Genomic DNA, 144179 nt, shown 5'->3' on the forward strand with positions numbered 1-144179 from the left:
ACCAGCGGACTGATCCCTGCGTCCTCCGACATCACTCCCCTGCCTCATCCCAAGGTACCCACTTTATCAATGGGTGCTCGTGACTGCAGATGGGCTACGTCCTGGTCTCTAAATCTTCCATCAGAGAGGTCATGAGAAGTGTCATCTTTCACACAGTTCAATCTGTACAATGGATCAGATCACTGGTGGAACTGCACCATTAACCTTTAACTTTTCCAGGGACCAAAGTAGGGAGGGTGTGAATAGGACAGTAGACAGGGCTTGTGGGCTCAGCTCTGGTCCTGTTTCCACCAACTGACCCCCAAGTGCTGGCCCCTACACCCCCACCAGATCCCCTGCATGGAGGGGATCTAGGTAAGCAGGCTGACTCTGGGCCTCCACAACTACAACCAGCATTTATCCTCTATAGGCTCCACACATTTTGATTCACTGAATCCTCACAAGAACCCTAGGAAGTAAACGCTATTATCAATCCTTATTTTTACAGATGAAAAAAAAAGGTGGCAGAGAGTATAAATGAAACTTGCCCAAGGATCCCCAAGAGAAAAGTTGGCAGTGACAAAATTTGAACCCAGACAATCCGGTTCCTAATCCTAAACCCAAGCTGCTAAACACCGTGTTCTCTTGCCTCCCCATATGCTACCATCTGTCGATGACCTGGTCACTATTATTGCTGGCACTAGGACAGTGCTTTTGAAATTGCAGGCTGCCTGCCTTTAAGTTGGCCATGCAATCAATTTCGTGGTTAAGCCCAGTTTTTCAATTAAATAGAAGAAACTAAAAATTTTGAACATCAGTGCGTGTTATGTGTGGTGAGGGTGGTTTTTATTTCATGAAATTTGTTTGTTATAAACGCATCCTTTTCAGACATCAGTTCTCAAATACTTCAGCAAATGACAGGAACCCATTGCAAAGGCAACAAACACCACTGTTGATGGAAGACTAGAGCTTAGAGGAGATCTCTTTGCTTTGTTAGTTCTCATCTACCAAAGGTAACCAGAGGTGACCCACTAGCCTTGCTCTTGGACACCCTCCACAGCACACTGTTAAATGTTTCCAGAGCGCCAGGCACTGTTCGAAGCGCTTTGTTAACCTGCTCCTGGGAATTCCCTGGCAGTCCAGTGGTTAGGACTCCGTGCTTTCACTGTCGAGGGCCCAGGTTCAATCTCCGGTCAGGGAACTAAGATGCCACAAGCCGCACGGTGTGGCCAAAAATGACCCCCCAAAAACAAACCTGCTCAATCCTCACTGCATTCAAGTGGGTACGGTTATCCTTATTTTACAGATGAGGAAACAGGCACAGAGAGGTTAAGCCACTCAGTCAAAGTTACGTGGCCCGTCGGAGTTGGAGCCAGGGTTTGGACCTGCCATGCCGATTCCAGTCCTGAGAACGCCCTTTCTGGACCAGACGGCGCTGCAGCATCTCCCTGCAGAGCCTGTGGCCTGCCATGCCTATGTGGCCACCCCGTCAGCAGCCTGGAGGAATCTTGTCCTCAGGTAAGAAGACAAATCCCTGTAGGACTCCCATCCTCCACCCCGTAGTAAGCCAGGGCCCTAGGAGTACAGTCTCTGCCCTCCGCATGGAATGCTCCAGACCAGAACTCCCCCCTTTGTGCGTGCCTTCAAAGCACACCTCTCTCAAGATGGCTGCTGCGACCACCGCAGCTGAGGTGTCACAGCCATCACCCGCATCCAGGTAACCCTCCTGATCGCATCACTGGCTGCCATGAGATTATAAATATATTTCTGTGTGTCTGGACCGTCTCCCCACCAGACGGCAGGCATTATGTCTACGTGCTGCTGTGCCTCTAGCTCCTGGATGGGTGATGGCACATACGAAGAACCCCAGAAAAATCTGTTATTGACTGACCAAGAGTTTGGAGTAAAGAGGGTGAATAACCTCAAAAGCAAAACTTAACCCCCTTCAACCTGCTATCTGCTCCTGCAATGGTCAAACCACTCTAGTTCATCCATCATCAACTAGCATGGTGTAAGGAGTTTGGGGTCTTCAGCGACAAAAAAAAAGATGGGCTCTCACAGACGGGCAGAGAGAGAGTTTGTTCAAGACAGCAAATAAGTTCACAATGAGCTGGACTGGACTCCACAGCACACCTCGGGTCTGTGCATTCACTCTGCTTCTCTTGAAATCCGCAAGGACAGTGGGCACGTCCGAGGACCTTCAGGCACAGTGCACCCACCAGGACAAAGAGGTGCTTACAAAGCACCATCTCCAACTGGACTTGTGGGCTGGGTCCATGTCAGATTTTACAGACGGTAGGGAAGGAAGATGTGCGCTCTTATTCTCCAAAGGCTTCTGCATCGCGATGGAAACACCACACACAAACCTCCGAGTCCGAGGAGGGAGCAGCGTTCCACGCACTAGAGACGGCAGGACGAAGCGAAGGAGGTAGAAGCAAAAGCCCGTTGAGGTGTCCCGTCCTCAGCACTGTCCTGCCCCACAGAGCACCCAGAGGCTGGCCCCCACCACGCAGCCCCCGCTGGAGAGCGAGGGAGGGAAGAGCCACAGAGCCCCTGCCCACCGGGAAAGGGGAAAATTCACGTTAGTGAACATGACTGCCCTTTACAAATGCGGAGGATGCATTTCCTGGCAAAACAGGCCCGGCCCACGCGGGAGCTCTGTGCCAGGAAGTCAGAGCCGGCTTCTGGAGCCCCGGGCTGAGTGCACACGGAGGGCGCGTGTATAAGCAAGAAGGGTGTCTTTAAACTCCCATCCCCATGCAGATGCTCCTCACGCTCTGTATTACGTCCTCCTTCTGGGCAGGAGTTGGGTCAGCTCTGCGAGCACTTGTTGGTCCAATACACTAAAAGAGGTTTGTACTCTCAGCGAGAAGACCCGTGTGCTTGGTGAGACCCAGAAGGATACCACTGCCCGCCCCTCATCCTGACGACGGGTGACACTTGGAGAGAACAGCTTACAGAACACCCCCAATTACTTACCGCACATGTTCTTCCCTTAGAAAACACCCATCAGACAGAAGGAAATGGAGACACAGCAAATTCAGATTTTTTATTCTGGAAAGCACATATGCACATATTTCAAACACAGAAAATTAATCTGGGAGTGAATGCCGTAACAGATCAGCTACTGACCATCATGCAGCAAGGTAAGTGAAATGGATTCGCTGGCCCTCGAAACCCCACAGTGCCTGCAGGAGGGTTGAAAAACTAGGATGCTGAATCCCTACGTACTGCCAAAGAAAACGCAACCGAAGTGGCAGGTTCCTAATGACGAGAAAAACTTACAGATAGATAGAATCAAAACTGATTCAAGTCATACAGTGAAAGGACAAAAGGAAAAAGGAAAGAGATCAATATGATCTGAAACAACCATTTTAATAGTAAGTTGCTGACCTTTTATTGGACTCTGGTCCAAGATGCCTGAGGATGAGCCAGTGTTCCTGCACGAGGTCACCCCTGAATGGCAGACAGACCCTGTCTGTGACACTCTTCTCATCCTGAGGCCCCCCCAGCAGGAGACAGCAGAGGATGAGGCCTTGTCTGCTAGTGCCCAGGTGGTAACAGGTCCTCTGGGCTTGCTGAGGGTCAGTGGGCCCAGGCCCCATGGGCTCCCCTCCTCCCTTTGTACACCTGGCTGACGCTGGGTTTCCGGAAGATCTCTGAGAATCACCTGCGAGGGAGAATGCTGGATTTTAAAGTGAGTGACCCGACCTCATGACAAGTCATACCATCCAGGCATTTTTGGCACTTCCTTTCCTCATGCCTAACAGTGTCCCTGCTCCCCTGGCTACAGATGCCAGCCAGTCCCTGTGATTAAAACAAGGGCCATTAATGTTAGCAACAAGCTGGATTGAACAAACCAGTGAAAGTGACTTTTTTCACCTGTCTTCCTTTTATATTACTCTGCCAGTTCTAAATCTATTCCTGTAACTCTACTTCATGGGGATTTTATTAATTCAGTAGCAGCTTCCTCTAAAATCTGTTGGTCTTAGTGATACTGATGTTTCTAAAGGCCAAGCCAAATGGCTCTTTCTCAATCTTGTCTCAAAGTCTCTAAAGAGAAAACTAAATTAACCGGTTAGCCATGCATCATGTAAGCAACTCATATCATAAAAAAACTGGATAGACAAGTATGATTACTGCGCTTGAAACATACTAAAAGGAAAAAAAGGAATATTAACATATCAAGTTACTATGATGATTATTTTAATAACAACCTTAAGTAAAAGCCCACAAATGTTTTCCATTTAAGAATGCCTGGATATTAAAAGAAAAAAAAAAAGCCTGGGATAAAATGTTCTAGGCCAATATATTTCAGACTGCAGGGCTGGTTCTAATTTAGAACAGAATACAGACCTGGAGTTAAGAGAAAAAAGTGCTGACTGACAGTCACGCCCAAGGTTTTAACTGCCCTTCTGCTATAACATGGCTTGGGAGAACACAGAAATCATTAATGACTATGGGTTAAGGCAAAAAGCTATTAAGAAAAAGAAAAATGGTAAGAATGCAAGTAACAAGAAAGGGCTGGAAAAGATGCACAACTGTTTTAAAATGAAGATGGTTTGGAAGGAAAACAGGGATAAAGGAATTAGATCATCAAAATGTTATAGGAAAGAAAAATGCTTTTGGTTTTCCCGATAAATGGCAAATCAGAATTGCTTTCCTTCAAATTTCACAGGCATCGTTTACTTAATGTTACTGATCTACTACTAGTTGCCATTTCCTTCTGAGAATGTTAATTGCATAAAAATAAATGCAAAAAAAAAAACACCCAGGAAAGAAAACCCATCCCCTCTTCAAAGAAAACAAGAAACCCTGTCATAACTATTAGACCGACTCATCACCCTCTCCCTCCATACTGTCATCTGCATTCCAGAAGAGAACAGCTCGTTTTCACTCTAGAGCCGTGTGTACTTCATTTTTAAGCCCTTTAGAGTGAGGAAGCTGTTTTAACTTTTATAATGGAGGGAAGGGACAACAGAGAAGAAAAAGACAGTGGAACATTCTGTGCCAACTCAACTCAAACAAGACCGAATTCCTCGCTGTCCACGTGGAAAATGAAACTTAGATCTGTACCATGTAGGTGACTTTTAAATATTTAACTTTTTACTCAACATAAAAGCACAAATCTGTCTTAATTATAGTATTAAAATGTGACTATTTTTTCTTCAAAGGAAAAAAAAAACTTAGATAGGTATGTTTCCTTGCAAGCAAAATGGAGAAAAAGGTATTATTGTTGTTACTATAATTATTAAGCCACAGACACATAAAATCCACAAAATGGATTGGGGTGGCTTTGGAAATGCAGTATCATATCAAAGGTGCAGACTGTTTTGAACATTCTGTACAGATCGGGCTGAAACAAGAACCAAAGCAAACCTCAACCCCACCAGCAGTGAAGCGCCTCTGGGACCCTGGGAAAGACAGCATGGCCTGCTCTGACGGCGAGGTCACGAATCCTCTCCGGCGCTACTCAGGATCATCCCGCCAAGTCCGCAGGTGAGGCTGAAGGGTTCTGGCGGTGCCCAGTGCGAAGCACGTGCATCATTGGACCAATTTCTGAACAGATTTTTTATAAATATATACAAATCAGTTACAGGCACTTGAAATGTCTTTGGCTGGAATAACCCAACATTGCAAGATAATGTATTCACAGAGTGTCCAGGCCCAGGCTGGGTTCAGCAGGCAATGATTATGGTTCTCTCAGTCTCTCTCAGAAAACAGCAGCCGTGGGATTAGGCATCAGCCAAAGCCACCTAGAAGAGAGCAAGACGGCAGCCCAGTCACGCAGCAAAGCCTGGATAACTCGGCCCCACCAGCACTCTTACCAGGTTCTGGTCCTATCCCAAACCCAGGGAGCCACACCGCACACATCTATCAGTCAGGGGAACTATTATCAGTCAGGGGAACTATTAAACCCCTAAGAAGAGGGAATGAATAGAAATCTGAGCCTCCTGCAAGACGCAGCTGACCCTGCAGAGCCACTGTGCTGCGATACAGCGTTATGTGTCTGGAAACCCGGAAGAGCATTCTGGGAGGTGACTTCTCAAGCTCGCGGAATCGGAGGGGAGGCAGCCCTCAGGGTCAGCCGCTTGCCAGTGGGGATCTGAGAACACTTTTTTCCCAGCTGAGGCCTGGGTATATGGTTGAAGATGCAACACCATAATTGAGGCTGAGGGGAGATGACTGCTGATAAAAAGACAGGAAGTAATTTCGCTGGAGGAAAGGAATCACCCACAATAAATGGAGTAAGGACTAATTGGGACTTTCTGGTGCAATGCTGGGTCAGACCCCACCCACTGCTCACCTTCTCAGGACAAAATTCAGGATTGCTCTGACGCAGTTTGCTGGGTCTGCCTTTGATAACCGCATAGCAAAACATGGTTATTACCATCACGAAGAGGAAGTAACTGGTGTGCATGAGGTGCAAGTTTATTAATGAGCGGTCATCCTAAACAAAGAGAACAAACCAGAAACATGTGCACTGAGTTACTGAAGATTTTAATGCTGGGTTCCTGGAATCAGGGTGCACAACTTCCAGACTTGCCGCAACTATCAATTCACACGGGAATCGACAGCTAAACTATTAACGCTGGAGCTTGTTAAAGTGAAGACAGGGTGTTCCCGACACCACCCATACCTTCCCTTCCTAAGGGGGTCCTATGCCCGAATCCCCCCGCCCCTGACAAGGCCCCATAGTCTTTAACCCCTGCTCTTCTCTTTATGTCCTCTTGCTCTGACAGCCCTCAGGTTGCATGGCTGACAGCCCAAGCCTGTGTTCCTAACTCCTAACTCCTTCCTGGGCCTTTCCCCACTTGGACAAGCCCCTGGCTGGAAACGCTGAAGCCGGCCTTGACTCACTCGTCCTTGATGTCCCACAGGCAAGCAGCCACCGGGCTCGGCCAGTTGTTGAGATCCCAGCCAGGCCCCCACTCCTGTTCCTTCTCACAGCTCCAGGCCTCAGGCGCCATCCCATTTACACACATCAGTTGGGCAGACAAGTCTTCCTGACACACTGCTCTACAAATTCCCTAGAGCCCAAACTCAGGCAGTGATGGCCTCGTCCGAGGAGAAAGTCTAAGACACCTCAGCGAGGCACAAAGGGCCTTCTGGAGCCTGGCCCCTGCCCACCATACAGCCTGATCCCCATTGCTGCAGGCCCCTGGTATACCACTATCCACAACTTGATAAAAACGAGGCATAAGGAAAGAGAAGGATGGACCAGGCAAAAAGAAAAATCCACCTGGCATATACGGACAGAAGAAAAGAGGATTTACAAAAATTCAGTGCAGTCTGTTAAAGGTGGGCTCAAGTCAGAGCTGCAAACTAAACTAGCAAATCATCCACTAGTCCACAGTACAGTGCCTTCTGCCCATTTCCTCCTTGAAAAGTAAAATCCTACACAGGCATCAATATCTAGCCAGAGTCATCTCCTCCTATTGACTTCTGCCTTTCTGAATTCTGAACTATTTATTTCTCAGACTGACACTAACCCAATACGCTTCAGTGAGTGGCTGCGTGGATGAGTAAGACTGAACCAGCCTCTGCTGTAGCCCCAGGTTAGGCACACAGCAGTGCTCAATAAATAACTGCTGTTGAACAAAGCGGGAAACAGAACAGAAGCAATTTTCTTAACCCAATGGGCGGCATGTTCTTCCAAGTCTCCAGCACTCCACCTGGTCTCCCAACCCAGCTGGACAGCTAGAATGGCAGGGGCTAAGCTAACCCAAGGAGGTAAACAGGGCCTGCTCTAACAGTTCCTGGACACACACACACACACACACACAACTGTTCTCACTTACATCTGGAACAATAACTGTAAGCTTGGGATTTAAAGCATGATAGACTTTTCCAATGGCCCCCTTGTAACACCAGAAAGGATTGTAGTCTTGAGCATATTTTGTGTTGGCATCTCTGGCAGTTGTGAAGATCTTGTACCAGAGCGTGGCGTTGCTGTAGGTGTCAGGAGCACAGTGCGGCGGCTGTCTGCAGGAGAAGACGGGGCAAGACACATGCTCAGTGGCCTTGAGACATTCACTTGTGTCTCAGCCGCCAGCGCTGGCATAGCACCAAGAAGAGCCACACGTGCAGAATGAATAAGAAACATATTCTCTTGAGATAAATACCATTATATTTTTAGTTCAGTGATTTTTTTTTTTTTTTTGCGGTATGCGGGCCTCTCACTGTTGTGGCCTCTCCCGTTGTGAAGCACAGGCTCCGGACGCGCAGGCTCAGCGGCCATGGCTCACGGGCCCAGCCGCTCCGCGGCATGTGGGATCCTCCTGGACCGGGGCACGAACCTGTGTCCCCTGCATCAGCAGGTGGACTCTCAACCACTGTGCCACCAGGGAAGCCCAATTTCTTTAAAAAAATTAATAAACACGTAAAGAATAAGAAATAGGCATCCGGCACTTAGGAGTCCGGGTGTTAGACTTCAGAATTCAACCCATGTCCTCTCGGATATGATGTGGCCAGAGAAGGACTCGCTCCTTTTAAGCCCATTTTCTCAAATTATCTAAACTCTTAGTCACAACTGGAAGTCTTACATACAAAGTTCTCTATCAGATATTACAACCAACAGCAAATAATGCTTAACTTGTCCTACAAACCTCCAAATGTCTAAAACAGATAAATCCCAGGATTATTATTTTTAAAGGATTCACCCTAAGATTCTTTTAAATAGGCTACATCTTGTGTATTTCATGTAATTATAGATCATTATCTCCTTTCCAGAGAAAGGAGAGGCAAGAAAAGCCTTAAAGACAAAGCAGTTACACTGACAGCTGCTCAAAAACAATATGAAGCAGGGCTTCCCTGGTGGCGCAGTGGTTGAGAGTCCGCCTCCCGATGCAGGGGACACGGGTTCGTGCCCCTGTCCGGGAAGTTCGCACATGCCGCGGAGCGGCTAGGCCCGTGGGCCATGCCGCTGAGCCTGCGCGTCCGGAGCCTGTGCTCCGCAACGGGAAAGGCCACAACAGTGAGAGGCCCGCATACCGCAAAAAAAAAAAAAAAAAAAAAAAAAAAAAAAATATATATATATATATATATATATATATATGAAGCAAAAGTTTCAGAAACAGTAACTATATCACGGAAAATAATGTTCAATTTATACTATCAATTTAAAAAATAACTCTTCCTGGATAATGGAGACGAACAAAACCTTTATCTTTCAGGAGCCTTAAATGTCATTATGTTCACAGGATCAGCTCTTATTCATCTTTCCTGTGGCTTCTTCTACCAACAGGAAAGGCCACCTAAAACTTACACACAGCAACCAGATGGTTTCACAACCTTGTTGAAACACTAACCCTCTGATACTTCTATGCAGAAGTTTTACCTTTAGAAAACCAAAATTAAACTGAAACACTCTTATAGACAGGTCCCAGTAATGACAATTCTACAAAGTAACACGAGGCAAGCTGTCCTGAGAACTTGCTCAGGCATCCCAGTCACGTTTACAGTAAATGGAGCTTCTTATGGGGTCAGGAAAGTACTTACACAGTGACAGGGAACACGCCAGGGTGGGCTGTGAGGGTCATGCAGGCTGTGAACACCACCTGCTCACAGTGGCCATGAAGGGCACAGTCGTCTGAGCTCCAGGCTGTGGGCAGGGTAAAGGTAATGTTTATCTCCTCGTGGGCTTCTCTGCCTGGAAAGGGAAATTGGTTTTTTGGTAAGTAAAGCGAGAATTCATACATTTATTATTCTCTGGAATCTGAATGAATCCTGACATCAAGCCCACCCAGGAATCACCTATCAGCCCACTGAAGTGGGACCCCTGCTTTTGTGGGGTTTCAGGAATAACAGCAGTTCCGAGCCAGACTGAGGCCTGCTCACCTGGCAGAGCCACAAAATGGCAAACGGAGAGGGGTCACCTTCAGCCAAGGCCTGGAGTTGCCACGCAAGGGCCCAGGCCATGCCTCAGTGGGAAGGCTGGGGCTGGGTAAGTCATCACCATTGTTACAGCTTTCATACAGCACTCTTACCATTTTCAAACTGCTTTTATATGTACTACTTCACTTAAAATGTACCACTATCCTAAGAACATGACCAAAGAAGTGTTACTGTTCCCCTTTACAAACGAGTAGACTGAGGATCAGACGGCTGAACAGACTTAAGAAAGGTCATGAGACGGGTGAGTGATGAAGCGTAAATGAATAAGGTATTCGAACATCACAGCGGAAGAAAAAGGTCCACTTGCTACGTGGAAAACCCAGATGTCGCCCTTACCTCCTTACATGGGAACAGCTCTCACCTGGTACAGCCAACAGGAGGCTGGCAGGCACTCCCAAGTTCCTTCAAGGACTTTAAAAGGTTCTTGGTAACCAAACCAAAGATGATTCTTCCAAGGCCCAAGGCTCTGGCACAAAGCCTTTCCTGATTATTCCAGCTTCTACTACTTTCCAACCTTCTCCTGAATCACCTACAATCACCTGAATCACCTACAGTCTGTCATGGGTTTAGCACTAGTCCAAGGGCAGTGCTCAATGTTCCATAAGTGTTTATTTTTAATATTATTTAACAAGCATTTATATAGCATTTCCTTTGTGCCAGGAACTATTTTAAGTGCTTGATGAATATTAACTCACATTACACTTGTCTCTTCCATATCCCAAAATTCCAAAGGGAAGAGACCAGGCTTTTTCTAGTTCTTAGCCCAGTGCATTCACAAAATTTTAAGACTAGTAGCAATATCTGTAGTATGTACTGAAAACTCCAAAATGATGAGCCAGAATAAAAAATTGGTGTTTTTAACAGACTCACAGATATAGAGAGCAGACTTGTGGTTGCCAAGGGGTGGGCTGGTGGGGGAGGGATGGATTGGGAATTGGGATTAGCAGAGGCAAACTATTATATACAGGATGGATAAACAAGGTCCTGCACAGGGAACCATATTCAATATCCTGTAACAAACCATAACGGAAAAGAATATGAAGAATATATATAACTGAGTCACTGTGCTGTACAGAAATCAACAACATTGTAAATCAACTATACTTCAATAAAATTAAAGAAAAATAAAAACTCAAAAATTTTAAAATGTGTGTTTTTAAATATTAAGACCAGAAATAGGGCTTATAATTTTTTCCCAGTCTCCTACTCTAATGGGCTTTTATTGAGAGCCTACTGCATACCGAACACTTTAATAGGTGAAGATGTAGTAGAAATGGTCCCTTCTTGGCTTCGTTTAGTTCAAACTCAACAAAAGGGAAGACATATACAAAAAATAAAAAACAGTCTGATGAGTAAAACCGTACACTCTAATGCTCTGTGTTGTAACAGCTGTTACCTGAGAAAGCCTGGAGAGAAGTGGCTAACACTCACATACCTGAGAGTCCAATCTGATGCCCGAGAACGGTCGAGTACAGATGGGTGACGTTGCGAGAGTACCCGCCAAAGGGTTTGAGTGGGTCCAGGGTTAGTGTGATTGCAACTGAGATGTTCACTGGGCCTGAATCCTCCAGGGACTGTGGGGACTGGGTGGACATCCTGGCCTGGCCGCTGGTCACTGTGCTTTCCAGAGCTGTGGTGTCATTTGTGAGATGCTTTAGTGTTTCATTCTCTGATACGCACAAGTCCAAATCATTAAACCGCAGCAGAAAAGTATTCCAATCCTTCAGTAAAACGAGAGAGAGGAAAACAAGCCTGAGCCGACTGAAAGTGCTGCCAGTGCAATGACAGTCACAACCCCCGGTGTGGCATCACACAACAGGGGAACCATGCCTCAGAGTCAGTCCTTCAAAATACAACAACACAGCATTCAGCCTCTTGTGCTGGCGTAATAGTGTGGTTTTTCAACCACTCTCACATTCAAAATCTAAAATATAAACTCTTCATTGGCATGAGCTATTACACTGTGAGATTAAGCCAACTTACTCAGGAAAATATGTAAAGAAAAAAAGGGTATTAAACTTACAGGAAATGATCTAGCCTCAGAATCAAGCTTGAAAAGAAAGACTGAACAAAAGTAGTAAAATATTAAAAGTATTAATCCAAACTTATTTAGCAGTTACAATTAGTTATTTTTTAAAAATTAAGGCCACCTTAAAGTATTTTCTCATAAGGTCAATTTTCTACACCTTGCTTTCTGTCTTGGGAACGCGAAACTGCAGTAACTATCAACACTCGTGTGGTACCTTCCCCCCTCGTCATGGACTTTGGATGCCACTTTAGAACAGGAACAATTTCAAAAGGGAGGAGAAAAGATGTTTTCAGGCTTCTCTTAATATCTGTACTGATGGTTTAAATTATAAGCAGTTTTAAAACTGACACCAACAAAGTACCCACCAGGGTGTGTGTTTTTAGTTTTAGCAGACACCCAAAGATGAACTCAGGCTAAAATAGCAATAACAAATCAACTGAGGCTGTTACATACAACTTCTTTCTCCCAAGCAACATTATCTACAAAAAGGTGCCAAAGGTGAAGACAAACCAAGTTACAGTTTTTAAAAATAAATTTATTTCATTCATTTTATTTTTGGCCGCGTTGGGTCATCATTGCTGCATGCAGGCTTTCTCTAGTTGCGGCGAGCGGGGGCTACTCTTCGTTGAAGTGCGCAGGCTTCTCATTGTGGTGGCTTCTCTTGTTGCGGAGCATGGGTTCTAGGCATGTGGGCTTCACTAGTTGTGGCTCGTGGGCTCCAGAGTACAGGCTCAGTAGTTGTGGCGCATGGGCTTAGTTGCTCCACGGCATGTGGGATCTTCCCGGACCAGGGCTCAAACCCGTGTCCCCTGCATTGGCAGGCAGATTCATAACAAGTGCGCCACCAGGGAAGCCCCAAGTTACATTTTTTAAAAAAATTTGTTTTTATTTTTGGCTGCGTTGGGTCTTCGTTGCTGCACACAGGCTTTCTCTAGTTGCGGCGAGAGGGGGCTACTCTTTGTTGTGGTACGCGGGCTTCTCACTGTCGTGGCTTCTCTTGTTGCGGAGCACGGGCTCTAGGCATGCAGGCTTCAGTAGTTGTGGCACATGGGCTCAGTAGTTGTGGCTTGCAGGCTCTTGAGCACAGGCTCAGTAGTTGTGGCACATGCGCTTAGTTGCTCCACGGCATGTGGGATCTTCCCGGACCAGGGCTTGAACCCATGTCCCTTGCATTGGCAAGCAGATTCTTAACCACTGTGCCACCAGGGAAGCCCCAAGTTACATTTTGAATAATTCTAACATTGATTAAAAATGCCATTCGGAGTAATCCCTAACCAGTCAGGTCTACCTTTATAGCCTCAGTTTATCAGTATCTGGCATTTAGTAAGAAGGCAACCAGATATTTCAAATTACATTTTCCCTGACACCTACAAACTCAGCAGACCATTAAAGAACATTAGGGCTGAAAATGAACATCCTAGTCTCACCCCTTCCTATTCCAGACATGAGGAAACTGAGGCCCAGAGCAAATCAGGGACTCTCCAATGCCAGCTGAGTTGAAGGCAGACTTAGAATTGTTTCCTGATTCACAGCACCAAACTTTCCCCATACACCTAGGATCCTCATTTGAAAATAAAATCACTAAATTAATCATAATCAAAGTTCTGCAGCATCTTGCAGCTCTGCTTTCCTGCAGAGTTCGAGTCCATTTTGAACAGCTGGCCAAGGCCAATGTGAGGCCCTATTTTGATTAAGGGCTAATTATCCAGGCTACATCTTAACCATTGATCTTGGCTGCGTGTTCAACATGGACTTGAGCTTTGAGGGAGAGCAATGCCAGGATGCTGAAGAACTTTGGTTGCGACTAGAATGTTCATTTTCAGCCCTAATGTAGGTACAGCCTGTTTCGATAACCTTTAAAGATTCAGGCAGGGTCAGAAAAGGGGGAGAATGAAGCCAGCCAGCAGGTATCTTGGTAAGAAACTCTTTGGAAGGGTTTCACAGGAGAAATAGCTACAACTTGTTACTTTGTATTAGAGACAATGTGGGAAGGTGGTCCCTTCTTGCTAACATCACCTATGATCTAGAATGCCACAGAGCACAAGAGGAAGTATAATCCCCGTAACACTGAGCAAAACTCTCCTCTTCATCACAAGGCACACACGATGCAACAATAATGCAATCCCTATCCCCGCCCCCATGCCCACTCTCACCAACGAACACACCCAAGAAGAAAAAGTGTAAGAGAAGACACTCACAGAATCTAAGACGGGAACTAATTTGTCCTAAAAGACACTTATCCACCAGTAAATTCACCATATCATTGATTCAGCATAATTTCTAACACATAAAATAAATTTATTAATAGGTATATTGTTATTCACCTCTATTAAACAAGATTATCAACTGTATTGTTTTCTGATATGCAGAAACACTTCTTAAATTTATTTTATGATATTTTTGATTTTTGGCTGCATTGGGTCTTCGTTGCTGCATGCAGGCTTTCTCTAGTTGTGGTGAGCCGGGGCTACTCTTTGTTGTGGTGTGTGGACTTCTCACTGCGGTGGCTTCTCTTGTTGCGGAGCACAGGCTCTAAGCATGCGGGCTTCAGTAGTTGTGGCATGCAGGCTCCATAGTTGTGGCTCGTGAACTCTAGAGCACAGGCTCAGTAGTTGTGGCACACGGGCTTAGTTGCTCCGTGGCATGTGGGATCTTCCCAGACAAGGGCTCGAACCTGTGTCCCCTGCACTGGCAGGCAGAGTCTTAACCACTGTGCCACTAGGGAAGTCCCACACACATCTTTTAAAATCTGTATTATGACTGTTCAAAAATTATTATATGCCTAGACTAGCGATTAAAGAGCAACGCCCAAATAATTCACTTAAATTGACCAAAAAATAAAATCTAGAAGGCAAGTTTGTAGATTACTGAAGCTTTCCTTGATAAGAAAAAGGCAAATATGTTTGGAAATAAGATCCTGCTTTCTAATTTCTTTAGAATTTCTTCTTCTCCAATGAAAAAGCTATCAGTACAGCTGATAAAACTCCATGACAATATATGGCTTTAAAATAACAAATGTTGGCTTCCCTGGTGGCGCAGTGGTTGAGAGTCCGCCTCCTGATGCAGGGGACACGGGTTCGTGCCCCGGTCCGGAAGATCCCACATGCCGCGGAGCAGCTGGGCCCACGAGCCATGGCCACTGAGCCTGCGCGTCCAGAGCCTGTGCTCCGCAACGGGAGAGGCCACAACAGTGAGAGGCCCGCGTACCGCAAAAAAAAAAAAAAAATGTTTACAGTTTTTAAAAATTGTAGTTAGCTAATTTAATATGAATAGCAAAGAAGTTAGTTCTTGATCTTCTTGACACAAACATTTTACAAATATATTTTCCAAAATACATGTTTCATTGCTGAAACAGTCTAACTAAAGCTGGTAGCATTATTTAAATCAATAACTATCTGACGAGGTTATTTCCTAACAAAGTGAGTCACAGCAAGATGCAAGACCAAAAATCCTGAATAAATATTACTCTTTCTCACTGGGATAAAAGTCACAACCAAAGAAAGGTATATGGAGAGCCAAAAGGTGTTTTCCCACTCTATAAAGGTCCAGCCAGTCTGAGAGGAGAACTTAGAATTTACTATACCTCTGCCATTTCTGGTGACTTGATCTCCTTGATTTTGAAGAAATAGCCCAAGGTCAGGAAAGCTATTGCCATGGCGCTTACACTGATCATAAAGACCACCAAGGGGGGCCGGCTGCTGATGTACACCTTCAGGTTCTCCAGGGGGTTGATGTTGAACATTATTCTGATCAGCTCCACCTGAAAGGTATGAATCAGAAGATTCACCCACTGACTCGCCAAAAGAAAACCTATTGACTCTCACTTCTGTTTCTTTGACGGTTTGGGGGGATGAGGAGGTCACTCGTTATTGAACTTGAGAACTATCTGATCATAAATCCATTCAAAAGACTAGAAGGAAATAAAAGACCACTAAATGCTAACTGTCATTATTTCCAAGTGGTAGGATCTTGAAAGATAGGCATTCTTTCGGTTTGAATTTTCTAATTATTCTTTAATGAACATCTGCTACTTCCATATTACTTAAGAAAATGTTTAAGTCAGTAATACGACACAAATACATGCCAACATGTACAAAAATAAACTGAGGGTACTCTTATTTCCTATCACTGAAGAGCTGAATCCTATTCATTCAACATTCTGTCCTGTTCACCACCATACTCATGCCCATCCCAGCACCTGGCAGAGAGTAGGCACTCAACAAATACTGAATTTTATCACTCCCCTGCTTAAAGCCCTCCTAAGGCTTCCCACTGGACCTGGCATGAGATTCCTGTGAAGGCCCACAGGGTGTCATGATCCAGAAGCCCCGCCAACCTCTATGACTACCTCGCCACCAACATTCCCTCCTCATTCACCGGCCGCTGGCCACACTGGCCTTGGTATTTTTCAGGATCAGCTTGTCAATTTCTGCAAAGAAGCCAGCTGTGACTTTGACAGGGATTACACTGAATCCACAAATCAGTCTGGGGAGTACCACCACTTTAACAATATTATCTTCCAGTCCACGAACCTGGGATGCCTTTCCACTTATTTCCGTTCTCTTTCATTTATTTTAATATTTTGTATTTATCAAAGCATATGTGTGTACTTCTTTTGTTAAACTTATTCCTAAGTATTTTATTCTTGGAATTTTGAACATGTCCTATCTACAGGCTTTTTACCTCTGCCTGGAATGCTTTAGCCCCAAATTTCCACATGCTTGCTCTTCTTAGAATGCAGGTCTATGCTCAGTAGTCAGCTCCTCAGAGAGGCCTTCCCTGACCACCCACAGCCCCCGGCCTCCCAGGACCCTGCTTGGCTCCCTTCACACTGTCTAGTTACGTTTCTACTTGTTCATAGTCTATCACCCCTCATTTGTGAGCTCCAGGACAGCAGGCATTTTGCCAGTCTTGCTCACTGCCATGGCCCTGGCTCCTGGTCCCCAGAGCAGTAGCTGGCATGTAATGAGCTCTTACATACATGATCAGACTACAACACTAAAACTATTTTAAAAATCTGTGCCAGCTTTTAAATTTTAGAGAGAAAAAGATGCATCAACAGCCCCTAAGAACCAATAGCGACCGCGTGCAACAAGCCAGGCTGTGTACCTGTTTGTTTTCACAAGAGTCTTTGACTCAACATTCTGTTTCTGAGATTTATCTCTGTTGATTCAGTCTACTGGGTTTGCCTGCTGTACAGGATGCAAGTGTATCACAGTTGAGTTATCACAGGCATAGAAGCCCAGCTGGGTTCTTCCCACTGTTTCACTCACAAAGGGCACCAGAGCAGGCACAAGAGTGGTTCTAACACAACGAGGTCACCAGTAGGCCCGTCTGCAACCTGACTTTGTACTGTCAGACTCTCCGAGGAAGTCACACCAGTTCGCACTTCCCCCAGCAAGGAAAAGGCTCGCTCCATTTCCCAACATTCATGCCAACGCTTGATATTCTAAGGCAATCTTTTGGATCTGGACCAATGAGATCATGTGAAATTGTATCTCACCATTATTTTAAATTACAGCTCCCTGAAACAGAATATCCTTTTACTTCTTTATCGGCCATTTAGATTCTTCCTAGGTGAACTGCCTGAATCTTTGGCCATTTACCAGTAGGATGTTTGTCTATGTCTTCTTAATGTTTAAAATAATTTTTTGACATTTTAGACACTGAACCTTTTCCAATTTTTTTAAAATGACGTATATAACTACTCCAAGCTTTACAACAAAGGTGAATCATCACAACAAACCAGCTTTACAACATATGCTAAAGGAACTTCTCTAAGTGGGAAACACAAGAGAAGAAAAGGACCTACAAAAACAAACTCAAAACAATTAAGAAAATGGTAATAGGAACATACATATCAATAATAACCTTGAATGTAAATGGATTAAGTGCCCCAACCAAAAGACACAGATTGGCTGAATGGCTACAAAAATAAGACCCATATATATGCTGTCTACAAGACCTACTTCAGACCTAGGGACACATACAGACTGAAGGTGTGAAGGGATGGGAAAAGATATTCCATGCAAACGCACATCAAAAGAAAGCTGGAGTAGCAATACTCATATCTGATAAAATAGACTTTAAAATAAAGGCTGTTACAAGAGATAAGGAGGGACACTACATAATGATCAAAGGATCAATCCAAGGAGAAGATATAACAATTATAAATACATATGTACCCAACAGAGGAGCACCTCAATGCATAAGGCAAATGCTAACAACCAAGAAAGGAGAAATCGACAGTAACACAAAAATAGTGGGGGACTTTAACACCCCACTTACACCAATGGACAGATCATCCAAACAGAAAATAAATAAGGAAACACAAGCTTTAAATGACACGATAGACCAGATAGATTTAATTGATATTTATAGGACATTCCACCCAAAAGTGGCAGAATACACTTTCTTCTCAAGTGCACATGGAACATTCTCCAGGACAGATCACCTCTTGGGTCACAAATCAAGCCTCGGAAAATTTAAGAAAATTGAAATCGTATCAAGCATCTTTTCTGACCACAATGCTATGAGATTGGAAATCAATTACAGGAAAAAAAGTGCAAAAAAAACAAATAAATGGATACTAAACAGTGCGCTACTAAATAACCAAGAGATCACTGAAGAAATCAAAGAAGAAATAAAAAAATACATAGAAACAAATGACAATGAAAACACTACGACCCAAAACCTATGGGATACAGCAAAAGCAGTTCTAAGAGGGAAGCTTGTAGCAATTCAATCTCACCTCAAGAAACAAGAAAATTCTCAAATAAACAATATAACCCTACACTTAAAACAACTAGAGAAAGCAGAACAAAGAAAACCCAAAGTCAGTAGAAGGAAAGAAATCATAAAAATCAGAGCAGAAATAACTGAAATAGAAATGAAGAAAACAATAGCAAAGATCAATAAAACTAAAAGCTGGTTCTTTAAGATAAACAAAATTGATAAACCATTAGCCAGACTAAGAAAAAAAGGGAGACGATGCAAATCAATAAAATTACAAATGAAAAAGGAGGAATCACAACTGACACTGCAGAAATACAAAGGATTATAAGAGACTACTACAAACAACTGTGTCAATAAAATGGACAACCCCAAAAAAAATGGACAAATTCTTGGAAAGGTTCAATTTTCCAAGACTGAACCAGGAAGAATTAGAAACTATAAGCAGACCTATCACAAGTAATGAAACTGAAACAATAATTAAAAATCTTCCAACAAACAAAAAAGTCCAGGAAGAGATGGCTTCACAGGCGAATTCTATCAAACATTTAGAAAAGAGCTAACACCGATCCTTCTCAAGCTCTTCCAAAAAACTGCAGAGGGAGAAACACTCCCAAATTCATTCTACAAAGTCACCATCTCCCAGATACCAAAACCAGAAAAAGATATTACAAAAAAAGAAAATTATAGGGACTTCCCTGGTGGCGCAGTGGTTTAGAATCTGCCTGCCAATACAGGGGATACGGGTTCGAGCCCTGGTCTGGGAAGATCTCACATGCCGTGGAGCAACTAAGCCCGTGCACCACAACTACTGAGCCCCCGTGCTGCAACTACTGAAGCCTATGCTCCTAGAGCCTGTGCTCTGCAACAAGAGAAGCCACCACAATGAGAAGCCTGCGCACTGCAATGAGAGTAGCCCCCACTCGCCACAACTAGAGAAAGCCCATGTGCAGCAATGAAGACCCAATGAAGCCAAAAATAAATTAATTAAAAAAAGAAAATTATAGACCAGTATCACTGATGAACAAAGATGCAAAAATCCTGAACAAAATACTAGCAAACAGAATCCAATAACACATTAAAAGGATCATACACCATGATCAAGTGGGATTTATCCCAGGTATTCAAGGATTCTTCAATATACTCAAATCAATCAATGTGATACACCACATTAACAAATTAAGGAATAAAGAACCATATGATCATCTCAATAGATGCAGAAAAAACTTCTGACAAAATTGAACACCCATTTATTATAAAAACTCTCCAGAAAATTGGCATAGAGGGAACCTACCTCAACATAATAAAGGCCATATATGACAAACCCACAGAAAGCATCATACTCAATGAAAACTGAAAGCATTTCCACTAAGATCAGGAATAAGACAAGGATGTCCACTCTCGCCACTCTTATTCAACATAGTTTTGGAAGTCCTGGCCATGGCAATCAGAGAAGAAAAAGAAATAAGAGGAATCCAAATTGGAAAAGAAGAAGTAAAACTGTCACTGTTTGTGGATGACATGATACTATACATAGAAGATCCTAAAGATGTCACCAGAAAACTACTAGAACTAATCAATGAATTCGGTAAGGTTGCAGGATACAAAATTAATGCACAGAAATCTCTGGCATTCCTATACACCACCAACAAAAAATCAGAAAGAGAAATTAAGGAAACAATCCCATTTACCATTACAACAAAAACAATAAAATACCTAGGAATAAACCTGCCTAAGGAAGCAAAAGACTTTATTCAGAAAACTATAAACACTGATGAGAGAAATCAAAGACGACATAAACAGATGGAGAGATATACCATGTTCTTGGACTGGAAGAATCAATATTGTGAAAGTGACTATACTACCCAAAGCAATCTACAGATTCAAGGCAATCCCTATCAAACTACCAAGGGGGGCTTCCCTGGTGGCGCAGTGGTTGAGAGTCCGCCTGCCGATGCAGGGGACACAGGTTCGTGCCCCGATCTGGGAAGATCCCATGTGCCGCGGAGCAGCTGGGCCCGTGAGCCATGGCCGCTGAGCCTGCGTGTCTGGAGCCTGTGCTCTGCAACGGGAGAGGCCACAACAATGAGAGGCCCACGTACCACAAAAAACAAAAAAAAACAAAAAAAAAAACAAAAAAAAACACTACCAAGGGCATTCTTCACAGAATTAGAACAAAAAATTTTACAATTAGTATGGAAACACTAAAGAGCCCAAATAGCCAAAGCAATCTTGAGAAAGAAAAACGGAGTTGGAGGAATCAGCCTCCCCAACTTCAAACTATACCACAAACCTACAGTAATCAAGACAGTATGGTACTGGCACAAAAACAGAAATATAGATCAATGGTACAGGATAGAATGCCCAGAGATAAACCCACACACATACGGTCACCTAATTTATGACAAAGGAGGCAAGAACATACAATGGAGAAAAGACAGCCTCTTCAATAACTCTTACAGGAAAACATAGGAAAAACACTCTTTGACCTAAACCACAGCAAGATCTTTTCTGACCCACCTCCTAGAGTAACGGAAATAAAAACAAAAATAAACAAATGGGACTTAAAAGCTTTTGCACAGCAAAGGAAACCATAAACAAGACAAAATGACAACCCTCAGAATGGGATAAAATATTTGCAAATGAAACAACAAAGGATTAATCTCCAAAATATACAAACAGCTCATGGAGCTCAATATCAAAAAAACAAACAATCCAGTTAAAAAATGGGCGGAAGACCTTAATGTCTAAATTTCACCAAGGAAGACATACAGATAGCCAAGAGGCACATGAAAAGATACTCAACATCACTAATTATTAGAGAAATGCAAATCAAAACTACAATGAGGTATCACCTCACACCAGTCAGAATGGTTATTATCAAAAAATCTAGAAACAATAAATGCTGGAAAGGGTGTGGTGAAAAGGGAACCCTCTTGCACTGTTGGTGGGAATGTAAATTGATACAGCCACCATGGAGAACAGTATGGAGGTTCCTCAAAAAACTAAAAACAGAACTACCATATGACCCAGCAATCCCACTACTGGGCATATACCCTGAGAAAACCATAATTCAAAAAGAGTCATGTAGGGGGCTTCCCTGGTGGCGCAGTGGTTGAGAATCTGCCTGCTAATGCAGGGGGCACGGGCTCGAGCCCTGGTCTAGGAAGATCCCACATGCCGCAGAGCAACTAGGCTCATGAGCCACAACTACTGAGCCTGTGCGTCTGGAGCTTGTGCTCCGCAACAAGAGAGGCCGCGATAGTGAGAGGCCCGCACACCGCGATGAAGAGTGGCCCCCGCTTGCCACAACTAGAGAAAGCCCTCACACAGAAACGAAGACCCAACACAGCAAAAATAAATTAATTAATAAACTCCTACCCCCAACATCTTCTAAAAAAAAAAAAAAAAAAAAGAGTCATGTACCACAATGTTCCACTGCAGCACTATTTACAATAGCCAGGACGGGGAACCAACCTAAATGTCTATCAACAGATGAATGAATAAAGAAGATGTGGCACATATATACAATGGAATACTATTCAGCCATAAAGAGAAATGAGTTACTTGTAGTGAGGTGGATGGACCTGGAGTCTGTCATACAGAATGAAGTGAGTCAGAAAAACAAATACCATATGCTAACGCATATATATGGAATCTAAAAAAAAAAAAAGGCACTGATGAACCCAGTTGCAGGGCAGGAATAAAGACGCAGACTTAGAGAATGGACTTGAGGACATGGGGTGGGAGGGGGAAGCTGGGGTGAAGTGAGAGTAGCATCGACATATATACACTATCAAATGTAAAACAGTTAGCTAGTGGGAAGCAGCAGCATAGCACAGCGAGATCAGCTCGGTGCTTTGCGATGACCTAGAGGGGTGGGATAGGGAGGATGGGAGGGAGGCTCAAGAGGGAGGGGATATGGGGACGTGTGTATGCATATGGCTGATTCACCGTGGTGTACAACAGAAACTAACACAGTATTATGAAGCAATTATACTCCAATAAAGATTTAAAAAAAAACCCACTGTAGTATAGCAGAAACTAATGCAACATTGTAAATCAACTGTATTCTAATAAAAATTAAAAAAATAAAGTATTGCAAGCAATAACAGTGTTTCTTTCCAACACATTTCATTGTTTTTTCTTTTTCTTACTACTTTGACTAGAACCTTCAGTGAACTGATGACTAGAAGTGGCAACAATAGGAATCCTTGCCTCATTCCTGGCTTTAAAGCAAATGCTTCTAATGCTTCACTATTAAATATGGCATAGGTTAAAGGTTTCTGAAATTCCTCACCAGGTTAAAGTACCCTCTACTTCAAGTTTGCAAAGATAATTTCATTATAAATGTTACACTTTAATGAATGCTTTATCTGCAACCTCTGAACAATCAATTTTTCTCGTTTAATTTGTTAAAAGGAACTATGTTAATTCATTTTTTTCATGATGACTCACATTTGCATTCTTTGGATAAACTTAATCATGATCTTTTAAAACTACATTGCTGACTTATGTTTGCTAAATTTTATTCTGAATTTCCACACCTATTCACAAGTGAGATAAAAAAAATTATAAGCCATTATCATTCTCTCTTTGACTGTATATACTCCTTGACTAGTATGACTAAGTCATTCTAGTACCATAAGATTAACTGAATGTGTCCACTCATCTTTTTTCTAGAACAATGTGTGTAAGATATTTGCTTCTATTTCTGGGAAGCTTGATAGACCTTGACCAAAAAACCATCTGGACTCCAAGTTTTTCTCTAGTTTTGTATTTTGGTGGGCTGTCTTAACTATTTATTCATGTTTTAAAAGTAAGTCTATGTTTTCTATTTCTAGTAAGTCAATTTTGATAAGATGTATTATTCTAGGAAATTGCCCAATTTATATATTTTTTTAAGATTTCTGGCACAGTATTATCTTGTTATTTGTTCAATTTTTACTTGTAGTCATGTTCTTTTGATGTTTTTGTGTTTTCTCCTCTCTCCTTGTAATCAGTTTTACCAGAGCTGTATTGTATTTGTGTTTTCAAAAAGCTAGTATTTGGTTTTATAGAGTATATCCAGATAACTTCTTTTTTTTTCTTTTTCAGTAATTTCTACATTTAAAAAAATTATTTTTCTCCATCTGCCTTCTTTGGGTTAACTCAGTTTGGTTTTTCTAACCTCTTCAGTTGGAATCTTATCTCGGATTTTTTTATTCTTTTTTAATAGAAGCATTTCAAAATACAAACTTCCCTCAACATACTCCTTCTTTAGCTGCATTACTTTCCCTCACCATTAGTATCAATCTAATCCATCAGCAAATCTTGATTTTCTTTCCAAAATGCATCTCGCATCTACCCACTTTGCCCTATCTTCTTGTAAAGATGACAGAGACTGATCACTGTATCAGTCCTCTACATGTCTCTACAGCCCTATGACCTCTATATCCAAGTGCCCACTGAACATCCTTATATATTCTACAACATGTCCAAAACTGAACTAATCTGCATTCCTGCCTAATCTGACTTTTCCTCCTGTATTCCCCATCTCAATCTAGAACTTTGGAAAACATCCTAGACTACTTCTGCCCCATATCCAAGTAACTACTAAGTGCTAAAGATTCTATTTTTTTAAATAAATTTATTTATTTATATTTTTTATTTTTGTCTGCATTGGGTCTTCGTTGCTGTGCGTGGGCTTTCTCTAGTTGCAGCGAGCAGGGGCTACTCTTTGTTGTGGTGCGTGGGCTTCTCATTGCCGTGGCTTCTCTTGTTGTGGAGCACGGGATCTAGGTGCATGGACTTCAGTAGATGTGGCTCGCAGGCTCTACAGCACAGGCTAAGTAGTTGTGGCACACGGGTTTAGTTGCTCTATGGCATATGGGATCTTCCCAGACCAGGGCTCGAACCCGTGTCCCCTGCATTGGCAGGCGGATTCTTAGCCACTGCGCCACCAGGGTAGTCCAAGATTCTATTTCTTTAACATCGCTTACTTCTGACTCTTCCATTCCACACTCCTCTGCTACTCCCCTTAGTTCAGGCCCTCATCATCTTCTTGTGCAACTATCGCTAAGAGTCTCAACTGGATCTTCCTGCTATCAGTCAAATAATCCATCTTCACATGCTGTCAAGAGTGATTTTTCCAAATGCAAATCTAATCACGTTACTGCTTAACTAGCTCAGAGCTCCAAATGACCTAGGGATAAAGTCCAAGCTCCTTGCAATGGCAGTCCACCACAAACTAGGTCTTGTCTACTTCTCAATGGTTTGACTAACTGCTTGCAATTCCCAGAACATATTAGACAATATTACAGCTTCAGGCCTTTGAGTCCACTGGTCCTCCTGACCATCACGAACCACATCTTACTACTTCAACTCCCCTCTTTCAAGGCTCAGCTGAAGGGTTACCTACTCTATGAAACTTTTCCCTCCCCCACCAGCCCCTCAGGGAGAAGTGACCACTTTCACTTTTATGCCCCCACTATACTCCAAACATTTCTCACACAGAATGAAACACCTTACTGCAGCTGCCTGTGTATACATCTATCTTCCCAACCAAGCTGTAAGCCTCTCAAGGGCAGGTATATCTTATCGTCTCTATATTATCAATATCTAGACACAAAATAGGTGATTTAAAAATGCAAGTTCATTAAATGAATGAATCAATGAATCCAGACTTAAACTAAAAAATAATCTAGAAAGCAATTTCAGCAAGGATTGCAGGATACAAGGCTAATATACAAAAGCCAACTGCTTTCCTATATACTAGCAAGGAACAAGTTGAATTTGAAACTAAAAACACAATATCATTTATATTAGCACTTCCCCCATAAAATACTTAAGTATAAATCTAACAAATGTGTACAAGATCTATATGAGGAAAACTACAAAACTCTCATGAACAAAATCAAAGAACTAAATAAATGGAGAAATACTTCATGTTCATGGATACAACAACCCAACATGTCAAGATGTTAGTTCCTCCCAACTTGCCCTACAAGTTCAACACAATCCCAATCAAAATCCCAGCACGTTATTTTGTGGATATCAACAAACTTCTTCTTAAGTTTATACGGAGAGATAAAAGAACCAGAATAGTCAATACTGAAGGAGAAGAACGAAGTGGGAGGAATGACTGTATTTGACATCAAGACTTACTATAGAGCTACAATAATCAAGACAGTGTGGTTTTGACTGGCAAAAGAACAGACATATACATCAAAGAAACAGAATAGAGAGCCCAGAAATAGACCAACATAAATATAGTCAGGTGATCTTTGACAAAGAAGCAAAAGACAAGTCTTTCAACAAATGGTGCTGGAACAACTGGACATCCACATGCAAAAAAATAAATCTAGACACAGACCTTACACTCTCAACAAAAAAGAACTCAAAATGGATCACAGACCTGACTGTAAAATGCAAAACTATAAAACTCCTAGAAGGTAATATTGGAGAAAACCTTGAGTTCGGTGATGACTTTTTAGATGAGGTCACCAAAGGCACCATCCATGAAAGAAGGAAGTGGTAAGCTGGACTTCATTAAAATTAAGAATTTCTGCTCTACAAAAGACACAGTTAAGAGAATGAGAAAATAAGCACAGACTGGGAGCAAATATTTGCAAAAGACATCTGATAAAGGACTGTTCTCCAAAACATACAAAGAACTATTAAAACTCAACAATAAGAAAATAAATAACACATTTTAAAAATTAGCCAAAGAGCTTTAACAGACACTTAAACAAAGAAGATTTTCAGATGGCAAATAAGCATATGAAAAGATGCTCCCAAATCATATGTCATCAGGAAATGCAAATTAAAACAAGATACCATGACACACTTATTAGAAAGGCCAAAACCCAGCACACTGACAATACCAAACACTGGCAAGGATGTTGAGCAACAGGAACTCTCTATTCATTAAATAGGATTCAAATAACAAATGCTGGCAAGGATGGGAACTTCCCTGGTAGTCCAGTGGTTAAGAATCCGCCTTCCAATGTAGGGGATGCGGGTCTGATCCCTAGACGGGGAAGATCCCACATGTCGCGGGGCAACCAAGCCCGCGCGCTCTAGAGCCGGCACGCCACGACCAGAGAGCCTGCGTGCCACAACTACTGAGCTCACGCGCTCTGGAGCCTGTGTGCCACAACTAGAGAGAAGCCCATGCACCACAGCAAAGAGCCAACACGCCACAGTGAAAGATCCCACGTGCCACAACTAAGACCCGATGTAGCCAAATAAATAAATAAGAATAAAAAAAAATGCTGACAAGGATGTGGAAAAAACTGAACCCTAGTACACTGTTGGTGGGAATGTGTAAATTGGTGTAGTCACTATGGAAAACAGTATGGAAGTTCCTCAAAAAACAAAATAGAACTACCAATATGATCTAGCAATTCCACTTCTGGTATATATCTGAAGAAAATGAAAACAATAATTCAAAAAAATACATGCAACCCAATGTTCATATTAGCACTATTTACAATAGCCAGGACATGGAAGCAACATGTGTCCTAAATTTCTATCAACAGATGAACGAATAAAGAAGGTATTCCATATATACAATGGAATATTACTCAGCCATAAAAAAGGAATGAATCTTGCCACTTGCAACAACATGGATGGACCTGGAAGGTATTATGCTTAGTGAAATAGACAGAGAAAGACAAATACTGTATGTTATCACTTATATGTGGAACCTGAAAAATGAAGCAAACAAATATAACAAAACAGAAACAGACTCACAGATATAGTGAACAAACTAGTGGTTACCAGTGGGGAGAGGGAAGGGGGGGCGGGGCAAGATAGCAGTAGGGGGTTAAGAGGTACAAACCACTATGTATAAACAAGCTACAAAGATGTAACGTACAGCACAGGGGATACAGCCAATATTTCATAAGAACTTTAAATGGAGTATAATCTATAAAGTACTGAATCACTATGTTGTACACCTGAAACTAATATTGTATACCGACTATACTTCAATTAAAAAATAAAATAAAAAAGATTAATAGGCTTCAGAAACAAAAACATCAACAGTAAATTACAGTTCCATTTATTAAGAAAGACAACAAAATCTGAATCATATATAAAATAAATAGGAACTATTCACCAAATGGAACTACAATTATGAAACATTTAGAAAAGCAAAAAAATCTGAATTAAATTCCCTTCTAGATAAAACTAATGGTCGTTAAAACCATGTCACACTAGAATTTAAACATATATATACATATATATATCTCAACATAAATACCCACAAATTAGCAAGCAATGTCAACATAAGCCAATTTAATTAGAGAAAGTTCTAGAGGTGGCCAATTGTATTTACTCAAAAAGTAAAAGCATTTTTGTTTTTTTAGTAAAACTATTAAAAGTCCAAATATTTCATAAACTTAAAATTCCTTTCCACCATTTACAAGTGTTTTCAAAGATGAAATTAACAAGGGCTAAACAAATGTTATTTCCCCTGCAAAGAATTACAAGAAAATTTCTGTAATCTTCCCAACAGTGAATGTCACTTTTAATTAAAAAATAAGTCAAGCTCCATGGGGAGAAGAAAAGTGGATGGAGAGAAATCACACTATGCGACCTCCATCCCCTATATTCATTCATCCCAACTCCAATTGGAGACTTTCACCAGGATAAAGATAAGAAACGACCAGGGCTGTGAAGCTGCCTCTCTGGAAAGTCTAGGGATTTAAGGTACACAGAACACGGCCAAAAGCCAATTTCACACGTGTGTGAGAGCACACGACTGAAGTCCATCGACTCAGTACCTAGAGCTCCGAGACTAGTTCAATGACAACATTAAACATCAGGTTGCAATTCAAGTAAGCAAAAGGCAGTACTAAGATTATCCTAGAGTTAATTCAAGCAACCCACAAGTTAGGAGATCCTAAAAAGGGGAGGGGAGGCTATTACAAACTTTCTAGAGACCAACCTGGCCATACATACCAAGAGCACTAACACTTAGCGCACTCTTACTTCTGTGATTCTGCCTCTAAAAAGTTCACCTGAGAAGACACCCACTGCTGAAAACAAAGACTTAACTACTAAGATAGTTATCTCAGGAGTGTATAAAATAGTAAAAACTGGAAAACTAGATATCCAACAATAGTAGGGAAATGGTTCAAGTATAATATATCACCAGTAGGAAAACTATGTAGCTGTTAAAAAACACAGGACCTAAAATATACAAAATGAGGCTATTTCAGGTTTTTAATGTATGAGAGCTACACAAGCACTCGCATGGCAAAAAAATACATAACGTACCCTCAAATGTAAACAGGGATGGTTATCTCTAGCTGGTGAGATTACATATGTCTTTTCTTTTTTTAACGTTTCCATCATGAATATGTATTTCCTCTGCAGTAATTTCTAACAATAAAATTTATAAATAATCTCCCATTGATCCTGCTGGCCTTGTGGCCCAAATAAAACTTCATTAAATCTTAATTCCATTCATTTTCTTCATTAATAAAGACAATATACAGGGGAAAAAAAAAAAAGAGTGATTTCTTAAACCCACCTAGAAAAAAAACAAAACAAAACAGGACAGTCCTTTAATACGTCCTGGTGCTAAAGAAAGGCAAAGCTTAACTTGCAGTGATTTGTACTTGGATCTGTGAGAAACCAAAAATAAAATGAGAAAGAACACTGACTAGACTCCTCCAGATAACCCAGCGCTGCACGCTCCCTGGTCAGGAGGTGCACACAGCTTCTCCAGACAAGCGCAGGTGCCCCCATTAGGGCAGAGGTTGCGAGGGTGTGGGGGTAACCACGAGCCAAAAGGGTGCCCAGGACGGGGAGGGGTCCTGCAAGGCAGCGGAGAAGAGTTTCAAGAAGGAAGAGGTATCAGCCAAATATTGCTGGGAAGTGACCAAGTGTGAGGAGTACAAAGAAAGGGTCTCTAGGCCCCTCTGTGCTATAAAAAGTACTCAGGTGAACCTGTGCTTGCCTAATCACAGTTCTCCACCTGGCAAGATCACCGGTGGCCTCCGAAACCTCACTCTGGCAGGGGGCGGAAGTCAGACAGTAAGGAGATGATAACAGGGAAGGGGAAACAGAGGCAACAGCGGAACATCACTGGTTCAAATGGGAGGCAGGAGGGACAGTGGGGTCACGAGAAGTGAGGAAACAAACATATCTGTAAGCAGAAAAGAAGCCAGTAAAAGAGGAAGGCCTCCCAAGGGACCAGTGAAGGCAGAAATGTATAATTTTGCAACTTGATTATAATATTTTATTAGAAAGGAAGTAAATTAACATTCATTATGCCAGATACATGAGTCCTTCGTGTGTCTCTCTCCCTCTCTCCAGAGCCCACAAACTTTAAAGTGTACCACATGGTGACCTGTCTAAGTTTAAAACTAGAATCTCTGGACAGGATGGGGATTCCACATTCCCAGATGATATTTCCTAAATAGTTCCTAACTTATTTTAAGATACACTAAACCACTACTTGTGACCCAGATGAAAAAGTTCACTTCACATGAACAACAAAACCACCATTCATCTTATTAAACTGGATTTTCCACCTTAGGCTAAATGAGAAATTCCTTAAAGCTCTCCTATAAAGTCATGCCCTTTTCAAAGTTCTGAAGAGACTAGGAGTCAGAGAAGTGGTAGAAGAACACCACAGGGGGACCGAGAGGGGAGGATGAGAGAGGCAAGCTTGCTCTAATACCCACTGCAGGAAATACACTGTGGTCTTGTGCTAAGAGAGAATAGCAGGAACTCACCTTGATGTGGGAGAGGCCCATTTTGAATGTAAGAATTAAAGTAGCATTTCTCAAATGTCCAGTGATGTTTGAGATATTCAAAGGGCTTTAAGGCTGGGACTGTAAACTCTGAGCCTAATAAAGAACGTTAATGGATGCGATGCCGGATTATCCAAGACTCAGCAGAGATGAGGACACGGGCTGGTATCAGAGAGACCCTGGGCGATCTCAACACCCAACTATCCAGCACTGAGGAGAAACCACCCTCCCTCCCCCACCACACAGCGAATGTAGATGGAAAAGACCCTCAAAGAGGCAAACGCGGAGCAACAAAGTCGAAAGAGAACTTCAAGTCTGCACTAAGGTCTCAATGCTAAAGCCAAAGTATGGGTCACACCGAGGGCCACACCACCTTCTGGCTTCCGGGACCTCACTCTCCTGGCCACCCTCTCACTTGTCTGGCCACATTTCCTTCTCACTATTCTTCAAAAGTTGGGGCTCCCCGTGGGCTCCGGCTGGGCCTCTGCTCAAGGTGGACACACTCATTCTCAGCTTCCTGTCAATTTCACCTACCCCCTCACTCCAGATGGAAACATCTACCTACCCAACACTCCACGCAGATGACCCACAGGCTCCTGAACCATCAAGGCCAAAACTCATCCAATCTCCCCAAATCAGCTCCTCCTTATAAAGAAAAACAGAGCTTTCTACCCAGGGACCCCTGGCACCCATTCTGGACTCTCTCTCCTACAACTGAACAGTTACCCATCACCAGCCCTGTCACGCCCATCGCTGCAGTGTCTCTCAACAGCAGCTTTTGCTCCAGCCCACGGCCTCCTTCAGCCAAACTGAACCCCAAATGTGTCCTGCCCCCATGCCCTCTCATCTCCGTGACACCGTTTCTGCACCCTCCTACCTCGGGCAGGGCCTGGCACCGGGAAGGTGCGTACCAGTAATGTCTTACATTACCGCCCACTTTTGTGAACGAGGCACGCTGTTCTAAGAGTTCCGCACACGTTTCATATGGCCCTCACAACATCTGCATTTTAGAGATGAGCAAAGTCAGGCATAAGGAAGTTACCTAAGCTGCCCGAGGTCCTAAGCGAACCTGGATTCAAATGCAGCTGGCCTCCAGAGCCCGTGCATGAACCACTAAGTGCTCTACCGCCTCCCAGGAAACGTTATTAGTCTAAATAAAGAGTCGACCCCATCAAACGAGATAAACGCTGAAAAGCATCCCTACAATTTTGTAATTAAAATATCAATAGTGATGTAAGCAGAAACCTCTCTCATTAGGGGCTAAGAAAAGAGTATCATTTTTAATAGCCACCATTTAAAATGTGCTGTGGGCCAGGCCCCATGCCAAGTGCTTTACATACGTCATATGTTCTAATCCTCACAACACTAAGTAGATATTACTATCCTCATTTTACCGAAGAGGAAACTGAGTCAAAAGAGGTTAAGTAATTTATACAAGGTTATACTACAAAAAAGTGGCAGTAAGTAATTAAGACTCTGACTTAATTCATCTGACCCCAAGCTGGGCCATCAATCACAATACCAGGACTGATAAGTAGGTTTCAAGTCCAATGCCAGACAGGAAAAAAAGATTCACATGCCATGGACAGTGTATTTTAGTCACCGACTTCAATAGAAGCACAACTAAAATGGATTTTTCTGAGGTTACCTTATTTCCCATCTCTTCAGTAAGGCAACTCCCACCTCAGCACTCTCATCAGGGTATAAAGCAAAGACAAGTGGAATCTCCTGCCAATGGTTTCTTGTTTGTTAATCGAATACAACTCACAGTGCAGAGAGACTTTCAAAAACTTGTTTCACTCAACAAGTTTAAATGATCAGAAGAGAAATTATGACAGAAAGCATAAAGTTTTAGTTGCTAAACGTGCATTTTAGGCAACATCGGTACTCAAAGACGAGAGGAAAAGGAACAACATGGGCAGATAATAATTTCACGGACTCATTTCCATGAAATTTGGACTTATTTCCAAAATTCAGACTTTGGCTGTATTTCTACTCACTTACAACTAATTAATACATCGCTCCATTTTCAAAATCATGATATAAAATCGCGGGAACTTCCAACATGCTCCCTCTCTCCTTTTAACAAATAAGTTCATCTTAGTCCCGAAATTGAAAGAAATTTATCTCTTTTTTGTTAATTTTTTTTAAATTGCTGACCTACTTAAAAACCAAATTAAAAGTATCCCCATATTAAGATGTAATGATCTGGGGTTTAATTAACAGATACTTAAGAAAACAAATCATGAGTGATGACAAGATTAAACGAACACTAAAAGCTCAATATGAAACTATAACATCCAAACTCAGTGTAAAGACTGGGAGATGTTCTGAAAACAGCATTTTTAAACAAACAGCACAAAAGTCCAAATGACAAATGACAGCGCTTTGCAAACTATCATCACCAAACATTGTTCTATAGTCCCCAGGACAACACTTAGGTATATAATTATACACAGAACGAGCTGTAGACCTCTGGTCAAATTTATTTTCTGTATGGAAAAGATAATTTAAGGATTTCTATGTTTATCAGAAGAACTCCACGGAAATTCCATTTGCTAAAAACCCCATCTTTCCTCCATTTCTTTTTTCATTTTAATTGGAATGTCGTGGTGAAAAAAAAATTTTAATTCTAAAGCCCTCTTACATGGCAATATTATTTGACAAAAACATCCCATAGATCTGCCATGCCTATTAGGACCACCCTTTCTCAGACATTTGTCTATAACAAGGAGGAGACAGAGCAGTGGGTAGAGAGGAAAGAAGAGTCAAAAAGAAGCATGGAAAAGTTAACACGGTCCTGAGCACGTTTAGAGAAAAGCTAGAGTTGAGGCCAGTGTGGTCCTAGGACTAATCATAATGTTCCAGGGTGATTACATGGCATCCCGTTTTAACAGCTTCAAAGGTTCTTCAACAACTGAGTAATAGAAACAAACAGCATCTCTGTGAAGCGAACTAGATGTCATTAAAAACCCTCAGAAGACGGCTAAGAGCCTGCCATTTGACACTTGGCTGCAGCCAGAGTAGCAGAGATGGTACTAGAGCTGCGCTCCTGCACACTAAACACAGGCACTGAAACAAATTGCACACAGCAAATTTAATTTCCTGATTGTTAACACCAGACAGGAATTACAATCAGCCTCTTTTTCATTGTCTTTAAAGTAAGTTAAGCACTGCTTTGTGTCATTGGCTGTTTAACAGAACAAGACAAACTCACCAAATGAAAACAATTCTCTAGAACCCAGAAATCCACCAGAAGCCAGATTAGGTAGCACGTGTTTTCTGTCTTAGAAAAGCACTTAACCCTTAACCAGCTGCCTCTGTCAATACTTCCAGGCATCTACTGCCCAGTTCCTAAGTGCCCTTCCACCAACTGGCCCGAGCTTTTTCACTTCCCAGCTAATTCTGAATGACCCAAATCCTCCCAATCCTTCGAGGTCCACCTCAAAAGTTACTTCCTTTATGAAGCCTTTTCTGATCCTAATCAGAAGAAAATCCTTAATAGCTGGTACCTCCATATGACACTTAAGTCCTGCCACATCTTACAGCCTACTGCCTTCTCTAATTAAGTTCCCTGCGGGCAGAAACTGTATTTGCACTTACGTGTGTCTCACTTCCCTGCAGTAGCTACAGCTATGGCCCCAAAAAGCAGGTGCGCTCAATCAGCATCTGTGACCTTAGTACCCAGAGGCCAGTGGCAGCCATGATTCCAGTCCATCTCAATTAGGTCACAGAAATTCTTCCCGGACCTTTACTAGTAAGTCAACCCACTGCCTCCTTACTCCCAGAGAGTAAATAGGCTTGGAGTCATGAAGTATGACTGCACAACAGGTCCATATCCTTTGAGAATCCTGAAATGAAATGAGGGATCAGGAAGGTGCGCACACCAGCAAGCACTGATGGAGCATTCACCTACACATGGGATACAAATGCTCAGATTCCAAGCTGACCAAAACGAGGGCTATAGGGACAAACCAACAGTCATCACCAACCCTGGAGTTCTGCCTCCCGCCACCTCCCAGAGCGGGCTCACCTGACACAGGAAAGTAGCAATTCAGGAGCTTGTCTGCTTTCAAGCAGACCGCAAAGAAGCTCATCATTCAACACTCTGCCAAGGCTGTCATCTGCTAGTTGAGAATTAAACTACAGACGTCGGATTTTTCAACAAAGGCCCCCTCACCAGCTGTCCACCGGTTATGGTGTTTGCACAATTCAAAACAGCACAACAGGCGTAGATTTATTCCTGGTGGTGCCTATCAAGGGAAGTACAACTACGTGCCGCTACATTATCTTGACGCCACACAATTTAGTTTATTAAAATATGAGTGAAGATGATAATCCACCCCACCTCTGAAAACTTAGCAAGCTTGACACAAAAAATACCACTATTTCATTTCAAGTGTCGGCACATACGCAAGTCTCTCCCTCCCATCTTCTTTCTGAGATATGTATCCTTTGCAAACGGAGGAGTAACGCAAACACAACCCAAACTCAAAAACAGCAAACTACCAACACGTTCCCAGTGCCAAACCCAAATTATCCAGGCCTCTGTTCCAGACGTGAGAAGCCCCACCATCTTGAGGGCGGCCAGGGAACTCCGGCTCCGGGGACGCGAGTGGACAAACACCAGTGGCGGGCGACCAGGCCGAGGCCACAGAGCAGGCCAGACCCGGGCCAACCCCCACCGGCGGCTGGAGCAGGGGCTGGAGCCCGAGACGTGAGGAAGAAACCCGGCCAGCTCGTCCCCTCCCGGCCACGGGTCAGCCGCGGCCGAGCCCCAACCCCGGGCCGCCCGCCCCGGCTCACCCCGCCCCGGTGGGCAGCGGCGCGCCCCGGGCCCGGCCGGGCCAGCTGCTCGCCGGACGCCCGCGGCCGCTCGGAGCTCACTCGCGGCGGCGCGCGGCGGGCCCGGGGCCGCTCGGTACCATCCTCCCCGCCGCGCCGCGCCGGGGGCAGCGTCCGGCTCCGCGGGGCCGACGCGAAGACCAGAAGCCAGTCGGGCTCGCGCCGCCGCGACACGGGCTGGTGTCCGGGTCCGGCAGTCGTAGTTTCCGGGTAGAAAAAAACACCACCGCCAACGCCACCTTAACCCCCGACACCTGGCGTCCGACGGCGGCGCGGCCGGGACAAGACTCCTCAGTCGCGGGTGGCGGAGACCACGCCTCCTGGCTGGGTCACGTGAGGGGGCTTGCGCGTGAGTACGTGGGCTGCGTGCGTGCGGGCGTTGAGAGCGGGACGTCGTTTTGTGTGTCTTTGTGAGTGGGATGTTGTGAGAGTGTGCGTGCGTGGTGCACGTTTGTGGATCTGTGTGTGTCAGTGTGCATTATGTACAAGGCCGTGGCTGATGCACATACGTGGATCTCTGAGAATCTGTGCGCGAGTTTAGTGTCTGGTGTGAGTGCAAGATGTGTGCATATGTGTCTGTGTGTTTCTCTGCTCCTGTATTAATCACTGCTGATGAAAGTATCGCTTGGTACAATCAAAATTATGAAATAATTTTGTAAAATGATTTAAAATAATTTTGTAAAATAAATTTGGCATTGTCCAGTAAACTTGAAGATACATATCATCTACTGGAGAATATGTGTGACCCTGGAGAAACACTTGCGTATATGCACAAGTAAACCAAATAATGTTGATAGCGTCACTATTTGTACACACGAAGAACTGAGGGAAAAAAAAACGCCCATACAGTCAAATGTAAACCTAGACTTAGGTATATTCATAAATAATCAAATACAAAGGAGCTGTGAAAATAATTGAAAACAGCTGACACAACAAGGGGGCTCAACCTCAGGGAGCAAATCACAAAATGATTCATTGCAGCATAATTCCATTATATAAAATTCCAAAACATGCTAATCTCATGGACATATTGTTTAGAGATGCATACATAATTGGTAGAACTCTGACAAGCACCATGAGAAAAGATGCACAAACTTCATGTTAAGTGTTAAAATGATGGAATTGCGGAGGGGCACACAGGGCACTTCAAAGGTAAGGGAAATGTTCCCTATCTTAAAAAGTCTCATGGGTACACAGCTATTTAATGAATTTAAGTTACTGTTTATATTTTATGTGTAACTTAAAATTTTAATTTTGTATCTACTAGATAGCTAAGAAAAACAAAAAACGGGGAGGAGGGATAAATTGGGAGATTGGGATCGAGATATACACACTACTATATATAAAACAGGGGCTTCTCTGGTGGCGCAGTGGTTGAGAGTCCGCCTGCCGATGCAGGTGACACGGGTTCGTGCCCCGATCTGGGAAGATCCCACATGCCGCGGAGCGGCTAGGCCCATGAGCCATGGCCGCTGAGCCTGCGCGTCTGGAACCTGTGCTCCACAATGGGAGAGGCCACAGCCTCTGTCTCTCTCCCTCTCCCTCTCTCTCTCTCTCTCTCTCTCTCTCTCTCTCTCTCTCTCTCTCTATATATATATATATATATATATATATATATATTAGGCTTTACGGGCCGTGGGGTCTCTCTTGTAACTGTTCATCTCTGCCATGCAGCATGAAAGCAACAGAATGAATGGGAGTGGCTGTGTTCTAATAAAACTTTATTTACAAAAGCAGGTGGTGGGCCAGATTTGGCTGCCGGCCATATTTTCTGACCCCTGCTTTAGGCTGTGAGAAACTCAAGGCTGCATCCCATGGTCGACTGGAAATTTATGGTTGAAAGTGACAAATTCTCTTAAAACATGAATCAAATATTACAGCTTGAAATGCTATAATCCTAATTGCCTAATAACTAAGAACCTCTCAGCCATGTCCCACTTAAAAAATTCTCTCCTCTTCAACTTTTCTCTAATAAAAACTCTTCAAATCTCATTATCTTCCTGAAGCCCAAGGTCTAAAGCACCAATGCCTACCATCCTCTGCCTTCTCAGTTCTCTGGGGAGAGTTGGTATAAAACGGTGCTTTGAAGTGGGAACTCTGCAGGTGTAAAACGGGGTGGCTGCTATGAAAAACAGTACGGTGGTTCCAAAGAATTAAAAAGAGACCCACCATGTAATCCAGCACTTCTGGGTATACATATTAAAAAAATAGAATCAGGATATTGAAGAGATATCTGCACTGCCGTGTTCACTGCAGCACTATTCACAATCGCTGAGATGTGGAAACAACCTAAATGTCCACTGACAAATGAATGCATAAAGAAAATGTGTACACCAACGATGGAATGCTACTCAGCCTTAAAAAAATAAGGAAATTCTGTGCAAGCTATTATATATAAAACAGATAAACTACAAGGTCCTACTATATAGCCCGAGGAACTATATTCAATATCCTGTGATAAACCATAATGGAAAAGAATATGAAAAAGAATGTATATATATATATGTATTACTGAATCGCTTTGCTGTATAGTAGAAATTAACACAACACTGTAAATCAACTATACTTCAATAAAATAAATTTAAAAATATTTTTTTTAAAAAAGGGAAGTTCTGCAATATGGGACATGGGTGGACCTTAAGGACATTATGCTAAATGAAATAAGCCAGACACAAAAAGACATGTACTGCCTGATTCTACCTCCAGGTGGTACCTAAAAGAGCCAAATTCATAAAATCGAAGATGGAAAACGGAGGTTACCAGGGGCTGGGGAAATGGGAGATAGGGAGTTATTCATCAATAGGCGTAAAGTTTCAGTTAAGCAAGATGAAGAATAAGCTCCAGAGATCTGCTGTGCAACACTACCTAGAGTCAACAATCACGTACAAAATTTAACAAAAAATTGTTCGGAGGATAAATCTCATGTTGAAAGGATAGGTCTCACGTTAAGTGTTGTTACCACAATAAAAAGTTAAAAAAAAAAAAACTAAACTAAAAAGAGTGGGGCTTTGGAGCTAGAGGCCTGGATTTGAATCCTAGCTTCCCACTTCAGCTCTGTGATCTCGGGCAAGACACATCTCTGTGCATCAGCTTCCTTTTCGTGTCTCAGGGTAATAGTAATACTTCCCCGCAGGGTACCTGAGAAGATTAAATGTATTGTTCTAGGTGAAGCACTTAGCACAGTGCCTAGCACCGTATTAAGCACTAATTAAGGCTACCTATTATTATTCCCGCTAGACTAGGTTTATTAGACACAGTCAAGAAGTAATACATTTTACAGGCTTGCTTAAGGGTACCTTGTACGTAACAGCTGAATACATGTGAGGTGCTATAATTACTCCACTGGGCAGTTAAATCCACATTTAAAAGTGCTTTGTCACTTTTGGTGTATCTTACACTCATTTAAGTCTTGAGCTATTTGACTTTTCATATTTTTACAGCTTCCTATTTCTACTGGGTTGTACATAGGCTGAAGGCAAAGTCCAGGACATGTGCCTTTTTACAGTCCCACCAGCACTGTTCTATATATGTAGCCTGGACTCCACCTATATTTAGGGCAGAGAATTAATATGGTTTAAAGGAAGACCCTTCCACAGACTACCTCGTCCAGCCCCTGCTGACTGGTTCACTTGAACACACAGAAAGGGCTCATTTCAGAATGAGTCACTCTTATTTACAAAGTACTAAGCGAAAGTTTCCACTTGAAATAGTGACCGTGTGCATCACCCCCTCACTTTCCAAATCAGGAGAAAATGACCAGACTCCTCCTGCATCCCGCCTGTCCACCACCCAGAGCAGATGCCACCAGAATTTCAGGTTATTTCTGACGACAGACTCTTCTTAGTGCTTAGAGGAGATTCCTCTATATTTAAGAATGCTTACCAGTCTCCTGGCTGCCACTCCAAATCCAAGAAACTAGATTTCTTTCAGCTTCATTGACTTTTTATTGAGGGAACAAGCAGTTTTCTTCTGGCAGGGAAACCATGCAGCAGGTGCGTACTTCTGTAGAGGAAATTTAAACCAGATACCTATCCCTGCAGACAACTCATTATTCTTTTAAAGAGGGGCAGGCCTCAGAACCTTCCAAGAGGGTGATTCCACCCCTAGAGGTGGCATTCTGTATTGGCAACCACCAAGAGGTTGCCTGGGAAACCCTGTTCAGAGACAGCTGTGTCACTTTTAAAACAAACTTCTCCCTTTAAGAGCTAATATGTATTATTACAATTCTGTGTCATGCAGTGGTTTGGAGCTTTTGTTTTTATACTATGAGAATAATTTTTTCCTGTTTTCTGATGACTAAACAACCATGGTATTGTATAAAGTTAGGAAAACTTAGAAAACATTAAAAAGGAAAATTAAAACCATCTGTAATCCCCTAACCCAATGGTAACTACTGATGAGATTTTACTGTATTTCTTTTTTTTCTCTAGCATTGCTTGGGATTTTAAAACAAATTTGGAACTATGCTTAATATTATGCAAGGATAGCTATCTTCATACTTATTCTTTAATTAAAACATTCCTCTTAAACACTGAATATTTTAACTTCTGTACTTAATATTTTTATATAAATTTTTGTTTTTTAATTATTTTCTTAGCATAGCTTTATAGAAATAGAATTATTGTGCCAGAAAAGTAAAAAGATTTTTAAGGCTCTTGACATGCAGCCCTGATCTGCTCTCAGCAAATGTTATAAGTTGTGCTTTCATCAATGCAGTACATTTCTCTGGACATTCATAGTCATAAAATGCTATATTTGCCATAAGATGTTCACCTTTGCCGATTTGACAAGAAAAACATTAATTCTGTTATTGAATTATTTTCTATTTCTTTGATTATTAATGAGGTTGAATATTTTTCATCTGTTGTCCATTTTTAAGTCTAAATGGTGAATTGTTCATGTCCTTTGTTGTATTTTTAAATGTTTGAATTTTCTTACATTTTCTTGTTTGAAAAAGTACTTAATTTTTTTTTCATATTTGTATTGGTAATTTGTCTTTCTTTTTCTCCCCCAGCTTCATGGTGATATAATTGACATATCACATTGTGTAAGTTTAAGGTGTACAACATGATGATTTGATACAATATGAATATTGTGAAATGATTTGATACAATATGAATATTGTGAAATATGTGGTATTTTATGTCTGGCTTCTTTCCCTCACCATAATGTTTCCAAAGTTTATCAATGCTGTAGAATGTATTAGTATTTCATTCTTTTTTATGGCCAAATAGTATTCCATTGAATGGATATACCATTTTTGTTTATCCATTCATCACCTGATGGGCATTTAGCATTTTTCTACATGATTTTAGATTTTAAAAATTAAACTTTTTATTTTGAGATCATCACTGATTCACATGTAGGAGTAAGAAATAACAGATCCCTCCAATGGTAACGTCTTGCATAACTATGGTACAATACCACAACCAGGACATTTACATTGCAACAATACACTGGTTTTTTACAGATTCCACCAGTTTTGCCTAATATTGTGGTTTAGCTCTAGGCAGTTTTATCACATGTGTACATTTGTGTAATCACCCCTGCAGACAAGACACAGATCGATTCCACACCAAAGAATCCATTGTGCTGCTCTCTTATAACATTCAGCTCCCTTCTCACCCTATTCTGAATCCCTGTAAACCACTAATCTGTTCCCCATCTCTATAACTGTCATTTTAAATTATATATTTTAAAAATTATAATGTATAAATTGACTCATACAATATGTAACCCTCTGAGATTGTCTTTTTTCCACTCAGTATATATCCTTTGAGATCCATCCAAGGAGTTTTATTGGTAGTTCATTCTTTTTATTACTGAATAGTGTTCCATTGTATGAATGTACCACACTTTGTTTAATCATTCATCTGTTGAAGGATATTTGGATTGTTTCCAGTTTGGAGTTAACATGAATAAAGGCGCGATGAACATTTGTGTATATGCCTTTGTGTGAATGTAAGTTTTCACTTCTCTGGGATAAAAGTCCAACAATGCAGCTGGTGGGTTGTATGATAATTACATGTTTGGTTTATAAGAAGTTAACTATTTTCCAGAGTAGTTTTACCATATTAGATTTCCATCAGGATTGTATGAGTGATTCACTTTCTCCACATCACTGTCAGCATCTCCTTCTAGGCACCATGGTTTCTGATGAGAAATCCAATGTCATGCAAGTCATTGCTCCGTTATAGGTAATGTGTCCTTGCTAACTACTTTTAAGATTTGTTTGCCTTTAATTTGGAGAAGTTTGTGATGTGTCTTTGCATGGATTTCTTTGGGTTATCTTGTTTGCGGTTCACTCAGCTTCTTGAATCTATAGGTTTATGCCTTTGTCCAAATTTGGTAAACTTTCAGACACTTTATTTTAATATTTTTTTAGCCATAGACTTTTTCTTCTCTCCTTCTGGGACTCTGATGACAAGAATGCTAGATCTCTCATTACTGTCCCAGAGGCCCCCGAGGCTATCACTTTTAAATTTCAGTCTATTTTGTGTTTAGCAGATTGGGTAATTTCTATTGATCTATCTTCAGTTCACAAATTCATTTCACTGTCATCTCCCTTCTGATATGTAGCCCATCCGTGAGGTTTTGGGTTTTTTTAAAATTTCAGTTGTTGTAGTTTTCAGTTCTAACATTTCCATTTGTTCTTTTTTTTAAAGACTTTATTTATTTATTTATTTATTTATTTATTTATTTATTTATGTATTTGTGCTGGGTCTTAGTTGAGGCAGGCAGGCCCCTTAGTTGTGGCTCCAGGGCTCTTAGTTGTGGCTTGCTGGCTCTTTAGTTGTGGCACGTGGGCTCCTTAGTTGTGGCATGTGAACTCTTAGTTGCGGCATGCATGTGGGATCTAGTTCCCCGACCAGGGATCTAACTCGGGCCCCCTGTATTGGAAGCGCGGAGTCTTATCCACTACACCACCAGGGAAGTCCCCTTATTTCTTCCTTGTATCTTTGTTTTGCTGGGACTTTCTCATTTGTTTCTTTCCTTCCCCAGTCCTGGATTCAGGCTTTTCTCCAAGGTGCATGCTGAATCAGGGGTGGCCGAGAGGTTTGTCCTCACCCCCAAATGGCCAGCTAGCTAACAGCCAGATGCACCTTCATGCCCTCACCCAAGACACCACAGGCATGTACACCCAGCCCCAACCATTCCTGAGTGCCCAGGCCTTGGCTAGAGTGTCCACAGGGTGGGAGCAGGGAGACCAAGAACCTAGCCTGGGGTTTGAGGAGGGGGAGACAGGTCTGTGCCATGAGTTGGACTCCAAGCCCCCATTAGGCTCCACTGTCCCATCAGGCTTCACTTGAAAGCACAAATTCAAAGATAAAATTAAGAATTCCAAAATGGCAAAGATAGAGCATTAAAGTCCAAGTGCAGGGAACTTCTGGGCACAATCCCCGTGTATGTTTATTCTTTTGTTTCTCACTCAATTTTGTAATTTTGTTTCATATAAATGCTAAAAGCTCTTGTTACTTATAGGTGATTTATATTTGTTTCTATTGTGAATAAAATTTTCCCATTATAATTTGCTAACTGGCTAGTAATGAGAATATAGAAAAGTCATTTTTAGTTACTTTTGATGGCTATTTTAGTATTTCTTATCTCACCACTTTAGTAAAATTTAGTAAAGTTTCAGTATCAGTTCTTAGGTTTTCTACATATAAGTCATGTGAAGTAAGTCAGAAACAGAAAGACAAATACCGTATGCTAACACATATATATGGAATTTAAGAAAAACAAATGTCATGAAGAACCTAGAGGTAAGACAGGAATAAAGACACAGACGTATTAGAGAATGGACTTGAGGATACGGGGAGGGGGAAGGGTAAGCTGGGACGAAGTGAGAGAGTGGCATGGACATATACACACTACCAAACGTAAGGTAGATAGCTAGTGGGAAGCAGCCGCATAGCACAGGGAGATCAGCTCGGTGCTCTGTGACCACCTAGAGGGGTGGGATAGGGAGGGTGGGAGGGAGGGAGACGCAAGAGGGAAGAGATATGGGAACATATGTATATGTATAACTGATTCACTTTGTTATAAAGCAGAAACTAACACACCATTGTAAAGCAATTATACTCCAATAAAGATGTAAAAAAAAAAAAAGTCATGTACAAGTAACAGCGATCACTTGAGCACTTAGCATTGCTAGGTACTGTTCTAAGTCATTTAATCCTCACAACCCTTTGAAGCAGGTACCATTATTACCCCCATTTCACAGATGAGGAATGTGAAACGTGAGAGGCTTGCCCACGGCCAAAGAGCTAATAAGTAAGTGGCAGAGTCTAAATTCAAAACCAAATCCAAGCCTTTTAGCTGGAGTCCATGTCCTCAAACACCATGCTATAATAACTGTATATGAATTAGATTAACCCCCTTTATTTCTGTCTGAAGACTGAGTGCCTTTTTCTGACTGCGTCAGAAAAAGGCTAATTGTAGTGACAGCAAATATCCTTCTCTTGTTCTTAATTTTAATTAATTTAATGCCTGTTTCATTTTTAAGTATGATAATGATGGCTGGGGCTTAAAAGGGAAACCTTTATAACATGAGAATACTAATAATGTCTATTTTCCTAAGATGAAGAACCAAGAATTAACCTATTTGCAAGAGGAATGGATCAGGAAACTTTATTGATAAGGACTTCTGTTCCAAAAGTTTATTCTAATCACATTTATAGTACATAAAATATCAATACTTTCTTGTTGAGAAAACAAACTCTGGCCATAGTACTGATGCTGACTTAAGAGAAATATAAGAGTCCAAATATGAAGAACTCAACCAATATGAGATATATACAAAAAAACAGTTCAACGATTTACTTTAAACATAGGTAAGAAGTCAAGAGAAGACAGCTTTTGGGGAGGCTGATATGCATTTTATTTAACAAACATAATGTACAACGACTAAAAGAACGGTATATTCCCAGGAGAATTAAGAGTGTGTATACCTGGATTAGCACCTAGAAAGTACATAGAAAAGAAAAAAGAGGAAAGCTTTCTACGAAGACCATCTGGGCCCAGGTTTCTATGAGCAGATTCTCCCTGTATTTGATGGTAACTCATTACATTCCAAGTCAGCTTGGCTATCAGCTGACTCAGTTAACTGCTTCATGTCTTCAGTGCTTTAGGACAACAGATGTGTCAACGTGATGGATTTTATATGTTAATTTAAGTAAAGGGTAAAAAGTTTTATACCCACCCCAGTTTTATTCCAAAACTACTGCACTACAGATTTGTGGTACACCATTAGAAAGATACTGGAAAAGCAAAGGAAGCTTTCTTAACTGCTTGTGTGATGTGATCTTGTTCAAAAATGGTGCCCTGGGAATTACAATTTCACAGGTACACTGAGAATCTGTAGAAATCACTGAATGCAAGGAGGATCATAATGGTGTATTTAGGTTATGAAAGGTTCCATTAGGATTAGAAAAGGTTCCACGCTGCCAGGGGCTGTAAAGCCTCACTGAATAAGCTATCAGTTCACGTTATACTGTGCATTTAGTGCAATCTTCTTTGGTTACATCGTATTACCCACCAGGAGGAAAACTCCTTTGCTTACAAAGTAGATCAGTAGTTCCTAACTGGGGGCAATTCTGTCCCCCAGGAGACATTTGGCAATGTCTGGAGATGATTTTTCACAACTGGGGGGGGGGTTGCTACTAGCATCTAGTGGGTGTAGAGGCCAGGGACACCGCTAAACACCCTACAATGCATGGGGCGGCACTCAAACAAAAACGTCCTCAGGCTCCAAGTAGTACTGAGGTTGAGAAATCCTGAAAGAGGCTTATATGATGTGTGTCTGGGTTGTCCATAAAATCAAAATTACACCATGGAGGCAGAAAGGCTCCCCTGCACTTTAAAGCTCAGAGGGATTCCCCGTCAGCTCTCATCTGCAGAGACCTATTCAGTCCTGTCTTTTGACCCAGACCCAGGGCCACCTCCCTTACCAAGAGCTCAGTAAATATTTGCTGAATGAAAGGAGGAAAGAGGTGCCGAAAGCATGGTTCAGCCTTCAATTGACAAGTTACTTCAGTAACTTTACATGACCTAAAAAGTATCCTCAACCTCAATAGTGTCACATTCTCTGACTGTACAGGACCTCGAAGTTAGGGCTAACACATTGTAACGATGGAGTTAACATTTCAGGGGATTATGTCTAAATACTTCTAGATTCATTTTAGTGGGGCAAACCAAATAAAATGGTGTTAAAGGCAAACATTCAATATACTTCATTTTAAACTTAAAAAAAAAAATTAACACATGAAATGCCATGCACAGCAGACACCATTCCTTTTTTTTACATATTTACAATTTTACATATTTACTTAGCAATATATCTTCTATCTTTACAATTATAAAATTATTTTAAACTGTAGAACAGTGGTACCGTTGTATTTTCTTAAACATACATTTTTGTAGCATTCATTTGTTTTATCCTTTAAAAGGCAATTATTTAACCAAATCCAAAACACACTGAATGCCACAGAGAAAGCACGTAGGAAAATCATGGAGAAAAAACAGATTTGCAGACAAAACTTTCAAACAAGTCTTAAATGAATCTATTCAGTGACTCAAATAAATAGTACTTTTTTTACGAAGTCTCCCCAGACAGGAAAAACAAAACAAAATGAACAAAACAATCCCCACAAACTGTACCTTTAAAAATGCTCTGATATTTATAAGCAATTAAGTTATACTCTAGACCCCAATCAGTGGACTGTAGTAAGGGCTGGCTATAATTTAGGCTCAAATAAATACTATCCATGTAAATTTTCATCATCCTGCATAAACTTGAGGTTGCAATGGTGGAGGAAGTTTATCATTTTCAACATTTTCAGAGTCAATAGAAGCTAAAGACTGATTTGGGGGCCTAATTTCAAGCGGGTATTTCTCAACAATGTCTTGAACCTCTTTTGCGATTCCATCCGTCCAATCTATTAGGTCTTTCTCAAGCTTCTTGGCTTCATTCATAATCCTTTCCTGCCGTTCATTCAATTGAGACAGGAGATCCAAATTCTTATACATCTGCTTAACGCCTAAGCAAGCATCAGGAGACCAATTCTCAGATTCCTGCTTCCTGGGAGAAGTCTGGCCAGACATGTATCGATCAAAATCTTCCTGACTTAAATTCAAAGATTGAGCGTCTAATTTCTCAATGAAAGCCACGGCACAACACTATAAATATAAAGAAGAGAATGTTATTTATTATAGTTCTATGAGGAAAGCTACAAATATTCAAATAGAATGTTAAAAATCCTTTTATTATTGGGAATTTAAAACAGAATCAAAAGTCGACAAAATAATCTCATGAGCCTCCATGGACTTTCACAGCCACTCATGTTGTTTCCTTTATACTCCCATCTGCAATAATACATTTCTTCCTTAAAAAAAAAAATTAAATCTAATTGTCATCTCCATCAAGTCTGTCAGAAATTCCGTCCTCTCCTTGGGTTGTTCGCAGGTCCTAGGGTCTTGTACAGAGTGAAATATTTGAAGAGGCACCTTCAGTATTTGTTCTGCAATGGTTATCACAGAGTTTCCTGTGTGGTTCCTTGAGGTCAGAGGCTCTCTGCTTCCCTGCCATGCTGCAGGGCAGAGGAATCCCTGTTGTGGCCAGGAGCTCCACGGCCAAGGATCTGGGGCCATGCCCCGTAAGGCCCTTTGCTTCTGAGGCCGTGCCAGCTCCACAAGGCCCACCCAGCGCACGGTCAGCCACTGAGCATGTCCTCAGGTACTGGTGTGGCACACAGATCTTTGGTTCTCAAAGAGAGATTTTAACATCAAACGGTTAAAAGAATAAGCTTAGAAATCAGACAGCCTGAGTGAATTGCCACCTCTGTCACTTTGACAGCCCAGAGTTGTGTGACCCTAGAAAAGTTACCTTAGCTCTCTGTGGTTTCCGCATCTGTAAAATGGGGGAAATACCACCCAGATGTATTGTGAGAATTAAACAACATAACACATGTAACGTGCTTAGCTCACAGGTCTGTAGTAAGCAATGAATAAATGGTAGCAATTATTAGTACAACAAATGGAAATGTTGAGTGACATAGACATGGTAGTTATACTTTCTTATATTAATTAAATTTTTCTACAAGGAGCACATACCATTTTCACACTTTTTTAAAAAAAGCTATTTTCATAAGAAAAACATGCACTATAAACAGGAGAAAATAGGCAGCTCTCAGAATTTCTTCTGAGAAACTCATTCATGGGATCTTACCTTATTATTCATAAAAAAGCGAATCACCTCCTTAAAGAATATTTAGCAAATCTATTTCAACAGACTCATCTGATGATAATGTGCCCATCTGACCCTTCCCCATGGGCTCACACTATGTGTGTGGAATCGCTGCAGCCCATTATCTGGAAAGAGGAGGCATCTAAGACGATTCTAACATTCCTGGCTTAGGGGAGTAGATGTGCGGTACTGCCACTAATGGAGATAGTGTATATTGGAAAAGAAAGAAACATTTGATGGGAAAGCAGTTTCAGTTTTGAACAAATTAAATCTGAGGCGCGATAAACAGCTGGGAGTAGAGCTCAGTGTGAGGTCAAAACAGGTGACCTGCGGGTCCTCACTGTACAGGTGACCGGCAGAATTACGACCAGAGGAGACAGTCTAGGGAGAGAGATGCACAGAGGACAGAACCCCAGGGAATAACTCATTCTAGGGGAAGTGGAGGACACGAGGCCTAAGAAGAACCCAGGAGGATGGAGTGGAATTATGGAAGCCAAGGCGCATGAGAAGTTCCAGAAGGAAGGAGTCAGGAAGAGTGTTAAAGAAGTGAAGTGAAACTGACAGTTCCCATGAGATTTGGCAACTGGCAGGTTTTTTACTTTTGCCACAGCAGTTTCATTGGGGCAGTGGGAGTAGAAGCCAGACTCTGAGTCAGGCAACAAGAGGATGAAGAAAGAAGATGCAAACACCGTTAAGGCTGTAGGTCAGGGGGCTGGGAGGCTGCAGAGTGCAGGTGATTCAAGTACCCATCTTTTTTAGACAATTCACCAGAAATGCTTCCTTATGTAACCTGGCCTCCCCTGCCTACCTATCACCCTGTGCAACTTCCAGCACAGGAAACAGAGAACACAGGGTGTCTCGAGGCTCAAACTCACTGGCTTGACAATAAATCTAGTCTAAAGCAAACAAGCAGTAGTCCAGCGGTCAGTAAAAGGAAGTATTCTGCCTTATAACTGAGATGTGCATACTTCACTACTGTTCTGCCTAGAGTTAATTAGCACTGTAGAAAAACAATAGCTGAAAATCATTTCACATCCTCTAACCTGATGCTTTCTTAAAATATCTCAGTATTCAGTTTTAAGATATAACTTGTAAAAATAAAACAAAAAATAAATATTAAGTCTTTTAATAAAGGAAACAGTCCAAGATCTGACTTACTCATGGTTGAAACAACCAACTAAGTGAAAGGCTCTTATACCCAGGAGCCCAGAGGCAAATGCCCAGCAGCAGCAGAGACCCCTCAATGTGGCCGTCATGTGTCCTGTAGGGGAACCACAATGGCTAAGTCCCAGGAGGTGGCATGTGTGCATGGCCTGGTCACATGTGCTCTGTGACACCAAGCAAGCATCCTCAGCTATGCTGACCCCTCAACTCAGGAGCACTAATGTGTCACAGGCCTGTGAGTGACCTGTCACATCCTTAAAATAAATACCTTCTTGCTTCTTCTCCGCAACACCAAGAAATCAAATACTCACCAGGTTGGTGAAATAGTAGCCATCCTCTCCAGTCATCAATCGGCTTGGGTTGCAGAAGCGGGTGATATACTGGATATTGGACTGAAGGCGTGGGGGGTTGCCCTTCAGAACAATGTAGATGAGAGTGGGTAAGAAGTCATCAGCTGAAGCTGGCTCGTTCTTGGTGACCTTGATGGCATTGAAGATGTGCTTGCTGCACTTGGTGATGCAGGCCAACTTATCCCGGGGCACACGCTTAGAATCCATTTCAATGATATCTGTAAAGGAGAAAAGATGCTGCTTCCAGTGAGAAAGTCATTACATCAAAGAGGCATTGGGATAATCATATTTTATCTACTAAGTTACAGAGGTACCCTCGCTAACCCCTTCTCCACCAGTTAACTTAGTGTATGAAAAACTTAGACTGTAACAACAGTAGATACTAGCTCACACTTAGGGAACACATGACGATGAGCCAGGCCCTACTCACTGTGCTCTACAAGCATATTTCTCTCCATCCCCAGATTATGCACGTGCACTATTATCATTAAGGGAACTGAGGTTCAGAAAGATTCGCCCCAGATCATACAATAAAAAGGGACATAGGGGGGATTTGAAGTCAAGTCTATCTGACTCTAAAGCCCATTCTTTTAATCATGATGGTACAAGTGTTTATGAGCTCCACAGAGAAATAAGCAGAGTCTCTTTACTGTTTTTTTTCCTCTTAATACATTGTAAAACTCAGTTTAGAAGGCCTCATTTGCATAATGCTTTTTAGAAATGTGGCTACTACATTGATACAAGGCATCTCTGTACTGGATATCAAAGTGCAAGCGGCTGAAATCCATCACATGGAGGTCCATGGTGGCCAGTCCTCGTGGCATGTAAATCTCCACTAGCAGCGAATATCTACAACACCTTTATGATACTTATAACCTGCTGGTTAGCAGAGAGGATGAGCATGGGTATACATTTAACCTCATAAACAATATTTTATTTCTCACAGAAATATTTCACTGCCCTTAACTACCACTAAGTCCATCTGGTGGGCTCTTATAAGTTCATTCTTTGTCACAAAGACTAGGGGGCAATGAGGAATAATCAAGTGCGAACTCAGACTCTGAGTGCTGACTCAGCACTGTCAGAACAACACAAGAGGAGGGCAGGTGTGTGCCTTTGAAGATGGACACATCGGTTGCAGTCTAGAACATCATGAAAGAAAAGAGCTGAGGCAGCTTAATTTGACACCAATTTCTTGCCATTAGCAGGAATATAAGTTCCAGATTTACATGGGATGGTGGTACATGCCAAAGAGTTCTTTCTGCTCTTAGCTCTCATCCCTGAGGTCAGCTACCTGGGGAAACCCTCACAGGACCACCAGCCATGGAAGACTAATGTGTGTGGAACAGGAACGCTGGACAGTGCAGAGGCCTGATTGTAACTTATTAATATTTCCATTCCTCCACTTACCTGTCTATTGTATGAATGATGTAATTTTTGTTTTATTGTTTAGTTCCTTTAATCTTTTAATTCTGGGTTGTAATTATTGTTACTATGTCTCAGTCTATTTCTTTTTCTATTTAAATAGAACTTATTACCAAAAAGATCTGGGGAAATGTATATTTTTTATACCATTTTCATCCTATTTAGCCTTCTGCCTTTTACTGTTGGTTTTCATTCTCTATTTCAAACATTTAACCATTTTCTCATTAATCTTTATTCTTTAAGTTTTAAAATGAATGAAATGTGAATTACACGCATACATCATGTTACTGCGCTTCACAGATATTGTGCTTTTTAAAGATTGAAGGTTTGTGGCAACCTGCGTCAAGCAAGTCTCTCAGCACCATTTTTCCAACAGCATTTGCTCATTTCATGTCTCTGTGTCACATTTTGGTAATTCTTGCATATTTCAAACCTTTTCATTACTATTATATTTGCTATCATGATCTGTGATGTTTGATGTTATCATAGTAACTGCTTTGGCATTTTTAGCAATAAAGTATTTTTTAATTAAGGTATGTATATTGTTTTTTAAGACATAATGCTATTGCACACTGAATAGACTACAGTATAGTGTAAACATAACTGGGAAACCAAAAAATTCGTGTGACTCACTTTATTGCAATATTTGCTTTATTGCAGTGGTCGGGAACCGAACCCGCAATATCTCCGAGGCCTATCTGTACTTTTTATCTGGATGCACGTGTAGCTGCCACTGGCAAGGAGCAGGGCCAGTAGTGTAAAAAGGAAGAGAACAGAAGGAAAAGGAAGGAGAATAAGGGGGAAAACCCAAGGGATTTCTCCCACACTCTTCATCTTGTTGTGAACACCACCCTTCCTAAGTATCCTTTAGTCTGAGAGAAGTTTCTTTTTGTTTCTGGATCGCCCACCCCAATGAGCAGTTCCATGATTTGCACTGCGCTAAAGTCTAAGCTAGGAGACATGGAAAGAAAAGTAAACAAAACAGGAAACTCACCACTGTATTAGTTGTTCCTCTAGTAATGACCTTCCCTTCCCAATCTACCTGCTATTATTTACTTTTCAGAGTCCTCAGATACTGCTTTGCACCTTCTGTTCAGGGCTTTTAATTAGTATGAAAGATAGGGTTGAGTGTGGGTACTCTATCTTAGCAGATGTCCAGGCTTATCTTTAATGGGGTTTTGAAAACAAAGTAGGCTGTACTTCTAGGTCAGTCAACCTGGGCACTACTGACATCTGGACTGGATAATTCTGTTGTAGTGGACTGTCCTGTGCACTGCAGGATATTTAGTAGCATCCGGGGGTTCCACTCACTAGAAGACAGAGGTCAACAGAAATGGCAAAGGCCTCAGCTCAGTGTATTTATAAACAAAACTGACAGTCCTGATTAGTAGCACACAGGACAATTTGGAGAAATTTCACTGATTATCTCCATATTTAAGACCGTTGTTACAGACTGTCCTTTCTAAGGCTGACAAGTTTAGAGCAGGAAGAAAGTGATCATATAAACTTTGGTCCTCAGAGACAGAATGTGTCTGCACTTGGATTGGCAAGAAGAGGGGGCTAAGATGAGAGAGTAAGAAGGCTTTTAAAATTTTGTGGCTGTATTTTTACTATCAAAAGATCTCTTGAAACACCATCTTAGATGTCTCGAGAGAAAAGTTCCACCTCTCAAATTCTTTTTTAACATCTTTATTGGAGTATAGTTGTTTTACAATGGTGTGTTAGTTTCAGCTGTATAACAAAGTGAATCAGCTATACGTGTACATATATCCCCATATCTCCTTCCTCTTGCGTCTCCCTCCCCCCCTCCCTATCTCCCTCCCACCCTCCAAGCTTTGTGACCACCTAGAGGGGTCACAAAGCACGGAGCTCATCTCCCTGTGCTATGCGGCTGCTTCCCACTAGCTATCTATTTTCCGTTTGGTAGTGTATATATGTCCATGCCACTCTCTCACTTCGTCTCAGCTTACCCTTCCCCCTCCCCATGTCCTCAAGTCCATTCTCTACGACTGCGTCTTTATTCCTGTACTGCCCCTAGGTTCTTCAGAACCATTTTTTGGGAAAACTTAAGTACAAGTTTCAGGCTTCATCTTTGATCTCTTACAGATGTTCCCTGAGCAAAAGGTGGGGGTGGAGGTAGGTCTTGACCCAAAGTAGTCATTCATGGGACCCATGAGTAGCCTAGAAGAAAAGCTCTGAACAACAAAGTGGACAGTATTTAGTGAGGCCAATTAAACTCTACAAAGGGAAATACAGAAAATAATTCATTTCTTAATGGGAGCTGAAATGCAAAGCCGTACGAAGAGAAGCAGAACCTGAGAAAGTGGAAGAATCATGTTAACCGGGAGATAATTCAGTCCCTAGAGGGGCCTTGAAGCTAAGTTTCTGTGACAGCCTCACCTCCCTTCCAACCCTGAGAGTATCTTAAGCAAACCACCCCCCCGCCATTTCTTCCTGTAACTTGAGTCTCTGGTTCTGAAAACCAGCGGAGCCTACTTAATGGCACGCCTCCAGCATGGCTAACATCAGCTGGCCCACTCTCCTTCCCAGCAGAATTTCATTAACAATCTCTAAAGCATCAAGTCTTTCCAACTCTTCTCCTTAAGAAGTTGGGCAAGTTGGATGTCTTCTCCATTAGGAGCGTTTATTTTTGTTTTTCTGTTTTTTTTTAAAACTTTTGTGTTGCACTTCTGCTGGATTATTCCAATGAATAAGAAACAGAAACCTTATTAGATGCCTGGACCTGTCCAGAATGTCAGAGCCACATCGATTTAGGGCACTTCATTTACTTCTTGAACAAACCAGAAAAGTAATTCAAAGCACATCTCTGATGAACAACTAATTAGAGGTATCATTTTTTTTTAAACTTTATGATCTTGTCATAGACAAAGATTTCTTAGATTTCTTAAAAAATGTACACACACACACACACACACACACACACACACACATATATATATATATATTTTTTTAATTTAGTTGTGCTGGGTCTTAGTTGCGGCTCACTGGCTCCTTAGTTGCGGCACATGGGCTCCTTAGTGGCGGCTTGCGGGCTCCTTAGTTGTGGCATGCAAACTCTTAGCTGCAGCATGCATGTGGCATCTAGATCCCCGACCAGGGATCGAACCTGGGAGGGCAGAGTCTTAACCACTGAGCCACCAGTGAAGTCCCTAGAGGCATCATTTTAATATATAATTCTAGCTTGGGCATGACCCTACCTCACCAATTCCACCTCTCAAAATTATTTTGAATATATAAATGCAACTGAGTTTTAAGAAATTTACCCTAGCTGTATTTGGCTTTAGTTCAATGCTCAAGAAATAAGTCATGGAAAATGAAGGGGGAAAGTGGTTTACCTGCCAATCTGCATGCTTCAAATTCATAAAACTAACACTCTTAAATCACTTTTACCACATTCCAACACAGCGTTGGCAGTTTGCATTTTAAAAGTACTTTAGGAAGACTGTCTTTTTACTCACTGAAATAAGTATAGATTTATAAAGCCAAATGCTAACTTCAAGGGAAAAGCATCCAAATATAAAAGCTCTCAGTCTCACTGACCTGTAATTGCTTTCACCACCATATCAGACACTTCTGGAATTTCTTCATTAACAGGGACACAAAGCATCTGAGGTGTAACCCAGTGCAGGGCTCTACCGAGAGAGAGAAAGAGAGAGAGACAGTGAAAAAAAGTTCCAAGGATGGACTGTAAGCAATTACCTTGCCATTTCCTCAGTTAAGGGAATGGGGATAGGGCACCACTGACTAATCAGGCAATCCTAGGCGCACGCACATACTAGGAGCTCAGCTGATGTGCCGAAGTAACTGGAATCCTAAAACAAGGCTTCTCTTCTGCACTTATCACAAGAAAGCAGAAGACAATTTTACCAGCTGAAGTGAGATTATACTATGATTGAAAAGCACTTGATACTTGAATGAGGATCTGAGAAGCCTCTGCTGCTCCCTGGCCTTACTGTTGCCTTTTCGGCTCTGCCCTCGACTTCTGAGGCACACCAGAGCCTGAGTAAGAGGTCAACAAGCATGTGTCACCTCTGCCTGAATCACTGACGTTCCTGGTCACATGCTACCTCTGCTCCAGAGATTCTGCTGCTGACCCTCACCTCTTGCTTGACTAACACTCTCATCCTGCACCTCAGTCCAAAGCCCACCTAGTTACTTCTGGCTCTGTCTTCCATCTTCCCAAGATCAACTCCTCACTTCTGGTGAGACATCATCAAGTACAAAGCTACCAATTACCAGCCCCGCTGTCTGGGAACCCCATTTGCGATTCCTAGGCCCCTCTCCTCCAGAAGCACCTCATCATGCTCAGGCTTGGCCCTGTTCCCACATGTAGACGGCCTCTTTCCTCAGTGTTTTGCTGCCATTGGAATGCAGAGCACTGGGGCTCACTCTTCTGGCCATGGAAGAGCGGGTGCTTTGCGAAGTGTTAGCAACCCAGTGGTAGCGGAAAAATGCGACTGGAGGAATGGCTGAATCAAATCACGAGCACCCGTGGTAGGAATGAGGAAAAACGACACGCACTGCCCTGATATGGATACTCACAGCTTCCTGCCTGACAAGATAGTTAGTGCAGTGAAATGAGAAAACAATGAAATTTCCTCCTGTTCCTTGGAGATTTTGGGGATTTAAACAGTCTCACATATCAAACACGGTTCTTATCTAAAGCTGCCTGGATTCAAATGAATAAGCAAGATGGTGACTTAAGCCTTTTCATCCTGTCAATTTACCACATTCCTTTTCTTTCTGACACCACAAAGGAGTTTATACGCTAAGGATGGCAGGTACCTAAGCTGTTACTTGCTCTGAAGGTTTGAAACTCAAGTGTCCTGTTTTCCTGCAATGTGTTCTTCCGACAGGAGGTAGTAAATAAATAACAACAAGAAAAAGCAGAACAATCAGCTACCTGATCCTTTTTTGAATAGCGAGATCTTTCTTCTCATCATCAGTAGTTTCTGGACAGAACACATATTTATAGAGACGAGTCATGATGTACTTTTCAATCTGATCCATTATCTTCTCAACTCTTTCTGGAGGCACTGAAATATCCAAATGGATATTTGAATGAAGGATGAACATTTAAAATTAAAAGTATGTTTTCACAGTACTTTCAATGTAGCAGAAAACTAATTTACCAGAAATACATTAAATATACTCAGAAACAAAAGTATAAGATGTCACATTAAAAAATACCCTTTAAAAAATTACCTCAACTTTTGGGGCTGCCTTTTATAGAACCCCTACTTCTAACTTAAGCTGTATGGCAGGACCTAACAGTTGTACACCCTGCCAAGTGGGAAGACCTCAGCATGGGTCATTCCCTATTGCTACATTAGAAAAGCACATGAAATTCCCAAGACTGATGAATGCTGGCAAGACTCACCCTTTCATTTTTCTGAGGTTTCCTATGAAACCTTAGGGGTTGCTCTGAGGTATACATATAGGGCAGATTTCTCAGATATACATGTATGCTAAGTACACCCTAAAATCTACATCAATGCAAGTCAAATTCAAGAAGAATCCCTAAAAACCTACAGCACGGCCAGTGGTTCTCAATTTCTTTCCTGCCCCAACTCACATGAGGAACACAGGGTCATGAACAATGACTCACCAAGATGGCAATTCCAAGATGGGGGTTTCATTTAGAAGCCTCCCAAGGGTTTTAATCTGTCCCTATCCCTAATGAAATTATTAAACATTGCTCAAGAAATTATCCAATTGCTTAATTATCTTGGAATGATATACATGGTGGTATTCAAAGACACTGTTAAGTATAACACCAGCTACCTGAATGTCAGTGGAGTAATTTACAGAACAGAGCAGGCAAACCAACCAAGCCTTTTGAGAAAGAGGGAAACTGCTAAGAGACTCAGCAGTAGGCCCTATGCAACTACCAGCAATCCCTCAAAGGCAGGCTAACAAGGTATTACCTTTTCCACGAGTCTGCATTCTCTCAGCCACATTCTGGTAAAAATCCTGAGTACACTCTGACTGTTCCTCAATGCTTAAATCCTGAAACAAAGGGACAAAGAGTCTGCTTAGTAGCTGAAGAAAGATCATGAGGAAAGCTCTACATTTTACAAAACCCACTCCTTGAACTAATCTCAAAAGTACTTACAAATTAAATTAATGCTGCAGGGGAGAAAAGCCTGTCCATTAACATTATTTACAACATTCCATGACCTCTCACTTCTTTTTGCTGTATATACACATTTTTATATGGGTACAATGCATATTTTGATAATTTGCATGTTTATGTACATTTTGATTTATCTAATCTACTTAACCATCTGATGGCTTTATAATATTCCATTATATTAACCGATTTATTTAACCACTTCTACCACTGTGTACTTGGGTTCTTTCCCTTTTTTTGCTATATATTGCAGCTATTAACAACTATGCGAAGACTGTTTCTTTTAGGTTATTTCTTTGTGATTCATTTTCAAAAGCGGCATTAACAGCTTAGTAAGTCTGGACAACTTTACAGCTCTAAACATCCATTGCTAGATATATAACCTTCAGAAACTCCAAGTACAGTCACTAACCATGTAGGTGTGCTTGTTTCTCCACAGCCCCTCTAACACTGGGCTTTATCATTTTTATTTGGTTTTACTGATTTTATAGGTGTAATACAAATATATATATTCACATATACTTTCTTCCAAAAAATATCTGAAGTCTATATAAAAGATAAACACAGTTCAGCACAATAACCTAGCAAATGCTAAACAAAACAAAACATGGACAGAAACAGAAACAGAAAGTAGAGCCAGGAAAGATAACACAAAAATGTATTCCTTGAAGATACAGAAGTTAGCAAAAAGTCAGCCCATAAATTTGTCTCTAACTAAACTTTCTAGCAATCATCACTAAGATGAAAAGAGTCACATAACTGAGTGTCCAAAATGTAAAAGCAAACTAATTCTTCAGGTGAAATTCTGACACCAAAATCAGGAATTTCTCCAAGGGTTCTCATAGATTTCATCACAGATGGGCATGAATACAGCCCAAGACAAATTCCACAGGACTGCTTCTCACAGACCACCTCTGCACAGGCCAATGACACGGGCCAATAAAGCCCTGATGAAGCACGCAGACCCTGATGCTTTGGCTACCTTAGAAAAGATGCCTTGGGGTGAGGGACAGTGACCAAACCTTGCCTATCTGCCTTTACAGTGTCTCTCCCGTCGAACCTTCCCTGGTTTGGGTCATTATCTCTCACCTGGAGTTCAGCTGCTCTCCCCACATTTGATCTTTCTCTTCTCAACTGACCATCTTATCTTATGATCTGGTCCCCACTTACCCTGCCAGGTTACCTACTGTTGAGAATCTGCATTTAGTTTTCCCGCCTCTCTAACACTGTGAAATTATTCTCTGTCCAGATGACTTTTTTTTTTTTTTCGGTACGCGGGCCTCTGACTGTTGTGTCCTCTCCCGTTGCGGAGCACAGGCTCCAGACGCACAGGCTCAGCAGCCATGGCTCACGGGCCCAGCCGCTCCGCGGCACGTGGGATCTTCCTGGACCAGGGCACGAACCTGTGTCCCCTGCATCAGCAGGCAGACTCTCAACCACTGTGCCACCAGGGAAGCCCAGTCCAGATGACTTTTACTCCTCTCCAATCCTCCAACAGCTGCCCAAGGAAGTTCCACAGTACCTCCTTTAAGGCTCAGTCCACATCTTGCCTCCTCTAAGAAGGTGCCCTCCATTCCCTCGGTCAAAATAACTTGGCAGGCCTCACAGTACTCAGAGCGCTCTGTGACCACCTTGACTGCACACTTGTTACTGCCTAAATGTTTTCTAATACCGTTAAACCTTTCTCTCGTCACTAAGAACAATTCTTCAACAGCTGAATTTAGCTCCTCTCTGTAGGTGAAACAAATCTTAATCTGCTTTCTTCTAAGTTTTTTCCTGCTTAGCTCTTTTATTTGGCTGGCATGTAAGGTTCAAAGTATGAAAAACAGACCTTAAATAATCTGCATACAAACTTCCCTTTTTCAGCGGCAATTAGTAAAAAGCAATCCTGTTCCCCTTTGTTTTCCAATTCTCATGTAATTTGCTCCTGAGAAACTGAATTTATTTCTGGAATCCCTAGTTTATTTCACTGCTCTCTTTCTGTCTACATATTGAATATATATATATGAAAATCATATGTAGTTGTGGTAACTTTCATTTTAGTATATTTTGAAGTCTGCTACATTTAGAAACCTTCCCTCACAAACCCTTGCTTCCTTCTTTTTCTAGAATAAACAATGTAACATTGTAATTTAATATTTTAAGTGTTCATATTGACCTGCAAAGTATTTGTAAGTTTATCTTTTTGTTTTCCTCAGCTAGATCCAGGATATTATACTTCCTCAGCTAAATCCAAGATAAAATCGAGAAACAGTCTTTTAATTCTTTGAATGAGCCTCTTTCTATATTAGATTAAGTTATTATTTAATATTTTTATTGCTATTGTCTTTAAAAATTGCTATTTTTTAAAAAATGTGCTAGACTCTTTAGCTTTTTATCTCTGGCATCTTGTACTATAACTAAATTTTGTGGATTTATCTCACTATGATGCTAAACTTATACCTCTATTAGTATTCGGTTTTCCCTCGGATTTTCCGGTAAGATTATTTTTCCCCAATTTCTGGAAAATGATATTTCTATCCATTCTTAAAACATTTACTACATGGTTAATAGACTTGCCAGCCACTGTACAAGACAATAATATAAAAAATATTAAAATTCTCAGAGGGCATTCAGGTTAAACAGGAAGACTGAATGCACATAATTCAGTACTTTCTGCAATGGATTATCTACTTAGGTAGCTTACACATGGCTACCTTTCATTTGCACCAAATCGTAACACTAAGAACACACTTCATTCTTGTGATTATTACTAGTACTTACTTCTAACCAGAAACCGTGACCTCCTTTTAAAGGCCTAAATGGCTTGTTTCACAGGTGGCAATGGATCACCTATTCCTACACCAGTTCCACACAATCACTAATTTTGTTACAATTCAGAAAACTCCTTTTTATATCTCTATTTCTCTTGCACAGATTTACACTTCAGTCCAGTGTTTAATTCGTAATGTGGACTCCCTTGCCACTCTGTCCTCTTTTCCTGCTTTAGATTATTTGGAGGACTTACCACTGTTATATATTATAAATTAGTTTATTGTCTATCTCCTCCACTAAAATGTCAGCTCCATGAGGGCACTGTTCACTACTGCACCCTTGGTGCCTACAACAGAGCCAGGCATAGTGCTCAACACTAGTTGAATGAAAGAAAGAATGAAAGTGGCCATTTACTACTGTTCCACTCTTTATAATATTGTAAAGATGTGGGGAGACAAATCTACATAGACCTCTCCTATTTCTACACATCTTGTGAAGAGAGACACTGACTGCCTTTGTTCTGCACCCTTTTCAAGGACAGCTGTATAGCAGACAGGACTGGAAGACAGAGGTAGAGCATCCCTTAAGTGAAAAGGGTAGATTGTTTACTGTCTAGTATAATAATGTTTCTCTCTGGGGCAAAGGTCAGGCAAGCTCATGGCCCTATAAAAGACCCTCTTCTCTATTATAACTTACTGCATGTGCAGGCATTACCTGGTCTTCTTTGCACTGCCCTGTGGGAATTGATACGTAGGGAATTGGTACAAACGCTGATATACTCTGGTTACTGCTAGTGCTGTAATAAACTGGCCTCTTTTTTTTCTGACCCAGGAGGCTTGCGTCTTCTGCCAGTATCCATGAAACTATGGCAGGCTAACTTTTAACTTGCAAGGAGAGTACATCTCAGATCCTTCAAAGTTCTTGCCAAAGGAGCTAAGTGATATGATTGTAGGTTTGTGCTGGTAAATTCTTTTAAAGGTTTTTTCATAGTTTTCTAAGAAAAAACACAGTCTAGCAGTGTAAATGAACCCTTTTCTTTAAGTATTCTCTAATACTTTAAGTATTCTCTAGCCAATGCCTGGGATCATCTTTTCTATAATGTCTGTGTAAAGCCATTTTATTTTTTTTCCTAAAAAACTTTTTCTTTGTGGTGTAAAAGTTTGACAAGTGGGTATATTCCTTTGAATATTCCAAGAGGCTCTCTGTATTCTTTCTTAACTGTATGGCTGAAATCTTTTCTTCCACCCCCATTTTGAAAATCTTTGACTACTTCCTTAATTATGTTTTCTGTGTATTTCATCTTTAGAAACTGGATCTCCATGATCTGTTTTCTGGATTAATTTTCTTTTGTACTACAGTTAACTGTTTGATCTATTTAGGTTTTAACTTTAATGTTCATTTTTTTTTTGTATTGCTACTTTCTGCTGCCTTCAATAATTTTTTTTACGAAACTAAACACATTAGGGCTTTACTCCTCCTAAATAAAACTTAAAATTAAACATTAACATTTAAAGTACGACAAGCATGCAGTCCTCAGATTTTAAGATAGTCCACCTTATCAGGGAATATACCTTGAGGTCATGTAGGATACATGCTTCTGCTCTCCTAACAGTAATTACATAGCAGGGGAAACTACTCTTTACACACACATATGGTTTAGAATTGTAAATCTATTTTAAAATATAGGAGAACACCTAACTTTTTACTTATTTTGGGGAAGAGAAGATATAGCCATATTTTAAATTATTATATTTTCTTTCTCCTCATTCAGGTTTAGAAAACAGTTTTTCAGGAGAATTAATATCAGAAAAACTTTAAGTATATAATATAATCAATACCAGACTTTTACAGAATGAATGGCTGGGAAAAGAACACTGAAATCAGCAAAAGGTCTTAACATTGTGCTTGACTGCTTCCTTCGCAAGGAAAAAGAGCATATTTGAACTACTACTAATAAAGAAATCGTGTTTTAAAAACAGCATTGAAAAACCCAGAAAGTTCATTTATTAAAAAGCTTTAATGCAATATCCAATAAATTAAAGGGTCTAAATTTTGAGGCAGCAGAGGGTTACAAAGGTTATACTTTTAAAAATGGGGCAAGCTACACTTTCAGAACAGAGGAAAATGTATGTGAGGGATTTATCAACAATTAGCAAGGACAGGATTTAAACAGTTTGGGCAGCAAAAGAGTTTCTCTAGGAGTCTTATTTACTTTGATTTAACTGTGGTCTGTGTGTTTTGAAAATATTTTCATATGAATAAATTTGTGGAAAAAAAATTTTTTACCAAGTCAGGGAGCTTATTAAGTTAGAAAATATGGTTTTCAAGTTATGATGGGAAAGGTGAACATCTAACTGGGTCTACATAATGTTTTAAAATTACCCTGGGCACATACAGTTTTTCGTCCAAATGTCAAAGAAATCTAGACATTCTTCATTTCACTGGTGACCATATACATCCCTGAGTCCATGGCCACTCTTAAACCTATTTGAAGCTTGGTTCTCACAGTGAGATTCTTAAATTCTAGTTATGTAAACTAAATATGTAACAATAATAAGTTTAAAAAACTAAACCTTGTAAATTCTTCTTTAGCTTCTTCTTAGCACCCCACTCCCTCCCCCACCTTCTCATTTTCTCAATAAAATTTAAATTCTTGCTGTGGTAACTTCAAAGAAGAAAAAAGTAGCTGATGACAACTGTATGTTCAACATAAATGAATTCTGTGCTAATGATGTCACTGCCTGTCTTGTGTGTAATAGAAATATCTCTTAAAGAATGTGAAAAGGGACTACAAGGGACTATTAAGCAGCTAATGAGATTAATCAAAAAGAAAAAAGGGTAAAAAAATAAACCCTTGGGCTTCCCTGGTGGCGCAGTGGTTGAGAGTCCGCCTGCCGATGCAGGGGACACGGGTTTGTGCCCCGGTCCGGGAAAATCCCACATGCCGCGGAGCGGCTAGGCCCGTGAGCCATGGCCGCTGAGCCTGCACGTCCGGAGCCTGGGCTCCGCAACGGGAGAGGCCACAACAGTGAGAGGCCCGTGTACCGCAAAAAAAAAAAAAAAAAAAAAAAAAAAAGAATACAAAACAAAACTAAATAAACCTAAAATGATTACTATTGGTCTAATGACTGTTACTTAGAGTTCAAGGTCTACTATGGCTCTCTTGGCAGTTTACACTATTTGCAAGGTGACAAGTTAGGAAGGCTTATTACTAAAGTACACAACATAAGTAGCTCTGATGCCAGACGTTCCATGCGAAGATGATCCAAACACCACTGAGTTGCAGAGGAAAAGTATTAGCCTAGGAGGCGTGTTTAACTTGGTTCAGTGACATTTCTCAGGTAAGTCACTTAACATTTCTGGGTCTTTATTTTCTCAGTTGTAAAATGACAAAGTTGCACTACATTATCTCTAAGACCTTTCCTAAAACCAAAACTCTATGTTTCTAAGTGGTTCCCAACCTACCCTTTTGTAATGCATTGTTTCCAAAAACAGCTTGGTCTGCTTATAGATTTCTTGGCCTGTCTTGTGGAAGGTCTTGAGAAATTCTATGAACTCTTTAGACACTCTATCCGTTTCAATGCTGGTTTGCCGGTTTATAGAAGGACTGGGAGCTTTTGGTTCCTGAATTTCTGCTGGGAAAATTAAACATAGTAAGTTTCATTACACAGAAGAGCCATGCATGGAATTACTTTCAGTATCTAATTTAAGATTATTTAAATTATGCTAAATCAAAGTTAAACTTGAATTTAAATTATTTTATGTTTAAATATTTGGATTTTCCTTAAAGTAAGCTAAATCTATTTTATGAGTAGGAAGTACAATTAGATAAAACTACATATCTAAAAGATACTCCTATTCAAATAAAGGTGCTCTATCAGTATCTTCTTAGCCAAACTATATCATGCTTTGATCTATATATTTAATCGTTAACACTGAAATGGCATTGCTATCTTGAACAACTCTCTCAAAGACTGCATGAATTTACAAAACCAGTCAACATGTAAAATAACAATCAGTAGAAGCACAAAAATTATAGATGACTTATGCTAGACAAGCTTCCCAAATCCACTTGATTTGCCAAAAAGGCAAAGAGATGAACAATTTTTATGTGGAGATGAACAATTATTTACCCACCATTCAAACTTCAAGTCATACTGCTCAAAGTGAAAGTATGCATCCAAAGTAGCACAGAGACCATGACAGAGCAGAGGCAAGAGAAGCAAAAAAAAACCCCACCGTCCAATCAGTTGGCCACACAACTCTTTGCCCTCTTCAAATAAATACACTGAAAGGAAAATAAGACCTTTACATAACAGAGATAAGGGTGTTGTAATAGGGTAAGTGCTCTCAGAAAACATGAACTATCACTTGGTTTCTGATCACCTTCTAAGCCTCCTGATTTTGAATTGTGCTCTCTATTGCAATACCTGAAAGGAATTAAAGTATCTCATATACCCATGATCCTTTTCTATACACACACAAAAAAAGATAATTAGGAAGAAAAAGTACCTTTTGTAGGTATTAAAATCAACCTATTACATGCTTTCTCAGAGCAATTTCTTTTTTTTTAACTGAAGTATAGATGATTTACAATGCTGTCAGTTTCTTGTGTACAGCAAAGTGATTCAGTTATATATACATATAAATATATTCTTTTTCATATTCTTTTCCATTATGGTTTATTACAGGATATTGAATATAGTTCCCTGTGCTATACAGTAGGACCTTGTTGTTTATTTTATATACAACAGTTTGTATCTGCTAATCCCAAACTCCTAATTTATTCCTCCCCTACCCCCTTTCTCCTTTGGTAACCATAAGTTTGTTTCTATGTCTGTGAATCTGCTTCAGAGTAACTTCTTACAACGTTATTTTTTAAGCTTTAGTATCTGAAATACATTTTAATGATGTAGCAGCAATAAAGTTTTAAGATAATAAAAGCATTACCCCTATTAGAGTGACTGGTTTATTCAAGTGAGACAAACACACACAGATCATGTAAAAATATATCTTAACTACATAGGTCAAACTAAAGATTCCACCTCTCACTTCAAAAAAACCCTTTTCCAACGTACACAAATCAATGTGATACACCACACCAACAAAAGAAAAGACAAAACCACATGATCATCTCAACAGATGCAGAAAAAGCATTTGATAAAATTCAACATCTATTCACAATAAAAACTCTTACCAAAATGGCTATAGAGGCAACATATCTCAACATAATAAAGCTATTTATGACAAACCCACAACCAACATAATACTCAACGGTGAAATGCTGAAAGCCTTCCTGCTAAAATCTGAAACAAGACAAGGATGCTCATTCTTACCACTTCTATTCAACATACTATTGGAGGTCCTAGCCACAGAAATCAGACAAGAAAAAGAAATAAAAGGTACCCAAATTGGAAGAGGTAAAATTGTCATTATATGGAGACGACATGATACTATACACAGAAAACCCTGAAGACTCCACACAAAAACTACTAGAACTGATAAACAAATTCAGCATGGTAACAGGATACAGGATTAACATAAAGGAATCTGTTGCATTTCTTTACACTAACAATGAAACATCAGAAAAGTAAAAACAAACAAACAAAGACCCTTTAAAATCACATAAAAAAAAAAAACACAAAAAAAACTTAGGCATAAACCTGACCAAGGAAGTAAAAGACTTACATGCTGAGGACTATAAAACACTGATAAAGAAAACTGAAGATAATTCAAATAAATGGAAAGATATCCCATGCTCTTGGATTGGAAGAATTAATATTGTTAAAATGGCCATACTAACCAAAGCAATCTACAGAGTTAATGTGATCCCTATCAGAACTAAAACAAAAATCCTAAAATTTATATGGAGCCATAAAAGACCCAGAATTCCCAAAGCAAAACTAAGTAAAAAGAACAAAGCTGAGAGCATAACCCTTTGAAACGTCAGACAATACTACAAAGCTACAGTAATCAAAACAGTGTGGTACTGGCACAAAAATAGACATATGGATCAATGGCACAGAACAGAGAGCCCAGAAATAAACCCACACAGCTACAGTCAATTAATCTTCAACAAAGGAGGCAAGAGGGACTTCCCTGGTGGTTCAGTGGTTAAGACTTCATGCTTCCACTGCAGGGGGCATGGGTTCAATCCCTGGTTAGGGAACTAAGATCCCATATGCCAAGCAATGCAGCCACAAAACAAAACATACACACACACACACACACACACACACATCCCAAAACAAAGACAAAGGAGGCAAGAATATACAATGGAGAAAAGATAGTCTCTTCAGCAAGTGGTGTTGGGAAAGCTGGACAGCCACACGCAAATCAACGAAGTTAGAACACATTCTCACACCATACACAAAAGTAAACTCAAAATGGCTTTAAAACTTAAGTGTAAGACATGACACCATAAAACTCCTAGAAGAGAACATAGGGAAAACATTCTCTGACATAAATCCCACCAATGTTTTCCTGGGTCAGTCTCCCAAGGCAATAGAAATAAAAGCAAAAATAAACAAATGGAACCTAATCAAACTCATAATATTTTGCACAGCAAAGGAAACCAAAAGGCACAAAATGACAACCTACAGACTGGGACAAAATATTTGCAAACAAAGCAACTGACAACAGCTTAATTTCCAAAATATACAAACAGCTCATATAACTCAGTAACAAAAAAACAAACAACCCAGTCAAAAAATGGGGAAAAGACCTAAACAGAAATTTCTCCAAAGAAGAAAAACAGATGGCCAAAAGGCACATGAAAAGATGCTCACCATTGCTAATTATTAGAGAAATGCTACAATGCTACAATGAGGTACCACCTCACACCGGTCAGAATGGCCATCATTAAAAAGTCTACAGGGCTTCCCTGGTGGCGCAGTGGTTGAGAGTCTGCCTGCAGATACAGGGTACATGGGTTCGTGCCCCAGTCTGGGAAGATCCCACATGCCGCAAAGCAGCTGGGCCCGTGAGCCACGGCCGCTGAGCCTGCACATCTGGAGCCTGTGCTCCGCAACGGGAGAGGCCACAACGGTGAGAGGCCCGCGTACCACAAAAAAAAAAAAAAAAGTCTACAGGAATTCCCTGGCAGTCCTGTGGTTAGGATTCCATGCTTCCACTGCAGGGGGCACAGGTTCAGTCCCTGGTCAGGGAACTAAGATCCTGCATGCAGCACTGTGTGGCCAAAAAAAAAAAATTCAATTAAAAAGTCTACAAATAACAAATGCTGGAGAGGGTGTGGAGAAAAGGGAACCCTCCTACACTGTCGGTGGAAATGTAAATTCGTGCAGCCACTATGGAAAACAGTATGGAGGTTCCTCAAAAAACTAAAAATAGAGTTGCCATATGATCCAGCAATCCCACTCCTGGGCATATATCCAGACAAAACCGTAATTCAAAAAGATACATGCATCACAATGTTCACAGGAGCACTATGTACAATAGCCAAGACATGGAAGCAACCTAAATGTCAACAGATGAATGGATAAAGAAGTGGTGTATATACACAATGGAATACTATTCAGCCATAAAAAAGAAAGAATGCCATTTGCAGCAACATGTATGGACCTAGAGATTATTATACTAAGTGAAGTAAGTCAGAAAGAGTACGACAAATACCATATGATATCACTTATATGTGGAACCTAAAATATGACACAAATAAGCTTATTTACCAAACAGAAACAGACTCACAGACATGGAAAACAAACTTATGGTTACCACAGTGGGTAGAGGGTGAGGGAGGGATGAAGTGGGAGTTTGGGATTAGCAGATACAAACTACCACATATAAAAATAAACAACAAGGATATAATGTATAGCACAGGGGACAAAATTCAATATCTTGTAATAAACCATAATGACAAGAATATGAAAAAATAAACAAACAAAAAAACCCCTTTTCCCCTCTAAACTGCATGTTGATATTAAGTAGTTAGCAGATCAAAATTGCACTTTATGGTTATCTTTCCAAATCACGTATCTGCCTATCTTCTAAAGTATCAGGTGCTTCCTAACTATGATTCAAAATGGAGAAGCCCTGGGACTTCCCTGGTGGTCTAGTGGTTTAAACTCCATGCTCCCAAAGCAGGGGGCTCAGGTTCGATCCCTGATCAGGGAACTAGATCCCACATGCTGCAACTAAAAGCCCACACGCCACAAATGAAGATTCTGCATGCCGCAACTAAAAGATCCCGAGTGCCGCAACTAAGACCTGGCGCATCTGAATGAATGAATAAATAAATAAATAAATTTAATTAAATTAAAGAAAAATATTTTTTTAAGTTATGAAAAAAAATGTAGACACCCTAAAAGAATTCAATCATATTAAAAGAAAACATAAAGAAGACAAGAAGGGCACATAAAAACACACTATATGTATGGCTAAAAATACTGTCAAAAGTCAGACAACCAACTGGAAAAAATGTTTGTAAGCTACATCACAAAGGGCTGTTCTCCCTAATATACAAGGACTCCTATAAATATAGAGGAAGAAAAATCCAACGGTTCAATAGAAAAATGTGTGAAGAATACTAACACTGCACAGAAGGGAAACATAGATGGATCTTAAGCATAGGAAATATACTCAATCTCACACACGATAACAAATGTGCAAATTAAACCTACTAGTATTGTTGTACAGCAGAAACTAACACAACATTGTAAAGTAATTATACTCCAATAAGATTTTTAAAAAAGACAAAGAAAAAAACTATTATTAAAGGTCATTTTAAAAATTAACAAGTCAGCAAAAATCTGAAGTTTGATGTTGATGAGGATATAGGGGAAAAGGCACTTATACTATGGAGGTAGGAATGTAAAATGACACACCTGCAATGGAATGCAATTTGGCAATAATCATCAAAATTAAAAATACATTTATGCTATGACCCAACAATTCCATTTCTGAGAAATTTTCCACTGACATAATTGCACATGTACAAAATGAAATATGTACAAGGCTACTCATTTTAGTACTTGTAAAAGGAGAGGTCTGAAGATGGCATAAATGGCCACTACTAAGGGACTAAATAAACTTTGGCTTAATCCATAAAGTGGAATATTACGTAGCTTAAAATTTTAAAAGTATCCTTTTTATGTACCGATAAGGAAAGAGTTCTTAAATATATTGCTAAGCTAAAAAAGCAGGGTATGCGTAGTGTGCTTTTATGTAAAATAGGAGGACTGGGATAAGAACAAATGTGTTTATAAATGAAAACAAAAGAATGATACACAAATTAGTAACAAAAGTTGTCTGAATATGGGGGAAGGACTGGGAACTAGACGGGTGAGGGACCATATATACCTTTTATTTTTGAGCCATTTGGATGTACTACCTTTCTTTTTTAAGCAAATAAGGCATAATTTAACTCAAAACAAAAACTGGCACATCGTTTCTGAAACTTTTTTTTACCAATACGGAAAACCTAAAATTATATTTGACACCCTGTACAATTAGAAAATATTCTTTAATACTTGGAATTTAACCTTTCACTCAATCTGATAAATTCCACCCCTAGTCGTGATGGAACAACAGGGATTAGGTTTACCCTACTGCCTTAACAACTAGAAAAATCAGACAAAACATATGAAAAAATGGTTTTCAACACTGGCCAACAGGCAGTGGGGAGAGTAACCCCTGAGAGAAGGGGACAAACATGGTAAATCTTACAAGTGCCCCAGCTCACTGCAGGTAGAGTTTTTAGGCCTTGGCACAGGGAGAGGCAACTCAAACAGAGCCTAGCAGACTTGCTGAATTGGGGAAACAATATTTAGAGCTCAAGAAGGCCAGAGTTTCCAGAATTTGCGTGGCAAAACACATAGAGGATGGGCTGCAAAGAAAAATCTCCAGATAACTGCAGAGGGGTTCCCTTGAGTCTCTGACTGAGTACTGCACACGCACGTGAGAAAAAACTGGGTAAAGGAGTGGGCAGAACAATCTCCTGAGCACACATGACAGGAAATGATTCATTTTTCCTACTAGGCAGGAACAAAGAGTATCAGCAATGACAAATATGTGGGCAACTATAAAAGACATTTTCTCATTCAAAAATTTACTTAAGGGCTTCCCTGGTGATGCAGTGGTTAAGAATCCGCCTGCCAATGCAGGGGACACGGGTTCAAGCCCTGGTCTGGGAAGATTCCACATGCCACGGAGCAACTAAGACTGTGAACCACAACTACTGAGCCTGTGCCCTAGAGCCTGTGGGCCACAACTACTGAGCCCGCGCGCCTAGAGCCCGTGCTCCACAACAAAAGAAGCCACCGCAATGAGAAGCCCGCGCACCGCAACAAAGAGTAGCCCCCGCTCTCTGCAACTACAGAAAGCCTGCATGCAGCAGCGAAGACCCAACGCAGCCAAAAATAAATAAATAAATTTATAATTAAAAAAAAAACAAAACACAAAAAGAAGGCAAGAAAAGAGGAGAGAAAGAATTATATCCAGATGGGATAAATAGAAAACAGAGCAAAATGGTAGGTTTAAGCTTCATGTTATCAAAAATTTCATTAAATATAAGTAGTCTAAATAGCCCTGTGTTTTTAATACAGAAGCAAAACTTGTATTTCAAGTATAGCCAGTCTGTTATGATTATCAAGCTTTCCATTTCCCAATCCAAACTCTCAGTTTTAAAAAGTCTTGGCAGCAGAACAAAATGTGCTCTTGAATTATAATGTTTAAGCTATCATTCAATGACAATTTTCTACATGGCAGACACTGTGCTTTACTCCACATTCTCATCAACCCTTAACAATTTTGTTATATTCCTGAAACCATATAAATAATAAATGTACACACCAATAAAATTTTTTTGTTAGGTAGGTGGAATTATCATTTTACACATGAATACAATGAGGTTAGAGGTTAAGTCATTTACATGAGACATGTTACACAGGTTAAGAAGAAAAGCTGGGGGCTTCCCTGGTGGCGCAGTGGTTTAGAGTCCGCCTGCCGATGCAGGGGACACGGGTTCGTGCCCCGGTCTGGGAAAATCCAACATGCCGCAAAGCAGCTGGGCCCGTGAGCCATGGCCGCTGAGCCTGCGCATCGGGAGCCTGTGCTCCACAGCGGGAGGGGCCACAACAGTGAGAGACCCGCCTACCGCAAAAAAACAAACAAACAAACAAAAAAAACAAAGAAAAAGAAGATAATCTGGGATTTAAATCCAGATCTGTTTGACTCCCAAGCCCAAGTTCTTCACAGTCACACCATAATTCCCTCCTATCATTACAGCATATTTATTCCTATTTAAATTAAGCAACGAGTATCAACTGAGCACCTACTACGTAAGGCTGTCTGCAAGCCAGATGACATATTAAATCGAATTAAATCTTCAATAAAGTAAACCTATAAAAGCAAAATCTTCAAGGGGCTTCCCTGGTGGCGCAGTGGTTAAGAATCCTCCTGCCAATGCAGGGGGGACAGGGATTCGAGCCCTGGTCCGGGAAGATCCCACATGCCGCGGAGCAACTACGCCCGTGCACCACAACTACTGAGCCTGTGCTCTAGAGCCCGTGAGCCACAACTACTGAGTCGGCATGCCACAACTACTGAAGCCCACGCGCCTAGAGAAGCCACCGCAATGAGAAGCCCGCGCACCGCTTGCAGTTGTGCAAAGAGTAGCCCCCTCTCGCCGCAACTAGAGAAAGCCCGCGTGCAGCAACAAAGACCCAATGCAGCCAAAAATAAATAAATAAATTTATAAAAGCAAAATCTTCAACAAAAAGGCTATTTGAAGGATAGCTGTGAAAGAGTAAACACAACCTAAAAATGTCAATATCAAAATAGAGCGTGATCATGTAGTAAAGATGGTTAACACCATTTTAGTACTAAAAACATATTTTTATCTCAATGTTAAAAAAATTTACTGAAAATCCCACGTTTCTCAGATTATCCAAATAGAATAAGGACAACTCAGTAGAATATTATAGTTCTTCTGACTTTTTCAGCTGTTTTGACCATAGATATATAATATGGACTAAAAGGCAGATAGTCTGTAGTATAATAAAAAATATATATATTTGGTTTTTGGCCCAGGGATAGATATTTTTGATCACCGATGGCCAATGATTTGATCAGCCATGCCTACAAAATGAAACCTCCATAAAAACCCTTATATGACAAGGTTTGGGGAGCTTCCACATTGATGAACGCATCGAGGTGCTGGGAGCAAATGCCCAGATGGCATGGAAGCTTGGTGCGCCCCTCCCCTACCTTGCCCTAGGCATCTCTCTTCCATTTGGCTGTTCCTGAGTTGTATTCTTTAATAAACCCATAAGCATAAACAAACTGTCTTCCTGAGACAGTTCTAACAAATTATCAAACCTAAGGAGAAGGTTGTGGGAACCCCCTATTTACACCTGGTTGGTCAGAAGTACGGGTGTCCCCACTCCTGGGGATTGCAACTGGCATCTGAGGTGGGGGCAGTCTTGTGGGGTCCAGCCCTTAACCTATGGAGTCTGTGCTGACTCTGTGTAGTTGGGGTCAGAACAGGACAGACTTGCTGGATATCCAGTTGGTATTGTAAAATAAAAGAAACCACATATTTGGTTCAGGGAAAAAATTTCTCACTGTCCTTATCAATGAAAGTCAGAAACTGATCATGTTCCAAATACATTATATTCAAAACATTATAAAAGATGATTTTACAAGATAAAAAAATTTTTGGAGTAGACAAGAAAAGGCAATCAAGCTGAGTGTACCTGAGAAATGACTGTAAAAACAGGCACAATTATAAAACTGGTTCCAAATTCAACCTGGGGAATCGTTACTTCAGTTTCATCTAAGTACCAAAGAGGCCCACATGATCAAAGCAGCAATTCATTAGTAATTCTTCAAACTATGTAATTAACACCATGCTTCAACTTAATTAACATCTGAAATTCGGGTCTTGAGATAGCACTGAGTGTAAGAGGATTATAGTTTTGTTTTTTAAATCTTATTTTGAAATAACTTCAAATTTACAGAAAATCTGCAAGATTGTTACAAAGAATTCCTTTATACCCTTTATCCAGATTTACAAAATTTTAACATTTTGTTCCATGTCTGTGTGTATTATTTTTCTAAATTTTTTCAGAGTAGATTGTATGTTTCATGCGCTTTACCCCTTATAGTATGAGTATTTCTCAGCAACAAGGATATTCTGTTGCTAACTGTAGTTATTGAAAAAAAGTATTTGTTTTTTACACAGGATCAACTTGAGGGTCACACATTCATTTAGTGGTCATGTATACTTAGTCTCCTCTCATCTAGAAACGTTCTCCAGACTTCCTTTGTTTTTTTATGACACTGACAATTTTGAAGAATACAGTCCAGTTTATTTTATTCAGTGCACTTCAATTTGGGTTCCTCTACTGTTTCCTCATGACTGGATTTCAGGTTATAAATTTTCAGCTTAGTTATTACATAATTCATGTTGTGTTCTTCTCAAAGTAACATATCTAGAGGCACAGGATGTCCATTTCCCCCCATCATTATGTAGCTGCCATTTCTCTACTTGGAATTAATAAATAAGTTGTGGGAGTTAATTTGAGATCATGTTCATAACTTGTTCCTCGGGAAACCCCCTCCTCTCATCCCAGACTTAGCATCCACACTGATGAAACTTGTCTGAATCAATTCTTATTAGGATGACTACAAAATGGTGATTTTCTATCTCCATCACTCCTATATTTATTAGTCAAGATCCTATGGTAAGATTCTCCTCTTCTTTATTTAATTATTTATCTATTTTATTAGTTGGACGGACTAATGAATTATTGTTTTATTCATTTACACTCCATTTATTGTCTTTGGCCAGTGGGAACCCATTCAAGCTGACTTCTGGGCCTTTGACCTGTCCCCAACATTTCTGAGGGGCCCTTCTTTCCCAGCTCAAGTTCCAGAATCAGTCATTTCTCCAAGGAACCTTAATTCACTTCAGTGAAGAACAGTATTTAGACTCTAAGGTCTGAGTAGAAAGATTGGTATTTTAATTCTAAAAAAAGAAAAGATATTCCTCCTTAGAACACTGCTTTCAGATTAGTTTGTAAAAGATGTACACAAGAGTCTACTCTGGGTGACAACATCTACTTGAGCTCCAAAAGAAAAGGGCATTTTGGAACATATGAGCACGTATTTCGACTTGGCTGACCCCCTATGATTTACTCTAAACTACAGCTCACTCAACCTTACTTTGGAGAGTAAAGAACTAAAAGTAAATTCTCTGAGTCTTTACAGTCAAGCTGTTCCATTTACCTCCTCTGGAGGGACAGCCAATTCTAACAGGAAGTTAAAATACTTTTCAAATCCCTTAGGTTATTTGTCTTCTATATACCACCAACCTGCCCTGGCTTAAGAGCTTTCTTTCATGCTACCAATAGAAGCAAGTAAAATATTAAGAGCAAGGACATCTTGGATTAACTAAGTGAAATAAAGAATACAGAACACAAAAGGTTTATTGTAGTCTAGAGTCAATAAATTAAAACTGCATTTAGTATAGGCTAACTTTATCCACAGGCAAAGGCCAAACAAATAATCAGCCTGAAATGCAAAGTTCGCCTGGCAGAGTTACATAAGCAATCTGTGAAACAAAGATCCAAGAGCATCCTCTTTTCTAATGTACACACATCAATTTTTTCCTCAACACTCTGAGGTCTTTCTCACCATATGCTTTCTATAGACAAAAAAACAGCTAAAGATCAAAAAAAAAATAAAGTAAAAATCTATCATTCTAAAGAGAAGAAAAAAGTAAGAACTATTCCACATAAGAGTTTTTAAGATAAAAAATCACTTGAAATTTTTCTTTTAAAGTACAAATCTTCTCTCCATAATATAATGTATACTGTACAGAAGGTCTTAGGACATGATTTTTTTAAATTGCCAAGTATAGTCAATGAATGTATGTGACTATTAAGCACTTCAGTAATAGAAACTTCATTATCTATCTATCTACATACAGACACAGATACAGTTATAGATAAAAACACATATTTCAAGGTCAAGGGATATAATGGAAAAAAGCTTAATCAGGAGTTAGGAGACCTGAGGTCTAATACATCAACTCATTATATGACCCTAGGTAAATTAGTTAACCTTTATGGGCTTTCATATTGTTATGTAAAATGTGGCAGTTACAGCTGATGTGTTTTACAATTTCTTTACTATTTCATCTGTTGTCATATACCATTTCACCATACATCTATAAATTCATAAGGTTAATGAGACTTTCTCAAAGCAGGAAACAGAATTTAAGCTAAATAGGAATGAATGGCTTTGATCAATACCTTTGAGCTCCTTACCAGCAGAGATTATTTTGTCAGAAAAACAACAGGCATTTTAAAATAGCTAACACTTACTGGAGATTAACTATGTGTGTCAGGTACTGCGCTGTACTCTGTACACACATCGGCTCATTTAATCCTCAAGACAGGCCTATGATAGGTATTACTGTCCCTCAGAATAGACAGGGCTTAAAAAGATTAGCTTGCTTAAGGTCACACAGCTAGCAAACTGCAAAGCTGAGACTCAAACCAGGGTGACTCCAAAGCTTACAGTTTTAATCACCCTACTACATTATCTTCTAATAAATAAATCATGAGCCAAATACATTCTTATCAAATACATTTAATCTCTAGCAGGTACTGATTATTTCCCTTCTTACTACTGTAGAGAAAACTGCTGAGTGACAGCCAACCAAGAACAACTCACGTGAACAAAAAGATTATTTAAAGGTTTGCCTCTATTAAAGAGACGTGCTGTGTTTTTAGATAAGCAATTGTTCCTTTTAATAAAACAAAAACCAATAGTCATTAAATCCGAAAGACCAGAAAAGATCTTAAGGTGTAATATTTATTATTATTATTAATTTTTTTAAAGGTGTGATATTATTATGCCCCTTCCTTTAAGCAGACCAAAAATCTCATGACAATTACCCCAGGTTGGGGGGCAGGGGGTGAGGGGGTGCAAGGGAGTGTCTAAGAGAACAGCTCTACCGAAAGCATCAGTGTTGGTTCCCAGTATCCCTCACCATTTCAAATTTACTGCATAGCTCTGATTACCAACATAAAGGTTCAGAGACTAAGCCCTAACAACAGACATTCTTTCTTGCTTCCTACTAGGCCACTTCAACTAGCCTATCTGCTCACTAGCGAGAATCTTCCTGATTGTTTAATATGGAATTTTAAGAAGTAGGATGAATAAGGTCAAGTACATACAAAAGTGAGCCTTTTCCTACATGTTCTCTACATAGTATTTCCTCAACACACAGGCTGTCTCTCTAACACGCTCTCAGAAAACTTCTTTTTTAGACAACTTTAAGGCTAGAAACAGTCATTTCTGATAAGGTATGGATAGTGAGGATATTAAACAAAGGAGAATAAACCAATATCCAAAAATTAAAGACACAAAAAATAAAACATCCAAACAGATGGGATGGGAATGAATTTTACAACCAAAACTACATATTTCAATTACTTTTATTCCTCTTATAGAGTAAATAAGTTCTCTAAAACACAATGTCCTCCAACCAAAGAGATTTCATACGTCATCTGCACCTCAAACCCAACATCTCAAGTCTGCGCTGATATTCTCTGAACGCTTACAGAAATTAGAAAGCTGAGCCCACATACACTGTGGATCTACTCTATACCTCTTTGGGCACAAAAGAAAAAAGAGAATCAGAAAATTACCCTTCTTTGATCCAACCCTGGATGAAGCACTGAAGAATTTCTTCACTGTGGTAACCTTGCGGGTCTTCTCATTGGTTTTCTTTTCTTCAAACTTGGAAAATGTGAGGGATTGGGCCCCTTGGCTGCTCTGACTGCTGGCAAAGGCCTCTTCTTCCTCCCGCTGTAGTCTGTAATTCAAGAAGAGGTTAAGTTTAACCCTGATATTCTCCAAGTTCTCCTTGTATCTAAAGGTAATAACTCAATGAATTGGGGATCTAAAATTTGTAGAGCTAGAGGCTAAATACACCAAATAGGTCTGAGGTCTCTGACAGGAAGCTCTCCTATGTGCTACTACAAACTTCAAAAGGGACTTCTCCGTGGATCATGTTCATTCAGCAATTGTACTAGTGTTACATAAAGCAAATAAAGTCTAGTCCTTTTCCCTGACAACCTCAAGGTTGGAAGAGAGAAAAAGACAAGTAAATAATTACCACACAATGTAACAGTGCCTATAGTAGAGAGCAAAACCCAAGTGCTATGAGAACATAGGAAAAAGTAAACTAAATCTGCTGAAGGAGTCCAAGAAGGTTTTATAATGGTGACATTTAGGCCAGTCTTAGAAGGATCAAGAGGATTCCGCCAAGTAAAAGGGCATTCCAGGAAGAAGGTACTACACATGTGAAGGATATGGCGTTTGTTGTGGACCAAGCTCATTCAACGTAGTCAGATCACTGACGGTGTGATGGACTATGATGCTGGATGTACAGCTGGGCACCAGGTGGTAAGAAACCTTGACTGCCAAGCCTGCTATAATCCTGGATTTCATCATGTGGTGGGGAACCAAGAAAGACTATAATCCAGTAAGTTACCATTATCTGATCTGTGTTTTAAAGGTAATGCAGGTAGCTGTGTGACAACTTGAGGGGCAGAGAGACTAGGGACAGAGACAATAATTAAGAATATATTACAAAGATTTAAGTGAGAGAAATAAGAACCTGGAAAAAAGGAAAGGATGAAATTCAAAACACTTCTCTTAGCTAGAATAAGCAGAACTTGCTTAATTAGTTGTAAACAGTGTGGGAGGTGAAGGAGAAATTAATGTTTTTTAGCCAACTGAATAAATAGTGATGTCGTTAACAGATACCGGAGGAGGGTTAGGAGGAACTGCTGGGAGTGGGGATTAGAGTAAATAAAAGCAAGAAATCTGGCCTTGGACCAGCTGAATTTGAGGTATTTATAGTAAATCTCAAAGGCTATCTATAGAACTATGGTTCTCAAAGTGGATTCCCCAGACAGCAGCATCAACATCACCTGGGAACTTGTTAAAAATGCAAACTCTCAGGCCTCACTCCCAACCTACGAGAATCCGAGATTCTGAGGGTGAGGTTCAGTGACCACGGTTTTTACAAGCTTTCCAGGCGATTCTCATGCCTGTTCAAATATCAGAAAGTGCTGTAGGAAATCTCAAGCAAGGTCGCAATTGGAAGCAGTAAGAAACAGCAACAAAATCACAGGTAGAGGTGTTGGTGTGAGAATGGAATAGGGACACATCTTTCTCTGAGACAAAACAGAAGTTCCTATAAAGACACAGTTTGATAACAAGGGAGAAAGCCAAGGGAATTCATGCCTAGTGGCCTCTACTTTCTTTCTAAAATAGGATCAGCTACAGAGACTATCAGGAATGCAATGGGAAACCCGAGAAAGAGTTAATGTTATATGTCTATATTTGCTGTCTTTGACTGACTATGGAGTCACTGAAAGCAGCAAGTGTACTTTATAATATTGAGTTCATCACAGATGGTAGCAAAGTAATCACTCAACGAATATACCTGATTAAATACAAAAAAAACTAGCAAAAGCTGTCAGAGATCAGTCTTTCTTTTATTGAGAAGCTTCACAGTTTCTAGGATGCTTTGGTAAAGGATTAACATTATTCATGGTATTTTATTAGTTCCTATGCTCACTAGACATTCTATGTTTTAATTTTTATCATAATCATATTTCTGCATAATACTAACAAATGCCATTTTTTTAAAGAAAAGTTAAATTTCCATAATGTAAGGATTATATATACAAATCAACAGGTTTCTATTATTATGTGCTTATCACTGTGCCAGATGCAGTGCTGGATATATTAAAAGAACAAGGAAAATAATGCTTGATGAAAGTCATGTGCAATAACCTCATTTAATCTTCACCACAAAATATGTTTATCTCCATTCTTTCACTCCAAGGAGCCTACTGTCTTTATTAGAGAACTAAGACTAACGCATCCCAAACACAGAACAATTAAAAGTGAAGACAAAGACAAAATAATCACTGAAAGCTACTCATTAAACGCTGAATGAGGGGAAAAAATTCATTTCTCTTAATATTAAACTGACTTGCTGACAGATCAAAACAGAAGAAAAAACTGTATTCTGACAATGACAGAGCTATGTATCCAGTTATATCACTGTTAAACCACCCCTAGTTAAGTCCTTTTACCGCTCTGCTAGTTCCCAATCCTCCTGAATCTGCTTCTGCCTGGCTTTGTGGTACTCCTCCCTCCAGCACTTGGAGCAGAAACCCTGCCAAGCAGGGTTGCCGTAATAACCACATCCTTTCTTGCACAGGAGCTCTGATTGATCCACATGAATTCCTCGGCGCTCAGACTTAAGACTCATCTTCTTCCTGTTAATCAAAGAGCAAACAAGAAAGTTTTGTTGAAAATGAATTCACTATCATTCTACTCACAGCAAAGCAATTAAAAAAAAAAAGAATGAATGAGTCTATCATCGTCAAGCTATAATGGAAGAAAGGAGAGAGGGAGGGAAGGAGGGAAAAAGAAAGTTTAAATATTACAAATTACTGTCATACTAAAGAACAAACCTCTTATTCCTGCCCAATAATATAAAGAACACTTTAAGAAGGACTAATACTGGATTAAAGACCTAAACAGAAGACATGAAACTATAAAACTCCTAGAAGAAAACATAGGGGAAAAACTTCACAACGTTAGATTTGGAGACAATTTCTTGGATATGACACCAAAAGTACAAGCATCAAGAGCAAAAATACACAAATGGGACTACATCAAACTTAAAAACTACTACACAGGAAAGGAATCAACAGAGTGAAAAGGCAACCTACAGAATGGGATGAAATATCTGCAAACCATATATCTGATAAGAGGTTAATATTCAGAATATGTAAAGAACTCCTAAAACTCAACAACAACAAAAATCCAATTAAAAATTAGCAAAGGCCATGAACAGACAATTCTCCAAAGACGATGTACAAAGAGCCAACATGTGAAAAGATGCTCAATGCCACTAATCATCAGGTAAATGCAAATCAAAACCACAAGGAGATATCACCACACACCTGATAGAATGACTATCATCAAAAAGAACAAAAATAACAAGTGTTGGCAAGGATGTGGAGAAATTGGAACCCTTGTGTACAGTTGGTGGGAATGTAAAATGGTACAGCCACTGGGGAAAACAGTATGATGGTTCCTCAAAAAATTAGAAATAGAATTATCATATGATCCAGCAATCTCACTTCTGGGTATACACCCAAAAGAACTGAAAACAGGATCTTGAAGAGATACCTGCACACTCATGTTCACTGAGCATTATTCACAACAGCCAAGAGTTGTTATTCACAACATTCAAGCATTATTCACAACATTCACAGCATTATTCACAACAGCCAAGCAATCTAAATATCCATCAAAGGATGAATCTACAAACACAGGATGAATGGATGAAGAAAACATGGTATATACAATGGAATATTATATAGCCTTAAAAAAGAAGGAAATCCTATCACATGCTACAACATGGATGAACCTTGAGAACATTATGTCAAGTAGCCAATCACAAAAAGGCAAATCAAAGACATTATTCCACCTACATGAGGTATCTAAATTAGTCACTCTCAGAACCAGAAAGTAGAATGATGGTTGCCAGGGGCTGGGGGAAGGGAGGCAAAGAGGAGTTGCTGTTCAATGGGTATAGGGTTTCAGTTTTGCCAGACAAAAAAGTTCTAGAGATCTGTTGTACAAGGTGCACATAGTTAACACTACTGCACACTTTATTTTTTAATTAATTAATTAATTTATTTATTTATGGCTGCATTGGGTCTTCATTGCTGCACACAGGCTTTCTCTAGTTGTGGCGAGCGGGGGCTACTCTTCGTTGCGGTACGCGGGCTTCTCACTGCGGTGGCTTCTCTTGTTGTGGAGCACGGGGTCTAGGGCGCACAGGCTTCAGTAGTTGTGGCACATGGGCTCAGTAGCTGTGGCTCGCGAGCTCTAGAGTGCAGGCTCAGTAGTTGTGGCACACGGGCTTAGTTGCTCCGTGTCATGCGGGATCTTCCCGGACCAAGGCTCGAACCCAAGTCCCCTGCATTGGCAGGCAGATTCTCAACCACTGCACCACCAGGGAAGCCCCTGTACACTTTAAAAATTGTTAAGATGGTAAATTTTATGTTATGTGTTTTTTACCACAATAAAAAAAGATTTTAATATTAAAAAAAGGGGGACTAATAGATCCTTCTTATTTGCTACCATTTTAAACCTGAGGGACAAAGTACAATCTTCTTGAAATACTCTGTGTTCTTACTACATTATGTCATTTGGCTCAGAAAGACAACTTCATTTCAATGATATAAAAGTGAATACTTTGTCCCAAATGAGATAATTTAACATTCACCAAGAAAACAAGTGTAATTAAAGCATCAGAATAGAATCTAAACTCCTTGAGAGGGCATTCAAGGCCCTACTGTTTGCCACCACTCACTACATGCCTAATATTGTGACAGGTACTCAGGATAATTATTTCTCACAAAAACCAAGGTAGATATTATCTCCATTTTATTAGATGTGAAAATTCATAAACAAAAACACAGGCAGCATGAACAATGAAGAAAAAGAGAAAAGTGCTATGAAACCGAGAGGTGGCGGGAGAAGGTGAGGTCATTCTGACTTAGGGAGCATGGAGAGACCACCTGGGCCAAGGAGTGAAGGGTGGGGGATCTGGACCTTCAAGAGCCTTGAGTTGAGGCTTAGAGGGTCTTGGAGCGATGACACAAAAGAGGGAAGACATTCCGGACAGGAAGAACATCTTTTGCAAAACACTCAGAGACAGGACAGCAAATGCAGAACATGAATGATGTGGTATAAGTAAGGAGGTAAACAGAAGCAGTTACGTGTGAAGTTCAGTTATAATGCCTTTTTAAAACTGCAGGCAAGAGTCTGGGTTACAGCACTGTTGTTTCAGTGAAAAGGGGAAATCAGGATAGGTGTCTATTTTAAGACATAAAACTTGAGAGGTGGAGTTCTGTCTTCCAGTATGATGAAGTGAGGAGGACAATAAATCCTCTCCACCAAAATCAACTATAAAGATAGACAAAACTTCCTCTCTGCTGATGGATCAAAGTGTGAACCAAGGAATGCATTCAAACTTCAAGCCACCAACTGGCTCTCTCGCATCTCCTGTGTGTATGCACAGTCTCTGTTGGCCGGCCATTGGAAGCCTTACTGGCTAGAGATGTTTGTGCACAAATTCAGTCTTTGAACAAACAACAATCTTCGGCTAAACATTAAGGGATGCAGGCAGATGGGTGACCCCGAGAAGGAAATCAAGGATAAAAATAAATATAAGAAAAAAAAATGAGGACAGACAATAAGCAGCCGCAGGGTGTGGGGAAGAGAGACTTCACAGGTGTAGTCCAGCTATAAAACCTAGATGGCATGTGCTAAGCACTATTTTTGAGGATTTTCAAAGGCAAAAGGGAGGAGAAGAATTAAGGAAGAAGACCAGAATTCAGTATATCACTGAATCCTCGGTGAGTTTACCCTTTTTCCCCCTCCAGTATCACCAAGCCAACCCAGAAATGGACACCAGGGCACAGAGAGAGCTCCTCTAGCTCTGGCTCAAAGAATGAGAAAGAGAACTCCTAACACTGAGAGGAAATATGAAAATCCCTCCATTTTCTTGTCTTTTTTTTTCCTCCTTCTCTTGAGCCATGAGCAATCACATGGTGTTCACAGAAGCGGCTGGAATGAGAGACCGCAGGAGCTAAACTCGGAGGAAGGGGAACTATCCACTTTTCCCACTCTCTAGTCTCCTAGACAGTGATGGGAGTACAAGACAGAGTGGGGTAACTAATTCCACAGCTTTCCACCCAGAGGAGAGAAGATGAGCCCCAAGAGAACTTTAAAAATACAGGAGGAATCAATGAGGAGAACTCAAGAAAGCAAGCTGAAAATGTGTGCATGGGTCTGATGCTATTCAGGATCAGAGACTAAAATTCACACTAATAGAGAGCACTGCACAGGTTTCAGACTGACACACGCAGGAAACAGATCAAAATAGCACTGCGAAGCCTCTGAAAAATGAACCAACGTGGGAACCACAGCTCACAGAAGTAGGGTTGGAACCTGCGGCCCAAACTTGGCAGCAAAACTAAAAACTTTTGCTTCTCCAATGACACTACGTGGAAAATGAAAACACAAACTACAGACTGGGAGAAAATACTCACAAATCATATATCTGACAAAGGACTTGCATCCAGAATATATAAAGAATTCTCAAAACTCAACAGAAAGAAAAACCACCCAATTAAAAAAATGGGCAAAAGACTTGAACAGACTTATGCAAAGAAGATATACACATTGGGAGACAATTCTCCACGGGTGTCTCACATTTCTGTACAAGAGGCCTTGTGACAGACTATCTCTTCAAGGATATTTGCATATCTAACATTCTCAGGAGGAACAGATCACTGTCTCCCTCCAGAGAAAGGGCAAGTTTGTTTACTGTCAAGTAAAATAGATATAATGTTTCCCTCCAGGTCAAAAGTCAGGTGGGTTTGTTAGCTGCCCATTATAAAGGATTTGGGTCCCTTAAGCTTAGGTTCCTCAGCTGTGACACCAGCCCCATGGGACTTGGGGGCAAAGGTAGCCCATGTGAGATGAAGCTTGTTTTATTGATGTCCTATGAATAATAAAGTCCTTTGTCTCCGACTCCAGAGTCTCATGACTTCTACCAGCATCCATGAAACTGGCAGGCTAACTTGTTACGTTTAAGAGGGTAAAAACCCATGTCAGTCACAGTTCTTGACAACATGGCAAATAAGCACATGAAAAGTTGTTCAACATCATCATCCGTTAGAGAAATGTAAATTAAAACCACCATGAGGGCTTCCCTGGTGGTGCAGTGGTTGAGAGTCCGCCTCCCGATGCAGGGGACATGGGTTTGTGCCCCGGTCCGGGAAGATCCCACATGCCGCAGAGCGGCTGGGCCCGTGAGCCATGGCCGCTGAGCCTGCGCGTCCGGAGCCTGTGCTCCGCAACGGGAGAGGCCACAGCAGTGAGCGGCCCGCGTACCGCAAAAAAAAAAAAAAAAAAAAAAGCCACCATGAGATTTCACTACACACCTATTAGAATGGCTAAAATTAAGAACAATACCAAGTGGTAGCAAGGATGCAGAGCAACTAGAGCCCTCCTAGTGGGATGCAAATAGTACAACCACCATGGAAAACAATTTGGTAGTTTCATAAAAAGTTAAATACACTTACCATACAACCCAGCAATCCTATTCCCAGTTATTTCCTCCAGAGAAATAAAACTGATGTTCACTCAAAAATCTATACAAAAATGTTTCTAGTAACATTATTTATGATCATTAAAAAATGGAAACAACCAAAATATCCTTCAATAGATGAATGAATAAACAAACTGTGTGGTACATCCATGCAATGGAACGCTACTCAGCAAAAACAACAACAACAACAAAAAAAAACATACCCAACAACTTGGATGAAATCTCAAAGGCGTTATGATGAGTGAATGAAGCCAGTTTTAACAGTTTAAATACTGTAGGGATTTCCCTGGTGGTCCAGTGGGTAATACTCCACAATCCCAATGCAGGGGGCTCGGGTTCAATCCCTGGTCGGGGAACTAGATCCCGCATGCATGCTGCAACTAAGAAGCCCGCGTGCCGCAACTAAAGATCCCGCACGCTGCAACGACGATCCCACATACTGCAAATAAGACCCGGCACAGCCAAAATAAATAAATAAATAAAGTAAATAAAATAAATATTTTTGAAAAAAGTTTACATACTCAATAATCAGGGTTTGTTAGGAATTAGGGTTGGAGGGAGGGTGTCTATAAAGGAATAGCACAAGGAACATTTTTAGAGGTGATAGAACTGTTCTGTATTCTGATTATGGAGGTGTTTACAGAAATCTATACATGTTTTTAAATTCACAGAACTGTATACTCCCCCAAAATTCAACTTTACTGTATGATTTTTTTTTTTTAATTTGAGAGGCAATTTCTAGTTTGGATTGGTGAAAAGTGCAAAACAGGAGACAGGGATAGTGATCAAGAGACAAATACAGTAAGAGGTTATAATAATAGAGGTAATACAGTGGGAATGGAAAGGGGAGGGATGGCAACACACTCTGGCAGTAGGGTCTGTAAGAGTTAACTAATGAGACATGGCAGGGAGACCTGCACATTTACAAATACTCTTCACTGCCTCTATGAGATTAAAGCCCTCCAAGGACAGGATTTAGATCTATGTACTTATCATTTAGTAAATGAGGCTGAGGTAGAAAGGAAGAATAACAAAATATAGCCAGAGTCTAAAACGATAAGTTAAGAAACTTTAAAGGCCGTCTACTTTCTCCTATTATAATATAGATAAAGACACTGAGACTGAGAAATTATGATTTGTTCAATCAAAAAGGTAGTAAGTGGCAGGGACATCACAAGAGCCTACACTTGTACTAAGTCCTGAGTGCCATCAAACTATTTTGAGCGTCTGAGCTAATCTCACCATAAACATCCTGTGGTCCCTTTCTTCAATTCCAAGAGGAGTAGGCAAAAAGAAATATGTTTTTTCCTTATACCAATTCAGTAAGTTTAAAATTTTTTATACTACAAAGACTATAGCACAGGTCTGTTACTAAAATGAACACATTTTAGGGAGTCTACCTAACACATGTGTCAGCAACTTCCCTTTCCTCAGGGAACTGTTCCCCAAATCTACAAAGGTCAGCTGCCATGTTTGTATATGGTGCAGTCACCCCTCCCCCACCACTGCAGGGCCACAGCTGATTGATCCAGAGGTGGACACTTGACCCAAAATGAAGTTTTGGAAATGGGACTAAGTCTGGGCTGTTTTCTTGAATGACGGAGAAGTTGTGGCATGACCACCTTCCAACAAGTGGTCTGAGTAACCAGTCTGCAGATACAACAGACTGGTATACAACAAGATATACAACAAGAAGCAGAGAAAAGTGGCAGAAGAAAAATACTCTCTAGGTCCTGAGGGGTTTCCATTTCTCAGTTCCAATCCTTTTCTAAGGTTTAGCTGCTTGCCTACCCTCAGATTTTGAAACACACCCCTTGATCCCTGACTGTTTTTTTCTTATGCCAGCTCCAGTAGAGCCTATTACCTGCACTCAGAGACTTGCCCAGGTACTATGTGAGAGCCAGAAAAACATAATAGAATTGCTGTGAGGACTACTTAGCATATACTAAGAACTCAACAGGTTAAGATGAAAACTTAAAAATAATAGCTATGTGTCTATGAAGACCAATTTGATGTGCACATGAGAACATGGAGATCGGTCAAATCTGCATTCAAATCCCAGCTCTGAAATGTGACTTTGGACAAATTAATATTTCTGAAACTTCCATTCATACCCTTCTATCCAACTTCTGCTCCCACCTTTTCACAAATCTAAGCGTCATAGGCTTTGTGCCCCCATGACCTTCACTCTGTTTTACACCTGTGATTATGTTATCTCACATGTCCAAAAAAAGACTTTCCAGACAACATTACTAATCAGTTGACCTTAAAATAGAGAGATTATCCTGATTTTCCAGGTGGGGCCAATATAAGCACATGAACCCTAAATGCAAAAGAGGACAGGAGTCCAGAATAGTCAAAACAATCTTGGAAAAAGAATGTAGGAGCACTTACAGTTACCAATTTCAAAACTTACTACGAACCTATGATAATCAAAACAGTGTGGAACTGGCACAAGGACAGACATGTGGAGCAATGGAATAGAACTGTGAGTCCAGAAATAAACCCACATATCTATAGTCACAACTATCAAATGGAAGAGTCTTCTCAACAAATCGTGTTGGGACAATGGGATCACCATATGCAGACGAATCCTTGTCTCACACCACGTATAAAAGTTAACTAAAAATGGATTAAAGTCCTAAATGTAAAAGCTAAAACTATAAAAACTCTTGGCCAAAAAGCAGGTAAAATTTCATGATCTTGGATTTGGTAAAGGATTCTTAGATATGACACCAAAAGCATAAACAACAAAAGAAAAGAGATAAATTGTACTTCATCAGAATTAAAAACTTTTGTGCTTCCAAGGACCCCATCAAGAAAGTGAAAAGACAACCCACAGAATGGGAGAAAATATTTGCAAATCATGTATCTAATAAAGAACTTATATACAGAATGTGTAATGAACTGTTATAACTCAATATTTTTAAAGATAAACAACCCAATTTCCAAAATGGGTAAAAGATCTGAATAGACACATCTCCAAGGAAGATATGCCAATGGTCAATAAGCACGTTAAATGACTTGACGTCATTAGTCATTAGGGAAATAAAAATCAAAACCACAATGAGAGAAAAACAACAACAACAATGAGATACCACTTCACATTCAGTTGGATGGCTAGTATTAAAAAGTCAGATAGGACTTCCCTGGTGGCACAGTGGTTAATAATCCGCCTGCCAATGCAGGGGACACAGGTTCGAGCCCTGGTCCGGGAAGCTCCCACATGCCACGGAGCAACTAAGCCTGTGTGTCACAACTACTGAGCTTGCACTCTAGAACCCGCGAGCCACAACTACTGAGCCCATGCGCCACAACTACTGAAGCCCACGCGCCTAGAGCCCGTGCTCCACAACAAGACAAGCCACTACAGTGAGAAGCCCGTGCAACTGCCACAAAGTGTAGCCCCCGCTCACCACTAGAGAAAGCCCATATGCAGCAACGAAGACCCAACATAGCCCCCCCCCCCCAAAAAAGTCAGATAATAACAAGTGTTGACAAAGATGTGGAGAAACTGAAGCACTCATACATTGCTGATGGGAATGTAAAATGGTGCAGATGCTTTTGGAAACCATCTGATGGTTCCTCAAATGATTTTTTTTTTTAATATTTTTGGCTGCGTTGAGTCTTTGTTGCTGTGCATGGGCTTTCTCTAGTTGCAGCAAGCGGGGGCTACTCTTCCCTGCGGTGCGCAGGCTTCTCATTGCGGTGGCTTCTCTTGTGGTGGAGCACAGGCTCTAGGCACAGGGGCTTCAGTAGTTGTGGCACGTGGGCTCAGTAGTTGCGGCACGCAGGCTCTAGAGCACAGGCTCAGTAGTTCTGGTGCACGGGCTTAGCTGCTCTGTGGCATGTGGGATCTTCCCGGACCAGGGCTCGAACCTGTGTCCCCTGCGTTGGCAGGCGGATTCTTAACCACTACACCACCAGGGAAGCCCCCCTCAAATGATTTTAATTAGAGTTACCTAGCAATTTTGCTCCAAAGTATATACTCCAAGGTATATTTCCAGGAGAAATGAAAACATATGTCCACATAAAAACTTGTATATGAATGTTTATATCAGCAATGTCCATTATAGCCTAAAGATGGAAAACAACCCAAATGTCCACCAACTGGTGAACAGACAAAAGGTAGTATATTCATACAGTGAAGGATTATTCAGTCATAAAGAGGAATTAAGAACACGACTAACCTTGAAAATCTTATGCTAAGTGAAAGAAGCCAGTCATAAAAAGACAACACATTATATGATCCCATTCATATGAAGTTCCAGAACAGGGAAATCTAGAGAGACAGGGAGTAGAGTAGTGGTTGCTTGGGACTGGGAGGGAGAGAACAAAATAAGAAGATATCTAAAGGGCATGGAGTTTCTTTCTGAAATGATGAAAATGTTCTAAAGTTGGCTGTGGTGATGGTTGCTTTTGAATTGTGCCCTTTTTTTAAATAAATTTATTCATTTACTTATTTTTGGCTGCATTGGGTCTTTGTTGCTGGGCGCGGGCTTTCTCTAGTTGCGGCGAGCGGGGGCTACTCTTTGTTGTGGTGCACAGGCTTCTCATTGCAGTGGCTTCTCTTATTGAGGAGCACAGGCTCTAGGTGCGCGGGCTTCAGTAGTTGTGGCACACAGGCTCAGTAGTTGTGGCTTGCGGGCTCTAGAGCACAAGCTCAGTAGTTGTGGCTCGCGGGCTCTAGAGTGCAGGCTCAGTAGTTGTGGCACACAGGCTTAGTTGCTCCGCAGCATGTGAGATCTTCCAGGACCAGGGCTCAAACCCGTGTCCCCTGCACTGGCAGGTGGATTCTTAACCACTGCACCACCAGGGAAGTCCTGAATTGTGCCCTTTAAATGGGTGAATTCTATGGTATGTGAATTATACCTCAATAAAATTGTTTTTAAAATATAAAGCAGAAGAGGAGGGCAGAATGGGAAGTCAAGGAGATTCAAAGAACCATTGCTGGCTTTGAAGGTGGAGAAATGTAAGAAATGTGGGTGGCTTCTAGAAGCTGAGAATGACCCCTGGCTGACAGCCAGCAAAGAAATGAAGACCTCACTTGCATAACTTCATTAAACTCAATTCTGCCAACATTTAAGTATGTCTGGAAGCAGATTCTCCCCATAGCCTCCAGATAAGAGCCCAGATTGGATGACATCTTAATTTGGACCTCTTGAGAGCCTTAACAGAGTACCTGGCTGAGCTGGCCAGGAGTGCTGACTTAACAATACTTACAATACTCTGGGTGTTGTTTTAAGCTGATAAGTTTGTGGTAACTTGCTATGGCAACAACAGAAAACTAATATAGGCCTCCTTTCAATTTCTCTCTTTTGGGGGCCTTTGCACAAGTGTTCTAATGCCTAAATGCTGGGACCCTTGCTATTTATATGCTGATTTCCCTCTCCTCATTTAGGTCTCGGCTTTCATGTCATACATTCAGAAAGGCCTTCCCTGGCCACTCTGTCTAAAGCAGTACCTACCCCAACCTGCCCAACCCTCATCTCCACTGTGGGCCCAGAATTGTTTCTCCATATCCAGGAAGAGTTAACCAAGCAGGCCTGAGTTGCTCAAATTGTGCACATTCTCGTTTTCAGGAGGGCCTGCTTCTGTGGCTGACTCCTGGCCAGCTCCTGGGAACTGAGGTCTTAAGAGTATCTTTATGTACTAATTGATAAGGGTGTTTTGTATGCTTGGAGTCTTGATCCACACTGTACCAACTTGTCTAGACAGTTTGTGCAGACTGTGTGATGTATGGTGAATAGTGCTTTCCTTCTTGCGGTGGGGGGGGGGGGTCAGTCATGAGGGTGCTTGTGCCTATGTGACCAGCCTCCAATAAAAACCCTGGAATCTTAGGCTGAAGTGAACTTCCCCAACAGAAAACACTTCACACATGTTGCTAGAGTTTGTTGCTGAGGGATTAAATGCACCCTGTCAACTCCACTGGGAGAAGACTCTTGGAAACTCAGGCTTGGTATCCTCCAAATTCTGCTCAATGCACTGTTTTCCTTCACTGATCCTGTTCAATATCCTTTCACTGTAATAAAACACAGCCAGGAGTACATGAGTTCTGCGAGCCCTTCTAGCGAATTACCAGACCTGGGGGCAGTCTTGGGGTCTGCCGACAGGACGTGATTATAAAGGGGTGGTATAAGGGAGATCTTAGTGGCAATAGTTCTGTATCTTGACTATGTTGGTGGCTACAGGAATCTACATATGTGATAAAATGGCACAGAACTATAATACACATTGTAGAGATGTCAACTTATTGGTTTTGACATTATACTATAGTTAACATAAGACACAGCCATTGGGCAAACTAGGTGAAGAGTACACAGGACCTTTCTGTATTATCTTTGCAACTTCCTGTTAATCTGTAATTTCAAACTAAAAGTGTTTTTTAAAAATTCCACTTAAAATTTATTAAATAAAAACACCTATGATTGAATTAACGTGTATCAGACAGTTGTGCATATCACTCAGATCATTTCTGTTCCTAAGTATGCAAAACAAAGTGAGCAACCAAAAAAAAAGTACACGCCCTGATTTGAAAGGCTATGCAGTGATGATGACGCTGTTTCGGTGAGGCAAAGCAGGTACAGTCAGCACATCCAGATTAGACATCAGAGTATATAGACACCATACCCTCCTCAGTTAGGGAGAAACATGGGGGAATCAATTCTGAGACTCAATTCCGTCCTTCCCAGGCAGAAAGACCTATCACTAGCCACAATCCAGAGGCAACTACCATCACTACTGCACCCAGTGGGGGACGTCAGAGGGGCCACACCCAGCTCCTATTTGAGCTCTGCACTCCAGTAAGTAGTCTTTTACTGAGCAACCTGGGTACAAAGATTGCATAATTCAATTGGCCCACTCACATTAGGGAGGACGGAGTAAAAATGATCTCTGTTGCTGAGATAGCTGAGATTCCTGTGACTTCTGCCTCAGGGCTAGGTACCCTAAAAAGGGCCAGAGGAGCACAAAGCCCACAGAGCTGTGTATGTTCTTCCTTAAGGCTCTGCATGCAAACCACGTTCATTTCATAAAACAAAAACCAAAAAATACTTTGTAGATTTGAGTAGCTTCCCACTATCTTCCTTGTAAGAGTCCTGCTTCCTATTCTTAGGTTTGATGTAATATCCTTATAGATCATTCCTCTGGGCAACACACCTGGGATTTACAGAAAACATCCAATCAACTCTACTAAAATGATAAACTATCCTTGAACCTCAGTTAAGAAATAGAATTTAAAGTTAAGCTTTTTCCCTTAAATTTGTTTTTTTTCCAGTTATAGAAGTAAAAGATGGTTACTCTAAAAAACCTGACACCTAAGTAAAAAATAAAGAAAACATCACCCAGAGGCAGTCATTATATTTTCATAGTGCTTTCTCTACTCATCATGATCTCATTCATTTATTCAACAAATATTTATATACTGATTTACATTATATGACAGGCACTTAGGATACAAATTTAAGTAATAATAAAGTTTCAGTCCTCATAGAGCTTACTGTCAAGTATGGAAGATGTGACTATATACCTAGAAGGCCTGAAAGAAGAAATTAAAGCACTATGAACACTGAGGAATTAATTAATTTTAAAATTACTGAATTTCATAAAAAAATTTGTTTATATGAAACAAGCTAAATATGTGTACATGAAATCTATGAAATTCTTACAATAGCCTGACAATAAGAAGTTAGGAAATATAGAGATCTCATTCCCAATAGTATCGAAAGTAAAAACATCTAGGTACTATTTTAATAAGAAAATTATGTCATCTACATAAAAATACTGAGATATAAAGACGGCTTAAATAGTTGACAACATATACCAGGGCACAGTATGAGAAAGTTAAATATTTTATAAATGGCAAATGTTTCAAAATTTTTAAGTTTACTATAAATGACAAAAAAAATTCCAAAAGACTTTTTTGGAACTTGACAAAATTATTCCATATTTTATCAGCAATAATAAACAGGCAAGAATTTTAAAAAATACTCTAAATTGGGCTTCCCTCGTGGCACAGTGGTTGAGAGTCCTCCTGCCGATGCAGGGGACACAGGTTCGTGCCCCAGTCCGGGAGGATCCTGCGTGTCGTGGAGCAGCTGGGCCCGTGAGCCATGGCCCCTGGGCCTGCGCGTCCAGAGCCTGTGCTCCACAATGGGAGAGGCCACAACGGTGAGAGGCCCGCGTACCGCAAAAAAAAAAACAAAAAAAACCTCTTAATTTACTGAACTTTAATTTTCTGCAAACTAGTTAAAATAGTGTGAACTTAGCAAAAGAACTGGCAAATCACTTCAGAATGGATTAACCCCAAAATGAATTGCTAATACATAAAATAATTTATTATTAGAGGAAGGAGGAGAAGGGAAGAATTTTCAATAAACAATGCAGGGATAACTGGTCAGCAATCTGGTACCCCCCAAATTAATTACAGGAACCTTAAACAGGAATCTTAAAGAGTTAAAGTTTTTAAAAGACTAATGAAAAAATAGAAAGGACTAAAATTAAGTATTTATGAAACTTCTAAAGAGGTGAGGGCTATCTAAGCTCACAGGCTGCAGGAGAAATCAGAAAGGAAACCGATTTGAATAAGTACATTGAAACTTCTACCTAGTTTTTAAAAGGCCCCACTTAGAACCAAAATAGAAAGGCAAATAAGAGACTAGGCAGAATATTTTAAGTAAACAGGACGAGAGTGTTTTACCATATTTAGAAATTACACTAATAAGATTTGTAAAACTCCGGTATGCAGTATAAGGATATGAGCCGACCATTCACAAAACGGAAATAGCTTCCTAGGAACAGACATAGAATGTCAGAGGGTTTGTGCCTTGTGAACTCTGATTTATATCACCAAATTGGCCTCACAAAAAGGTTATACCTATTTACATTCCCACCTACAGTGATCCACTTTCCCACAAACTCATAAAAACTGCATTATTAGTCTTTAATTTTTGCCAATCTGAAAGGCAAAAAAAGAAGCATTTCTTGTTTTAATACCCATGTCCTCAAACTGACCATCTTTATAGATATTTATTGGCCATTAGCATATTTTCTTTGGAGAATTAAACTGTTCCTGTTCTTTGCTCACTTTTCTATGACATCTTTTTTCTTTTTATAGGTGCTCTTTTTATGTTATCTTTTAGCCTTTGGCTGTGTATGTTAAGATACTATAGTTTTTTGGGGGTTTTTGTTTTTTTTTTTGCGGTACGCAGGCCTCTCACTGTTGTGGCCTCTCCCGTTGCGAAGCACAGGCTCCGGACGCTCAGGCTCAGCGGCCATGGCTCACGGGTCCAGCCGCTCCGCGGCATGTGGGATCTTCCCAGACTGGGGCACGAACACGTGTCCCCTGCATCGGCAGGCGGACTCTCAACCACTGCGCCACCAGGGAAGCTCCGATACTATAGTTTTAATCAAAGACTGTATTCAGGTTTCACTGACTTTCATAGCGTTAAATACATTGCCTCCAAAATGAATGTGAATGTCACACAGATAATCAGTGGCAGAGTTCCAATGTTAAATATAACAATACAAAGTATCCAAACACTAGCCTGCCCAAATAATTCCAAATGATAATCAAACCCATGGAATATAATGTAGAGTTTATGCTGCTGGAATGAGCAGAGCCAGCAGAGCAGCATTCTTAAGGAATGAATTCTAGACAACAATCTTCTATTGTATTATGTCGCACCCTCTTCATCAAAGTGAAATTATGACTCCAATCGGAGCATGCCATTCCCCAGGCAAATAACTCAAAATTACATGCAAAACAACCTGGCTGCTCGAGTCTATTTCTACCATGCTCTACCCTCTCTCTTCCGGAGAACAGCCAATTCCTCAACTGGTCTATTTATTCAATAAGTAACTGACCAAAAATTATGTCTCTTAACTTAAAGTAACAGCAAACTGCAATATATAAGGCGGTTTCAATGATCAAAGGTTTTTGGTTTTGTTTCTGCAAACTTACAGCTTAGTTTTAGCTTTGCTGCAGCCATTTCAACCTTAGCCAGTTGCTGTGGCTGGGCTAGACATACACATATCTATGAGATAAGAGAAATATAAAAAGCAATTGCCTGGACAGAAATGTATTTATTCAGACTTGTTAGAGGGTTCAATCAAATAAATATTTGTATTATATTCTAAGTTTTTGAGAAGTGCCTTGTGCATAACAAAAAATTAAATTAAACGGCAAAAACTTTCAAAAGCTACTAAAACCATCCCATCTGCAGAAACTTTCAAAAGCTACTAAAACCATCCCATCTGTTTTAGGTTGAATTGTGTCCCCCCAAAAGACAGGTTGGACCCCAATATTGTAAATGTGACCTGATGTGGAAATAAGGTCTTTGCAGATGTAATTAGTTAAAATGAAGTCATACTGGATTAGGGTGGGCCCTAAATTGAATGACTAGTGTCCTCATAAGAAGGCCCTGAGAGACCCAGAGACACACATAGAGGCCGTGTGGCCACAGAAGCAGAGATTGGAAGGATGAAGCTACAAGCCAAGAACTCCAAGGACTGCCAGCAATCATCTTCCCTACAGCCTTCAGAGAGCATGGCCCTGCTGACACCTTGATTTCAGACTTCGAGCCTCCAGAACTCCAAAAAAATTAATTTCTGTTGTTTTAAGAACCTAGTTTGTGGTAATTTGTTACAGCAGCCCTAGGAAACAATAAACCATCCAACAAGAATTGTGGTAAATTCTAGAAATAATTTAAAGAAATGAGTTTTCCACCAGTTGACAGAACTGTGGATTCACAGCATTACTTGCTCTTTACAAATAGGAGGATCATATATCTCAGTTAATGAGAACAGTCCTGGCTTATGCCTGTTGTCCTGGTATAAAAGCATCCCTTTGGTTCTCAAAAGTGACCTGTTTTCGATAATAAAGTACATGGTCATCTTATGTATGAACAAGCCTAGAATACACTTCTGTTTGTCTGCCTTCAAATCCCACCTATTCAAATAACGTCAAATGCCCCTTCCCCACCCTCAGAATAATTCCATCTCTCTGGCTTCTATAGCATTTTATAAATACAGCTATTATAATACTCATGTTTTATTACAATTACTTGCTTACTTGTCCACTCCATGTTCGTAGACAACACAGTGCCAGGAACAGAATGCATACTCAATAGGTATCTTCTAAATGTATTAAATGATTTATTCAGGAGACTGACAAAGTACCTGCAGAGACAGTTTTCTTTCACTTTTGTCCCTTGTGAAAATTAAAGAAAGAAAATCTCGACTAGAACTGGTGACGGGAAGGCCTGTAAAGGGAGCTCTCACGCCCTACCACTACACTCATCATCCTCTACGTCAGTTACCCCAAACAGGAAGCCATCAATTACCCAAAGAGAAAGAGGTCAGTTACTGACTCCAACAGGAAAAGATGTACCTTGCACTCCCAAACAGGAAGTACACTACTTTACTACGTCAGCAAGAGAAAGACTTCCTTCTTTCCCAGCAACCAGCCTAGCCAACAGAAAATGCCATAGTTCAGCCAATGAGAAGCTGGCGTCACCTGAACTTTTACTTGCTTCCAATGAACTTTCATTTTTCCTTGCTGATGACTTCCTTTCCTGTCCCCCCTCCTCCCTATAAAAGTCTTCCATGTCGTGTAACCCCTCAGAGTATCTCTGTTTGCCAGATGAGATGCTGCCTGATTCATGAATCACTTGATAAAGCCAATTAGCTCTTCAAATTTACTCAGCTAAGTTTTGGTTTTAACACCCTTATATACTCTCTGGGGCGTAGGAGGTAGGAAAAGAAACTTAAACAGCTAAATGACTAGCTTATAAAGCCGTGGTTCTCAAATTTTAGCATGCATAAGTGTCACCTGGAAGACTTGTTAAAATACACAGTACGGGGCCCCAACCCAGACTTGATGATACAGGAGGTCTGGGGTAGGTAAGGCCTGAGAATTTGCATTTCTAACAGGTTTCCAGGTGATGCAGCTAGGAGCTACTCTTTGAGAACCACTGCTATAAAGTAAGCACCACAATTACTAAAAGATTAATTTCTTCTTATAACTTCATTCCTAGCAGGAAACTCTCTTTTCTGAATATGACTGAGTAGCTTGAGGCACACCAACACTCCTGCTGAGAATTAGGAAAGCCAGATACATTTTTTTTTTTTTTTTTTTTTTTTGTGGTACGTGGGCCTCTCACTGCCATGGCCTCTGCCGTTGCGGAGCACAGGCTCCGGACGCACAGGCTCAGCGGCCATAGCTCACGGGTCTAGCCGCTCCGCGGCATGTGGGATCTTCCCGGACCGGGGCACGAACCCATGTCCCCTGCATCGGCAGGCGGACGCTCAACAACTGCGCCACCAGGGAAGCCTGCCAGATACATTTTAAAAATCAATGTTTAAAGGCATGAGAAAGCAGCTGAAGCAACCAAGACTAGAAGGGTCTAGGTTCTGGAAAAAGAGAGGAACTGTAGAGAAACAAAATGACATTCTGCAGCCACTTTTCCCCCAAGTGCATTTGCCGATTCTGGGGCAAAAAGCCGAGAATCCAGACTTCCCTTCAGCAGAGGAACCATGAGAGCTTTTGGAAGAGGTGAAAAGCAAGACTCAAGGAGTCAAGATCCCAGTAAAAGAGGAGAGTTGAAGAACTGGGCCTAACAAAAGGCTGGCTTTCCGCTGAAGACATTTACTAAATTTTGCAGTTGCACAAAGAAGGCTTCAAAACAAAACTAAAAGCCTCTGAAAATCAAGAGTAGAATTTTCAACAATCTCATTGTTCTCAGGAGACAAAAATTACAGTACAGAAGATACAAGGAGGAGGGACCCCTGTGAATTCACAAAACTATCAGTTGGAAGCCCTGGATGCCTGGCTACTTGCTAGCATTAAAGCCAAACTAGAGGGAAACACTGCCTTACCAAACCGGCAACACAACCTCAACCAACAACTCAGTCCCTAATAGGATTAGGTGATGAGCCCCTACTCTACCTGGCTAGCAAAAGGGAGGGAGGATTTCCTCTGAAAAAGAACAGCATCATCTGGAGCTTCATTTTATTCATAACGCTCAGCATTCACATAACTGAAAACCAAAAGGAAAAAATAGATAGAAACAGATGCTCAGATAATCCAGACACTGAAGTTAACAGAAAGACTTTTAAATAATGATGGCTATTTAAATTTCCTATTTCAAAAAACAGGGGAAGTAAGAGGAAACAACATATAAAAAGAAGAACTGCAACTGAGAATTGGAATCTATAACAAGCAAACTGAAATTCTAGATCTGAAAAGTATATTAACTAAAAGAATTCAAAGGGTAGACTTAAGAGCAGGTCAGACACAGTAGAAGAGAGGATTAGTAAATAGAACCCCAGTCAATAAAATATAACCATACTGAAGCAGAGATAAAAACTAACAGAAAATACAAGGGCAGGTGGGAATGTAAAAGGGAATGAGGAACACTGTGAAAAAGTCTACCAGGTGTGTAACTGGAGTCCCAAAAGGAGAGGAGAGAGTAATTAGGTCAGAAGTAATATTAAGAGAAAAGAATGAAGTTTTCCAAATTGATGAAGACAACCCATAAATTTAAGAAACTCTGTGAACCCCAAGCAGAATAAAGACAAAGAAAACCATACAACGACATAGCATAATTAAACGGCTGATCATCAAAAACAAAGAAACTCTTAAATGTAACCAGTGGAAAAAAGATACATTACTTTCTTAAGAGCAACAATAAAACTAACAGCTAAATTCTCAAAAGAAACAATAAAAAACTCTTAAAAGTAACCAGTGGATGGGCTTCCCTGGTGGCGCAGTGGTTGAAAGTCCGCCTGCCGATGCAGGGGACACAGGTTCGTGCCCCGGTCCGGGAAGATCCCACATGCCGCGGAGCGGCTAGGCCCGTGAGCTATGGCCGCTGAGCCTGCATGTCCGGAGCCTGTGCTCCTCAAGGGGAGAGGCCACAACAGTGAGAGGCCCACGTACTGCAAAAAAAAAAAAAAAAAGTAACCAGTGGAAAAAAGACACATTACTTTCTTAAGAGCAACAATAAAACTAACAGCTAAATTCTCAAAAGAAATAATAAAAGACAAAAGACAATGGAGAGACTTCCCTGATGGCACAGTGGTTAAGAATCCACCTGCCAATGCAGGAGACACGGGTTCTAGCCCTGGTCCGGGAAGATCCCATATGCCGCGGAGCAACTAAGCCTGTGCACCACAACTACTGAGCCTGCGCTCTAGAGCCTGCAAGCCACAACTACTGAGCCCATGTGCCACAACTACTGAAGTCCATGCGCCTAGAGCCTGTGCTCCGCAACAAGAGAAGCCACAGGAGTGAGAAACCTGTGCACTGCAATGAAGAGTAACCCCCGCTCGCCACAACTAGAGAAAGCCCGTGCGCAGCAACGAAGACCCAACGCAACCAAGATAAATAAATTAATTAATTAAAAAAAAAAGACAATGAAATGACACCTTTAAAGTGCTGAAAGAGGGCTTCCCTGGTGGCGCAGTGGTTGAGAGTCCGCCTGCCGATGCAGGGGACACGGGTTCGTGCCCCGGTCCGGGAAGATCCCACATGCCGCGGAGCAGCTGGGCCCATGAGCCATGGCCGCTGAGCCTGAGCGTCCGGAGCCTGTGCTCTGCAACGCGAGAGGCCACAACAGTGAGAGGCCCGCGTATCGCAAAAAAAAAAAAAAAAGGGGCTGAAAGAAAATAAATTTCCATCTAGAATGCGGTGCTCAGTGATTATTTCCTTTAAAAATGAAGGCAAAATAAAGATATTTTTCACACAAACAACAAATGAAAGAGTTCATTCTTGGCAGGCTTGTATTAGAAGAAATACCAGAGGGAACTCTTCTGATGGAAAGGAAATTATCCTATCCCAAACAGAAACAAAAATACAGGAAGGCATAAAGAGCAATGCAAAGAGTAAATATGTATGGAAATATACATGAATATTGATTATTCAAAAACAATAATTTCTTATGGGTCTTCAAATATACGTCGAATTAAAATGGATAAAACAGAGTAACACAAAAATACAGGAAAAAGACAAATGTAGTTAGTATCTAAAGTTCTAGGGCAGTGGTTAAGACTCTGCACTTCCAATGCAGGGGGCCTGGGTTCGATCACTGGTGGGGGAACTAAGATCCCACATGCCTCCTGGCGTGGCCAAAAAATAAAATTAAAAAAATAAATAAAGTTCTAGCATTATTGAAGAAGTGATAAAAGTTATAATTTGGGGCCTCCCTGGTGGTGCAGTGGTTAAGAATCCGCCTGCCAACACAGGGGACACGGGTTCAAGCCCTGGCCTGGGAAGATCCCACATGCCGCAGAGCAACTAAGCCAATGCACCACAGCTACTGAACCTGCACTCTAGAACCTGTGAACCACAACTACTGAGCCCGCGTGCTGCAACTACTGAAGCCCACGTGCCTAGAGCCTGTGCTCCGCAACAAAGAGAAGACACCGCAGTGAGAAGCCCACGCACCGCAGGGAAGAGCAGCCCTTGCTCACTGCAACTAGATAAAGCCCCCGCACAGCAACAAAGACCCAGTGCAGCCAAAAAAAAAAAGTTATAATTTGTATTAGACTATAAGAAGTCAAGGGTGTATGCTATAATCTCTAGTGTAACCACAAAAGAATAAAAGAATGTATAACTAAGAAGTTACTAGAGAGGAAAAATTAAATAATTGAATAATAAATAATCCAAAAAGAGGTTAAAAAAAGGAAAAAGGAACAAAACAGGTGAGTCAAAAAGAAGATGGTAGATATAATACCAAATATAGTGACAATTATATTAAATGGACTAATGATTCTAATTTAAAGACTAAAATTGTCAGACTAAAAAAAAAAACTAAATCTAACTTCATGGTGCTTTCAGTGACAAAGAAAGTTGGAAAGTATAAGGATGGAAAAAGATATATATAGCATGCAACATTTATCAAGAGAAAGCAAGTAGAGCTATACTGGTATCACACAAAGTAGACTTTAAGGCAAAAAGCACTACTAATGAATTAAGGATAACAGTGTTAATCCACCAAGAAAATTCTAATGTGAGCCAACTGGTTAGAAATTAGTCATCGCTGGGAGCTAAGAAGAATACACTGGCTGAAACCAATTCTGTTTAGGAAATCTATGGCAGCTCAAAGAAGGGTAGAACTACACAGTAACATAGAGCTTAAATACCGGACTTCTTTGCAATACAATAAAACACACATACGTACCTTATGGTGAGTTCTGAAATGCTTACACAAAATATTAAAACTTTAAAATCAAGAAATAACAGGTAGACAGATTTAGACAACAAAAACATACACATTAATAAAGATCAGAAGATATTCTGGGGTGATGTAGTGTTTACTAGACTAGGTAGTTTGGTAAAGCCACTAAAATTCATGACTATAAAAACTAGACTTCCTGAAATGAAACCCTCAGAAAAAGAAAAAAAATTTTTAAGTATTTTTCAGTACTCAGATTGTTCTCCTCCAAACACAGCTGAAGCGTTCACTGAAGACTGAAATTGAAATCTTTGTATTACATTTACTTAAATGGCAGACTCACCATTATAACCATTATTGGTGGTGTTTGGAGCTAGAAGTGATTGGACTAAAATCCAACCTCCTAGTCAGTTTTTCTGTCAGAATCTAAGAACTTTAAACTTCAAAAGAACCTCAACTTATTTCTCAAGCATTATTTTGTAAGAAATAAGTTGAGATTATATATTTTTATATATATATATATATTTATATGGGGGGGTCAGTTATTAGACCAACATACTGAAAAGGCAAAAATTCTTCTTTAGGGAAATAGGTTACAACCTCTTATGGGTAACAACAACAAGAAAATCTGCCTGCAATTTGTTCTCAAATATGTGCAAGAATAAAAGTAGGCTCTTGAAAAGAACTTTTTTACAAAACAAACAGAGTCACAGATGTAGAAAGCAAACTTATGGTTACCGGGGGAAGGGATAAATTGGGGGATTGGGATTGACATATACACACTACTATATATAAAATAGATAACTAATAAGGACCTACTGTATAGCACAGGGGACTCTACTTAATACTCTGTCATGGGCTGTATGGGAAAAGAATCTGAAAAACAGTGGATATATGTATATGTATAACTGATTCACTTTGCTGTACACCTGAAACTAACACAACATTGTAAATCAACAATATGCCAATAAAAAATAAAATAAAATGAAAGTAGGCTCTTGGGAGAAAGTGGTGTCTACTTCATACAGTTGATATTCAAAGGACTTAATTTCAATTTTGTCTCTCATCAGCCACTCTATTTCCTGGGGCAGGTAACATCACATGATGCTTTGTAAAGGTATCAGCAGCTAGCATGTCGTATAAAAATACTTTGCCATCTGATTATTCCTCATAAATGATATTTAAGATGTGTCCATTCATAACTATACAACATTTGAGACCACAAATGAAATCTACACACTTATCACACTACAACCCCAACTGCAAAGGCTAATTAATTTACACAAATACATAATCCAATTTGCTAAGTAAAAGCCAAGCATATTACTTCCTGAGACACTAATTATAATGGATTTTAGACATTCTGTTTCATTGGCCTATTTTTTGTTTGTTTGTTTTCACATTTTTAATTTGTATTCTTCTTATAATATCCTATTCAAAACTCAAGTCACTAGCCTACCTAATTTTTCAGGAACCTATTTAACAATGACAAAAGCTCTGTGGAAATGCAATTAAGGAAATACTACGTTACATAACTATATTTAGGCAAGGACAGTTCCACCCACTGTTTACTAATTAAGGATGAATAAGGATGATGTTCTCTACTCTTTAGTTTTGTAGGCTAGGTCACAATTTACAATATACTGTAGGAACTATATTACAATACTTCAAAATAAAATAATCTGGCATAACCTGGAATAGTCTCATATGAAAACTCACAATAAATAATGGTTTACTTATCTGTACAACTCTAATGCAATACAATTCCTAATAAAACACGGAATAAGATTTAAGAACATATACACCTAGCAATGTCACTACAGAGGCATAACCTAAATTCATCCCAAATCATAGCAGTGAGATCACCAGCTAAAGTTTTACTCTAAAATATAAATATAGACCTCTCTTTCCAGAATGGCACACTATCTTTAAAACTATATCATTGTGGTTTTCCTGATATGATGAGACAAATTTGTAATAAATAGAAAGAAAAAATACATGCATTTCAGATGCAAACAAACACATAAAATAATATTCCCACTTTTCTAACCCTGATAGATGCCTAGAAGATGTATGTTTCCCAGCTTTATAAACTATGGCCAAATGCCCTGAACTTGTAGCTCTCAGCTCATCTTCTGGATGGAAGATTCAGAACTGTTCAAGGCCCTTCTGCAGTGATGGGTTCTAATACTGGCCAGTGGGTTTACTGGCCAGTAAACTGTAAACAGGGTTTACTGACCATACAGTAACTGTATGGTCTAGCCCCATCTGTGGGCCCAGTCTAGTCCACCTCAAGCAGTATAAAGTCATATGTGCAGACCACTGAGTCTGTCAGACTACCTGAGTTCAAATCTCCATCACCTGTTGTATGACCTGGAACAAGTTACTGCTGCGAACCACATTTCTTTATATTTTTCTTTTAAGAAAGGGAATAAAGGAAGATGACAACATTGAGATAATGCATGTAAAGAGCTTATTATTAGCATGCCTGGCCCATGCTAGCACTTGATAAGTTCTAACTAATTACTTAAAAGGTCAACTTTTTATTTAGCTTGAGCAAAATACAGTAACATTAATTTACTGGACACTACATCTAAGATGAGTGGATCTGTTCCCTTCTTAAAAATAAATTACAGGGCTTCCCTGGTGGCGCAGTGGTTAAGAATCCGCCTGCCAATGCAAGGGACACAGGTTCGAGCCCTGGCCAGGGAAAATCTCACATGCTGTAGAGCAACTAAGCCCGTGCGCCACAACTACTGAGCCTGAGCTCTAGAGCCCGCGAGCCACAACTACTGAGCCCATGTGCCACAACAACTGAAGCCTGCGCGCCTAGAGCCCATGCTCCGCAATAAGAGAAGCCACCGCAATGAAGAGCAGCCCCTGCTCACCGCAACTAGAGAAAGCCCATGCACAGCAACAAAGACCCAACACAGCCAAAAATAAATAAATAAAATAATTAATATTAATTAATTAATTACATGCCTGGACTTTTCAAGCCAATGCTCTCTGTGCTGGAGCTAACACCCCAAACCTACTTCCAGAAATGAATCTTGGTATTCACTGATATTCCTTCAGCCCATCTGAGTGTGGAGGTGAAGTGACTTTTACTTAAATATTTGTCAGTCTCCTCCATTTTCATACCCCCCACGATAAAGCATGCCTGCTAAAAATATGGCTCTGTGATTAACCAACCACACAAAAAATGTATGTACTTAAGGAACTTGTTGGGAAGCACCAACACAAACACCACTGCTGATAAATTAATAACAAAAGCTCCACTGAGAAACAAAACATTTATGAAAGGTAACTTGAAAAATGTGTAATCCCCATCTACTTACCTAGATAATGTAAAACAGATCCTTAAATTAAATCAGTCTACAGAGCTAAGTGCTTAGTCCACATTATTTTGCCAACAGCAGAACTGTTTTTATTGAATTATGTTTTGATCTTACGTCGTCACCCTACACAATGAGGCAATGAGGAATTTTACTAAAAAACAAAGTAAAACACAACACAGCCCTCTGAAATGCATGCTGTATTTATACTTAAGGATGTAGTTGAGGAGTTTCTCAATACAAGGCATCTTTGGGAATCCAAAGGAGAAACTGGTCTTTTATCTTATGGTTACTGAACCATGTAACTGATTACATTTCTTTCTGAACTGGCTACTAAAAAGCAGAGTCAAATTTGTGGCCCTCTAACAAATACTTAAGACTTCAGTGCAACTACTTTGTGTACAGATCTCATTTCTGTTTCCATCTTAATTTTTCTCCCACAGTCCTAAATCCATCACCCCTTTATTTCTGTCTGTTACCAAAAGCATGTTGTTTGTATCTTTGTAAGTCATTATGAATCCTTTCTGGAACAAGAGGTGATATAAGTAAATGGTATGCTCCACTTAAAAAACAGTATAGCACAATAGGAAGATATTTTCTTCCATTAACAAACATGTTACGAGTTCAATTTCTAGAGGCATTATCTTTCTTGTGCTCCAAAAGAAAAAAAAGAAAGTGTTGTAGCAAACATTATATTTAAAATTAGGAAATTCTAACAACAGAGGAACTACCAAAATAAAACACTTTCATTATGTATTTTTAACTGTGGAGCACACAGAAACTTGTAAATATATCCCATGTAAAAATCCCCCAAAAGTCATTTTTATTTTTAAAATACAGACGAAATCACCACAAATGCAGTTGCATTTGAGTATTTATTCTGAATGAGAACTGAATAGGCTAGCTTCAAAAATGATTTATAAAATTTTTGTACAGCTCCTTCTGAGTTGCCCTGTGCCTAGCACAGGGGATGCTGCCAACCGTTCCTTACTGGGAGACAGCACAGAATTTAAAGCCCCAAATGCTCTTGCTACATTCCTGCTTCAGGGATTTCAGTAATCTTATTGCTGTCATCTGAGCAAAACAAAAAGCTTAATATTCTCTTAGTGGGTAAAATTTTACCCTATCATGAACTCATACTTAGCATTCTGATCATAACTTCTAACTACAAATTTATCTAATTAATTGATTATAATTATAGTCCTTCACCCTCCTAGTGACCACAAACAAGTGAGCTATGCTACCAGAGACGTGAAAAACTGTTTTACTACACAATAAAAATTACACTGCCTACCCCAACAACAGTAACTTCATCAACAACAGGAATCTGCCAGGGTAACTTGAAAGCAGCACCATAAAGTATAGCCTTTTCTTAAAGCATTTTAGGAGCTTTATCTAAATAACAAACAGATAAAATAAGAGCCACATAATATTATGTGGGATAAAGATGAGTCAATTGTTGTTTCTCCTAAGTGTTTATTCAACAAACAATAGTCTAGATTATTTCAAGGCCTTTCAGTCATGTGAAACAACATACATTATGTTCCTACAATGCTTTATGACAGAAATGAACATTTAATATGACTTTCAAAATGTTTGGCCTCTATTGTGAAACTTTTTTTAGGGTGACAACTTTATTGCTGGGTTAAGAAGCTACTTAAGAGCATTTCTATTCTACCTCACAGAATAGACAGGTATGTTATGTCACATAGGTATCTCCTGTATTTTAGGGATGGGTCATCTCTGCTAGAGATGTTTACTTTGCAACCAATATAGACATGTGCCAAAAATTAAACTCACATTGTCAACACAGAAATTCTATGTCTCTAGCCAAAGATTGAGAAGAGTAAATGAAACAAGACCTTAGTTCTTCTATACATAGATATTAAAATAAGTACCGGTCAAGTCTTTTTTTCACTGAAAATCAACATCAGAAATCAATGATTTCTCATCGTCCTGATGGAACACTCATGAATGCCTGACTTGGATTGAGATGCAAAGAGATAAAAGCAGAATTCCTGTTTATAGAAGTTTACAAATAAGCAGGGTCACACACTCTCATACAAACAATTAGTAAATGAATATAAAATTCAATTCAGGGCTTCCCGGGTGGTGCAGTGGTCGAGAGTCCGCCTGCCAACGCAGGGGACACGGGTTCGTGCCCCGGTCCAGGAAGATCCCACATGCCGTGGAGCAGCTAGGCCCGTGAGCCATGGCCGCTGAGCCTGCACGTCGCGTCCGGAGCCTGTGCTCCACAACGGGAGAGGCCACAACAGTGAGAGGCCCGCGTACCGCAAAAAAAAAAAAAAAAAAATCAATTCAAACATTTAACAAGCAGAAACGATTAAAATACAAGCTAGCACATAATCAAGCACTATACAGGGCACAATCCTCATCAGCCACATAGCAGCCCATGTTAAGCAGGCAAATAACAAAATTCCATGTTAACCAGGCAAATAATCCTCCTTAAAACCCTTCCCTGGTTCTGTCACCATCAGAGAAACACCCAAGAATCTCCTGCATCTCTGCCCCTATCTGCCACCCGCCTCTGCCTGCATTTTTTCACTTTTCAAAAACCACCTCCTGGGAGTTGCTGGCCTCTTCTCCTTTAGTTGCCCCACGTCCACATTCCCACTACCTCTAAAATTCTCACCCCACCTTGTTAGGCTGAATGTTACTCATTCTTCAAGACACTTCCAGAAATATTCCCTGGTACCTTCCTCCACCCTCCATGCCCTGCAGTCCCTCAAGACACCTGGGGTGTCCCCCCGCTGGGCTCTGCTGCTCACCACACTGCATGGCGAGTATCCTCGCTGTCCCTCTCTCCCGAAGTGGCTAACTTCTAGAGAGAAGAAAATGATTGCTTGGAAGGTCAATAAAAATTCAAATCCTTGAACACTTTAATCTTCCACCTAAGAACCAGTAACTCTTAAAATTAACATTATTTATCATTAAAGGGATCAAGTAAAATCAAATCTCCTTGCAACTCCAGCAAGCTTTCTTGGTACAACTATTTTAATTAGTAACCTTGATAGATTTTGGGGGGTTTGTTTTGCAGTTTTAGATTTACTGAGAAAACAGGTACGACTATTTTTTAAACTCAAACAAACAAAACTCTTCAGATCCCCCCCTCCCCAAAAAAAACTATTCCCCAGTGATGCTGTGAACTCATCCTGACAAATTTTCACATCTAATCTCTCTGCTAGGCGAGTCCCGGCGCCCAATGACACATTTCCCAACCACAGGGCTTGGTCACCAGCGCTGAGACACCACCAGCAGGCTCTGACCTATTCTCTGAAGCGCCTGAGTCCTTCCACCCTGTCGACTAAACTTCCGTGATGGGCATCACCTCTGCTCTCCTCCGAGACGATTCGGAAGCAGGGACTTCTGCTCCTAACCCCAGGCCCACAACTTCGCCCTCAACCACGGGCGAAAGTTAGGACCAGTCTTCCAGTCCCCGCGCTGCGAAAGAGAGCATCCTCCCACCTCCAGGACCTTTCCCTCCCCGAGACCGACGCGGGTCCCTGAGGTCCCGGCGCCCCTGCCCAGGCCGGGCTGCGACAGGTCCCCGAGGGGCTCGGGGCACGACCCGCCCGGTCACCACTACAGGTGTCCCTCGGCACTCCGCCGACTGGACAGTGAGGAGGGAGCCGGCTGGAGCACAGCCATCCCGCGACGGGTGGACGGGTGGCAGGCGGCAGCCAGGAAACGATACGTGTCTGCCCGTCGGAGCTGGGCCGGGCCTCGGAGAAGTTGGCGACGAGCGCCCGAAACGGGCAGGCCGAGCACGCAGAGGATGAGGGGGGCCGGCGACGGCCTGGGACCGGCCAGGGCCGCGCCGCCGGGCCCCGGGCTGAGCCGGAGGGCGGCAGGAGGCACCGATGCGAGACGGCCCCAACCGGGTGTACAGCCCGGACCAATGACCCAGTAACCGTCACCGGTACGGCGCCGCCGCCCCACTGCCCCGACGCCGCCCTGGGCCCCCGTCCATCCGCCCCGTACCTCACCTGCTGCTCCACCGACGTCCAGACCGCCGCTCTCTCCGCGTCGCTGGAGTAGGTCCGGGTGCTAGTCACAACCCGCCCTCACGCCGGCCCTCCCTCTCGCAGCCCCGCCCCCGGCGCCGCGCGCGCACGCCACGCACGCATGGACGTCACTTCCGGGGCCTCTGCGCGCCGCCGGGAGGATGAGGGTGCCAGTCCGAGTCTGCTTTGGGTGGAGAGGGGGTGCAAGGCTGGCGTGGATGACGGCACCGACAAAGCCGTAGGGCGAAGGGAAGGAGGCGGCTTCGACGCTGGCCCCGGGGCGCTGACCTGGAGCGTTCGGGAGCCAGCGGAGAAGCGGGTGTTTTCCTTGTCTTTTCCTCAACCCCTGCTACCGGGATCCCACTAGGAGTAGCCTGAGGGTGACACTGCCCATTCTTAGCTTGGAATGGGAGGCGGTGGCAAAGGCTGCGGCAGAGCGGTGTTTGGGCCAGTGGAGGTTCCATCCCGTAGGGAATGAGGCTGCCTGAGAAACTAATGAATCCCATCGCTTCACACGGATTTTAGGATTTTAAAAGTTCTTGAGTTAGAGGACTTAAAGAGATTGGCTGATCTATTAGCCGGTTTTACAGCCGAGCATAACTGAGTTCCAGAAGTTAAATACGTTAGCCAGTGTCACACAGTATTAATGGTCGAGTTATAAATGGAATCCAGTTCTCCGTGATTCCCATCTCAGGAATGTTGGAGACAGCAGCTGCCTCTATTCTGGATGCCATCTATGGCACAAAGCGCAGCCACGACTGGAAAATAAATAAATAAGAGACAGAAAAGAAACTACTATAGTACAGTGTCTGGGAGGGAGCCCTGGGTTGGAATCCCAGGTTTGCTAAATGCTGCCTCTGTGATCTTGGACAGTTTGCCTAATATCTCAGTCTTTGCTCGTTATTTGCAAAATGGAGATTGATTTGTTCCTGGAATTATTCCTAAACGCTGGAAGGTAGCAGAATATGCCACCCCAAAATATGCCTCTTTGACACAGGGCTTATTCTGAGAAAGTAAACACAGAGAAGCCCTGAAAATAAACTAGAAGTTAACCTTTTGTAAGGGAAACATACATTTATGAAGGAAATCGCTATTTGTAAAAGTGTCTCCCCCTCTGTACCTGGAAGAAAAGGACAACTCTAATAAATCACTAGAGACTCATCAGTGGAGAAGACACTGACTTAAACCTGTATAACAAACTTCTTAGCTTGTTTAGTTTTCTTTCCCTGGTCACCTCCATAACTGGTCTCCACCCTCCCCCCCCCCAACAGACACCTTTCCTTGTTTGTCTTCACCGGAAAATGGTATTTAAGTTGGCATTCTAAGCCTTTTCCCTGGGTATCTCCTATGTATATGTGAGGTATACATGTTAACAAATCTCTTTGTTTTCCTCTTTGTTAATCTTTTATTATAAGGGTTTCAGCCAAGAACTCAGAAGAGCAGAGGGAAAATTATTTTCCCTCCCCTACAGTACCTAATGTATGCTAGGCTGAGGATACCAGACTATTAAAAAAAAAAAAAAAAAAGTACCTAAGCTGAGAAGCTTACATTCTAGGGAAGAGGTGGAGGAGCCACCAAACAATAAATTATTTACAAAAGTACATAGGATAGTGACCATTGCTATGGAAAAGAATAATGCAAGGGAGAGGGATAGCCAGTGCAACCAAGAAGTTTGATGTTTTAGGGTGGACAGGAAAGCCCTGGCTGAGAAGATGACCAGAGCAAAGGGTTAGGGAGCTAGCTATACTACAATACTATGCAAGTATTTGGGCAAGAGTGTTCTAGGCACAGGGAACGGCAAGTGCAAAGGCCCTCCTGATGCCAACTTGTGTAGCTGTAGCAGTGAATTGAGGAGAGAAAGGAGAAGAGATCAAAAGGTAAGGGGCAAACTCCAAAGTCAAAGTGGGAGGGGACTAGCAAAAGTGAGGACAAAGTCTGACTCACTGGGGCCATTAATGCAACAAACTACAACACTTCCCTCTGGGAGAAGGGGTGGCAGTGAAGGCTATTGGAAAGGGGCACCAAAGGTACAGTCAACTGAGCAGGCAATGTTTTAGTTCTTGAGCTGGGTGATAGGTATATGGCTACTCACTGTATTATTCTTTATTTCAATTTATGTGTTGTTTTGCATATTAACTTATAAAAATCAGTCCCATTGGAAAAAGTGAAGATAAAAGAGGGCTAAGAGTAAATCCTGGAGTGTGTCAAAAGAAAAAGAGCCATCAAAGAGAAAAAAAAAAAGAGGAAAACTATAAAAGAGGAGTAATGTGGAGGCTAAGGAGAGAGAGAAAGCCAAGGGATTGATCAGATGAGTCAAATTCTGCAGAAAAGTTAGGTAAGATGAATCTACCAGAGAGAAATGAAAACATACTAATAGAAGTGCTTAAACTACACATCCTTGTCTTGTTCCCGATCTTAGCGAAAAAAACTTTCAGTCTTTCACCATGATACGATGTTACCAGTGGGTTTTTCATACATGGTCTTTATCATGTTGAGGAAGTTCCCTGCTATTCCTGGTTTACTGGGTGTTTTTCTAATCAAAGGGTATTAATTTTTTAACTTTATTTTTAATTGTAAAATATACATAATATAAAATTTACATGCAAAGGAGTGAAGTTGGACCCTTACCCAACACCGTGTAAAAAAATTAAAATGGATGAAAGACCTAAATGTAAGAGATAAAATTTAGAAGGAAGCACGGGGGAGAAAAGCTTCAAAACATTGGATTTGCCAATAATTTCTTAGATATGACACCAAAGGCACAGGTAATAAAAGAAAAAAATAGACATATTGGACTTACCAAAATTAAAAACTTTTGTGCATCCAAGGCAACAATCAACAGAGTATAAAGGCAACTCACAGAATAGGAAAAAAATATTTGCAGATCACCTATCTGTGATAAGGGATTGTTATCCAGAATATAGAGAGAACTCCTAAAATTCAACAACAAACCAATTTACATGAGATGTCTTTCCATTTATTTACATCTTCTTTCATTTCTTTCAGCAATGGTTTTGCTGTTTTCAGTGTACAAATCTTTCACCTCCTTAATTAATTCCTAAGTATTTTATTCCTTTTGATGATATTGTAGGTGGAACTCTTTTCCTAATTTCCTCTTTGGATTGTTCATTATTAGAAATGCAACTGATTTCTGTGTTGATTCTGTACTACTACATTGCTCAATTCATCTATTGCTTCTAACAGGTTGTGTGTGTGTGTGGTGGGGGGAATCCTTAGGGTTTTCTACATATAAGATCACATCAGCTTCAAACAGATAATTTTACTCCTTCCTTTTCAGTTTGGATGGCTTTTCCTTTTCTCGCCTAGTTGCTCTAACTAGAACTTCCAATACTACATTGAATAGAATTGGCAAAAACAGTCATCCTTGTCTTCTTTCTTATTTTAGCAGATAAGCTTTTAATCTTTCACTGCTGAGTACAATGTTAGCTATGGGTTTTTTATATGTAGCTTTCTTATATCTATATTCCTAGTTTTTTGGAGTGTTTTTATCATGAAAGGGTATTAAATTGTGTCACAAGCTTTTTCTGTATCAATTGAGAAGATTGGGTAGTTTTTTCAATATAGTGAATAACATTTGATCAATTTTCATATGTTGAACCATCATTGTATATTCCGGGAGTATATCCCACTTGGTCACAGCATGTAACCTTTTTAATATGCTGCTGGATTCTTCGTTAGTATTTTGTTGAGGAATTTTTTTTTTGGTGGTTCTGTAACTTTATTGAACAAGCACAGTTAGTTCTCATCCACATTAACTGTCTAGATTTTTGAAAGTGGTGACAGATACATAGGTAACAAACGTATAGAGCTTGTTTGGTGAATCTTCATCTTCATTACGTTTTCTAGACAACCGCACATGGATATGGTATAGGACATTCCTTATTCCTTTGGCCCAGACAGCTTTGTTGATCCTGGTGTCAATGCATACATATGGAGTTCCCATCTTCTTCATGGCAGACTTCCGGATTTCTTTGAGTGCCTGAGGGGCACGCTTCTTGAAACCCACTCCATGGATGCGCTTGTGAATGTTGTTGGTGTATTCTCTGGTCACCACCTTGTTGACGGCGGACTGGCCCTTCTTCTTCTCACCGCCCTTCTTTGCCGGAGCCATCCTGCCCGTCCCGGGTTGGAAAGGGAGGATTTTTATATTAATGTTCTTAAGGAGTATTGGTCTGTAGTTTCCTTGTAGTGTCTTTATCTGGCTCAGTATTAGGGCAATGCTGGCCTCACTGAATAAGTTAGAAAGCATTCTCTCCACTTTCAATTTCTTTCTGAAGAATTTGAGAAGGATTGATATTAGTTGTTTAAGCATTTGGTAGAATTCACCAGCAAAGCCATAAAGTCCAGGGCTTTTACTTGTTGGGAAACTTCTGACTACTGATTCAATCTCCTTACTAGTTATAAGTATATTCAGATTTTCTATTTCTTTGTGATTCAGACTTGGTAGGATTTCTGTGTCTAGGAATTAGTTCATTACATTTAGTTATTCAATTTGCTGGTGCATATATATTCATAGAATTCTCATAATCCTTTTCACTTATGTAAAGTCAGTAGTAATGTCCCCTCTTTTATTTCTGATTTTAGCAATTTGTTTTCTCTTTTTCTTAGTCAATCTAGCTAAAGACTTGTCAATTTTGATGATCTTTTAAAAAAACCAAATTTTGGTTTTATTGATTTTCTATATTCTCTTGTTTTCCTATTCTCTATTCCATTTATCTCTACTCTAATCTTTACTTTCCGCCTTCTGCTAGCTTTGGTTCAATTTGCTCTTCATTTTTCTAGTTCCTTTAAGGTGTACAGTTACGTTATTGATTTGAGATCCTTCTTTTTTAATGTAGATGTTTATGGCTACAAATTTCCTTCTGAGCACTGCTTTCACGTCATTCCAAAGGTTTTGTACGTTGTGTTTTCATTTTCATTTGTCTCAAAGTATTTTTTAATTTCCCTTGTGATTTCTTCTTTGACCATTGGTTAAGAGCATGTTTTTTAATTTCTACGTTTTTGTGAGTTTCCCTCTGTTACTGATTCTAGTTTCATTCCATTGTGATTAGAAAAGATACTTTGTATGATTTCAACCTTTCAAAATTTACTAAGGCTTTTCTTTGTGGCCCAACATATGTTCTATTCTGGACAATGTTCTGTGTGTATCCACTATTGTTGGGTGAAGTATTCTATATATGTCTGTTAGGTCTCATTGGATTATAGTGTCATTCAAGTACTCTCTTTCCTTACTGATCTCGTCTCTGGTTCTTCTATCCGTTATTGAAAACGGGATAGTGAAGTCTCCAACTCTGATTGTAAAACTGTTGATGTCTCCTTTAAATCTGCCTTTTATTTTTTGTTTCATATATATTTGGTGCTTGGTTATTAGGTGTATATATGCATATAATTGTTACATCATCTTGTTGGATTAAATCTTTTTCAGTCTATAATGTCTTTCTTGTCTCTTATAACCTTTTTTTAAAAAATTATTTACTTATAATTTTTAAATTTTTGGCTGCACTGGGTCTTCATTGCTGCTCATGGGCTTTCTCTAGTTGCGGTGAGCGGGGGCTACTCTTCGCTGTGGTGTGCAGGCTTCTCATTGTGATGGCTTCTCTTGTTGCAGAGCATGGGCTGTAGGCGCGCGGGCTTAGTTGCTTCGTGGCATGGGGGATCTTCCCGGACCAGGGCTCGAACCCATGTCCCCTGCATTGGCAGGCGGATTCTTAACCACTGAGCCACCTGGGAGGTCCAACCTTTTTTTTTTAATGTAAAATCTATTCTGTCTAACAATATAGCCACCCCAACTCTCCTTTGGTTACTGTTTTCATGGAATATATTTTTCCATCCTTTTACTTCCAGCCTCTTTGTGTTTTTGTATCTAAGGTGAATTTCTTATAGAGAGCAGATAGATGGAACTTTTTGGGAAATACGTTCTGCCAATCTTTGACTTTAAATTGGAGAGTGTAATCTATTTACATTTAAAGTAATTGCTACGATTGACTATATTAAAAAGCAAACAAACAAACCAAATAAAGTAATTGCTGCTAAATAATGACTTACTTCTGCCATTTTGCTTCTTGTTTTCTATATAGCTTATATTTTTTTTCTCAATTCTTCCATTACCTCATATTTTGGTATTTAATTGTTTTTCTGTAGCCTACCATTTTCATTTTCTGTACATTTTTTTCATTATTTTCTTAGTGGTTACCTTTGGGATTACAATTGACATTTTGAACTCATAACAACTTAGTTTGAATAATACCAACTTATTTAAAATAGTATATACTCTGCTTCCAATACAACTATGTCCCTCTCATTTTATCCTGTTATTGTCACAGATTTCATCTCTATAAATTGTGTGCCTATCAGCACAGGTTTATAATTAATGTTTTATGCATATATGTCTTTTAAATCACATAGGGGAAAAGAGAGGAGTTATAAACCTTTAGTACAATAATGCTTTTACGTTTACCTAGGTATTTATCTTTACTGGTGTTCTTATTTCTCCATGTGGCTTCTTCTGGTGTCCTTTTTTCTTCAGCCCAAAGAAGTCCTTTTAGCATTTCTCACAGAGCAGGTCTACTAGTAACGATGTCTTAATTTCTCCTTCATTCTTGAATAGTTTTGCCAGATACAGAATTCTTGGTTGACAGGTTTTTATTTCAACACTTTAAATATGACATCTGACTCCCTTCTGGCTTCCATAGTATTTTTCTTTGGCTTTCTACAGTTTGATTACAATGTGTGTTTTGCTGTGGGTCTCTATGACTTTTTTTTTTTTTTTTTTCGGTACACGGGCCTCTCACTGTTGTGGGCTCTCCCGTTGCGGAGCACAGGCTCCAGACGCGCAGGCTCAGCGGCCATGGCTCACGGGCCCAGCCGCTCTGCAGCATGTGGGATCTTCCCAGACTGGGGCACGAACCCGTGTCCCCTGCATCGGCAGGCGGACTCTCAACCACTGCGCCACCAGGGAAGCCCTATGACTTTATCTCACGTGGAGTTTTTTGAGCTTCTTGAATTTGTAGATTTGTCCCGTTTTATCATTTGCACCCTCTCTATCTCACTTTCTTCCTAAAGAATTTAACTTGCAAATATCATGGTTCTTGATGCTGACATATTTCAGTGTGTATTTCCTAAGAATAAAGATATTCTCTGAGAAAAACCAAAGCAAAATTATCAAAATCAGGAAAATTAACATTGATAAAATTCTATTATTTAATCTACAGCCTTTATTCAATTCTCAATTGTCCCCAAAATGCCCCTTATAGCTATTGTTTTTCCTGATCCCAAATCTAACCCAGGATCACTTAATTGCCATGTCTCTTTAGCCTTCTTTAATCTGGAATAGTTCTTCCATTTCAATTTGTCTTTCATAATCTTGACGTTTTTGTAAAGTATAAGATGGTCATTCTAAAAGATGTTCTTCACTTTGGGTTTCTCCGACTTTTTCTCATGATTAGATTCAGGTTATTCATTTTTTGGCAGAAAAATCACTGGCATAATGTTGTATTCTCCTCAAGGCATTGATAGGTGATGTGCATGATGTCTGTTTGTCCCATTTCGGCTAACAACTTTGGTTAATGATTAAGGTGGAGTCTTTCAGGTGTCTCCACTGTGAAGTTACTATTTTTACCTTTATAATTAATTAGTAATTTATAGGAAAATACTTTGATGATTAATGATGATTCAGTTATAATTATGATGGTTGCTAAATGGAGGTTTTCTAACCCCATCATTCTTTCTCTATATTTATTAGCTGACATTTTACTCTAAGAACTTTCCTTTCTACCTCTTTTATGTAATTATTTATTCATTTGTGTCAACATGAATTCATGGATTCTTATTTATTCAATGGGTTATAACCCATTGCTATAATAATTTATTTTCATGTTCAAATTGTCCTATCATTTCAAATTTTAATAATGTGTGACTAAGACAGGAATTTTGACTTTATATAACATTGAGCCATTATTTCTTGCAGCAATTATATAGTTCCCTGTGCTATACAGTAGGACTGTTTATCCATTCTAAATGTTTGCATCTACAAACCCCAAATTCTCAGTCCTTCCCTTTCCCTCCCCCTGCCCCTTGGCAACCACAAGTCTGATCTTTATGTCTGTGACTCTGTTTCTGTTTTGTAGGTAAGTTCATTTGTACCATATTTTAGATTCCACATATAAGTGATATCATATAGTATTTGTCTTTCTCTATCTTACTTACTTCACTTAGTATGATACTCTCTAGTTGCATCCATATTGCTGTAAATGGCATTTTTTGTTCTTTTTTATGGCTGAGTAGTATTCCATTGTATATATGTACCACATCTTCTTTATCCATTCATCTGTCAATGGACATTTAGGTTGTTTCCATGTTTTGCCTATTGTGAATAGTGCTGCTTGAACATAGGGGTGCATGTTTCTTTCTGAATTATAGTTTTGTCCAGGTATATGCCCAAGAGTGGAACTGCTGGAACATATGGTAATTCTATTTTTAGTTTTCTGAGGAACCTACATACTATTCTCCATAATGGCCACACCAAGTTACATTCCCACCAACAGTGTAGGAGAGTTCCCTTTTCTCCACACCCTCTCCAGCATTTGTTATTTGTAGACTTTTTAATGATGGCCACTCTGACCGGTGTGAGGTGGTATCTCATTGTAGTTTTGATTTGCATTTCTCTAATAATTAGTGATGTTGAGCATCTTTTCATGTACCTACTGGCCACCTGTATGTCTTCTTTGGAGAAATGTCTATTAAAGTCTTCTGCCCATTTCTGATTGGGTTGTTTGATTTTTTGTTGTTGAGTTGTATGAGCTGTTTGTATATTTTGGAGATTAAGCCCTTGTCAGTTGCAACATTTTCTTGCAGCAGTTATATAAAAGAAACAAATCTTTCTTAATGAGACTTGCCTGGATTGTAATAGTAAAATCACATCACTATCATAGAGAAGGAGAATTAAATTTTCTACTTGCTATATGATAGGACACATATCAGTTCATCAAAAACTAATATCAAACCATTTAATATATACATTAAAGAGAAAAGGAGTTAAAACTTGACCCTCTCCCCCTTTTCTCCTACTTCACCCCAGAGGAAATTATTTTTTTTGTTGGTTTTTCCAGAATGCAAGACTTTAAGAAACCATTAACAGCTAGAGATCTGTGCTAAACTCATAGACATGGCTATGACTAATGTCTGCCGGTGAAAACAGAGGTCCCTATCAGAAGAGAGAAAGAGTATACACTTTTGTAAAACTAGTAGAGGATGTGTGGTTTTTGCCTACCTAGCTTCTTTTGGGGGAACCGCACCTCCCTACATTATTAGTCCACAGAGTTCAGCCATTGATGACCCTATCCCTTGGCTCCAAGAATAGGCATGTGAGCTCTGCCATTCCCCTGGCCTCAACAAATGCGTGAGGATTGCCCATAATTCCTTTCTAGGACTTCTCTAGCTTTCAGGAAAGTGACGCTCTCTCTTCTCTGGTTTTCTGGCAAAGGCGATCTCTGCAGCAGTAGATAAAGGCTGCCTAAGAATGAAGCAACCCAGGGGAAAGCCGCAGGGATGGACTCTGGGAGATAATCAGATTAGTGACAGCAGAAGGGCTCATCAAATTGCCAAGTTCCCAAGTGAGAAGCAATCCAGGAACCACGTAACTTAAGCCATTTTCCATAGGATCCAAAATCAAGGAAAACAGATCATTCACATAAGCAAAGGCGTACATTCTCTCTTGCTGAACCATACTGTGGTCAACCATGACTCAAATCTATAAGCATTATAGAATCAATCAGCTAAAACACCCAAGACCTCCATCTTACTTTTCCTTTTTTTTTTTTTTAACGTTTCTAAGTAGTCTTTATCATATCAAGAACAAGAGAGCTGAGGGCTGTATTTGCTTAAATGTGGGAAAGGCTTATTAATCTGTTGATAAATAGTTAGAGGCATGTGTATCTCAAAAGGCAGCAGAAACTATTTTTAAACAGTTTTGTGGAACATATTTTTAATGGAATACTATCAAATTTTTAAAGGGGGGAGGGGCAGCTCTACATGAACTGAAATAAACAGATCTCCAAAAGATAATGTTAAATGAAAATAGTAAGGTGGCAAAACATGTGGTATGCTACCTTTGCACTTCATTATATATATTCTCCTAGGATGTATATAAATCTCTTTGTAGAATAACGATATATATAGAGAGATAACATATCCTGGGATAGATAGACAGATAGATAGATACAGTATATATAGGAAGATAATTATTTTAAGGGATTGGGCCATGTGACTGTGGAGGCTTGGTGGGTCCAAAATCTGATGGGAGAGGCTGGCAGGCTGGAGGCTCAGGAAAGAATTACAGTTCAAGTTCAAAGGCAGTCTGCTGATGAACCAGGAAGAGCTGGTGTTTCAGTGAAGTCTGAAGACAGACGGCTGTCAGAATTCCCTCTGCCTGAGGGAGAGTTTTGTTCTATTCAAGCCTTCAACTGATTGGATGAGGTCCACCAACATTATGAAGGGTAATCTGCTTTACTCCAAGTCCACTGATTTGAATGTAAATCTCATCCAAAAACACCCTTACAGAAATATCCAGAATAACGTTTGACCAAATATTTGGGCACTGTGGCCCAATCAAGATGACACATACAATTAGCTCTCATAACTCCACCCCCTGTCAACTTGGCACCCATATGCATCTCCTTATATCAAACTTAATCTCCATACCCAATCTCTTTACCTGGTGGGGTGACCCAAACTTTCACTCACGAAAGGTCTGGGCCATTAGTAATCCTGCTTGGATCGGCCTGTTGCAGTTTCCCACTGACTTTAATCACAGGCCATGGTAATACTAAGATGCTCCAAGTGGTCTCCTGTCCATATACTGGACAGATTGTTTAACAGATCTTGACTATGAGCACCTCTTTTCCAGGCACTGACTGTTCCAAGCATTGGGATATAGGTGTGAACAACAGAGGCAAAATCTATGCCCTCGAGGGGCTTATTTGAAAGAAAATAGAGACATAACAAACAACTACTATTGGTAATAAAGGCTATAAAGAAATAGGGTGACGTGATGGATGGTAATGGGAGGGAGTATGCTTTAGATGGCATGGTCAGAGAAGGTCTCACTGAGTATGTAACATTTGAGCTGGAACATAAAATATGAAAAGGAGCCAGCCATAAATGAGAAGGGCAGGGGGAAGGGCATCCCAGGCAGAGGAAATGTCAATCACAAAAAGCTGAGGAAGGAACTGAAAGAAGGCCAGGGTGGAGGATGGGAAACAAGGAGCAGGGTGGTGTGTTGGGGCTGGACGGGTTGGCAGGAACCAGATCAAACATGGTTAGCCTTTCCAATTTCATTTTTAAAGCCAAGGGTTTGAACTTATTTACAAAACAGAAACAGAGTCACAGATGTAGAAAACAAACTTATGGTTACCATGGGGGAAGGGATAAATTGGGAGATTGGGACTGACATATACACACTACTATATATAAAATAGATAATAAGGACCTAATATATAGCACAGGGAACTCTACTCAATACTCTGTAATGGCCTATATGGGAGAAGAATTTTTAAAAGAGTGGATATATGTATATGTATGACTGATTCACTTTGCTGTACACCCGAAACTAACACAACATTGTAAATCAACTCTACTCCAATAAAAATTAATTAAAAAAAGAAAAAAGCAAAGGGTTTTAAGTCAGCATAGTGCAGGATCTAATCAACTGTTTCAAAAGACTATTCTGGAGAATAGGTTAGTCGGGGTAATTGAGAGCCACATTAAGCCAGGAGGCCTTTGTAGTAACTCAGGATGAAAGATGATGGTGAGTCAAACAAGCGAATCTGTGAAAACTCGATACAGCTTGAAGATGTATTCAAGTACTTGGTGATGGATCGCAAGGAGAAGGGGAAGGTGAAGGAGGGGAGTGAAAGGTGATGCAGGTTTTTGTTGACTGGGTGCATGGTCGTGCCACTTCCTGAGAGGGAGGAGGTGGAATGAGGACGTTTGGGGTGGGAGGGGAGATCAGGAATTACATCTGGATGTATTAAGTTTGAGATGGCTAACAGATATTGAAGTAGCAATATCTGGCAGGTTATTGGGTGTATAATTCGAGGCTGAGGCAGGAAGCCTGGACAGGAGTATACATCTGCGGAGTCATCAGCACATGTAGATGATGTGCCAGGGACTGACTGCCTTTTAGTCCCATATTCATCCTTCGTTGCCTCCGCAAACATTGGGTTGGGACTTAGGAGTATTTTTTGCCTTTGCCGACTAACATGATATGATTCTCTGTTAGCAGAGGGCATTGGTGAGACACTGCAAGGAGGGAGATGTTTCCTTTCTGGTTCAGGTGTGCTTGCTCACAGCTCACACAGCTTCTCCAGCGCCCAGCTCCTGCCATGCAGGGTAGTCAGCAGCACAAAGAGGCCCACAGCTTCCCCCGGCACTCCCCTGGGGTGGTTTTGCCATGGAGGGCCTCCGGCAAGACACCTCCCAAGGAACGGATTTTTCCAGCATCCCAGAGGGTGGGTTTCCAGCAAGTTCCCCCATGACTTCTCTACTGTTCGGTGAGCCATGGTCACGCCTTCTCCAAAAAAGGTCTGGGTATCAGCTCTGGGGGGACGAGGTACTCGTCCTTGGACACTCCATCTCTGCCCTAGGGGCTGCTTCTTACATCTGCTACTCCTATATTCTTTATAGTTATCTCTACTCTTTATTAGCCAATCCCTCATTACTCCAATCTTCCTATAATTAATAGCTATTTATATTAAAGATATATATTATTCAAATTACCGTGTGGTTTTTTCCCTCCTGACTAATACAAATGACTCCAAGTGCAAGTCAGGCACGGAGACAGACGTAAGGTCCCAAGGAGTCTCTGTGTTACTTTCCACTTTGAACGGGTGGGATGTAAAGGCACATGGTTGGCAAAAGGGTGAGCAGGAGTTCAGTTTCCTCTTCTGGCACGCCAGTCAGCCGCTGTAAGAGAACACTGTCCCTTTCTGTGTCTGCTCTGGGAAGCTCTGGGTTTTGGCTGGCCTCTGCTGCACATGGGCACCTACCTGCAGCTTGAAGCGGCTTCTCTGTCAGCTACGACCAGAGCTGCCGTTCCTCTGCTGGCCTCTTGGGATCTTGCACATGTAATGCAGCATCTTCTGAAGCCAAAGTGTTTGAAAAACCTGCCCTGCCCTCGTTGTGTGGACCAAGTTGCCAGTTTCACCTTGACCGCTCCAGGCGGCTGCACGGACAGACACTCACATGGTGCCTCTGGACCTTGAATCTGTTTATTACTGGGTTGGCCAAAAAGCTCGTTCGGGTTTGTGTACCATCTTATGGAAAATCCCGAATGATTTTTTTGGCCAACCCAATGTATTCCAACTCTCATACCTATAAGGATTGCTGGCCTCAGCCAATCCCAGCATCATGGAGATGTAGGAACACGGAGCAAAGGCTGCCCATGCTGGTGCCTCCCTGGGACCCCTACTGAGGTACTGGAGTGTGCCTTGGAGGTATAGGGCCAGGAGAGGAGAAAAGATGTACAGGGCTTTCAGCTACTGGAACACTGGGTCTTCAGTAAGGGATCAGGTGAACCCACTTCCTAAAAGACAGAATGGTCAAGTGAGGAAGCTGAGGGTCATGAACGAATGGCCAGCACTGCCTATAAACCCCAGAAATATGGGGGCACAGGTGAGTACGCCTGCCGGGACGGAGAGCAGGTGAGGAACCTCCAGGGGCCTGTCTCCCTTTAACTTCAGGTCAGGGCGGAAGCTCAGCCGCATGTCTCAGGGAAGAGCCTGTTTGATTTAGTATGGCATCCCCAAACATACCACGTTTTAAGCAGAAATCAACACATATTTGCTGGCAGCGTGGAGGGCGGAGGAGGGAGGAGAGTAAGTCTCTAAACAAAAAAGGCACAGCACCCAGGTTCTAATTCTTGACTTTAATGCCAGGTGAGGGTACTGAGGCTCCATGCACCAAAGCGCTCACAGACAGGAAATGAACAAACACAGGCAGCGTTATCTTGTGTACACAAAGCCCACACTGTACAGAAGGAAGACGACCGACCACCCCGTGACCTCCCACTCCCAGAGGCAACTGCCTATCCCTCCTCCCCGTCTCTGTTCCCACCTCCTCTGACCCTCTGCCAGCCCGCCCTTCCTCCAATTAACATATGTATACATGTATGTTTCTTCCAGAATTCCAAAAAGTGCCTCTCCCACCCCAGTTCCCAACACTCTGGCTTCTGATGAATAAAGCCTCCCTCTTTTAAGGATCACGAGGCAGGCGCGCCACCTTCATGAAAGAGCCCCAGCAAAATGGTACCCGAGAAAGCTTAATCACTTGTAGCACAATCAAATACAGACAGAAGGTATGCAGAAGGATGATATCTGAAATTCTAACTGGGATCAAAATGATTAGTGTGAGTGGTTTTTGTTTTGTTGTTGTTACTTGTCTTAACCATTTCAGGATCCAACTTAGACCAAGATCACACAGTGAGGCTCACCCCACTCTGTGGCTTGCAGATGTCAATTTCCTAGTCCTCCAAGGAGCAACCCAGAACAGGAAGATTATATCACCTGAGCAGCCTGAGGCACAAGGCTCAGACAGCTCCCAGAACATCCCAAGCCCCAGAGAGAAAGAACAGAAATTTTCAGAGCACAGTCGACTGCTTTCCACGTGATAAGCGCTGGACAGCCTGCTGAATTCACCAGAGGTAGAATAAGGATGGTGACGATTCCTCTATGTCTTCTATTTAGAGCGTTACCCAAAGAATTCCCCCACCTGGGATGGTGTGCTGGGTTTCACCGTGGTTTTGTTTCAATCTTTTCAAACTTAGCTGCAGTTAAGTTTTTCATTCTTACTGAATTGCAGCTAGCATTGCACCATGCGGTCCTATTTCCTATAACTTTCACCTTCCCAACCAGTGAATGGAGCACCTGGGAGAAAAGGTACCCAAAGTCAAACATAAGGGAAGCTCCAAAGGCAGGCCCCTTGGTTTGACCCAAGGACGTTACACACAAGAATTCCATGAAGACAGACTTCCTTTCAATCTGGGAGAAGCAGCCGTCCTTTGGAGCCCTCCTTCCTTACCCAACGCTTCTTATGTTCTGGGCTTGGCCGCTGACAGCTGAAAAGGGACCCTACTAGGAGAAGTCACTTCCTCAGATATGACTTTTATTTGGAGGCGATCACCACAAACTCTCCACATCCAAGAGCGCTTCGCAGCCTGGCCTTGGCTTCTCAACAGACGATGGCCAAACAGGGCCACCGAATTCTTTTACTCCATGTAGAAGGAGCTCTAAGCTGGCCGCCAGTGTCCCTGCTCTGCCTGGGCTACTGGCCACGGCCCTGTCCCCCCACGACGGCACAGAGCACCTCCGCGAGGACAACACGGGGGCAGAGGAATGGAGGGGCTCCAGCAAGAGGCGCAGGGACAGCGTTCCTATCCAGCGTCCCTGAAGCCCCAAGCAAGTCTTCAGGGCCTGATTTTGAGCTGACTTGAGCTTGCGTGAACCAGTCCCTCCCTGTCTTATGTGTATGGACTCTCAATAACCGAGTGCTGCGATGCTCTGGGCCAGGGAAGGCAAGAGAAGGGGCCGAGGTCGGATCACTGCGGGCACTGGGCTTACCTATCTGCTCTCTCCTCACACTGGCTCCCTCCTGAAGAGCCTGCCTCAGTGTCTGTCAAAAAACGAACCTGTATTAGCGTTCAATCTATTTGCCGATCTGGGCAACTTAAATGAAAGACCCTTCTCTGAGGACAAGGCAAGAGCCGTGCTGTCGGGGTAAGATCCAAGCAGGGACATCAGCTCCGGAAAAGCGACAAGCCGTTTGCGGATGAGAACAAGGAGAGAACATGTTATCTCAGAACCTGAACCACTGACTGGACCGCCCCCTTAGATGTCAGCCTGGATACCTGCTCCACGCACATAAGAATACAGTGTAGGAGCGGGGGACCATGCCCTGGAATCTTCCCATACAGGGGCCAAGGGGTCCCTGCCCCGTGAAGGAGTTCAGCCAAGGCCCCAGGGCTTGGCCTTCTCTTCCTCAGCTCCCCCACTACCCTCCTCGCCAATCTGGTCTTGTAAGACTGAGACCGATGAGGCTGACAGAAAAAAAATCTCCCTACAACAACACCCAGGAGCAGTCAAGTTCAATCACGATTACAGGGAGAAGCCCTGCACGCAGCAAGGGAACGTCCCCGTTCCAGTGACTGGCGCTGCAGAGCATTTCCTCTAGGGGGCGCAGGCCCACACCCCGACTGGCTGCCCCAGGCTGCAGACAGCGCGAGAAGGAAACGCAGTGAACAGAAGCTGGTGGATCTTTTTCTCTCTGAATTGTGCAGAGGCAAACATAACGGAGGTCTGCTGCTCTCTTCCCACAGCTCCTGGGATAGCTGCGCCTCTCCTCCGGCCCTCTCTTTCCTTCCCCAAGATAGACAATCTCCGAGAAGGAGAACGTTGGCAGGAAAAAGCAACAGGGGTTCCCATCCAAGGAGGTTCACCACAAATTGGATCCTAACATGGAACAGCGGTCAAGGATGTATTCTGAGCCTCTAGAAAGGATGTTACATCTCAAAGATAACACAACAACTAGGCATCTTGCCTGCTTGACTTAGGGAATCTTCAAAAGGAGTCCCTGAAATGTGCATTCCAGCCCCATGAGAAGATAACCCTTCAAGCAAGGAAGGTTAGTGGAAGGTAGGAGAAGCCAAGGCCCTGAGGCAGGGCTGTAAACATTGTGCTTTTCTAAGGCCAACCTGGTGCATGGCTTTGGCAACTATGGTTACATCTCCAAAAGGTGGTGAAGAATATGTTTTGGGAGGAAAAGAGTCCACATCCTAAAGCAAAGCGTGGGGCCACTGTTGAGGGAAGAGGGAGAGAAAATGTTCCTTCTTCAGCCAGGGGCTCTAGGTGGCTCCTTGGGTAAATCCCCCATCATGTTCCACATTCATACTGATACACTGAGCACAAGGAAGGGACTCTTGAACAGGATGGAGGAGTGGTTATGCCTACGTGAGTTTGGTAACGTGGCTCTAAAAAGGGCAGAAACTCTCTTGCAAGATCAAGAAAGTGACAAAACCTCTCTGGACTTCCTGGTCAAGCCCTCGCTAGCCGGACCCCATAAGCCTCAGGCAGAGACTGCCGTGCCTCGAGGAAAGGCCAGGTGAGCGCAGGCACCAAGTCCTCGTGGGCCACCAGCCCTGAACCTGGCCCCAAGGTACAGCCAAGGAGACTGGGGCTGCACCTCCGTCCGCCTGGAGTTGTGCCTCAGGACCCGTCCTCACCTCAGCAGGTTCTGGGGCAGCCAGCAGCCCTTCCAGGGACCTTGCTCCCAGAGCTGCCAAGGGGAACGGACACCCTCCCTGCCAGGACTCTGCTCCCTGCCAGGGCTACTCACCACCATGTGATCTTGAACTCATAGATGGGGCGCTTGCAGTAGTAGTGGTTGATGAGGTGCTTGTCACACACCCCGATGCACTGGTGGTCCACGGTGAGGCCCTGGGCCGAGAGGTCCGTGACCAGGCAGTGCAACAGGTCATAAACGTCAGCCACGGCCTCCCAGGGCCCGAAAGACACATCCACTTCGCAGTGGTGCTCAAAGAGCTGTCCGTCACTCTCGCTCCGTTCGAAGCGCAGGGAGCTGAGAAGCGGACACTCGTAGGGGGTGATGGGCATCTCCTCCTTGAAGACACAGACCTTGAGCTTGGCAAAGCGGGCCTTCCGCTGGACGGCGCGCAGCCGGGCAATCTCCACAATCCGCTCCAAATGGTCTGTGGGGGTGAACATGTCACCCATCAGTGGGACGGGGGTGGGGAGGGGGGCGGGGCACAGAGAGAGCCCCAGTGACAGTGGACCCAAGAGGGAAGAGACAGATCCCTGGGGAAGGGACTCTGGGCCCATGAAGGGCACAAACTTAAACAGGAATCGTGGTTCTGCAGGGCAAAAGGAAACAAAGGGGATGGGATGAGTACCACCCTTCTGAAATGCGATTTGATGACGTTGCAGGCAAGGTGGTCCCTATTTCATCTGAATCTTCCTGCGGGACTGGGAGGGCGGCAGGAAGGGAAGCAGGATCCTCTCCCATCTTGAGTAGGACAGGTGTCTTGGCGAGCCATGACCCACTTGTTCTGGTGGAGACCTCAGCACTGACAGATGCCTCGCTACCCTCCCTCCTCACACCCCGACTGCCCCGCACAGTGAGCCCCTCACCTTTGTAATAGGGCATGAGTCCCAGAAACGCTTGGCGCACTTTCTCCCCCTTCAGTGGCTGCATGTTCTCCAGCTGCTCCAGGAGAGGCCCGATGGCATAGTACTGGGCCTCTTTGTACACGGCCCGCACGCGCTCCCGGGGCGGCAGGTCCCCCGAGCGCAGGAAATTCAGCACATCTCTGAGTAGGAAGGAAAAGAGGGTTGGTGAGAAGGAGTTAAGGGATCCGGACAGTGCCACCCAGTGGTTAGAGCACAGGATCTGGACCCAGATGGCCAGCTGTGTAACCTTGGGTAAGTGAACTTAACCTCTCTGTGCCCTTTCTCCTCTATAAAATGGGGGAAAATAAGAAAACTACCCCATAATGTTATGAGGGGATTAAATAAGTTAATACATAAAAAGTGCTTAGAAAATACCTGGCACAGAGCAAGCCCTCACTAAGTGTTAGTAGTTGTTATTGTATCATTATTATTGTAATTATTAAGTATATACAGGAAAAATGGGAAGATATGATATCTAGCCGCTTAATTATATTTTGTTTTTTTATTTTATTTTTTATTTTTTTTGCGGTACGCGGGCCTCTCACTGTTGTGGCCTCTCCCCTTGCGGAGCACAGGCTCCAGACGCGCAGGCTCAGCGGCCATGGCTCACGGGCCCAGCCGCTCTGCGGCACGTGGGATCCTCCCGGACCGGGGCACGAACCTGCGTCGCCTGCATTGGCAGGCGGACTCTCAACCACTGCGCCACCAGGGAAGCCCTATATTTTGAATTGAGGTACAGATAATAGCCAATAAAGGTACACATCTTAATTGTACAGGTCAATTACTTTTTCACGTATGAATATACCCACACAACCACCACATACATCAAGATATAGAACATGTCCACTTAATTAAAGTTTCCCTGTGCCTCTTCCCAGCCAATCACTACAGAGACAACCACTCTAACTTCTAATTCTATCAACAAAGATTAGTTTTGCCTCTTCTTGAAATGCATGTAAGTGGAATCACACAGTATGTTCTCTTTTGTGCCTGGCTTCTTCCCCTCAACCTAGCGTCTTTGAGATTGATTCCCTACGTCATCATGTGTAGCAGAAGTTTCCTTCCTTTTATCGCTAAGTAGCATACCGTTGTATGGATACACTATAAACTATTTACCCATTCTCCCGTTGATGGACATTTGAATTGTTTCCAGTTGGGGTCTCATAAGAGTAAAGCTGTGATAAACATTCCCTGTAAACTTCTTGTGGACTCAAGCACCGATTCCTCTTGGGTAAACATCAGGAGGAGAATTGTTCGGTCATAAGTGCCTGTTTGACAAAGTGGTTGTAGCATTTTATTCCCACCAGCCACGTGGAAGAGTTCTGCACTCCCCACAGATCCTTGCCATCAGTATCATTCTGTAGCTATACGGAGAAGAGGAAGCCTAACCCTGACACCTGAATAAACTGGCTTCAGGAGTGAACAAAAAATCACTGCACCTTCTTAAAATAACAATTCAGTTCTTTTAATTCTCTCTTCAGATTCTTTAGGGCTGAAAGTAATCAGACCCATCACTGGTAGGTGTGGGAAGGGCTTTTCTGTGAGGATGTATCAGTAAACCCCAAGACCAAGCTGTTACCTCAGTAGTGAGTCTATGACCATGAAGCAACACCAGCCAACACTCACCAAGTACTAATCTGTGTCAGTCACTATTCAGGAGTTATCCCATTTAATCCTTCCAACGACATGGGTAAGTGCTTTCTTACGTCCGTTTTATAAATGAGGAAAAAGTGGGGCTCAGAGAGCTTAAGGAACACCCTTGCTAAAGGAGCCACAGCTAGCCAGATGCAGACACGGGTGACCCCAAATCCACACCCACAGTGGTCCAGACTCCAGTCCAAGCCGCTGTGCACTGATCACAACGGGAAAGTGCCCCAGGTGGAGGCCCAGGCAGCCTCCAAGGTGGCTGCTGGGGCTACGTGAGCTCACCCGCAGAGAAATGCCCTAAATCCCTATTTTATTTTATCTGAATCTTTCAACAGCTCCACAGGCTGCTGATGAATCTTAGGCCACTGGAGTCCAGTAGCCTGAGGATAAACACCACAACATCCTGCTTGCTGCCATGCCCTTGCCTGGCCCTGCCACTCTCCAGCTGTGGCCACCTGGGTATGGGCGCATCAGCCTAGGGCCAAACCGGGTTCCCCCTCCCCGTCACTCCTTCGAAAATCAGTCCTCTAGGATCGTAAGCAAATCTTGGTGAGTCCTGAAAAACATAACCCCGGGCAAGGCCCAGCGAAGAGTGCTGCGGGAGCTGCCAGCCGGGCCGAGCACTTTCCTCTCCCAAACAGCCTGCAAACAAAAATCTTTTTATAGCTCTGCAGAGCGATGTGACACTTTGTTTTCTCAGCACTGGAGGCAGCTGACCGCCCAATGGGGAAACCCAGATGCTTCAGAGCAAATTATTTGACGAGGCTCCTTTCTGAGGGTGAAAATGACCCTTCTCCCAGTGTGGGCAATCCTACTTGGAGGCCGGCACAGAGACGTAGTGGTTGGAGGGTCTCCTTTTGTTCAAGGTCAAAGACCATGTTAGTTCTCCAGTCATCTCCAAAGTTAGACGGATGGGGCAAAGAGTTTCAGCCACATGCTCTGAAAGGACCTGGCCAGGGGTCACACCAAGCCTCTTTATTTAATCCACATGACAGGCCTGCAAGGCAGCTATAATTACTTCTCATTTCACAAACAAGGAAACCAAAACATAAAGTCTTTAAATTGTCTATCTGTAAGGTCGTCAGAAGTCCTCTCTTGGGAAGGGCTATCTTTTTTTGAGATTGTGTTGTTCCATGTTTTACTGTTAAAATGACAGTAACAATTGAAAGTGGGGTTTTTTTGTGTGTGTTTTTGCTGTTGTTGTTTCGTTTTCGGGGGGTTTTTTTTTTGGCTGCACGGTGCGGTACGCAGGATCTTAGTTCCCCCACCAGGAATTGAACCTGTGCCCTCTGCAGTGGAAGCATGGAGTGTTAACCACTGAACCGCCAGGGAAGTCCCGGAAGGTGTTTTTTTTTTTTAAAGACTTGGCAAAATTACAGGATGGCAACCCTATGTTGGCCCTTCCCTCACCTTTTTTTGTCCTATTTATTTGTTTCAAACTATTGAAAGAAGTTTGGGAACCACTGCCACACCCCATGTTTCTCCCTAACAGCGATGCCGAGCCCCAGAATCTGGATCTGAGGGTCTTCTCCCAGAAGCTGTGTTGGAACTCCCCTGCCTCTCGGTGCGGTCACACCTATTCCACAGGGATGACAACTTCCCGGTCTTAATTTGCATAGCAGAGAATCAGTTTCATCACATCCAGCCAATGTGTGTCACCTGGGATTTCTCCGGCTGTCCTTGCCTCCTCTGGGAAAGAAACTAAGAATTCTGATCCAATGCAATATGCACATTTATTAAATTCCACCAGCAGGTTATCTCCTCTTCTAGGTGTTATGGAAGACATCAAAGTCCCATGCCCAAGCCCGGGCTGCTCACTTGCTAGGACCCTGCAGTTGATAGCAGAGGGAGGAACGTACCCGAAGTGCGCACCGTCCCGATCAATGAAGTAGCGGCCCTCGGCATCCGTGGGGATGTAGTGCCGCCCGCTGAACATGGCCGCCAGCATGGTGTCCTCGTAGCGCCGCAAGGTGGACAGGCGTGTGGTGAAGTGAGCCCCTCCGATGTTAAGGGGGACAACCTCAGGGAACTGGGGAGGAATCACCGGCACTTTTAGTCCCACGGTGGGGAGGCAAGCCGGGGCTGCCCCGTCTGCCGCCTTCCTGGGTCTGATGAGCGCCACCCGAGGCCCAAACCCAGGCATCTTTCTGACCGCTTCTCTCCCCTCCCCTTCCCCGCATTCATCAATTACCAAGTCCTCCCCATCCTCCCACAGCTCTTAAATGAGGTCTCTGCACCGCAGTCCTTCAATCTCTGCTCTAGAGTTCAAAGCCTTTACTGTCCTCCTTCCACATCCTGAACTCCCCACCTTTGTGCCCTTGCTCATGCTGTCTTCTCCATCCCCAGCGCTCCTGCCACCCTCCCTCTGTCCATCCAGCAAATGCAATGGCCCCATCTGGCAGTGTGCGCTGTTCACTGCACAGGGGCACCTGCGTGAGCGGGGTCTGCCAGCGCAGCTGTACACCCTTTTGCTAATTCACACCAAGGCGCCATATCGGTTAGCAGCATCCACTCATTCTGAGAGCTTCTATTCAAGGTCCCCTACTCCGTGAGCATTTCTGCTCTGTTGTCCTTTGCCTGCCCCAAGACAGGGTTCACTGAACACTCCCGCCATTGTGCCTTCACTGTAGCCCACGTTCTCCTGTATAACAGAGCTCTGCACAACGGGAGCTTTGTGCTATCGGTCGTTATTATTGCCCAAGTTTCCCGAGGGCAGGAACAGCATCTTGTTCACCTATCCTGAGGCCACCCAGAGCAGGGCCCACAGATGTTTGTTGAATAATGCCAGGCATCCACTCCTCATCCTCTGTACCTCTCCACTTCTCTCCTTAATCTGTGCAGGGAGATTAGTGCCCAGTCCAGCTACGGTTCTGGAGGCAATGGCAGGGAATGATGGTACCTACATTTGCCCTGAGAAGCTCTAGGGTCTCCCTAAAATGCCCAGGACCTTTATTTATTTTTTTAAATCTCTTTCACTGTTTGTGGTTTTGAAAGAAATGAGGCCAGTTCTCCCTAATTTTCCCACAAACCTCCTCCAGATTAACTAAAATTTTATCCCAGCGCATACTTTTCAATATTACGACATCTCTCTGGCTCTGTGGAAGTCTATGTGTATTTATCTAGACAGTCCTTTTTCCCAACTTTCAAATCCTTTGTGAAATAAAGTAGGATACAAATACGTTACATCAAAGTTGCCCAGTGTCTTGTGCAGTGCCTGGCTCGTAGTAAAGCCCCAAATATGCACTGAATGAATGGATGAATGAAACGGACGGGCACTTACAGTTCTGTGAATGTAGGTACTGTTACTCTTCTGCACCCAGAGGACAGGAAACGCCTTCTGCTTATTCTATAGCTAGCTCCTCTAGAACTATTTTATGTGCATACCAAGGACCCCAGTATTATTTGGAGATAATAATACTCCTCATTACTCACATGGACCCATGTAATTTGTGAAAGAGCTGGCACTGGAGTGCTGGCCTATGGTCTCCGGGGTCCTGTGCTTTTTTCCTCAAGCCACACCGTCTCACCAGTGACAGTGCACAAAAAATGGCACCCTGGGTCTCCAACGGTTCCCTTCTTTTTTTTTTTTTTTTTCCAATTACAAAGAGTCCTTCTGGAGATTTGCCCATTTTCACAACTGCCCCACGATGTTTAGAGTACTGGTTCGTAACCAAAGAGGACACTACAGTTCCCAGAGAGCCTCACCCAGCCCCATCGTGCCCCTCTGGGTCTCAGTCTCTTCACCTAGGACTCCACAGGTCATGTCTGCCACTACCTTAGCCCCTACCTCCTAGCCTCTGTCTTCACTGCCCAGCAGAGCCCCACCTTCCCTCCTTTCCCTTCTCTTGAGGGTGATAGTGTCACATGCGTTAAGTAAGACCAGTGGAGGCCACTGTGCATCACAGCACAGCAGCTAGGAGGGAAAGCCATGGAGGTGTCAGGTGAGTGAGGCCACATCTATTAACTGGCCTGCTTCTTATCTGCACACAGCCCGTAACCCCACTCTCTGGGCAGCTGGAGACTGGGTTTGGGCAACCACTGAGGCCTCCTCTTGGATTCTCTAGGAGACACTATCATCTCTTGGGGCTCCAAGGGCCCCCTCCCACGGCCTACCCTCCCTCCTCCAGTAGGTAAGGTGGGACATAGGGATGGGAGTACCAACCCTGCTGGCAGTGAATCCTGGAAGGAGGGGGATGGGAGGGCCAGGTGCCGCCTGGGGCAGGGAAGACACACCTGGTGCATTTCGGGGGTGGGGTGGGGTCGGGTGGTGGGTGGGAGCGGGGTGGGCAGGGGAGCACGGCTCCTCTGGCGCCGCCCTCGGCCCGACCCCCACCCCTGCCTCAGCGCGGCAGCGCTGCTCACATCCCAAGGTCAGCTCTGCCTGGCACCGGCTCCTCCCCCCGCGCCCCTTCCCGCACCCCCGCACGCCCTCGGTCCAGGTACCTCCTGCGGCAGGAGAGGCAGTGCGTGCCCCGCCTGCGTGGCTGTCGGGGTGGCCGGCTCCAGAAAGTCGTCTTCGGCGTCGGAGCTGGACATGGCACCGTCCGGGCGACGGCTGTCTGGCTCCCGCCCCGTGACTACCACCATCCCTCTGGCTCTGGGCAGTGGGCGCGGCTTCAGGCGGGCGGGAGGGCGGCGGCCCGGGTACTAGCACCCAGCAGCGCCTGGCATGACGCGGCGCGGCCGACGGGCGGGGCCGGAGGGGCGGAGAGCGCAGCGCGCGCGGGCCGGAGGGCCGTCGCTCCCTCACCGCCGACGAGCTCGCCGACCACCCTGACGACCGCAGGGCGACCGGCCTGACCCGGTCGCCTCCCGTTATTGGCCGAACGCCTGCTGGCTTCCTCCCCTGATTGGCAGGAAGCTCGCCCAATCGCAGAGCAGGCAGCGCTTTCAGCCAGCGTCTAAGTGGCCACCGGGAGCCGGACCGGCTGGCCTGCCCTGCTCTGATTGGCCCTCTGGCCAGCAGGCGCGCCCTCTCCAGCCAGCTAACACTGGCTCGGCGCGCTGGGTGCGCGCGAGGCCCCCACCTCTTAAGCCAGGCCTTCTTATAGGCTTGGGGAGTGGCTCCCGCGTCCAGGTCAACACCTAGAAACCTGAGACGAGGGAGGGCTAGTGACTTAATCGTTCCTACGTTTCCAGGGCAACGGGTCCTGTGCATCCCTGGGCGTCGAAGGCCTGGGAAATCTGGGAGGACCAGGTCACCTCAATGGAGAGCCTGAGCATCCTTTCCTGGAGGATTGTGAGGGAGGACGGCTGAGGTCACTGAGGTTGTAGGAGAGGAAGGGCAGCACTGCGACAGGGGCTGGCTCTCCTCTAACCACAAGGGTAAAACCTGGGTCTCCAGTCTTTCCTGATTGACTCAAGCAGCAGTCCGAAAAAGGAAACTCAAAATAGGGGCAGTTGAGTTCAATTAAGAATGACAGTGACTCTCCACCCTCTATGTGTCAGTTCTTCTGCTGGGCACCTGGAGACACAGATGGAAACAGGCCCTGTCCAAAGAAGCTCACAGGCTGCTGAGGCAGAGTCCAGCCTGGTCCAACACATCTGTCGGCAGCCTCGGATGCTGTGTCCCCTGGCATGACAGGGTCAGCTCAGAGACTCTCCTAGGGGGCCAAGGTTTTAGCTCTTCAAACCACTTTTACACCCAGTTCCTCATTTGAATCTCACATTGTTGTGACAGAAAAGGAAACTGAGTCCTAGAAGATTAGAACAGCTTCAGGGAGGTCAGCCATGAGCAAGAGGCACAGCACTTCCTCTTTGGACCAATCACACTCCCAGCTGTTAGGAGTCTCCTAGGTCAGTGTTTTCTCCAAATATACTTGCATCAAAAGCACTGGAGGGAGAACTTGTTAAAATACAGATTCCCAGCCCTACCTCCAGAGAATCTGATTTAGTCCATCTGGGATGAAGCCCTTCAATTTGCATTCCTAACAAACTCACAGGTAATTTTTTTAAAAATATTTATTTGGTTGCGCCAGGTCTTAGTTGCAGCACGTGGGCCCCTTAGTTGCGGCAGGTGGGCGCCTTAGTTGTAGCATGCAAACTCTTAGTTGCGGCATGCGTGTGGAATCTAGTTCCCTGACTGGGTATCCAACCTGGGCTCCCTGCATTGGGAGCACGGAGTCTTATCCACTGCACCACGAGGGAAGTCCCACTCTAGGCAATTCTGATGCTGCAAGTCCTTGAATCACATTTTGAATGGCACTGCCCTAAAGAAGGCCCCCTGAGGCCATCTCTTAGCTATCACTACCTGCTCCAGCCTTTCTCAACAATATCTATAACAAAATTTCCTCTTTCCATCATTTGGATGTTTCAGCTGTAATAGAAACTGCAATCAAAAGTGGCTTTAATAATAGGAGAATTTTATTATCTTACATAACAAGAAGTCTGAGTAGATTCTGGGTTGGTTCATTAAGTAACGCAACAAGGAGTTACCTGGACCAGCTTCCTTCCAGTTACCCACTCTGCCAGATGACCCCTCTTCCTCTAGGAATCCATATGAGGAAACCAGAGAGCTAAGGTCTATCAGAGTGACAGTTATTCCTACACCTTAAAGCAAGGCTGTATAAAGAGAATGGGACAGGAGCCCCAGAGGCTCAGGAGGTAGGAAAATCCATGTGCAATCACGGTTACGTCACTGAATGTGCTGGAGTTTTCATCTTCTTCTTCGGCTGAGGATTTCCTTCAGGAATATAGTTTCCCAGTTGGTTCTGTTTGCACGGTGGGGAGAAGTCCAAGGGCAGCCGCCTGGAATGAGGACTTGCTGACTGAGTAGGCAGGGGTTGGAGCAGGCATTCTGGGAAAGCAGGGCAGTTTGCTGGCAGTGGCCATCCCCACCCTGCAGTGAAATGACTTCCAGGCCAGTTCGCTTGAGGGCTGTAGGGAAGGGTCAGTGAGCCTCGGCGGGGGGTGGGGGGTGGGGTGGGGGTGGGGATGGGTAGCACATGGCCGCGCAGAGGTGTGGGCTGCTCTCCGAACAGGAGCACTTATAGCCCTGGGATTACTTTTCCTCCAGGAGTCAACCACAAAAAGAGTCCTACAGGCATGGAGTCCTGAGATTAGTCAATTGGATTCTGTTCTCCATGCCTCACCAAAGAAAAAACCTTTTGAATGGCAACAGATTAACAAAGTGCTGATTCAGCTACTGAATTTTTTCTCTGATTCTAATTTATTCAACAATAACGGAAATGAAAACGTTAACAAAAGCATCCATCTTCTTTTCCTTCCAGTTGGAGGACTCGCCTTTCCTTTCTCTCCCAGCCTCGAGGAGGAGGTTGTTTGCCAGCAGCTTCCCAAGGCACGGAAGCTTGGCTAAGGGCCCACTTGCTCTCAACCCAGCTCAGCTCTCCCCCAGCCTCTAACACACCCCCATTCGTTAACCACTGCTGTTCTGTCTCCTGGACTTCTCTTCGCACAGTGCACGGGGTAAATGTGGCCGATGTTCAGATTGCCTCTCACATCTCTTTTCTGAACCCCTGTCCCCACCACCACCCCAGTGTGCCTCACTGAATGCTAGAACCTTGAAATCTAAAAGCTGCTTGTCTCGTGGTACCTTGCATCCTGGGTTCCACAGGTGACCGAACTTCACCAAGCAGATCCCTGCACTTGAGATTTGGAGGGGGAAAGTGAACACTGAGTTGGAGGCCAGGCTTCTTGCTCTTTCGGTGGACAAGTTTGGATATGGAAGTGTTAAAAACGTTTCCTTTTTGCTGTGGCTGTAGCAGAGGTCCCATGTTGGTCTTTGCCTTCCTGGGTGTCAGAAAGCAGGGTGGGGCATCCATTTTACTGTCTCATTACTCTCTGTAATCAACCTCCAAGGTCCAGCACAATGCCTGGCATATAGTAGCAACTCAGTAGACGAATACATGAAAGAAATTTGTGCTGTGATCACATTCAAAGAGTTACCTCTCCATGTAGATTTTTTTCTCATGTATTTTATTGGTATTATTAGTATATAAGGGCATGGATTGTTGCTGGTATCATAGAGGTAGGGAATTCCAGGATGCCATCATGCTGGGCTGGTGGGAAGGGGCTCCCCTCAAGTTGTGAGAGGTCCTAGGGGTGTTATTCAGAGCAGAACATTTGTGGGGGGGGCTCTTTGGTTTGGAGTACACACTGGTAACCATGGATGTTTTCACTGTGCAAGATGATATAGGCCCCAAAAGTGCTCTCACCCCAAGCTCTTTATAGGTAAGCTTTTGATGAATGTTGTTTTTCATTACTTAATTATAATAAAAACAAATAACATAAAATATAGATGCAAAAATAACTCACATCCAACAGCACAAACTAACACAACACTGTAAATCAACTATACTCTAATAAAAACTAATTTAAAAAAATAACTCACATCCAGAATTCAATGAAAATAGTGTTTTATTTATGTGGTTTCAGCGTCCACAGTTGTCCTACTAGCTGCTGCCTATTACTCTCTCATCCCTTGTGTCTCTAAGGGAGCTCTTGTTCCAGTCACCTCTGGAAGCATTATGGTCAAACCCCACTGGCGGCTGGGTGAGTATCTTGGAGCCACATCCCCAATTTTCCCTCCCATCCCCGTGGCCCATTTGTGTGGCATTTCCACTGGTCTGTCAGTTCAGGTTTAAGCACTTCACAGTTTAAATATCTATTATTCAATATGATTCCATCAAGTGGAAAAATAATTTAGCTGGAAATATAATCCCCTGTACCCTGACAAGAAGTACCCTATCTCTTAGTGTCCTCATCTCTTGGGGCCTCTCCACCATTCCACAGCCTTTCTTCCCCCAGGTACCCACACCCACTTAGAAACTGCCTTGTATTTGAGGCTGGGAGTGGCCTGCTTCTCTGAGGCCGTAAAAAAGTATCAGAGAAAAACCACTTGCCATTTGGGGGCTTCCTAGCTGCTAATATTTGTTCTGACATTTGTTTGGAACTGCCAGCTAAGAGTCCTTTGGTGAAACATTAAAATATCCTGAGGCAATATAGAATGAAAATAATCTATAAGAGTAGGGGTCTGAAAACGTTTTTTTTTTTTTTTTCTTTTTTTTAAGGCCATGCTGCGTGGCATGTGGGATCTTAGTTCCCCAACCGGGGATGGAACCCACGACCCCTCAAGTGGAAGCGTGGAGTCTTAACCACTGAACTGCCAGGGAAGTCCCTGTAAAGGGCCAGAGAGTAAATATTTTTAGCTTAGCAGGCCACAGTCTTTGTCTCTACTCAACTCTGCTGCTGTTGAAGAAAAGCTGCCATACACAAGACATAAGTGATGTCATAGGTTATGTCATAAATTATGTTGTAAGACATAAATGGTGTGGTCAGATTTGACCCAATGGCTGTAGTTTACCAACCCCTACACAAGAGAAATAGATCAATTCTAAGTGCATTGTGATCTTTTCAAATGTGCTCCATCTAAATGTCCTAATAGCTAATACTCAGCTTCATTTCTTGTTTTTTTTAAAATTTTTCTTCTTCTTCTTTTTTGTTTTTTTTTAAACAAACCTTTGTGTCGAGGGTTGACTTTCAATAGATCTCAGCACAGCTTCATTTCTAATTCAAGTCTCATTTACTCATTTGTGAAGAACAACCAATAGCCAAGTCTTCAGATTATTAACATTACTAATTTTTCATCAAAAGAAGTAGCTAAATGAGACTTACCAGAAAATAAATGAACTGAAAGTCGCACTAGATGGGTAGGCTTGGGTAAGTTACAGCACTACTCTAGACCCCCGATTTTATCTCTAAGATTAGGCCGGTTCAATTTCGATTTCTCTTTTCTAAAAAACTCTCATTGTTTTTCACTTTTGTACTTAAAGTAATTCATGCCGAATCTAGAAAACAGAGTTAAGCACAAACAAAATAAGAATTCCCCAAAACTCCAACATGAAGAGATAACAAGGGACACTGGCACATGTCCTTTCTGTTTTCTATCAATTTAGTGACTCTAGTTTTCTGTCTACCCTTTCAATCATAAAAGTGGGAGCACACTAAACAGCTTTGTGATTTCAAATTTTCACTTAATGTAACATGAACATTTTTCCTGTTATGAAATATTTTTCTACAATATTGTATTAGCTGAGGAGTATTCTGTTACGTGGATGTACCATAATTCATTTAACTAAGCCCCCCCTTTTGTTAAGTTTTTTTTCCAATTTTTTGTTTCTATAAACTTCATTGCAACGGACATCTTTGTAGAGAAAGCTTTGCACACCTTTGTGATATATTTCCCTAATTTCCCTAATTCTTGTAACTTTTAACACTTTTTCATACGTTCAGCAGTTATTCCATGTTTGACCAACAGAGGGCATTTAAGGCTTTCCTTCTCAGGGCAAGGCCACAGCCATTTCTACAGTATACAACAACAAAAATAGTGGTTTTATTGTGAAGAATGATTCAATTTTGGATGTTCAGTAATAATCAGCAAACTCCAAAGGGAGAATCAAAGTCATTTATTTTTCTGTCTAGCCAGAATCACCCCCCCGCCAAAAAAAAAACCCTCAAATGATGAGCTTTGTTAGGACTTAAACCCAAAATGAATAAAAATGATCTTTTGCTCAGAATAACAAAGTGACTGCTCCGCTTTATGCAAAGGCCTAAATTCCCTGCAGAAGACTGTTGGATAGTGACAAACAATCAGGAAAGGGAACTCAATGCTGAAAATACTGACCTTGCCAGAGAAAAGCTCAGACAGCCCCCAGGATCAGTAGCTCCCTAGAAAAACAAATTTTGGGGCAACACTGAATGGAGTCCTGCCTAGACTATTACTTACCCATCACCTACTAAGCCAGGTTGTCGTAGGTAATACTATAGGTTTTGTTAGATAAGCTTGAAATAATTGTTTTCTGTACATTTTTCTTGATTTTCACCAAGACCATAAATTCCCAAGGGCAGCAATCTGCCTATACTTCTTAGCAAATTACTAAGTACAAGGGAGGTATTTAAATAGTTGTCACTCAATGCTAATGACAAGTTTTTATTCTAGTATAAAGATGATTACTGAGAGGGAGAGTGGTGGTTAAGGGTGTAGGCTCTGGAGCCAGGTTGCCTGTATTTGTATTCTGATCCCGTCACTTACTAGCTGGTCTAGAAAGCTGGTACTGCCTCCCAAGCCAATGTCTATAAAATGCAGGTAGTCACAGTACCTACCTCAGATGGTGATTTTGAGAATTAAATGAGTTTAAACATGTAAACTCAGGCACAGGATCTAGACAATGAGAAGCTGTTGATAAATGTTTCTAGAATGATTACGTGGCTAAGTGATTACTAAGATTTTTTTCTCTCATTTAAAAATTTTCTGATTCTTCATGGATGATGCTCTCTCCAGCCTCCTCCTGCAGCCACTGAGGACGCCAGCCTCTCCCTGGCTCCACAGGCTCACCCGCTGGCTATAGCCATGGCTGTGCTGGCCCTGGGCAGCTCTCTGATCTTCACAGGCAACACATCTACCCTGGTCCCTTACCCCGTTATCAATTTTTATTTAATTAAAAAAACTATTTATTTATTTTATTTTTGGCTGCGTTGGGTCTTAGCTGCGGCACTTGGGATCTGCAGTGCGTGGGCCCTTCCTTGCGGCACGTGGGCTCCAGACTGTGCAGGCTCAGTAGTTGTGGCACGCGGGCTTAGTTGCCCCGCGGCACGTGGGATCTTAGTTCCCCAACCAGGGATCGAACCTGCGTCCCCTGCATTGGAAGGCGGATTCTTAACCACTGGACCACCAGGGAAGTCCCCCAGGTACCAATTTTTTAATTTTACTCCAGGCATCTTTCATTTGTTTGGCAGGAATTCCATTTGATTCCATCAAATCACAACATCTCACAAATATAGTCATCTTCCTACAGGTCTTCTAAGATGTCACATGGAACAGAAATGCTTTGCTTCGCAAGGCTCAAGAGAAATGTGCTCAGACCAGAAAGAAGGCTTTGTGAAGGAGGGAATGTCAACAGGGAGGGAGATATCACAGCATCTGCTTCTCCGGGCCAGTTGTGCAGCGGTTTCTTCTTTCCTGAGTCAGCTGTTTTTGTGCGGTGGTTCTCTGCCCTTTTCCTATTCCAATACATTCCCACTCATGACAGTGGAGTCTCCAGGGGTGGGCAGGCGTAGGGAATAAAAATCCTTATGTTCACCTAGGGACGAGTATTGGAGTCAGGATGGGTTACAGTTTAGAAATGTCCTCGCCTCCCATTCTGATAGGCTCTAGAGGGATATGTGACCTCCTCCCTACAATGCTGGTAACATAAGACTAACACAGAAAATAAGCAAAAAATCAAAACCAAAAACAAATTATGCTATACTGAAGCTGATTTTATTGCTATCTGGAGGCTGGAGCAGTAGTAACTAGAGCAGTAACAAGAAATGGGACTTACAACAGCTGAGCCCTTAACAGGGCTGGGATTTCCCAGGGAGAGGGGAGAGGGGATTAGGTTTCTGGGCATCTGGAAGAAGCAGAAAGCAGAGTGTAAGGAGACAGGGAAGAGGTGTACTGTTCACAAGGGGGTGGTGAGGCTACACTGCAGAGACAGAACAGTTTACATGTAACGTGCGAGGCATCGGAGAATCAAAGAAGGTTTTTGAACAAAAGAGTGACTTAAGACACAGTGCTGAACAAAGGATTGATGTGGCAGCAGTATTAATTTTCAGTTGAAGGAAACATGGCTAGGGGCGTGGAGCGGAAAGAAGGATACTAGAGTCAGGCTTAGATACCAGGTCACCACTGTCGCAGTAGCTGAGGGGCCTTGTGTACGTGGCTTGACCTGGCTGAGCCTCTGTTTCTTCATCTGAAAATGATATGTTAGAAGTTTCTGTCTGGGAGGATTAATCATTTACCAAATATTTTACTAGGTTCTTACAATGTGCCAGACATTCTGCTAGGTGTCAGGGGTACAAAAATGGACAAGAAAAGACATAGTCTCTGTCTTCCAGGAACTTACCATCTAGTATAAGAGATAGACAATTTAAGAAGTTAAGAAACATTAAAAACTGCAAAGTGTGATAAGGTGATATTGTGAATAAGGCAGGCAGGAAGGGGATCAGGGAGTCTTTCTGAGGAATTAGAATTTATGGAGACCAGAGAATTGAGAAGGAAAGAGAAGAACAGGATTCTGAGACAAAAGGATGGTAGCAGGTCTTTCTGAAATAAATTATAGCAAAAACTTCACTAAGAAATTATGATGTATAGAGGGGAATATCTAAAATACAGCAACTGAAGAAACTGGTTTATCAGATCATTATCTGATAGGTCTTATTGCTTCTCAGAAATTACAGTAATGAAAACATGTAAACTACCAGTGCTTCACATTTAAAGCTTTTATTTTGAAAAATAAAATACAAAAGTCATCAAGTTGTAAATGTATGTGGTAATTCCTCAACTTCTCAGAAACAATACAATGAATTATTTAAATAATTAAGATATTTAATATTATCCACATCAATACATTTAAACAGGTACAAGTGTTCTACAAAACATTAGAACATGTACAGACAACCTATTCCAAGATGAAACTACCCAATTTTGCTTACAGAATCCCATCTTTAAACCCTCCCCTTGAAAACAAAGTTTGGAATCTGGTAAGAAAAGATGAGGACCAGAGCAGTTTTAAGAGAAAGCACACATCCTCTCTGGGCTCCTTCTCCACAGGCCCGTGCACGTAATCAAGAGCACTGTACTCGGGAAGAAGCAGGTCACTCAGGAGGGTCCGAATGTGTGCTGACATCCCACCCTCTCAGTGGGAAGAGCCTGGCAAATGAGAAGGAGATGCGGGCCATGGTACCTATACTCCACTGATCTCAGCAGGGGACAGCCAGTCCTAGAAACAGCCAGTCCTAGAAACTTCTCTGCTGCTGAAAAGGCAGCAGTCTTCCCTAGGGCAAACAAACAGAATGTGTTACAGGTATGCAGTCAGTTTGTTCTCCCCTGCATGACACCGCCTCCTTTCCAGCTGTGGGCCTGGCACAAGCCAGGTAGACAGGTAGGGGGATGGACCATTATGAGAACAGCTACCTCAGGACTACCAGAGAGGCACACTCTCCCTCAGTCTGGGATGCTTTTAGATGCCTGCCAGTAGCTTCGATGTGCAACACAAAAGGATGGCAGCCAAAGCAAGGGCTGTTCCTGCCCATTTCTAAATGACTGCAACTGTCATCTGAAATTGAAGCTACTGCAGGGGCACTGACAGGGACGTCAAATGTCCAGGGGTCGAACATGCTGACTCAGTATGAAAAAGTGGATACTGAGATTCTTTATAGGAAGCTTTAGGAAACACAGTGACTGTCGTTCATATGCCAAAGGGATCCAAAAGACAAGAGAAAGACTATGATTTGTCTTGAGATGCTTTGATGTCTTCCTAGCTTCTCCCGAGTCCTTCTCTCATTGCACGTGGGCACCTACAAGCCTCGATAAGCAAACAAGGATGAGATGCTGCTGTGGAGGCCACTCAAGGCTGGAGTCCGCTGACACTGCATTCTGTCTTGTAAAACGGCTGGTCAGTAATGAATCCCTGTATGCATGTTTCCAGGAGGGAATTTATCTATACTTTTTTTTTTTTTTCGGTACGTGGGCCTCTCACTGCTGTGGCCTCTCCCGTCGCGGAGCACAGGCTCCGGATGTGCAGGCCCACGTGCCCAGCCGCTCTGCAGCTTGCGGGATCCTCCCGGACCGGGGCATGAACCCACGTCCCCTGCATCGGGAGGCGGACTCTCAACCACTGCGCCACCGGGGAAGCCCTATCTATACTTTTGAAAGTATTTTTGAATAAAAAAAACTATCCAAGGCCTGATAACGGCTGTTATACCTGTATGCCCATCGAGTTGAAGTCTACATTTAGCATTTGCTTCTTAGCAAAAAAGGCAATCATAATTCCTAAAACCTATGAATATTAACTCACTGCCATCCGTGATTTTGACATGGCATAGCAGCATTCATGTGTTTTTTCTATCTATAATCTATTAGCACACAGCAAGTCATAAAAACCTCTTATTCAAATCAAATTATTCAACCTCAATTTTCTCAGCAGTAGAAGAGAAATAATATCACCTACTTGCCAGAGTGGTTTGAAACTTGAATGAAATCATTCATATATGTATGTATATGAATAATATATATATTTATTATAGATATCATGTAATATATCCTATATCATATACATACTATATATATATATATATATATATATATATATATGATGCTTGGTATTTTACACCTGGTATGGAGTACACACTCAATACATGGTTATTATATAAAATAAAAATAAAACAGCAAACAAAACTATAAGAAAAAAACAGATTTTATTTTTTACTTTTTTATAATAGGTTTTCTTTTCATTTATTTTAGTATTTTATTTTATTTTACTTTATTTAATTTTTTTCCCCACACTGCACGGCTGTGGAACCTTACTTCCTCGACCAGGGATCAAACCCTGCCCCCTGTAGTGGAAGCACGGAGCCCTAACCCCTTGGCTGCTAGGGAATTCCCAGGAAAAATCATATTTTAAAGAAAGCTTTTCAAGTTCCAAATGATCTAAGGCATAACCAAAATATTCAGAGCAAAACAGAATCTTAAGAAAGTGTGGGATAGGGGTGTGAGGTCTGAGCAGCCATGTCAGGAGGTCTAGGTTCAGAAACCAGCTTTGCCACTAATTGGCTGGTATCCCTGGACATGCACCTGATGATTACTCAGATAGAAAGGGCTGATAAGTCCTGCTCCACACTGTAGCCTTTAACTACAATGAGACAACATAGGTTACAAACATTAAGACAGCATAATGCATTAATATCAGCAAGGTTGAAAAACCAACCAGGCAACTCCCGAAAATATTAGCGCAAAAACATCTGCACATCCAGCATACAGAGGAAGCAGTACAGGGTGGTGAAAGAATCCCCGGCTGGATGTCAGGAGACGGTGCTCTTTAGCCTTGGGTTTTTCCGACCTATGATGTGAACTTGACAAATCCTCTCTCTAGGATCAGTTTCCTTATCAGTAAACAGGTGGTTGAGGTTGATGGCCTTCAGGTTTCTTTCAGCTAAAATATTTTATCATTTTAAACCCCTCCTCATACTGAAAATAATAACTAACACTGTTTGAGTGCTTAGTATGTGCCAGGCTTCTGGCAGACATTATCATGGTTAATTCTACCACTCTCTTATTAACATCGTCCTCATTTTACAGATGCAGAAACTAAGACACAGAGAAGTTAAGTAACTTGCTCAATGCCACACAGAGCCGAAATTCCAAAGCAGGTGAACTGACCCCAGGGCTGTGCCCTCCACCTGCTGCTCTGCCTCCCGAGAGCCTAAGCAGTGAAACCCAAAGACCCAGCAATGTCCCCAACCTCACCTCAAGTATGCAAGAGGTTCCTGGGTCTGTTATTCCACTTGCTCAGTCTGTGGAAGGAAGCAAAAGATGTTTTAACGTTGGTTAGCATGAGAAGTGACTGCTCTTGTCAAAATATCAGGTGTAGCTTGCAGGCTGTGATCAGAGACTTTCTAATGAATTCCGTCTGCTACTGTTGTATAATAAAGAAGATGACTGGCCTTTGGCTCTCGTTCCTGGTAGGGAGACTCTAAATCCTTGGAATTTTCCAGGTAACAGGAGTGCCTTTGTTATTCATGAGCCCCTTAGATCATACCTGAGTTTCTGCTAAGAGATGAGATGACTCAGGGTGAGGGCTGGTCACCAGGAAGACCAACCTGTGATTTGAGGGCTGGGGCTCTGAGCCAGCCCAGCTTCTGGGAAGGGGACTATGACTGGGGATTGAGTTCAATTCCATGCCAATGAGTCAATCAATCATGCCTATGTACTTAGACTTCAGTAAAAACTCTGGATGCCGAAGTTCAGTGGAGCGCCCTGGTTGGTGATCACGCTGATGTGCTCTGAGGGAGAAGTACACTGATTCCACAGGGAATGGGCACAGAAACTCTGAGTCTGAGACTCTCCCAGACCTTGTCCTATGTGTCTCTTCATTTGGTTGGTCTTGAATTGTTTCCTTTATAACAAAACTATATATATATTTTTTTGGCCACACCGTGTTTTTTGCGGGATCTTAGTTCCCCTACCAGTGATCGAATCCGGGCCCCCTGGCAGTGGAAGTGCAGAGTCCTAACCACTGGACGCCAGGGAATTCCCAAGACTGTAATCTTACGTATAGCACTTTCCTGAGTTTTGTCAGAATTCTAGCTAAATGTAATCCTGAGAGTTCTG

General features: G+C 41.9%; 4 protein-coding genes and 1 pseudogene across 9 annotated transcripts in view; all 5 read right to left on the reverse strand.

Moving 5' to 3' along the window:
* Positions 1-3002: 3002 nt before the first annotated feature.
* Positions 3003-35461, reverse strand: TMEM248 (transmembrane protein 248). Of its 4 annotated transcripts, none has more exons than XM_082857215.1 (7): positions 35194-35461; positions 15489-15665; positions 11312-11597; positions 9481-9631; positions 7782-7965; positions 6287-6430; positions 3003-5735 (listed from the first exon to the last, which is right to left on the reverse strand). In XM_082857215.1, the coding sequence occupies exons 2-7, from the start codon at positions 15645-15647 to the stop codon at positions 5715-5717; spliced, it is 945 nt and encodes a 314-aa protein (XP_082713341.1). In that variant the 5' UTR covers positions 15648-15665; positions 35194-35461; the 3' UTR covers positions 3003-5714. The 4 variants fall into 4 exon arrangements, with proteins under 4 accessions (XP_082713341.1, XP_082713339.1, XP_082713340.1 ...); XM_082857213.1 differs by having other exon boundaries at positions 35275-35367; XM_082857214.1 differs by lacking the exon at positions 35194-35461 and adding an exon at positions 33991-35119.
* An 8515-nt stretch (positions 35462-43976) lies between these two features.
* On the reverse strand, positions 43977-107170 carry RABGEF1 (RAB guanine nucleotide exchange factor 1). 2 transcript variants are annotated; one of them, XM_082857755.1, is made up of 9 exons: positions 107094-107170; positions 78469-78654; positions 76003-76169; positions 62789-62955; positions 56364-56445; positions 55340-55472; positions 53977-54068; positions 48952-49208; positions 43977-46410 (listed from the first exon to the last, which is right to left on the reverse strand). In XM_082857755.1, exons 2-9 carry the CDS (start codon positions 78645-78647, stop codon positions 46012-46014), a joined length of 1476 nt encoding a protein of 491 aa, XP_082713881.1. In that variant the 5' UTR covers positions 78648-78654; positions 107094-107170; the 3' UTR covers positions 43977-46011. The 2 variants fall into 2 exon arrangements, with proteins under 2 accessions (XP_082713881.1, XP_082713880.1); XM_082857754.1 differs by having other exon boundaries at positions 62789-62958.
* A 3404-nt stretch (positions 107171-110574) lies between these two features.
* Positions 110575-111402, reverse strand: LOC309973129 (large ribosomal subunit protein eL31-like; annotated as a pseudogene). The gene has a single exon. The product of its transcript is annotated as a large ribosomal subunit protein eL31-like (transcript).
* A 13108-nt stretch (positions 111403-124510) lies between these two features.
* KCTD7 (potassium channel tetramerization domain containing 7) lies at positions 124511-131599 on the reverse strand (the record flags this gene model as incomplete). Its single annotated transcript, XM_082856396.1, has 4 exons — positions 124511-124887; positions 125327-125505; positions 128872-129041; positions 131456-131599. The coding sequence occupies 4 exons, from the start codon at positions 131597-131599 to the stop codon at positions 124511-124513; spliced, it is 870 nt and encodes a 289-aa protein (XP_082712522.1).
* Positions 131600-140294: 8695 nt separating this feature from the next.
* TPST1 (tyrosylprotein sulfotransferase 1) overlaps positions 140295-144179 on the reverse strand; it is a gene marked incomplete at its 3' end in the record, with an annotated part of 115994 nt that continues 112109 nt past the window's right edge. The window contains exons 5-6 of the mRNA XM_082857220.1: positions 143316-143362; positions 140295-140845 (exon numbers count right to left, since the gene is read on the reverse strand). Coding sequence (XP_082713346.1) covers positions 143345-143362 — 18 coding nt within the window. The remainder of the gene's footprint in view (positions 140846-143315; positions 143363-144179) is intronic.

The sequence above is a fragment of the Leucopleurus acutus genome (assembly GCF_964270905.1).
Source record: "Leucopleurus acutus genome assembly, chromosome: 16".
Lineage (NCBI taxonomy): Eukaryota > Metazoa > Chordata > Mammalia > Artiodactyla > Delphinidae > Leucopleurus > Leucopleurus acutus.

Bases quoted from the DNA above. Each gene is read 5' to 3' on its own strand.
- RABGEF1 (XM_082857754.1), bottom strand. From the start codon at position 78,647: ATGAGTCTTAAGTCTGAGCGCCGAGGAATTCATGTGGATCAATCAGAG. The intron at 56,446-62,788 runs GTAGGTTGGGAA...CCTTTGTTTCAG, and splicing joins AAACAATGCATTACAAAAGG to GATTTAAGCATTGAGGAACA. The intron at 55,473-56,363 runs GTAATACCTTGT...TGGATATTTCAG, and splicing joins AATGCAGACTCGTGGAAAAG to TGCCTCCAGAAAGAGTTGAG.
- TMEM248 (XM_082857212.1), bottom strand. From the start codon at position 28,981: ATGATGGAAACGTTAAAAAAAGAAAAGACATATGTAATCTCACCAGCT. The intron at 15,666-28,903 runs GTACGTTATGTA...CATACCTTTCAG, and splicing joins ATCCCTGTTTACATTTGAGG to GTGGAGCTGATCAGAATAAT. The intron at 11,598-15,488 runs GTATAGTAAATT...GTTTTACTGAAG, and splicing joins AGTCACCAGAAATGGCAGAG to GATTGGAATACTTTTCTGCT.